General features: G+C 40.9%; 2 protein-coding genes across 8 annotated transcripts; both read left to right on the top strand.

Moving 5' to 3' along the window:
* Window positions 1-20,435: 20,435 nt before the first annotated feature.
* Window positions 20,436-119,605, top strand: LOC140464039 (transmembrane channel-like protein 6). Of its 6 annotated transcripts, none has more exons than XM_072558672.1 (22): window positions 20,438-20,593; window positions 55,602-55,704; window positions 69,699-69,861; window positions 73,095-73,240; window positions 76,019-76,129; window positions 77,486-77,641; window positions 82,185-82,287; window positions 88,593-88,683; window positions 89,122-89,373; window positions 92,810-92,982; window positions 94,368-94,512; window positions 95,830-95,985; window positions 100,122-100,297; window positions 104,711-104,795; window positions 106,479-106,576; window positions 107,900-107,995; window positions 108,370-108,445; window positions 108,764-108,897; window positions 111,416-111,583; window positions 112,683-112,761; window positions 114,768-114,866; window positions 115,421-119,605. In XM_072558672.1, the coding sequence occupies exons 3-22, from the start codon at window positions 69,806-69,808 to the stop codon at window positions 115,439-115,441; spliced, it is 2,421 nt and encodes an 806-aa protein (XP_072414773.1). In that variant the 5' UTR covers window positions 20,438-20,593; window positions 55,602-55,704; window positions 69,699-69,805; the 3' UTR covers window positions 115,442-119,605. The 6 variants fall into 6 exon arrangements, with proteins under 6 accessions (XP_072414777.1, XP_072414773.1, XP_072414772.1 ...); XM_072558671.1 differs by having other exon boundaries at window positions 55,599-55,704; XM_072558676.1 differs by lacking the exon at window positions 89,122-89,373 and having other exon boundaries at window positions 20,436-20,593; window positions 55,599-55,704.
* Window positions 119,606-123,859: 4,254 nt separating this feature from the next.
* LOC140464038 (uncharacterized) lies at window positions 123,860-135,525 on the top strand. Of its 2 annotated transcripts, XM_072558670.1 has the most exons (6): window positions 123,870-123,996; window positions 125,469-125,543; window positions 127,409-127,526; window positions 132,363-132,436; window positions 133,415-133,794; window positions 134,523-135,525. In XM_072558670.1, the coding sequence occupies exons 3-6, from the start codon at window positions 127,468-127,470 to the stop codon at window positions 134,649-134,651; spliced, it is 642 nt and encodes a 213-aa protein (XP_072414771.1). In that variant the 5' UTR covers window positions 123,870-123,996; window positions 125,469-125,543; window positions 127,409-127,467; the 3' UTR covers window positions 134,652-135,525. The 2 variants fall into 2 exon arrangements, with proteins under 2 accessions (XP_072414769.1, XP_072414771.1); XM_072558668.1 differs by lacking the exon at window positions 125,469-125,543 and having other exon boundaries at window positions 123,860-123,996.
* Window positions 135,526-138,189: the final 2,664 nt, after the last annotated feature.

Genomic DNA, 138,189 nt, shown 5'->3' with positions numbered 1-138,189 from the left:
TCGACTAAAAGACTGAACCACTGGCCAACCAGAACTACCTCAGTAAATAACACTCATGCATCATAAGGAATTATGTGCTTAAATCTCAAAACCACAACTGTCTGTCTCAGAAGAATGGTTCTGTGGCTGAGTCAAAACCTAATATGCACAATCAGCAACAACTGCAAAACTATTTGAGCATATGAAGTACATTCCAAGTCCTAAATGAAAAGAGGTCACAAAGATCAAATGTCACAGAGTCATAGAGATGTACAGCATGGAAACAGACCCTTCGGTCCAACCCGTCCATGCTGAAGAGATATCCCACCACAATCTAGTCCACCTGCCAGCGCTTGGCCCATATCCCTTCAAACCCTTCCGATTCTTATACCCATCCAAATGCCTTTTAAATGCTGGAATAGTACCAGCCACCACCACTTCCTCTGGCAGCTCATTCCACACAAGCTGCCCCTTAGGTCTCTTTTATATCTTTCCCCTCTCACCATAAACCTACGCAGTCTAGTTCTGCACTCCCCCACTCCAGGGAAAAGAACTTGTCTATTTACACTATCCATGCCCCTCATGATTTTAGAAACCTCTATAAGGTCACCCCTCAGCCTCCAGGGAAATATGCTCCAGGGAAAACAGCTCCAGCCTATTTAACCTCTCCCTATTGCTTAAATCCCCCAACCCTGGCAACATACTTGTAAATCTTTTCTGATCCCTTTCAAGTTTCACTACATCCCTCCGATAGAAAGGAGACCAGAACTGCATGCAATATTCCAAAAGTGGCCTAATCAATGTCTCAACATGACCTCCCAACGCCTGTGCTCAATACTCTGACCAATAAAGGAAAGAAAACCAAATGCCTTGTTCACTGTCCTATTTACCTGTGACTCTACTTTCAAGGATCTATGAACCTGCACTCCAAGGTCACTTTGTTCAACAACATTCAGTGCATAAGCCCTGCCCTGATTTGCCTTTCCAAAATGCAGCACCTCGCATTTATTTAAATTAAACTCCATCTGCCACTCCTCAGCCCATCTGATCAAGCTCAATATCCCATTGTAATCTGAGCTAACCTTCTTGGTGATATCTGCAAACTTACTAACTATACTTCTTATGCGCATATCCAAATCATTTATGGGTGGCACGGTGGCTCAGTGGCTTGCATTGCCGCCTCAGGTAACTGTCTGTGTGGAGTTTGCACATTCTCCCCGTGTCTGTGTGGGTTTCCTCCAGGTGCTCTGGTTTCCTCCCACAATCCAAAGATATGCAGGTCAGGTGAATTGGCCATGATAAATTGCCCATGGCATTATGTGCACTTGTCAGGGTAAATATAGGGTCTGGGTGAGTTACTCTTCAGAGGGTCAGTGTGGACTTGTAGGGCTGAAGGGCCTGTTTCCATACTGTAGAGAATCTAATCTAATCTAATATAAATGATGAAAAGTAGTGGACCCAGCACCAATCCTTGTGGTATCCTTGGGTCACAGGCCTCCAGTCTGAAAAACAACCCTCTGCCACCACCCTCTGTTTTCTTACTTTGAGCCAGTTCTGTATCCAAATGGCTAGTTCTCTCTGCATTCCATGCTAACCAATCTCCCATGGGGAACCTTGTCGAATGCCTTACTGAAGTCCATATAAATCACGTCTATTGCTCTGCACTCATCAATCCTCTTTGTTACTTTTTCAAAAAACTCGAACAAGTTTGTGAGACATGATCTCCCATGCACAAAGCCATGTGCCCCTAATAGTCCTTGCCTTTCCACATACATGTACATCCTGTCCCTCAGGATTCCCCCCAACAACTTGCCACCCCTGACGTCAGGCTCACCAATCGATAGTTCCCTGGCTTTTCCTTAGGTGTTTCTTAAACAGTAGCACCACATTAGCCAACCTCCAGTCTTCCAGCACCTCACCTGTGACTATTGATGAAACAATTTTTTCAGCAAGAGGCCCATCAATCATTTCCCTAGCTTCCCACAGAGTTCTAGGGTACAACTGATCAGGTCCTGGGGATTTATCTATTTTTATGCGTTTCAAGACATCCAGCACTTCCTCCTCTGTAATATGGACATTTTTCAAGTTGGACCATCTATTTCCCAACATTCTATATCCTCCATGTCCTTTTCCACAGTAAACGCTGATGCAAAATACTCATTTAGTATCTCCCCCATCTCCTGCAGCTCCGCACAAAGGCCGCCTTGCTGGTCTTTGAGGGGCTCTATTCTCTCCCTAGTTAGACTTTTGTCCTTAATGTATTTGTAAAAATCCTTTAGATTCTTCTTAACTCTATTTGCCAAAGCTATCTCATGTCCCCTTTTTGCCCTCCTGATTTCCCTCTTAAATATACTCCTACTTCCTTTATGGTCTTCTAAAGATTCACTTGATCTATCCTGTCTATACCTTACATAAGCTTCCTTCTTTTTCTTAACCAAACCACAATTTCTCTCATCATCCAGCATTCCCTATTCCTACCAGCCCTTCCCTTCACCCTAACTGGAATATACTGTCTCTGGATTCTTGTTATCTCATTTCTGAAGGCTTCCCATTTTCCAGCCATCCCTTTACCTGCGAACATCTGCCACCAATCGGCTTTTGAAAGTTCTTGCCCAATACCATCAAAATTAGCCTTCCTCCAATTTAGAACTTGAACTTTTAGATCTTTTCTATCCTTTACAATCACTATTTTAAAACTAATAGAATTATCATCCCTGGCCCCAAAATGCTCCCCCACTGACACCTCAGTCATCTGCCCTGCCTTATTTCCCAAGAGTAGGTCAGGTTTTGCACCTTCTCTAGTAGGTACATCCATTTACTGAATCAGAAAATGTTCTTGTACACACTTAACAAATTCCTCTCCATCTAAACTCTTAACACTCTGACAGCCCCAGTCTATGTTCTTACAGATAACTGAATTCTCAATTTCCCGCTGACAACTAGGGAGTCAATCAGACAACCCCAATAAGGTGATCATCCCTTTCTTATTTCTCAGTTCCACTCAAATAACTTCCCTGGATGTATTTCCAGGAATATCCTCCCTTAGCACAGCTGTAATGCTATCCCTTATCAAAAATGCCACTCCCCCTCCTCTCTTGCCTCCCTTTCTATCCTTCCTGTAGTATTTGCTTCCTGGAACATTAAGCTGCCAGTCCTGTCCATCCCTGAGCCACATTTCTGTAATTGCTATGATATCCCAGTTCCATGTACCTAACCATGCCCTGAGTTAATTTGCCTTCCTTGTTAGGCCTCTTACATTGAAATAAATGCAGTTTAATGCAGTGCTACCTTGTTCTCTGCTTTGTCCCTGCCTGCCCTGACTGTTTGACTCGCTTCTTTTCCCAACTGTACCAATCTCAGATTGATTTCTTTCCTCACCACCTCCATAGATTTCGAACCCCCCCCCCCCCCCCCCACCTTACTAGTTTGCTAGAGCAGCTCTAGCAAATCTCCCTGCCAGTATATTAGTCCCCTTCCAATCCAGGTACAATGCATCCTTCTAGTACAGGTCACTTCTACCCAAGAAGAGATTCCAATGATCCAAAAATGTGAATCCTTCTCCCATACACCAGCACCTCAGCCATGCATTCATCTGCTCTCTCCTCCTATCCCTACCCTCACTAGCTCGCAGCCCCAGGAGTAATCCAGACATTACTACCCTTTAGGACCTCCTTTTTAAATTCCTGCCTCTCTGTATTCTCCCTTCAGAATCTCATCCTTTTCCCTTCCTATGTCATTGGTTCCAATGTGTACAAGGACCTCCTGCTGCACCCTCTGCCCCTTGAGCACATTCTGCAACCTCTCTAAGACATCCTTGATCCTGGCACCAGAGACGTAACACACCATTCTGATTTTTTTGCTACTGGCCGCAGAAACATCTGTCTGTACCTTGGACTAGAGAGTCCCCTCACATAATTGGAACCCGACGTACCCCTTATTGCATTAGAGCCAGTCTCAATACCAGATACTTGGTGTTTGTGCTACATTTCCCTGAGAATCCATCTCCCCCTACATTTTCATAAACAGTGAAATTGTTTGAAATGGGGATAGCCACAGAAGATTCCTGCACTACCTGCCTACTTCTCTTACCTTTCCTACAGTTAACCCACCTATGTGACTGTATCCTACAACTGCCATCCATCACACCCCCTTGCTCTTGTAAATTCCTCATTGCCTCTAACTGTCTCTCCATCTGATTAATTCAATCTGATAGGATTCACACCCAATGGCATTTATTGCAGATACAATCCTTAGTAACACATAAACTCTCCCTAAACTCCCACATCTGACAACAAGAGCATTTCACTCTACTAACGGCCATTTTTGCTTCTTCCAATCTACAGACCCAGAAAATAGCACCATCTTATTTCTCTACAAAACACTGCTCCAGGCTAACTTAATACTTATGGCTTATATTTTTAAGTTTAATCAAGGGAAACATCTCAATAAATCATATCATCAATTTAAAAAAATTCTACTCACTATTGTAGATTAACAACAGGGCTATACTTAAAACTATTCACTTATCTGTTTCTGTGCTGTGACCTCTCCCAAACAGGTTCCTTCAAGTTCAGTTGTGAATTTCACTATTTGTTAATTTTCCCAGATGCACTCCGATGTCCAGCAATACATGAATTTCAACAGGAAAATAACTGCAGGTTCACTCTCTCTCCTGCATAAACCATGTGCTACCTTTGACTATTCCTCTCCCTTTTAAAAGTGCCATTGTTTTGACTTTTATTTCCTCCAAAGTTGCAAAACAATGCAAGAGCATATAAAACAGTAATTGTTGCTCCTCGAATTCAAGGAAATCATCTCCAACATCTAAAATATCGCAAAACAGGAGCAGCCTGTTCCAGCCAGAAATTCTTCCCATGCTCCATCATGGATTGCCCAGAATCCTCATCCAGAAAAAGGATTCTTGAGACTTACTGACTGAAATTTAGCATCACAGGTGTGCAGCATGGTATGAGACCAATAATCCAATGGCCTGAAGTAAATATCCAGCTACAAAAGTTCAAATTCTATCACTGCAGCTGAGGAATTTAAATTACAATTCAAATCTGGAAGGAAGAAGGTCTCTAGTGGTGACATAGAGTGGGCAAACAGGTTGATTAGTATCAGAAATCATTCTGATATGCCTATGGCAAATGGTAAAAGTGGGGGTATTTCCGAATCAGCCAGACCTGGGTGGGAGCTGCAGCACAACAACCTCCCTCTGTTAAAAGATTTCCTGTACAGGTTCGTGGAACAAACAAGTGTCAAGCTCATTCCAAGGCCGAGCACACATGCTTGTGCAATTGTTTTTGTGAAAGCCAGTCCTGATCGATCATGTTCTTTAGAGAAAAGGAATTGGTCACCCTTTCTGTGATCTGGCTTAAATGTGTTTCTAGACCTCCAGGTAAGTGGTTGACACTTAGCCATCATCTCAAATGGCCCAGCAAGCTATTCAGTCATACTCAAAAAACAATTCACCATCATGTTTTCGAGGAAGTAAGGGATGGGGAGTAAATGCTGGATATTCCAGTGGTATAATGAGATTCATGTTGATGTTATTGATGACATGACTCTGACAACAATAAGACAGATAAGTCTAAATTGAAGGAAGGCTAATCTTGACAGTATCAGGCAAGAACACTAACTTAGAAGAATCATGTGCAGAGAAAGGCCTGAGGCATTACACAGTAGAATTTAATACAGCCAAAAGTATATGAAGGAGTATAAGGCATTGAGGAGTTTTACTTTATGATTAGGAATAGGAAGCCTTAATTTGTGTAGATGGATAGAGACTCCAGACCTGTATCTCAATGTGCAGACAGCAGCGCTGGCTTAAAGCACAAAATAACACAGTATTACATCCTGTCATTGAGTTTTTTTTAAAATGAAGGTATGATTAAAGCACATTGTCATCATCATTCCTGCTATATTAAAATCCCACATGTTCCACTAGAAAACCATTTGAATGGTTTACACTGTGAAGCTGGATAGAAGTCCTCGGGAATGTTTTGATATCTGTCGAAAAGTATGAACAAGACATGAAACTTTTAAGCAGCTTCAGCTCAGGGTTTGGGCTAGAGGCTGTTCTGCAGATACTGTGACTCATCAGGAAAGGGGAATGATGTTACTTGGATTCTTACTGGTATCTGTTTCTTAGTACCAGAAGGCAGTCTCACCTCTTAGGATTAGATCATCTGATTTGGTTAGTGTTCAGGGACAGGAGAGTGTGATTATGAGTGAGGAAGGTAAAGGGGACTGTGGGAGCACAGGAACCTCAACCAGTGTAATTGTCCAGCAGATGTGAGATACTTTCAGCCTATCTGGATGACATTGAGGACTGCAGAGGAGAATGAATTAATTGACCTGGGCACTGTGTGACAGGAAGCCACTCAAGAGAAGAAGGGGGTTGTAAGAAGGAATGTAGTGGGAGTAGGGGGCAGTACAGTCTGGGGAATTGACTCTATTCTCTGCAGCAATTAATGTGATCTAGGTACCTACTATATGCCAGTTTTAGGCATCATGTTCAAGGCTGAAGAACAACTGGCAATGGGAGGGGAAGGATTCAGAGAGTATGACTAATTATATGTGTCAATGACATAAACTGGAAATTGAGTTCTGCGTAGTTCCATATGAGGAGCTAGGTGCCAAGTTACAAAACAGAACCTCAACTTAAACCATACAGGGAACAGTATGCCTTCAGCATAAACTAGGGAAGTAGATATGAGTTAAAACTGAATACTGAAAGCAAGGGTTCAAATTTGAGAAGATGTATTAAATAAGAGAGCAGAGTCAACACCAAAGAAGAGGGTATTAAAACAGAAAATGTTACAAAGTCCATGATGGGAACGGATAGAGAATTTGAATACAAGAGTCAACCAATAAATGAGACTAAAAGAGGATAAAAGGATAGTACTAAAGGTTCTGAATGTAGCATTCAAAACAAACAGAGAGTACAAGCAGAAATGAGTAAGTACAATCTGGTAGCTGAAACAGAGATATCATTGCAGGATGACTAGGATTGAGACATTTAGGAATAACAGGAAAATAGGAAAAGGGGAAGGGGTGGCTCTGTTAATTAATTATGGTTTCAGTGCAAAACAGAGAGATGAGTTAAGTTCAGGAAACCAAAATATGGACAAAATAAAACAAATAATTGAAGATGCTGAAGATCTGAAACAAAAACAGAAATTACTGGTGAACTCAGCATGTCAGGCAGCATCTGTGGGAAGAAATCAGAGTTAACACTCCAAGTCCAGTGAATCTTCATCAGAGTAGAACTCCATTCTGTCAGAGTTACTGGACCCAAAATGTTAACGCTGCTTTCTTCTCATAGATGCTGCCCAAACTGCTGAGTTCTGCCAGCAATTTCTGTGTTTGAACAAAGATGTGGAAATAATTTAGGTAGAAATGAAAGATGATAAAGCAATAAGTAACTTATGGGAATTGTGTACAGGCTCCCTAGAAGTAACCACCCAGTAGGGTGGCCATAAAGGAAGAAATTATGTGAGCGTGTCAGAAAGATACTTCAAAAATCATGGGTGATTTAATCTACATATTGACTGGAAATGTTAGATGGACTAAGATGAGGAACTTATGGATTTATTTCAGGATGGTTTCTTGGAGCAGAAGGTTCTGGAGCTGACAAGAGAACAGGCTATACTGAACATGATCTTGTGCAACAAGACAGCATTGACCTCTTAAGGAAGGCACTCCCAGGCAGCAGTGACCACAATATGATTGAATTTTACATTCAGTTTGAGGAAGAGAGCTTGGGTTGGAGATAAAATTTATGAAATTTACATAAGAGCAGTTTGAGGTATCCAATCAGGTCGAGCAAAAGTAAATAGGCTAATTAGGTTAAGGAAAAGGTCAATGGAGATAAAGTAACAGATTCTTAAGGGGATATTTTAGAATACACAGAATAGATACATTCTGATGAAAAAGGGGGTGGTGGGGGTTGTGGGGCGGGGAGAAGTGGCACAGGAAAGGTGAACGGATTGGTTGACATTCGGAGCAAGTTGTTGCATTTTTAAGTAAGTTCCAAATCAAGATGAGATTCTTGCCATGCAGCAACAATTTGCCTATGAAGGGGGCTTATAATTTGTTAATATTCTTATTAACAGCAAATTTTGCACCGTTAATATGCAGCTTTCTATCCTATAGCCAACAGCGAGCAAATTGGATACTGACAATTCTCAACATAAAAGGCGAGCAAGTGAACAAAGTGAGCATTGTTTATTTGAAAGTGAGATTGGAGACTTAACTATAAGTAAAATCATATTCACCAAAGAAGTGGTACTGAGAAAAATATTGGGAGTTTTAGCCTGACACATGCCTGGATGTCATCATAGGGTCTTAAGAGATGTGGCAAGTGAGATAGTTAATGTGTTGGCTTCAATTTACCCAATATCCCTTGATTCAGGGACAATCCCATTAGATTGGAAGATAGAAAATGTAAAATCCTTAATCCAAAAGGGAAGACGACAGAAAGGAGGAAACTGCAGATCAGTTAACTCAACACCTGTCATAGTGAAAGCGTTAGAAATTATTCTTAAAGAAGTCACAGCAGGGCACTTGGATAAGTTCAAGTTATCAGGCAGAGTTAACATGCTTTTGTGAAAGGGAAATCATGTTTAACCAATCTGTTGGAGTTGTTTGAGGAGATAACATGTGGTGTGTGGTTATAGAGGATCCAGTAGATGTACTATACTTTTGCAAAAGGCATTGACAAAGTGTCACATCAAATATCTCTGCAAAAAAATCGAAGCCGATGGTTTCGCGAGTAGTATATTGCCATGGATAGCAGACTGACAGAAAACAGAGAGTTGGTGCAATTAGGTCACTTTCAGGTTGACAAATTATAATGGGTGGCTTACCATTCAGATCAGAGCTGGGACCTCAACTCCTGACAATTTGTATAAATTACTTAGATGAAGGGTTAGGCCACTGTTGGAATATTCATGCAGTTCTGGTCTCCTTCCTATCGGAAGGATGTTGTGAAACTTGAAAGGGTTCAGACAAGATTTACAGGGATGTTGCCAGGGTTGGAGGATTTGAGCTATTGGGAGAGGCTGAACAGGCTGGGGCTGTTTTACCTGGAACGTCGGAGGTTGAGGGGTGACCTTGTGGGAGGCACGGTGGCACAGTGGTTAGCACTGCTGCCTCACAGCGCCAGAGATCCGGGTTCAATTCCCGCCTCAGGCGACTGACTGTATGGAGTTTGCACATTCTCCCCGTGTCTGCGTGGGTTTCCTCCGGGTGCTCCGGTTTCCTCCCACACTCCAAAGATGTGCAGGTCAGGTGAATTGGCCATGCTAAATTGACCGTAGTGTTCGGTAAGGGGTAGATGTAGGGGTATGGGTGGGTTACGCTTCGGCGGGGCGGTGTGGACTTGTTGGGCCGAAGGGCCTGTTTCCACACTGTATCTAATCTAAGTAATCTAATCTTAAAGAGGTTTACAAAATCATGAAGGGCATGGATAGGATAAGTAGACAAAGTCTTTTTCCTGAGGTGGGGGAGTCCAGAACTAGAGGACATAGGTTTAGGGTGAGAGGGGAAAGATATAAAAGAGACTTAAGGGGCAACTGTTTCACACAGAGGATGGTACGTGTATGGAATGAGCTGCCAGAAGAAGTGGTGGAGGCTGGTACAATTGCGACATTAAAATGCATTTGGATAGGTATATGAATAGGAAGGGTTTGGGGGGATATGGGCCGGGTGCTGGCAGGTGAGACTAGATTGGGTTGGGATATCTGGTCGAAATGGACGGGTTGGAGTAAAGGATCTGTTTCCATGCTGCACATCTCTATGACGCTAAGGCATTGAGAATAAGGTTGCCAAATTGGCTGATTACATAAATATAGCTTGGAAAATTAATTGTGAAGAGGACACAAGGAGCTTACAAAAGATACTGATTGATTAGGAGAGTGGGTAAAGAAGTGATAAATGGGTTATATTTTAGAAAAGTATGAAATTGTTTATTTTGGCAAAACAAACTAAGAGAAGCATATTATCTGAATGGTGAGAAGTTATACAGTTCAGTGGTTCAGAAGTCTCTGGTTGTCCTCATGCTCGAATTGCAAAAGATTCATATTCAAGTGCAGCAAAAAAAAGGAAGGTTAATAGAATATTATATTTTACAGCAAGGGGAATTGAATACCAAATTAGGGAGGTTATGGTTCAGTTATCCAGGGGATTACTGACACTGCATCTGGAGTACTGGCCAGAATATTGGTCACCTTATTTAACGAAGGATGGAAGAATGATGGAGGCAGTTTAGAGGAGGTTACCAGATGAATACCAGGAATGGGTGAGTTATCTTATGAGGAAGGGTTGGACAGGAAAGGTTAGTATCACCCTGGAGTTTAGAAAATCAAAGTTAATTTGATTGAGTTATTTAAAGTCCTTAGAGGTCTTGATTGGGTTGATGTGGGGATGATGTTTCCTTTTTGGGGACAATCTCGAACTAGGGTCATTATTGAAATATCAGGGATTACCTATGTAAAACAGAGACTATTTTTATTTCTTCTCTCAGAGAGTTGTGAATCTTTAGAATTTTATTGCTTAAATTCTGAATTTAAGGAAAGAATAGGCAGAAACATGGATTTGAAGTTACAATCAAATCAGCCATGACATAATTGAACAGCACAACAAGCTCAAAGGGCCAAATGGCCTGCTCCTGTTCCTGGTTTGTGTGTAACATGAAGGCTCAGGTCGCATGGTAAATCTTTGCAGGATATTGATCAATAATTTGAAGATTGTCACTGAGTTTTCAGAATTCAGAATAACAGAATTCTGAACTATGTCACTATAATAGTTACATTTGTTCCTCAACCACACAAGAAGAAATTAAGGGACAGGTTATTGCAGTTTGTACCACAGCTTGCCTGCAGTATATCTTACATGTTCATGATGTCAACACTGAATGATACATGACATGATGTATAAAGATCTCCATCTTACTAAGATGTCCTGCAACATGACATGATGAGGGACTTATGATTAGAATAGAATACAATCCCTACAGTATGGAAACAGGCCATTCAGCCCAACGTGTCCACACCCACTCTCCAAAACGCATTCCACACTGACTCACCCACTCTACCCTATAACCCTGCATTTCCCACATCAATCCACCTAACCTACATTCCCTTGGACACTATTGGCAATTTAGCATGGCCAATTCGCCTAACCTGCACATCTTTGGACTATGGGAGGAAACCAGAGCACCCGGAGGGAACCCACACAGACACGGGGGAGTGTGCAAACTCCATACAGACAGTTGCCCGAGACTGGAATTGAACCCTAGTCCCTGACGCTGTGAGGCAGCAGTACTAACCACTGAGCCATTGTGCCACTCTAATCTGTTGATCCAATTTGCCAAGCTTTAGTTCAGAAATGCAGTGCCTATGATTATAACATATGTATATACCAGGAGCTATAATAAAAGTACACTGGACCGTTCAGCACTACATTTCCTAAATGTTGTTCTTACATTACAGGACCGTACATAAGTTTCACCTCTTCAGGTTTGAGGGCCTATCACTGCATCAACAGCAGATCATCAGGGAAGAACAGGGTTAACAGCAATGGCTGTTTATAAAGAAATGACTCCCAGATCTCTGATCCCAGATATCACAAGTCACTGAGCTTTCCCATACCAGCTGGGCACAGGGTAACATGGCACAAATAAAACTGAATATTTAAAATAAAATACAACAATTTGCTTCAAAATGAGTGCTTTTTCTAACAAGAGATATTAATATAATTGTATAATAGACTAAACTTCAACATAGCTTGCTTTTTATATAACACCATTAATGTGAGGTGTAATCAGGAAGCAAAGACCAAGCCAAAGAAGGTTGTATTCATTTGGATAATGTAAGTTGTCAGAAGTGTCTTAAAGGAAAGAGATTTATGGAAGGAATCCTATAACATATGACCTAGACTGCTGATGACATGGTCTTCAACATACTGAAGATGTTAGTTCAGTTATTTGAGCATTGTCAGGTTGATGGGAGTCACAGATACAAGGTGTGCAAGGATGAGAAAGATATGGACACAGAGTAATAGAGATGTACAGCACAGAAACAAGCCCCTCGGTCCAACTCATCCATGCTGACCAGATATCCTAACCTAATCAAGTCCCATTTGCCAGCACTTGGCCCATATCCCTAGAAACCTTTCCTATTCATACTCCCAGCCATTTAAATGTTGTAATTGTACCAGCCTTCACCATTTCCTCTGGCAGCTCATTCCATACATGCACCATCCTCTACATGAAAAAGTTGCCCCTTAGGGTCCTCTTAAGTTTTTCCGCTCTCACCTTAAATGTATGCCCTCTAGTTCTGGATTCCCCCACTCCAGGGAAAAGACCTTGACTATTTATCCTATCCATGCCCGTCATGATTTTATAAACCTCTAGAAGGTCATCCCTTGCCATCCAATGCACCAGGGAATGTTGGGCCAAATGTTATGTAGGTTAATGAGCTCAGCAGTAATATAGGGATGGAAATTGGGTTGAGTTAGAATGCAAACAATAGGCATTTTGGTGCATATGAGGGTGCAGAATGGGAGGCTGCTAGAATGGTTAAGTGAGGAGGTAACAACAGTGTGAATGAGTTTTAAAACAACAGGTGAGTTGATGGAGTGGCAGAGAGCTGTGATATGGAGTTGGAAGAAATTATGATAGCAACGGACAGAGGACATGGTGAGAAACTCAGGGCCAAGTAGAACATTAATGTCAAATAGTTTGAGGCAGCACCCAGGACAATGGCTTTGATTCCTCCAATACTTAGCTTTGTTTTATTGCTTCAATGGATGGGGTGCTACTAGCAAGGCTGTTCTCAAATGTCTGTGAATTGAATGGCTTGCTAGACCATCTCAGAGGGCAGTTAGGAGTGTAGTGATTGTAATGAGGTCAGCCTTGTGCACCTCATAGAATGTGAGTTCTCTGACTGGGGCTGTTAACCTGGTCCAATCAGGAAACCGACTGATAGATAAGAGCAGGAGTGTCAGACATCCTGTTCACTCTGGGACCAGTCTCTGAGGGAGCTGGATGACTCTCAAGGACTTTCTGTGTGTAAATAAAGGGTGACTTGGCAATGGGATACCAGCCTCTGTGGAGTTTTTCAGCTGGTATCACATATCAGCCAGACCAGGTGAGGATGATAGATTTCCTTGCCTAAAAGGCATTTGTAAAGCAGAGTGGAATTATAACAATCATTTATAGCTCAGTGGTATCATTGCTGAAACTAGCTTTGAATTCCAGATTTTGTATGAATTAAACCAAATGACATTTTGGAATTTGAATTCAGGTCTTTCAGGGCGTTGGATTGAGTCTCTGTATTACTAGTTCAGTGACATTCACACTACTTCGCATTTCCTGGAGGAAATTTATGAAATATTATGTTTACACCCCGGTAACACAGAGGCAGAACAATGCAAGAACAAAACGTGGTTGAGGTACAGCTGGATGTTTTGAAACCTGATAAATTTTGGACAACATTGAAATGTACGGCAGATGAAAGCCATGTGGAATATAAAATGTAAAATAAAATTCTTCAACTTCATTCCTTTATGAGGGCTTGGGCACACCCTGAGGTATGATTCTTGTTAACACTAAAGTGTTCGGCCCCAGCCTTTATCGATTATAATAGCTTGTCCATACCGTACTTACCAACATTAGTAAACCAAATGTGATTTCTCACTGCAATTAAACCTCTCTCACACACTCAATTAATCTCCTCAGTCACTTAAGCTAAAACCAATGAGAAGTGATTAATTTTTAATATGGATTGTGAATTCAGGCTCAATTTAGCTAAACCAAATGGACTATTTAAAATAAAATCATACAATTTGCTTACAAACCTGTTACTATTATGAACAAGACATAATGTAGTCTGCTTTATTTTTTCTTTCCCACAGACTGCTAGATCCTTGGATTATACATAAAAGCTATTTTTAATTATTAAATCCTTAATCTATTTATTTGACTCCAGTGTACTTGTTGGCCCCTTTAAATTGGGTAAGAGTTCAAAACAAAACAAATCTGGACCTTCTACTCCACATTTTCCAGCATTTTTCTTTTGGCTTCAGCTCAGAGAGCCAGGTCAGGATGGTCTGCTGACTCTCCAGATGCTGACAGGTAAATTGGTTGCAGAGCCCAGATCTGCAAAGTTCCAAAGCTAGAAAAATATTATGCTTAGCCCTTGACTGCTTCCTACAAAACTGGACTCTTCACTGTTAAAGTGGTTAGTATTCTACTTAATTTGAAGAGGCAGCAAACTTGAATATTATCAAAAATTGTAGCAGAACAATTATTGAATGATTTATCAGTTTCCCTGCACCTAACATTTACAAGAAATATGCATAATACGACTATGTATGTATGACATTCACATTAAGTAAAACATTAATAATAGAATACTTTTTAGAGTGTAGATCAATTTATAATGATTTTAATGGTGAAATTCATTTCATTTGACTTCTCTTCTACAATTTATAATGACAAAATTGCTCAATATAATATCCATAATTAATTATTCATCAGAACACAAGTTATGCAGTAATCCTGGTGTCCTGTTACAATCCCTGTAGACACTGGCAATTTTAAAATGAAATTGAAACTTTCAGTTAATAGCTGCAAAAGATGGTATGACCTGGTGTAATGTTTCAAAACCTTTCCTGTGAGTATCAGACTAAAAGCACTATTGACTGGCACAGAAATTTCAGTAACCAGGGAATTGTTTCTATGAGGAACACTGAAGTTGCATGTTGGGACCATGCAAAAATCTAATTGAAGTTGACACCATAGAATTGTCCAGGATATTAAAACTTGTTTGGAACCTCCTGGGTGTCTGGAACCATCTGGTAAAGTCCATAACTTGAAATAATAAAGAAAGATTTTGGAGTCTTCTCACTCCTTGAAGTTTACTCGGCACCAGTAAAATTTGGTGGATTAAAATCTACTCTAAATCCTGGAAACTTTTAAACTGAAACCCTGCCTCATAACTATCTCACCCAATAATACTTCCTGTCGACCCTGAGAACTGACACACTCCACCCAACCACACCGAACACTCCCCACTGACCTAGTCCTCTTGGATGGGACATTCTACACAAAGTATAGGACCCCCACTCTAACCTACTGGACCTGAAACCCAAACGCTGGATCCAAAACACCCGACCAGACAAGCCCCATTCCTGGCCCAACAACTCCCAGCTTCAAGCTGACCCCTCGACTTACTCCAAGCAGTCATCCACTTACCTGATGCCCTACCACTAACCTGCCACATTATCAGGCTGACCATCTGCCACGCTACTCTAACTCACCTGACATGCTACACCCCTCATCCAAATGCCACCTTACCTCTCCACGTACCTTGCAAAATGACCTTTCTTCTGCAGCGATGAAAGTAACTTCAGAGCATTTGAACCACAGAGTGCAGTATTCATTGCTGAAAAACAGGGATGGTTTCCAAGTTGCTCCATTTCCAAGTGGCTGGCTGTGAGCATTTCTGGATCTGTCTGCACTGATTCACAGCAGAAGGTGCCTATCCTGTAACTCTGAGAGAAGACCTGATCAAAATGTAAATATGTAATATTTTTGTCAAATCACGGTTGGAAATAAGGGCTTCCACTTTACCAAAAATTGGCTAAGGGTCTATTTTGGGTAGTTTCGAGGAAGGTTTCGCTCTGTGAGCTCTAGTGAATTATTTCACACAATTTACCTTTACTTATCTCATTATGGAACACCATACTCCTATGGTCCTGTGTTCAAGCTACCTTGGGCTCACAACTGGCAGACATAACTGCTCACAACTGCTTGGAACTTTGGGATTTCCACCACCAGCAACGTTTTTAAATCTCACTTGTGCACCAGGCCACATGATGCAAATCACCAAACAGCCCTTAACAATACATGTGTTGGGAGAGAAGTGATAAAGAAAAGATTCTGAGGGCCGATAGATGACACTTCATTGCAAGTAGAAGACGGGACAAGCTGCCTGGATTCATGGCTATGCTCAGAGGCAAAACAAGATAGGCACATAGTGATATTGTATGTTCTGAACAATGTGACAATGCACAAAAAGGCAAGGCAGAGATGTTGTGAGCATCCAAACAGATGCAGACCAAGTGCGTGCTCAGGGAGCAATCTGAAGTGAGCCCTGAGATGCATCCTGCTCCAATGCATGAGATCGCTATGAGTCCTGCACATAACACTGCCTGACATCAGTTTTTTTAAATTCATTCACAGATGAGGGTATCGCTGGCAGCATTTATTGTCCATCCTTAATTGCCTAGAGGGCAGTTAAGAGTCAATCACATTGCTGTGGGTGTGGTCTCACTTTTAGGCCAGGTCAGGTAAGGATGGCATTTTCCTTCCCTAAACAACATTTGTGAACCAGATGGGTTTTCCAAAAATTCCACCATCTGCTGTGGTGGGATTCAAACCTGGATCCCCACAACATTAGGTGGGTCTCTGCATTAACAGTTTACCAATAATACCACTAGGCCATTGCCTCTCCCTGCAAAAATACAGAAGAAGTGAGATTAGGTACTAATCAGATGTAAATGTACAAAACTAGGCCTGAAACATAAGGTGTTGCTGTGATCCAAAGTCTAGTAACCAATTGGAGAACCAAATTTCAGGTTAGTCTGAAACGTGCTTTGATGGTGTGATGAGGCTGGCGTGAGTCCAATGCCAAACTCCATGAGCAGGGAATACAGGCGGTCACTACCCATGGAGCAAGGCTGTGATATTGGTGACTGCTTTCCAAAGTAGAACCCTGAGGAAGAAGCTGCAAGCTAGAACCACCAGGAGCTAGTCTGACTTCCACATTGGGATTTGTCGCTATCTAGCCCCACTCTTCCATATGGGAGAATAGGAAATTGCATACAAAAGAGGTGACGTTAGATACTAATGAGATGTAAATGTACAAAAATAGGTGTGAAGCTGCTCACTGGGGAGATTCTCATCTCGTCATTTCAAACTTGAGTGGAAAATCAGACTTTTTTTCTCAACATTGAAAACGCTATTTTTCTGCTCTCATCGTATTTTCCCAACAGACTCACCACTGCCCATGTGTTTCAGGGGCAATATCGGGCCAATGTAAGAAGGCAACTTATAAACTACAGAAACAAACCCCAAACACTTCACAAGTGTAGGTTACAATAACGAGATGATCCAGTCTCCTGGTTCCAGTACAAAGTAATGCATAACTCCTGAGGAAAACAACAAATACTGGAGATCACAGTGGGTCAGACAAGCTCTCTCTCCAAGGCCGCTATCTGACCTGCTGCAATCTCCAGCATTTGTTGTTGTCAGCACAGATACCAGCATCTGCAGTAATTTTGTTTCGACTTGCTCCTGAAGATTAATTTCCATTCTTTTTCTTTCTCAGCTTTGGTGACTTTTTAACATCAGCCAGAACTGTTCTTCAGAGTGAGAGAATCCCCTGGAGAATCTTGCTCCACCACAAGCCAAGTGAATATTACAGTTGAAAAATGCGGTGCTGGAAAAACACAGCAGGCCAGGCAGCATCCGAGGAGCAGGCGAATCGACGTTTCGGGCATAAGCCCTTCTTCAGGGATGAGGCTGATGTGCCAAGAGGGCTGAGATAAAAGGAAGGGGGGAGGGAATTTGGGGGAGGGACAATGGGAATACGATAGGTAGAAGGAGGTGAGGGTGAGGGTGATAGGCCGGAGAGGGAGTGGGGGCGGAGAGGTTGGGAAGACGATTGCAGGTCGCCCACTTGCAAAACGTTTCAGGGAACACCTCTGGGACACCCGCACCAATCAACCCAACTGCCCCGTGGCTGAACACTTTAACTCCCCCTCCCACTCCGCCAAGGACATGCAGGTCCTTGGCCTCTTCCATCGCCAGACCCTGACCACACGACGCCTGGAGGAAGAGCGCCTCATCTTCCGCCTAGGAACCCTCCAACCACACGGGATGAATCTAGATTTCTCCAGCTTCCTCATTTTCCTTCCCCCCACCTTATCTCAGTCCCAACCCTCAGACTCAGCACCGCCCTCTTCACCTGCAATCTTCTTCCTGACCTCTCCGCCGCCACACCCACTCCGGCCTGTCACCCTCACCCTCACCTCCTTCCACCTAGCGTATTCCCAGCGCCCCTCCCCCAAATTCCCTCCCGCCTACCTTTTATCTCAGCCCGCTGGGAACACCAGCCTCATTCCTGAAGAAGGGCTTATGCCCAAAACGTTGATTCTCCTGTTCCTCGGATGCTGCCTGACCTGCTGTGTTTTTCCAGCACCACATATTTCAACTCTGGTCTCCATCATCTGCAGTCCTCACTTTCTCCAAGTGAATATTACAACCTTGTTTCAAACTCTCACAAATTAGTCGTTCCAATTTGAGAGGGACCTCTCACCACATTCCTGTAAGGTGGAGACTTTCACCTTTAGCTACTCTCTATCTCTCTAACAGATCATGGCACATTAACTCTGTGAGTTACATGGATATCTGAGGTATCTATTCCCTTTCAAAACCCACCATCATGGCAACAAAAATCACATGAACCTTGTATCCAGATAGAAGTGCTGTTTAGCTTTTCTTTAGAGACAAATTCTATGCTGTCTTTGAACTATATGGACAGTTTAAAGGATTGTTTAGAGCCTGACATTTTCAACACATTTGTTTGACTTTGGAGTCTAACCACTGTAAACACTGATGCCACTGCCAGTGATTGCAATTGATTATGTGGAAGATTTTCAAGTGTTCCAAAATGTTCCTATAAGTTCAGGAAGGCTTAATAAAGATTTCCTACAGTTTGGGAATTTCTTGGCACAGTAACCTAATATTTTAAAAAATTAAAAATTTGAATTAAAAGGGCCTTCTTCCCAGCAAAACAATCTGAGTCTTATTTTAATTTTTAACAAACACTAAGATCTATAGTCAGGCAGACGCCAGAACATATCACACAACCTGTTTACTTGTAACTACAGTGCAAAAACATGATCATTTTATAAATTTCACAATTATAATAGTCCAAACGATTTATGTTGCAATATGAACATGTCAACATCATTTCTATCTGTGTGTCTGGCTTTCTATTTCTGGATTGGTCTTTGTTGATTAGGATGAAGCACCAGTTATGGCATTTTATTATAATTTATTCATAATCTCCTCATTTCTCCTGAGTCATTTTGTTGCTTGCATGGTTGGAAAGTGATATCTGTACTTTGCCTTCCTATCTTTGCAATGTGAAACCGACCACTCTGTCAGCTGGAGTTTTATTGGTGATAAACATGCCTGGGTCACAAGGTTCAAATCCCACTTGAGTGCCTGAGAATCAATGCTAAGTTTGCAGTACAATACTGAGGGAGTGCTGCACTGTCAGGGATGCTGTCTTTTGGCTGAGATGTTAAATTGTAATGCATCTACGCTCAGTGGTGTGTGTTGGAGTTTTCTGTAAGCAAATGTACTTTTTTTATTAATCTAAGGGATGTAGTATCACTGGTTGCACCAGCATTTATTGCCTGTCCCTATTTGCCCCAGAGAAGATGGTGATGAACTACCTTCTTAAATGACTGCAGTCCTTTTGTACCATATGGTACACTAACAATCAGTTTGGGAGAGAGTTCCTGGATCTCATTCAATGATACTGAAGGAATGGCCATGTCCTTCCAAGGCAGAATGGTGAGTGGCTTGAAAGGGATCTTGTAGGGGTGTTGTTCCGATGTTCTTCTAGCTGGTAGTGTTCGTGGGTTTGGAAGATGGTGTCTAAGAAACCTTGGTGAATTTCTGCAATGCATTTGGATAAACTTCTACTACTGAGCATTAATTTAGATTTATTGTCACGTATACAAAAAGTGAAGAGTTTTTCACGTGTTATATGCAAAGTGCCACCGTGTTCCAGAGCCATCTTGAAACACTGTATATAATACAAACTTTTTGATGGAGGGAATAGATGTTTGTGGATCTGGTGCGAATTAAGCGGTCTGCTTTGTCCTGGATGGTGTGAAGTTTGTTGAGTGTTGTTAGAGCGACACCCATCCAGGTAAATTGGGAGCATTCCATCCCACATCGTCACATTGGAGATCAGGTTGGAGGGATTGTGGTTAGGTTTGAAGGCAGTGCAATGCAGCTAATATTTTCCTGCCTAGTTCTGTAAATTCTCATCAGGCCTCTGAGTAATTTGTTGGAAATGAGCCCCAGTATAATAGGCAGGAAGAAGGATAATTGTCTTGGTACGATACCTTAGCATCTTAGTTTCTTCACTAGGATCATAACTTGGGAGGATGGTAGCAAATTTCTGTGGTCAGCCAAACTAGGGGAGGATAACCCAAAATCATCGGAGGTTGGCAGGTTTAAGAGGTATTAGCCCTAAACTGACGCTCTCTTTACGCAAGTTTTCGATCTGAAATAGACTGAAGGCAGACAATTGCAAACCGTAAACCGGTGAAGATGAGGTTGAGAAATGTTTGCTGGAACTAAATGCCAAACAAGTGAACTACATCTCCCAGAAGGCTGAGAGGGAGCTGCTATAGAGCTCCACTGGCGGCGATACAACCGTGCAACAAAGTAGCAACAAGAAGTTACAACTGAGACAGGGCTGAGAAGCCGACTACACGGAGAAATACAACGCTTCGGGTAAGCAGACCTGCTTCTGGGTGCAATGTTTTGAGTTGATTTCTGCTACACACAATGTAAAACAATGACTCTTAGATGGGAAGGGTTTATTTTGGCCTCGTTCAGGAACTTCGAAGCGCGCTCTCTCTCTCGTTATCAGGACGTGTGCTTCATTTGTTTCCGAACGATCCGGTTACCTGGGTCCGAACGCCCAGGATAGTCCGAGGAAACAAAGGTCGCTTGGGAAACCCAGTCAAGGTTTTGAGAGGGAAGGTTCCAGTTTCCCCACTATCAAATATAATCCTGTATTGTCAAATTGTTACATTCATCCTCCTGGGGCAGAGAACATTGAGCTGGAACCGCCTGCAAATGACCCTTAATGTTTGGAGACTCGGCAGCCTTAACTGAGCAGTGCAACTCTGTTTATTGTCGATTTGGTGTGCTTTGTGCTAGTGCATGTGTGGAAACGAGTTTCAACAAGGGGCTGGTTTCTGTATAGTAACAATATCAGTTTTCACGTGCGGCAGGGAACAATAAGTACTTGGATTTTAAATGCAGAATATTAATGGGCAGAAGACGACCGTTCGGCCTGTCACCGTGGTGATACAATTTGACCTGTCTCCCAATAGTAGTAAAAGAAAACAATGAATGTGTTTCCTTCAGAGAATTTATTCCCATTGGGGGGTGGGTGGTCTTCAGGCTTCACACAGATATTGTGACTGTGTGGTTATCATAAAACTCTTGTCAAAATAGACTGTCTACACTCTGAAATAAGTAAAATTTTGATATGGTTTCGCGCCCTAATTAGAAACATTGCATGGAAAACGCTGCCCGTGCAATTTACACTTCATTGTAACGTTAGGAAACCAGGCACTTCATTGGAAAGTTTGCTGTGTCAAATTGAAGATACAGCAATTGAGGTATCTCAACAGGAAGGATGGTTTTTTAAAAAACGGATTGCCCTCGAACAGCCGCATTCTTATCCAACTGAAAAAGCTGCTCTATTTAGCTTGTCTGTTTTCTTATTTGTTTTGAGCCTCTTACCCTTGAATACAGTTGAGTGAAAATCCAGAATAATTTGACATTTTAAAAAAAATAAACAAATGCTTGGCTGTCCGCTTTCTTTGAGATTTTCCCCCAAATTCAGGTAGAAGCCATAAGTGCTTGATCTACTGAGATATTTATTTACTCTTTTGCCAAATAATTAAACAGATATGATATTTGGCCACAAATATAAGTTATGATGGTTATAATTGCTATCAGAGAATAGAGACGTGGTTCACGTGGCCTGTTGAATATTAAAGCAAGTTCGGCAATTGTCATGTTTATCGTAATGGGTGGCATTTTAAAAATGCACACTGACATAAAAATGTTTTCAATTCATTCATGAAGCGATTTCCATCTAGAAGAATCGTGCTCTGTCAAATCGGTCAGCTGACCAGTCCCAAACGTCATTGTAAATGCGAGTTGGCCAGTGAATGTGCTTGAACAGAACCAGCCAAAATAAAGAGAATTTGTCTTCTTTACAGTTTCACATTGCATGACTGTACTTGTCTTGAACGTACATCACATTATACACTTTAATGAGTTCAGAGCATATATTGTTTTAGCACACAAACCCATCCGGAAACCCATTATTGAATAGAGTAAGAAACACTTCTTTAAAAGTGTGAGTAATTTTTAATAAGTTTTGTGATTTAGATGGAACTAATCTTTTTATTTCTAATGGTTTTTGTAAAGCAAGTTGGTTGACTGTTCTAATATAGTTTAAAGTCATGCTGCTGACCCCTGGTAGACCTTGAAATATGTGAGTTTGGCATGGATCTGGATAAATGAATGTCCACTTTGGTCAAATGTTCACTGTCCCACCGGAAACATTTGGATGCATGAATGAAGTTGTTTTATGACCCTGTGACAACACTAGCAGCCTGCGCATGCTGTGTGTTATAGAATGGAGTTTACTCCCTAGCATAATTGAAGTGGTCTTTTTACCAATGACCTGAGTGGAGATTATGTAAGATCTCAGCTACATGCAATTTAATCAAAAAGGGCTCTTTAGCCAAAGCTTGTATCTGCTTTCTGGGGAGTAGGGGTGGGAAGAAGGAAGTGATGGAGGAGGGGGGGGAAGTGCAAAATTGTTAGTTCTGGCAAATGGTAATGAGGCCTCAGCAAAACATATTTAAGCACAGTTCTTGGCAGGTCTGATCATGTGTAACTGACAAAATGTTCACATAAAATCAATCAACTTGCTTTATCAGTTTCGCAACACTTAAGCATTTGGGTTTATGTACATTAGGAATGACAACTTCTGTTTTCACTTAATAAAGAACCAATATGGAAACATAGAATCCCTACAGTGTAGTCTGACTGTGGCAGTCAAGGTACAGCTTATGATGTTATAATGACAATGCTCAGAGGAAGGTACACATTGTTTGCAATATTGAAAACAACACATTATGCTCATCAGTACATTGCATTTATGTATGCAATTGGTTTCTACAATTGTGATGACAATCACAGAGTATCTGACATTTTGTCTATCCATATTGTTTTCTCCCTCAGCAAATTTCTCCATTTTGTTTTCACTCCAAAAGGTGCAAAGTTTGAGTAATCTAAGGTAGTGATAATAGCTTCGTTATGGCCACTTTTGGAATATTGTGTGCATTTCTATCGGAAGGATGTTGTGAAACTTGAAGTGGTTCAGAAAAGATTTACAAGGATGTTGCCAGGGTTGGAGGGTTAGGGCTTCAGGGAGAGACTGAATAGGCTGGGGCTGTTTTCCCTGAACGTCGGAGGCTGATGGGTGACCTCATAGAAGTTTATAAAATCATGAGGGGCATGGATAGGGTAAATGGGCAAGGTCATTTCTCTGGGGTGGGGAGTGCAGAACAAGAAGGTATAGGTTTAGGGTGAGAGGAGAAAGATATAAAAGATACCTAAGGGGCAACTTTTTAATGCAGATGGTGGTATGTGTATGAAATGAGCTGCCAGAGGAAGTGGTGGAGGTTGGTACAATAACAGCATTTAAAAGGCACTTGGATGGGTATATGAATAGGAAGGGTTTAGAGGGATATGGGCCAAATGCTGGCAAATGGGGCTAGATTAGGTTAGAGTATCTGGTTGGCATGGACGAGTTGGACCGAAGGGTCTGTTTCCGTGCTGTACATCTCTAGGACTAAATATTCTGCATGTGAGCCTTTCCTAAGTATCAATAGAGATACTTGACCACTTCTGTTACAGAGACCTTAAATCTGACATACATGCGTTGTTTTTAGCAAATTTGTAATGATAACTGGTCCCAAATGACAACAGTGACTACACTTCAAAGATACTTAAGAGCCTTAAGTGGTTGCAAAAAATGCAAGACAAATGCATATATTTTTTTTCCCTCCAGCCTGGCTTATTTTTCAGAGACTACTGAGGGAAATGGTCGAGACTCCTCATTGCACCAACTGAGATTATCTAACTCAATGGGACCTGAGACTGAATTGAGAATCCTTTTTTTATCTATATAAAAAGTTGTCAATAGACTCCAAATTTATGCACGACCCACCCATTAAGAAAATATTTTTTAGTAACAAAAAGAAACCACAAAACTTAAAATGAAATGTTGGAACTGCTTTGTAGTTTTGTCAGCAATATTTTCTGCATGGATCCTATGATCCATTAGAGGAATCGAGTTGAAGGTTTAATAATGCTTTGAATTGTGATTACTGTTCTGGTTTGGTAATATTGATTTACAACAATCATTTATTAAAATTAAAAAGTATGAACTTTTAATGGCCCTTTTCTGGATATCTAGCAAATTTGTAAAAGGCCTAACTGGTTAGTATTCACACAGGCAAAATGAGGTCATAACTGTGTTACGAGTTATGAACTTATTACTGTTCTCCTTTCAAAGCTAGGTCATTGCTTATTAGCTGTTGTCGTGACGCCTTAGTTTGTGATGGATACAAACTTCAATCATTTGTATTTTAAGTAGTTGTAACATCCAAATTATTAACTTGTTAAATTGCTCATCTCATATGTTAAAATGGTGCAGTTTATGAATTGTGTGCTATTGGTGCTTTCAGCCTTTGAAACTATTTTTGAAACTTTGATGTCTGATCGCTTTCTGAAATTATAAAAGCAGGAAACAGTACCCACAGTTCAGTTGGGCTTTGGATTAACTTGTCTGAATGTAGCCTAGTTTTTCGGGTCTTGGTTATGTGGAAATAGACGCGAATTCGATAGGACTGAATCAGCTCAATTATTCACAGTCCAATGGAGTTCTGTTCACAATCACTTGTTGTATAGTAAAAACCACAATTGCAAATCTCTCTGAGAAGAACTGTTTGTCATTTTTATTCTCAACTGACTTGTGCACTGTTAGGTGACATTCAAGCCAACACTTGCTGCAACAAAAAAATTGAAGTGTTTCGGTTTTGACACTTAACAAACATAATTCCCTGATGCAGCAGGCTGTTACATGTTTTCCTTCAATCCCACTTTTGAAGTGATTGTGAAGAGGTGCATGAGGAGAACCTGATATTTCTGGAACATAGGAGTGTGAATTTGGCCCCTTGAGCCCACCCCCACTATGTTAAATTAAGGTTGATTATTTACCTCAATTCTATTTTTCTGTGCTATTTCTTGTGATTATTAGCATCTACTGTCTTGAACTTACTCAAGAACTGAGCTTCCACAGCCACAACTACTGAGATGTGGAATGAAGAAATTTATCCTCTTCTCAGTCCTAAACAGCTTTTTTCTTATTTTTGCGACTCCCTGGTTCTAGGCACCTTCCCCCACACCTCCATAAAATTTGGGGAAACATCTTTCCTCCATCTACCCAGTCTTGCCCTTTTTAAGAACTTTATATGTTTAAATGAAATCACCTCTCATTCTACTAAACTCATGAGAACACACTCGTCTTAATCTTTCTGGTTTCACCATCCAGGAATTAGTCTGGTATACCTCCATGACACAAAGGCCAGTGCAGACTCATCAATGTTCTTTCCAACTGCAACAAGACCTCTTTATTGCAAGAGGATTGGATTATAGGAGAGAATGCCAACAAGCTGTTTGCCTTCCTAATTGCTCAGTACACCTGCATGATAGCTTTCAGTGCCTTATAAACAAGTAAATCCAAGTCCTTTTCAACATCAACATTACCTGTTCTCTCGCTGTTTTAAAAGAAAAATCTACAGCTCTGGTTCTCTTACCAAAATGGGTAACTTCACACTGAGCCACATTATACTGCGTCTGCCATGTTCTTTTCCACTCTCACATCCTGTCTGAATCTCCTTGAAACTTCTTCACACCATCAATGCAATGAAGGTTGTGACCTAGTATCATCTGCAACTTTGGAAATATTATCTTTGGTTTCTATATTGAAATAATTGTGACAGATTGTGAATGATTGGGGTGCAAGCTTTGATCTTTGATATCCTACCAAGTCACAGGCTGCTGATTGGAGAACATCTAATCAGAGAGGGTATCACAGCTACAGAAGTTACCATTGTCAAGGAGGGTCTGCCTACTGAGTCAGTATGGGTGGAAATTAGGAACAGTAAGGGAGCAGTCACCTCATTAGGGGTTTACTACAGGTCTCCCAATAGCAGCAGGGAGATTGAAGGAAGCATAGGTCGGCAGATTTTGGAAAAGTGTGAATGTAGTAGGGTTGTTGTAATGGGTGACTTTAACTTTCCCAATATTGATTGGAACCTCCTTCAAGCAGATGGTTTGGAAGGACCTGTTTTTGTAAGGTGTGTTCAGGAGGGTTTCCTAACTCAGTACGTTGACAGGCTGATGAGGGGAGGAGGCCATTTTGGATTTAGTGCTTGGCAATGAGCCGGGGCAGGTGAGAGAGCATTTTGGTGATAGTGACCACAACTGCCGCACATTCTACATAGCTATGGAGAAGGAGAGAAGCAGGCACAATGGGAGGATATTTAATTGGGGTAGAGGAAACTATGATGCTATCAGACGTGAGTTGGGAAGCATGGACTGGGAGCAATTGTTCCATGCAAAGGGCACTAAAGACATGTGGAGACAGTGTTTGAGGAACAGTTGTTGCAAGTGATGCATAAATGTGTTCCTCTAGGACAGGCAAGAAGGGGTAAGATAAAGGAACCTTGGATGACGAGAGCAGAGGAGCTTCTCATCAAAAGAAAGAAGGCAGCTTACGTAAGGTGGAGGAAGCAAGGGTCTTGCTCAATTCTAGAGGATTACAAGTAGGCGAGGAAGGAGCTCAAAAATGGTCTGAGGAGAGCCAGGAGGGGGCATGAAAAAGGCTTGGCAGGAAGGATTAGGGAGAATCCAAAGGCATTTTATACATATGTGAGGAATAAGAGAATGATCAAAGAAAGAGTAGGGCCGATCAGGCATAGCATAGGGAACTTGCGTATAGAATCTGAGGAGGAAGGGGAAGCCCTAAATGAGTTGTTTGCTCCTGTCTTTACTAAAGAAAAGGACCTTGTAGTGAATGAAACCATTGAGGAGCAGGTAAGCATGCTGGAACGGAGAGAGATTGATTAAGCTGATGTGCTGAAAATTTTGACAAACATTAAGATTGACAAGTTGCCAGGGCCAGACCAGATTTGTCCTTGGCTGCTTTGGGAAGCGAGAAATGTGATTGCTTTGCTGCTTGTGAAGATCTTTGCATCTTCGCTCTCTACCAGAGTTGTACCTGAGGACTGGAGTGAGGCAAATGTAATTCCTCTCTTCAAGAAAGGAAATAGGAAAATCCCTGGCAATTACAGACCAGTCAGTCTCATGTCTGTCATCTACAAGGTGTTAGAAAGGATTCTGAGAGATAGGATTTATGACCATCTGGAAGAGCATGGCTTGATTAAATGCAGTCAGCACGGCTTTGTGAGGGGCAGGTCATGCCTCACAAATCTTATTGAGTTCTTTGAGGATGTTACTAGACAAGTTGATGAGGGTCAAGCGGTGGATGTGGTGTATATGGACTTCAGCAAGACATTTGATAAGGCTCCCCATGGTAGACTCGTTCAGAAGGTCAGGAGGAATGGGATACAGGGAAATTTAGCTGTCTGGATACAGAATTGGCTGATCGACAGAAGACAGTGAGTGGTAGTGGAAGGAAAGTATTCTGCCTGGAAGTCAGTAGTGAGTGGTGTTCCACGTGGCTCTGTTCTTGGATCTCTACTCTTTGTAATTTTTATTAATGACTTGGATGAGGAGATTGGAGGATGGGTCAGCAGGTTTGCAGACGACACAAAGGTTGGAGGTGTCGTTGACAGTATAGAGGACTGTTGTAGGCAGCAGCGTGACATTGACAGGATGCAGAGATCGGCTGAGAGGTGGCAGATGGAGTTCAACCTGGATAAATATGAAGTGATGCATTTTGGAAGGTCGAACTTGAAAGTTGAGTACAGGATTAAAGACAGGATTCTTGGCAGTGTGGAGGTGTGCAGGTACATAGAGCCCTTAAAATTGCCACCCAAGTGGACAGGGTTGTTAAAAAAGCATATGGTGTTTTGGCTTTCATTAACAGGGGGATTGGGTTTAAGAGCCGTGAGATCGTGTTGCAGCTCTATAAAACTTTGGTTAGACCGCACTTGGAATACTGTGTCTAGTTCTGGTCGCCCTATTATAGGAAAGATGTGGATGCATTGGAGAGGGTTCAGAGGAGGTTTACCAGGATGCTGCCTGGAATGGAGGGCTTATCTTACAAAGAGAGGTTGACTGAGCTCGGACTTTTTTTATTGGAAAAAAGAAGGAAAAGAGGGGACCTAATTGAGGTGTACAAGATAATGAGAGGCATAGATAGAGTTGATAGCCAGAAACTTTTCCCAGGGCAGAAATTGTTAACACGAGGGGTCATAGTTTTAAGCAGTTTGGTGGAAAGTATAGAGGGGATGTCAGAGGCGGATTCTTTATGCAGGGAGTTGTGGGAGCATGGAATGCATTGCCAGCAGCAGTTGTGGAAGCGAGGTCATTGGGGACATTTAAGAGACTGCTGGACATGCATATGGTCACAGAAATTTGAGGGTTCGTACATTAGGTTTACCTTACATGAGGATCAATGGTCGGCACAACATCGTGGGTGAAGGGCCTGTTCTGTGCTGTACTGTTCTATGTTCTATCTAATTTCTTCCTACTCTGCTTTCTCTCTGTAACCTCTTCAGTCCATGCCAATATATTTTAGAGGTAGACAAGCAGGTGTTCTTCTAGCCCCCTGCTTGACTACCTTTGATTCCAGCATCTGCAGTTTTTTTGTCTTCAATATGACTTTGGAGAGCAAAACCCTGTTATCCTTACCTGGTCTAGCCTACACATGACTCAAATGTGTTTGACATTTAACTGCGCTCTGAAATGGCCTCAAGCAACTCAGTTATATTAAAACTGCTACAAAGTCTAAAGAATGGAATGAAACTTGACAAGCCACCAGTCACTGCAAATGACGATGGCAAATAGAGTCCTGTCAACACCGCAGTTTTTCCTCACCAACATCTGGAGGTTTGTGCCAAAACTGGGAGAGCTGTCTCAAAAGCTGGTTGAACAACAGCTGCGCACATTCATACACTCAGAATCATACCCTGGAGATGATATCTCAGACACCATCACCACCATCTCTGGTTATCTTCTGTCCCACCACAGGACATGCTCAGAAAAGATGGTGGCACAGCAGTGTACAGGCAGGAGGGAGTTCCCCTGAGAGATCTCAACATTGGCTTTGGGTGGGGGGGGGGGGGGGGTGTGGGGAGGGTGGGGGGGTAGGGGGTGGGGGGGAGTGGGGGTGTGTGGGGGGTTGGTGTGGGTGTGTGTGTGGGAGGGGGGGGGGGCGTGTAATTGGTTGCAACTGTGCCAAAGGTCACATTGATGGGAAATGAAATGTTGATATGTTGATGTTCCCAGCACTTAACTGAGGCTTTGAGCTGACACTCACAATGCCTCTCCTCCTCAGGAAGGCTGCGGGCAATGGTTGAGGACACGAGGGCTGGTGTTAATTTATTCCATCTTTGTTTTTTAATGAGTTGGAGTGTTTGATATGATTTGGAGGTGTTATGCAAATTTGCTTTTAGAATTTGATTTCTCATTTCTATAGTTTGTTCTTGTGATGATATTGTGCCTGAGAGATATATTCTGTCCTGTTTCTCTTGCAGAGGAGTGTTGTCACAGTGGTGCTAAAATGTCTCCTTCCAACAGGAGGTTGGTAAACCACTTTGAGTTCTCCCTGGGTTTTGTTTTTAAAGTAAGGCAAAAGAATAATGGCTGGATGGGGTCAAGCGTGCACCCTCGCATGAAGGATTTTGGCTTGCTTTCAGTGTGTGGCGGGTTTGCTGGTCGCTGGACCTATCAGCTTGCATTCTCTGCTGCTTGAGTGAAGAATAATACCTCTTTTGCTGAATTGCGTTTTAGCGAAAAGGTGTGTTCATGGGATGCTGCCTGTATTGGAAAGTTGATGATTAGTGACTAACTAATACATTATCTGGTTAAGCATTTCAATTGAGTAAAAGTTATGGCAATTATTCTTTTTGTTGTATTTTAATTGTGTTGTAAAAGTCAAGTGTGTTTTGATTAAGCTCAGCAGTGGACCAATCAAATAATATCTGGAACACAGTTACACTTGCCTTAACTTTTACACTACTGCTGTGAACTTCTCATGTGAATGTACACAACCATTAAGGAACATAAGAAATAGAGTAGGCAACAGGTCATTTCTACCTGAAGTCAATCATAATGTCAAATATGATCAATGATGGGGAATCATCAGCCCTCTTCATTAGGGAAGTTTGAAGATCCACATTAATCATCAATGACTAAATATCTCCTGGTCTCAATCTGAATTGGCCAACCTTTATCGTGAGACTCTTCCCTGTTGTTCTAGACTTTGCAGCCAGAAGAAAAAATCCTCTGAATCTTATCTCTTTCAACATAATAACCCCTCTTTTTTTTTCTAAACTCCAACGCATTGGCCCGTTTTACTCAATATTTCTCGGGAGGCAACACTCCTTGTCCTAGGAATCCATCTTAGTTGTAAAATCCACAAAATGTAAAATGGATCAAAGGGTGAGCATTTCATAATGGCTACACTTGACCAAGACAAAAAATATGGTGTGCAAGGCTTTCTGCTGTTGGTAACATCACACTTGATATTGCGTAGAATTCTTGTTATAACAAAAAAAACCTTCTGATTAACATTGTACGCTGATAGCATATCTACAGTCTCTGCAAGATCCTGTCTGAAACACATGAAATCGAATAAAGACTGGTTATAGCTCCAACACACAGTGTACCATTCAGAATGCTGTTCACGGTGTGAAGAACTGAAAACATGCCATTATACCGCAGCATTGAAACAATATTATTACGCCCTGTACTGGGGGAAAATAGACAAGGTAAAACTGCAGCATTGGGCCAAAGGGGAGATTATTTTAAATTCTTTTAGCCTTTAGCTGTTTGCTATATGCAGCAAGATCTGGGGCTAACAAGTCTCACTTCAACAACAAGAATTCTCACTTACTCACCATAACCTGGACATGGTCATAGAGATGTACAGCACGGAAATAGACCCTTTGGTCCAACTTGTCCATGCCAACCAGATATCCCAACCTAATCTAGTCCCACTTGCTAGCACTTGGACCCTATCCTTCTAAATCCTTCCTATATATATACCCATTCAGATGTCTTTTAAATGTTGCAATTGTACTAGCTTTCACCACTTCCTCTGGCAGCTTATTTCACATACGCACCACCCTCAGCATGAAAAAGTTGCCCCTTAGGTCTCTTTTATATCTTTTCCCTTTCACCCTAAGCTTATGCCCTCTAGTTCTGGACTCACTAGGGAAGAGACTTTGTCTATTTATCCTCTTGATGTACCTCATGATTTTATAAACCTCTATAAGTTCACCCCTCAGGCTCTGACACTCGAGAGAAAACAACCCCAGCCTATTCAGCCTCTCCCTATAGGTCAAATCCTCCAACCCTGGCAACATCCTTGTAAATCTTTTCTGAACCTTTTCAAGTTTTACAACATCCTTCCGATAGGAAGGAGACCAGAATTGCATGCAATATGCCAAAAGTGGCCTAACCAATGTCCTGTCCAGCTGCAACATGACCTCTCAATTTCTACACTCAATACTCTGACCAATAAATGACAAGAACGCTGTGTTGTGTTTTTTTGAAACTTATTTCCTAAAAATAAGTCTGTGTTCGTCTGAGATTAAAGTCCTGTGTAAACAATCATTTGCTGGTCATTTTAAAACAAAACTCTGCTTTTATCTTGTGTCTGCACAATATGGTTTATTTCTGATTCAAGTAATTTTCTTCATCTGAGTTTTATCATGCATTTATACTTTGTGTGCTCCACATTTTAACTTGTTCAAAAATAATGGAAAATAGCTTTTGAGTTAATAGGTTTTTATTGCACTAGCATGTTTACTAATTGCAGCAGTAATGCTTTTTTAAAATTTCATTCCTGGAATGTGGGCCTTGCTGACTAGGCCAGCAATTATTGACCTTTTGTAATTGCTGCTTAATCTGAGTGGTTTGCTGGAGCCACTTCAGAGGACAGTTGAGAGTTAACCACATTGCTGTGGTGTTGTAGTCACATGTAGGCCAGACTAGGGGTAAGGATGTCAGGTTTTGTTCACCGCCACCCTCTCACCTGGGGTTGTGGGGTGGGGCAGCACTGGCTGCACCGGGGGGATGTGGCACATTGAGACATGACACAGCTTTGAGAGCAATGAAAGCAGAACATAGAGCTTTACTGCCTTGTTCATGTTGTAGTCTGCTCAGGGCAAGTAGGGTTGTGTGAATGTGATATCTGAACATTGGTTGAAACATGCTGATGTGCATTGCAAATGAAAAAAGAGAGTCAGGTTTTAAAAATGCTGACATTCTGTCATTGTTAAGTCTGTGTTGTAAAGTTGTTCACAGAATAACTAACCTCAGCTACCATTGAATTTGTATAAATTATAATGCTACCCCTTTTCCATCCATACAACTAAACATTACACTGAGTCAGTGCAATTAGATTACATTACAGTGTGGAAACAGGCCCTTCGGCCCAACAAGTCCACACCGACCCGCCGAAGCGCAACCCACCCATACCCCTACATTTGCCCCTTACCTAACACTACGGGCAATTTAGCATGGCCAATTCACCTGACCTGCACATCTTTGGACTGTGGGAGGAAACCAGAGCACCCAGAGGAAACCCACGCAGACACGGAGAGAACGTGCAAACTCCACACAGTCAGTTGCCTGAGTCGGGAATTGAACTCGGGTCTCAGGCGCTGTGAGGCAGCAGTGCTAGCCACTGTACCACCGTGCCACCCACTACCACCATGCTGCCCACATATATTTATTCAAGCTGCTGTGTGCAATTATTTGGTAAATCTCACAGATGCACTTCTTGACGGTTGAGAGAATGTGGTAGAAGGTACCGAGAGAATCGTGCTAAATCTTTTTGTATGATTGCTTAATTACAAAGACAGGAGAAAGTGAGGATTGCAGATGCTGGAGATCAGAGCTGAAAATGTGTTGCTGGAAAAGCGCAGCAGGTATGGCAGCATCCAAGGAGCAGGAGAATCGACATTTCAGGCATGAGCCCTTCTTCAGGAAGGGCTTCTTTCCTGAAGAAGGGCTCATGCCCGAAACGTCGATTCTCCTGCTCCTTGGATGCTGCCTGACAAGCTGCGCTTTTCCAGCAACACATTTTTCAGCTAATTACAAAGACAGCAAAGCTGCAACTTAAATTCAAGTTATCTTTGCAAATGATAACTCCTCTTGTTTTGTTTTAATATTGCCTTCTCAGGAAAGATTCCAAGCGTCATGTTGTAAAAAGCAGTGGATTTTTCCAGGGATGTTGCTGTGAGGGTTTCTCACTTCACTTGCATGGCATTTGTGTCATTAATGCTATTTCAGAGGGAGCTGCTCTGTGGGTTTCCAAGTATCCTGTTCTTCGAAATGAAGAGTTTCTTTATGTCAATCTTGTAGCTAATTACTATGACTAATAAATGACTTTGCAGACATTTCCTCTTAAATTTGGTTTTAAACAGGAATTATCTTGCCTGAAGAAGTCTCTGCATTCTTTACACATCAATCAAATCAAGAAGTGTGCTCAAAATGAAAGGTGGTGGTCATGATACTAAAAGTTGATGCATGGCAACATTCTAGTCTGTGAGTCAGAAGGCTGTCAGTTGAAGACTGCTGTGGGAATTGGAGTGTGTGCCTTGGCTATTACTTCAATGTGATATCTAAAAGTGTTGTAGTACTTTCAGTAATGTTCATGTGTCAACTGACTCTACAGATTGCCTGGTCAATCAACTCATTACTCCTTACAGGTAACTGTTCTTAAATCACATTTGATCACATTTTCAAGAATAGGAAATTGGTTATGTAGCTGGATTGCACTGCAGCAACTTACCATGGCTTCTTTGACAGCACCTCCCAAACTTGCAACATCTGACACTGAAAAAGACCAGCGCAATGACTCACGGCGGGGGAGTTACGCATGTTTTCAAGTCACACATTATTCTGGCTTGATGCTGTATCCCTGTCCCTTTGTCATTGCTGGATCTTAATCTCAGTGCTCCCCATTTAATAGTGCTCTGTACGTACTTAGGCCTAACCGGGTTCAACAAAGTCCATTCACAACGACCTTCCTGAAAATAGTTTAGGATGTGCAGCCACTGTTCACTTTGATAGTGCTACTCACATTGTTTGACCAATTTTAGAAAATTCTGCTAATAATTGAGATTATCAGGGAAATCGTAAAGTTAAGCGTAATTGGTGCACTATTTTCTAACATTAGGAAGGAAACATAAATCCAAGCGATTGTTTACCAACTAACTTTCATTATTAGGTTCTGTACTTGTACTTTGGGGAGTTCAAAACATACCTTGAGCATAGTTAATGTATTTCTTTAACCTGCATTCCACCCTAAATCAGAAATCTCTCTCCGGCTGCGTGCATAACCAATGGAAATGAGCTTCTACTGAAGCAGGAAATTTGGAGTTGTGCAGCAGCTGTACGAGAAAACAGGGGAGTGAAAGTGCAGCAAATCCAGGTTGCACTCAATGAAGGAGTAGTTGTTACTGAAAAAAGGTAATTATTCCCCAGTTTCGTTATCCATCTTCCATGCAGGTAGTGCATGACATCAGGGTACTGACACCTGTGATTTGAGCCTGTGATTATTTTTTTCCCCCATTCTTTTGTGGCAGATGGATGTCACTGACTGGGCCTTTTTTTTTAATTGGATAGCGTTAAAGGACTTCGACCCAGTGACACTGAAGGAATGCTAACATATTTCTAAGTCAGGGTGTCACTTGGAAGGGGATTTGCATGTGATGGTGCTCCCATGCATCTGCTGTCCTTGTCCTCCCGAGATGGTAGTAGTTGTGGATTTGGAAAGTACTGTCTAAGGACCTTTGGCGAATTTCTGCAATGCATTTTGTAGACAGTGCACATTACTGTTGAATGGAGGGAATGTTTGTGGATGTGCTGCCAATCTGTGTGGGCCTTTTTTTTTCCTAAATGGCATCAAGCTGTTGATTTTCTCTGGAGTGGCACTCATCCAGGCAATTGCAAGGAATTCTATCACATTCCTGACTTATGTAGATTTGGTTACAGTCGCAGTACTTTCAGTAATTTGGTTAGGAGGTGTCAGGAGGTGAGTAACTTACAACAGGATTTCTAGCCTCTGACCTGTTTTTGCAGCCACAGTATTGAGGTGGCTAAAGAAAACAGAAAAAAGTGCTGGAGAAACTCAGCAGGTCTGGTAGCATAGGAGAAAGTGGGGACTGCAAATGCTGGAGACCAGAGTTGAAAAGTGTGGTGCTGGAAAAGTGCAGCAGGCCAGGCAGCATCTGAGGAGCAGGAGAATCAACGTTTCGGACATAATCCCTCCTTTAGGAAGGTAGCATCTGTGGAACAGTTAACATTTCGAGTCCAGTATGTGACTTTTGTTCAGTATTGAAAGGGATCAGAAAATCGTAGTATCAGGGCTGGAGACAGAAGTAGGGGAGAAATGGGTGGGAGAGATTGTGAGGATGCTCACAACCAAAGTCAAAGGGGTTGCTAATTGTGGTGAAGGAGAGACCAAAGGCATGACAGCTGATGGTTGTCTAATTGGTAAAGCAGCTTTGTCAATTTTTCCATAAGCCCCCCCCAAATGTTCTTTAGAATCATAGAATCCTTACAGTGCAGAAGAAGGCCACTTGGCCCATCAAGTCTGCATCTATCCTCTGAACAGCTTCCCACTCACAGCCCTACCCTGTCCCTCTGAGCAATGAGTGCACACCTTGCTGTTGCGATGGCAATGAGCTGATTCAGAAGAAAATCTTTACGGTGTTTCACTTATCGGGGGTTGATTTTCCGTTATGCTGTGATGCAAAACATGTGATAATTAATCAGCAGCATTGAGGGGAGAAATGAAACCAGCTGCTAATTGTGGTAATCTAAACTCCATTTGATAGACAGCAGCTGAGCTTTTAGTTTCATATCCATCATAGCTAATTCTGATTTATTTTGAATACACCCATATTTCCATACATTGTGTGAGAATCAACTGGGGAAATGTTGACTTACTGTTTCCCTTTATTCAAGGGGAACTGAAGCTGATTGCCATCCCAGTACTGTTGTTCTATCTAAGATCTAGCAACTTGGCACTGGCCAGTAACAAATATTGAATCAATACGTTGGTGTATGTTATTGAAAGAGATGGGAATGGGCAAATATTTCCTCAGCCATAAAGTTAGTAAAATTGTCGAGAGTGTGATGCTGGAAAAGCACAGCAGATTAGGCAGCATCCGAACAGCAGGAGAATCGGCGTTTTAGGATGATGAAGGGCTTATGTCCAAAATGTCGATTTTCCTGCTCCTCGGATGCTGCCTGACCTGCTGTGCTTTTCCAGCACCACTCTAATCTTGACTCTAATCTCCAGCTTTCACCACATCAGTGGGATTAAGAGTTCACTGCATTTTTATGAGTATGGTATTCCATGTAGGCCAGATTGTGTGTGTGTGTCTGTGTGTGAGAGTTGATTTGGATGTGAGCATAAGAGGTATAGTTAGTAAGTTTGTAGATGACACCAAAATTGGAGGTGTAGTGGATGGTGAAGAAAGTTACCTCAGATTACAACAGGATCTGGACCAGATGGGCAAGTGAGCTGAGAAGTGACAGATGGAGTTTAATTCAGATAAGTGCAGGTGCTGCATTTTAGGAAAGCAAATCTTAGCAGGACTTGTACACTTAATGGTAAGGCCCAGGGGAGTGTTGCTGAACAAAGGGACCTTGGAGTGCAGGTTCATAGCTCCTTGAAAGTGGAGTCGCAGGTAGATAGGATAGTGAAGAAGACGTTTGGTATGCTTTCTTTTATTGGCGAGAGTATTGAGTACAGGAGTTGGGAGGTCATGTTGCGACTGTACAGGACATTAGTTAGGCCACTGTTGGAATATTGCGTTTACTTCTGGTCTCCTTCGTATTGGAAAGATGGTGTGAAACTTTAAAGGGTTCAGAAAAGATTTACAAGGATGTTGCTAGGATTGGAGGATTTGAGCTATAGGGAGAGGCTGAACAGGCTGGGGCTGTTTTCCCTGGAGCGTTGGAGGCTGAGGGGTGACCTTATAGAGGTTTGCAAAATTATGAGGGGTATGGATAGGATAAATAGACAAAGTCTTTTCTCTGGGGTGGGAGAGTCCAGAACTAGAGGGCATAGGTTTAGGGTGAGAGGGGAAAGATATAAAAGAGAGCAAAAGGGGCAACTTTTTCACACAGAGGATGGTATGTGCATGGATTGAGCTGCCAGAGGAAGTGGTGGAGGCTGGTACAATTACAACACTTAAAAGGCATTTGGATGGGTATATGAATAAGAAGGGTTAGGAGAGATATGAGGCAGGTGCTGGTAGGTGGGTCTAAGTCGGGTTGGGATATCTGGTCAGCATGGACAGGTTGGACCGAAGGGTCTGTTTCCATCCTGTACATCTCTATGACTCTATCATCATCCTTATCGTTGAAGAAAGAAAATGTTAAGGTTTGCAGTTGGGGTTTATAAGACTTATTGATAAAGTTAAGACTGGCTCATCCTGAAAGCAAAACTGCTGTCCAAACCGACCTTGCCACTCTCTGTGAGGCGTACCTCCATGCAGAGGGGTTGCTGAGAGAACAAATCAGAGGATACACCTTCTGTGTGAAAGGAAACACTTGCTTGTGGTTCCATAGGGTTGGCTTTTGCCCTTTGGAATAGGTTTTGGATGCACTGCCAGAACTCCTCAGTTGTATAAAAAAGCTTATAACATATCACCTGCAGCTCAGCTGTATTCAGTCCACTCCAAATGTTAATGCTTACGCCTGGCCCATAACTCTGTGAAAGATGTTAAGGAAGACCTCTCTTGTGACCTTGATGAAATCTCAGTGATCCTAATTTCCGGCAAGTTTAATGCCAGAGCTGGATGTGACTCTGATGTCTGGAGAGGAACTTTTTTTTGTAAGAAAAACCAGGATGGTAAAAGCTGATGCAAATGACATCTCCTGCTGACAAAGTGTGCTCAGCCTAGCTTCATTCTAAAATCCTCCTTTTCCATCAGAAAGACAAATATTGTAAAGACTGTATCTTTAATTTTTCTGCAGTTTTGCTTACAGTCTGAAATGGTAAAAGGACAATTTTAAAAACTATGCATGTGAAATTAATTGCTGCACTTTTTTAAAGCAAGTCACCAAAACTCATTGTAAGTAGTGTTTACACTGTTTCTTTTCGACCAGTCAGGGAGACTAGTTGCCAAAGGGTGGCACTGGGTGTGAGTACGCAATGAGATTTGGCTGGCAACTAGGAGCTGATTGGTTTGTGGATTTTCAACCAGCTTTGGATGACAAAGACCACCTGCTTGCCAACCATTATGTGATTGGCTCCTGGGTCGCGGAACTGCTTGTGGTTATGAATGATATTGCCAGAGGCATTTGGACCTCCAGAGGAAGAAGCGATGTCTTTTTCTCTCTTTAGTTAAAAAAAAACTTAAAGCCTAAAGAAAGCCACTTTATTTTCCCTCACCAGTTGTTGTGGCTTTTAAAGAATGACTGGGACACTTTGCAATTAATGAACCAGTCACTTCTGCAAACTAGTAAAGAAAGAATCTGAAGAAATAAATTGATGAACAGCAAGCCATGGCGAGCAAAGTGATAATCTCAGCAAACCCTCCAGACCATTCAATAGCTTTCCTGTATTTTGTTCCCTCCACTCTAACCACCAAGATTTTCTTTGTGTCTGCCTGCCTATCTGATAGTCTGTGTGTATAGGGAGTTTTAGAAAGGGCTAGATTTTTAACTTGTGGTGGTAGGTGTCCACAGTTATAGTTGATTACATGGCTAGAATCTATTTATTTATTTATTTGTTTGTTTATTTGTAATAATTCTTGTTAAGTGGAGAAATCTGATCCATACTCATGGTTTGCCTGGATCTAAACAGAAGTACATTGCTGGACTTTTGCAAACTTTGATAAAATCTTTTGTGACGACTCTGGGAATAGTTGGGCTTAATTTCCAATGAGTTGTGACAATATGAAACCACTTCGAGCCAATCTAGAAAAATAGCCAGCATCGGTACTTCCTGGAGTCTATCACTGCTCGCATCAAAGATCTAAGTGATATCTGTTTCACCAGTTCAATGTGGGCAACTAGTGTATGTTGGACACATTGCCTTTGTGCTAAGTGGAAGTAAAAGACCCAAAAGGATCAAAAATAAGAATAAAATGATCAATATTATCTTCATTTCTCAGTGCACTGAGTATAGAAGTTGGAACATCATGTTGCAGCTTTACAGGACATTGGTGAGGCCACATTTAGAATATTGTGTTTATTTCTGGTTTCTCTGCTATAGGTGTTGTTAAACCTGAAAGGGTTCAGTAAAGGTTTATGAGGATGTTGCCAGGGTTGCAGGGTTTGAACTATAGGGAGAGTCTGAATAGGCTGGGGCTGTTTTCCCTGTAGCGTCGGAGACTGAGGGGTGACCTTAGAAGTTTATAAAATCATGCAGGGGTATGTATAGGATAAATAGACAAGGTCTTTTTCCCAGGGTAGGGGAGTCCAAAGCGAGAGGGCAGAGGTTTAACGTGAGAGGGGGAAGATATAAATGGGACCTGAGGGCAAGTTTTTCATGCAGAGGGTGGTATGTGTATGGAATGAGCTGTCAGAGGAAGTGGTGGAGGCTGGTACAGTTACAACATTTAAGAGGCATCGCTTTGGATATATGAATAGGACAGGTTTAGAGGATAAGGCCCAAATGCTGGCAAATGCGACTTGATTCCTTTAGGAAATCTGGTTAATGCAGATGAGTTGGACTGAAGCATCTGTTTCTGTGCTGTGTAACCCTATGACTCTATTTCTGCTCTAAAGCAGCCCTAGTGAAGAGAAGAATTCCAAGTGCAGCAATTGCCAATCTGGAAAACTCTCCCGTTCAACACAGATCCTGAACAGGGATATTAAGTAACAGCAGCTCTACTAGACTCCTTTGATCAGGTGCAAGAGCAATGTTGTCAGATAGGTAAATTGGAGGACTTTTGCAAATTTTGACAAAATCCTTTGTGACTGGTTTAATGAAAATGCTGAACTGAGGGACTTTCTGAAATGAAAACAAGTAGCCTTTATGGCCTGATAGAACAATCTAAGGTCACGAGTTAAGAAGGCAACATTCCAAGAGCTGAAATCTGACACCCAAAAGAAATCTGGAAGGTAAAGGTCACATGATGGGAAGTAAAAGCACATGAGGGTGGCACAATAGCTCAGTAGTTTGCACACAGCACCAGGGACCCGGGTTCAATTCCAGCCTTGAAAGACTTCACATTCCTCCTGTGTCTGCGTGGGTTCCCTCCAGGTGCTCCGTTTCCTCCCACAGATCCAAAGATGTGCAGGTTAGGTAGATTAACCATGGGAAATTGCCCATAATGTCCAGGAATGTGCAGGTTGAACTGATTGGCCATGGGAAGTGCAAGGCTAAGGGGATGGGAGGCTGGATCTGGGTACGTGCTCTTTTGGCAAGTCAGTGCAGGCTTGATGGGCTGAATGCCCTCTTTCTGTGCCATGGGGATACTATGATTCTGAGATCTGACAATATGTTCACCAACATAAGCAAACATATCTGAAGTGGCCAAGGATCAGGCAAAGGCAAAGTCAAATGGGCAAAAGGTAAAAAAAATTCCATGCTGGCTTCGGGAAAGTAGCAAATGTAACTGTCCGCAAAGAAAGGCAAAGAAATCATGTGGAATTATCAAGGAATTTTCTCCATGACCATAGCATGGAATATTATGACATGCAACCTGCCAAACTGTCTACTTCCTGCAACTGAGGAAATTTAGTGAAGCTCGAAAATTGGAAATAGCCCGTACGTTCCCCTTAACTGTATTCACTTTGTTTTCTTCAGCATTCCTTGTATTTTGCTTCGGGGTGTGACAACACTATTTCCAAATTACTCAGAAGTGTGGCTGACTGATAATGAATGACAGAAAGCTGTGAGGCACAGTGACAGAGGTGAAGCAGGCATGTTGCTACGATATTGGGTAACAGCAGGAGTGCTCTTCCTGTGTTTATCAGACTGCGTCAGCTTGTTAAAGTGGGTGTGTTGATGCAAGTTTTCTGAACAATTCTTGACTTTAAGATATTTGTGGTTTTGTGTGTGGTTTTAATATGTTAACTGTTCATCATTGATTCTAAAAGCCTAGCCTGTAAAACTGGGCTAACAAGAGTTTAGAGAGACATCAATGAAATGTGAAACAGAGCTGATCAAAAAAAGTGACAAGAGTTGTTACATTTTCACATCAGTGGCTGAGTGGTACTGTAGTATCTAATCAGATTAGTTTGCAAACAAATCCAAGATAAGTAAGCCGAGACTGATTTTTTTTAAGTCTCCAAATATTGGCTGTCTTTGACCAGTCAGTGGAGGATGAAGATATTCCTTCTCACTTGAGACCAAGAAAAGGTTGGGTGTTGATGATAATAAAGTTTTCATCACGTTGTCTAATGGTTTTAGGGAAGTGATCATCTCCCATGTGTTTTTCTCTAGCTCAAGCTTCTTAGGTCATGTTCTTGACCTCCTGCACCTCGGTTTAATTCGTGGTGAGCTGTAATTATTTTTCTGCCAACAAGATCCACCCACACAGGCTGTATGCCAGTTCCTGTTTCTTGTTTCTCTGAGTGGTTTTCTTCCTTTAGCCTGGTTTTAGTGTTTCTGCAGTTTTTTTATTTGTGCTATCATTTTTATATGCCTGGGGACTGTTTGTCATTTGTCTGCTATTATCCACTCTGTCTTGCCTTATTGATCTGTGTCTAGCAATTAGCCTCTCAAAGAGCTCAATTAGTCACTACTCAAGCACAATTATGGCTGGGTGATAAATGCTGGCATTGCCATTCATGCTTGTGTCTCATGAAAGAAATTTTAAAATGCAGTTGTAAAGGGGGATTTTCCAAGCTTTATGACATATGCAACATGCATTTCCATAGCTGAATACTCCTGCCACAGGTCAAGTCAGGAGATTCTTGTGTCCTCATTACCTGCCGTAACAGTCATAACATGATGTTAGAGGTTGACTATGTCTTCCATGGCTATCCCAGCCGAGAGTGGGACTTGAACCTGGAGCTCTTGGCTCCAAGACTGAGACACTAACCACTGCACCACGAGGCCTCTGCTTGATGCCAATTCTCTCGACTCTGAATAAGTTGGGTTGGGAAGTTCCCAATTCATAACATGCTTGGAACTATTCAGGAGATGTGACCATGATTGTCACTGATTTAGCACTCTTAATAACTGATTTGGAAAATATACGTCATCTGGTGAAGTACTTTCAGATGTCATTCAGGCACATTGTCAAATGTTTTCTGTGAGAGGCGCATTATGCTTTCGCAGTTCTTTCCTGTATTTTAACTACTTGGTGATGTAGCATTAAAAATGAGAAAACCGTCAAACTTCACACTGAGAAGACCTCATCTTGATGAAATAAATTTTCAGTAGTTAGTTTAGCCCCTAGTCTTACTCAATTGAAATGCAAATTCTCTTTAAGACACTGTTTATTAATTGCTACAACTAGTTCACAGTCTTGATGCAGTTTTTCCCCTGTGCATACTTAATACCAAAGGAAACCATAAATTTAAGACAGTTGCAGTGATAATCACATTGTCAGTCTGTCTGCAGTGAAGTACATGTGATGTGGAAACACTGTCCCTTCAAGAAAGAACAAAAACAGACAAAAGCTGTAACCTCAAACTTGATGTTTTGGCAAGTTTCAATAAAACTAAATAGGAAACACATTTTTCTCTCAATTCTCTTGGGCTGTTCCTTTTCTCTGGATTTCTGTTCACTAATGGTTGCTAGCCCCTTTTCTTCACATTGGGAAGCTTTTCTTTTCACTCAAACACTTTGTACTTGTTCAGGTAATTAGCAAGGAGCGTGGTTATAGATTTCTTTGTTTCTCTTTATTCAGGATAAATTTATATGCGAACAGATGGTTGTACAATATCACATGCAATTATGGAACAGGGCTTGTGATCCAGAGGCAGCTAAAAATTGACAGATGAGTTCAAATTCAACAATGGCCACCAGGGACTTAAAAGTCAATTCGCTAAGAAGTTGGACGTCAGCATTTAGATTAGATTAGATTAGATTAGATTAGATTACTTAGTGTGGAAACAGGCCCTTCGGCCCAACAAGTCCACACCGACCCGCCGAAGCGCAACCCACCCATTCCCCTACATTTACATCTTTACCCAACACAACGGGCAATTTAGCATGACCAATTCACCTAACCTGCACATCTTTGGACTGTGGGAAGAAACCTGAGCACCCGGAGGAAACCCACGCAGACACAGGGAGAATGTGCAAACTCCACACAGTCAGTCGCCTGAGTCGGGAATTGAACCCAGGTCTCTGGCGCTGTAATCTAATCTAATCATTTAGCTAGATTGTTTTAAAGATCCCTAAATGACTTTTGTGGACAAAATGGAAATGAAATAGTTGTCCTTACCCAATCCATTCTGTGTTTGATTCCTGATCCTTGGTATAGTAGTTCACTCTTAACTGCCTTATGCAATGGTCTTGCAAACTATTAGTTCTATTGCAGTGTCTTATATTTGCTGAAGGCAGCGGTTCTAAGGCTATATAAGAAATGTTGGCCTTACTGTAGATAACAGTGACTATCTTGTGGAATCCTGACTCCATGTCGGTCAGTGTCAGTGACCTTTTTTCGGATGAAATCTCTGTTATAAGGTAATTGACCTGAAACTTTAACTGTGTCTCCACAGATGCTCCCTGAGGTCCTCAAGTTTTTCCAGCTCTTTTTTGTTTTATCTTAGATTTCTAGTATCTACTGTATTTTGCTTATGTTCAGAGTTGAACTTTTAAACTGGATGCTTTTGCTGTGGATAATGGAAGTTTTCTGAAGCTAAGGTACAGCCGACCTTGTATTCGATGTATTCAGAAATTGTTAAATTAAGATAACAAAGTAAATTATGACAATCTTTGACCTTCAGTTCTTTTAAACTTTGACATTATGTTTGATCTGAAATGTTCCAATTGCTGCAGTAAGTTAAATTCTCATTACTTTAAGATCCGGAATTCATTTCCTCAAGTAAGCCTTTTGGTGTAGGTCACATTACAGTGTTTGCAATTACACAGAATAGAAATGTAATGTCGAGTCATAGAGATGTACAGCATGGAAACAGACACTTTGGTCCAACTTGTCCATGCCGACCATATATCCCAATCCAATCTAGTCCCACCTGCCCGCACCTGGCACCTATCCCTTCCTATTCATATACCCATCCAGATGCCTTTAAAATGTTACAATAGCCTCCACCGCTTCCTCTGGCAGCTCATTCCATCACGTACCACCCTCTGAGTGAAAACGTTGCCCCTAAGATCTCTTTTATTTCTTTCCCTCTCACCCTCAACCACTGCCCACTAGTTCTGGACTCCCCCACCCCAGGGAAAAGATTTTGTCTATTTATCCTATCCATGTCCCTCATGATTTTATAAACCTCTATAAGGACACCCCTCAGCCTCCGACGCTCCAGGGAAAACAGCCCCAGCCTGTTCAGACTCTCCCTATAGCTCAAATCCTCCAATCCTAGCAGCATCCTTGTAAATCTTTTCTGAATCCTTTCAAGTTTCACACCATCTTTCCAATAGGAAGGAGACCAGAATTGCACGCAATATTCTAACAGTGGCCTAACCAATGTCTGTACAGCCACAACATGACCTCCCAACTCCTGTACTCAATACTCTGACCAATAAAGGAAAGCATACCAAATGCTGCCTTCACTATCCTATCTACCTGTGACTCCACTTTCAAGGAGCTATGAACCTGCACTCCAGGGTCTCTTTGTTCAGCAACATTCCCTTGGACCTCATCATTAAGTGCATAAGTCCTGCTAAGATTTGCTTTCCCAAAATGCAGCACCTCATATTTATCTGAATTAAACTCCATCTGCCACTTCTCAGCTCACTTGCCCATCTGGTCCAGAACCTGTTGTAATCTGAGGTAACCCTCTTCGCTGTCCACTACACCTCCAGTTTTGGTGTCATCACCAAACTTTCTAACTGTACCTCTCATGCTCACATCCAAATCATTTATATAAACAATGAAAATAGTGGACTCTGCACCGATCCTTGTGGCACTCCACTGGTCACAGGCCTCCAGTCTGAAAAACAACCCTCCACCATCACCCTCTGTCTTCTCCCTTTCAGCCAGTTCTGTATCCAAATGGCTAGTTCTCCCTGTGTTCCATGAGATCTAACCTTGCTCACCAGTCTCCCATGGGGAACCTTGTCGAACGCCTTACTGAAGTCCATATACATCACATCTACCGCTCTGCCCCTATCAATCATCTATGTTGCTTCTTCAAAAAAACTCAATCATGTTTGTGAGACTTGATTTCCCATGCATAAAGCCATATTGACTATCCCTAATTTGTCCTTGCCTTTCCAAATACATGTACATCCTGTCCCTCAGGATTCCCCCCAACAACTTGCCCACCACTGATGTCCAGTTGGAAGTTAAAATGACACTATTCCACCTTCAGAGCAGATGACAAGGTGGCCCTACTAACAGCAAGGGCCAACCTGACCCGGGCCATCACAGAGGCAAAGTGAGCACACGCACAGGGAATACACAGCCACTTTCAGGACAGGGGCAATATGTGGAGCATGTGGAAGGGCATCCAGGACATCAACCACAGAACAGCATCACCTGATGGGCTGAACAACTTTTTATGCACGGTTTGAGGCAAGAAATAATGTGGCAGCAAGGAGGTCCACTCCCCCTCCCGATGACCAAGTGTTGTGTCTTACCACAACCAGTGTGAGGAAAACCTGATGCAGAGTCAACCTATGTAAGGGGTCTCTGCTGGGCCAGGTAACATCCTGAGCAGAGTGCTCAGGGGATGCTCTGACGTACTGCTTTCATCTCCAACATCTCCCTGAGCTGTGCCATAGTCCCAATGTGCTTTAAGTCAGCTACTATTGCCTCCATGCTGAAGAAGTCTTCAATGTCCTATCTCAACAACTACTGCCCTGTTGCGCTAACCCGCATCATCATGAAGTGTTTTGCGAGGTGCATGATGAGTCATATTAAGACCCTGCTGCCCCCCTTGCTGGACACCCTGCAGTTCATGTGTCGACCCAACCACTCAACTGATAATGCCATTTTCGCCACCCTCCATCTGGCCCTCACCCACCTGGAGAAAAAGGACACCTACATCAGATTACCATCCACAGGCTTCAGTTCTGCACTTAACACTGTCATTCCTCTGCACCTGTTTGGAAAGCTGGGTCTGCTGGGCCTAAATATCTCCCCTTGCAACTGGGTCCTGGAGTTCCTGACTGGGAGAACTCAATTTGTCCGGATTGGGAACAACATCTCCAACACCCCAGGGCTGTGTGCTCCGTTCACTGCTGTTCGTCCTGCTGACACACAACTGTGCAACGATGCTGATGCTTTAGCTGTAGTGGGTCTCTTCAGCATGAGTGACGAATCAGCACACAGAGAGGAGGTGTAGTGGCTAACGGACTGGTGCAGAGCCAGCAACCTGATTCTGAATGTGGTCAAGACAAAAGAGATGGTTGTTGACTTCAGGAGGGCACAGAGCAACCACTCTCTGCTGGACATCGGCTCCCCCATGGAGATCGTGAAGAGCACCAAATTTCTTGGTGTTCACCTGGCCCCTCAACACCAGCTCCTTTGCAAGAAAGCCCAGCAGCGTGTTGAATTTTCTGCGCAGGCTGAGGAAAGCCCAACTTCCACTCCCCATCCTCACCACATTCTACATGGGGTTCATTGAGAATACCCTGAGCTGCTGGATCACTGCTTGGTTCGGGAACTGCACCGTCTTGGACCATAAGACCCTACAACGGATATTGAGAACAGCTCGTAAGAACATTGGGGCCTCTCTTTCCTCCATTACAGATATTTGCACCACACACTGCATCCGAAAGGCGAAGCGCATTGTGGAAGACCCCACACACCCGTCAGTCAAACTCTTCTCCCTCCTGCCATCTGGCAGAAGGTACCAGAGCATTCAGTCTCTCATGGCCAGACTGTGCAACAGTTTCTTCCCCCAAGCCATCTGGCTCCTTAACCTTTATGATTGGACTCTTTCACATCTGAAATTCTTTGCACAACTCTGAGTTGCTGCTAGAAAAATGTCCATTATTTATTATTCTTCTGTTACACTGTAACTTGTGTGTTTTCCACTTTGTAGGCTCTTTATGCCATGTACGATTGTGTAGTTTGTGCTGTCCATGTAGCACCTGGGGGAATGCTGTCTCATTTTTACTGGAACAGTTGTATATGGTAGAAATGACAAATAAAAAGCTACTCTACTATGAAAAAGCTACTCAACATAGAATACCAGAATGTTCAGCATAGATACAGTGCATTTAGTCCAACCCAACAATGGCAGTGCCCTCTTGAAATAACTTTATCAGCACAACCTCCTTGTTCTTTTCTCCTTTCTGTGTTTATCGAACTTTGCATAAATGCATCTGTGCTATTTGCCTCACCCACTCCATTGTGGTTGCAAGTTCCACATTTTACTTGCGTTCTGGGTACATTAATTCCTCTGAATTTCCTGTTGGAATAATTGGTTACTAGCTTGTCTTTGTGGTCACTGGTTTTTGGATTCCCCAAAATAGCTGAGAGTTGATGTTCATCAAGTCAATACTAAGATACTGTTGCTGACTGCCCAGATACTTTTAAAACATAAGAACTAGACGCAGGGGGAGCTAATTCAGCTCTGCCATTTGGTACCATCATGGCTGATCTCACTTGGCCTCAACTCCACTTTCCTCCTAGCCCACCATAACCCTTCAAACCATTGCTAACTAAAAGCCTATCTCCTCCTTAAATTGACTCAATGTCCCAGCAGCCACTGCACTCTGGGATAGTGAATTCCACAGATTTGTGACCTTTTGAGAGAAGTAACTTCTCCTCCTCTCTGTTTTAAATCTGCTCCTGTGACTGTGACCTCTGGTTCTCGCAATTTTTTCCCCCCAAATCTTGTATTCAGTTGGGCTGGAGAAATGAGAAGATCGGTGTGGGAATAGTGGCGATGTGAGATTACATTTGAGGTAGTGTGCACGAAAATGGGGTGTTCAGACACACGATCACACAATCTTTATGGTGGTGAAAGAGACCTGTTGAGTCTGCAATGGCTCTCTAAATGCTTCACATAGAACATTACAACGCAGTACAGGCCCTTCGACCCTCAATGTTGAGCTGACCTGTGAAACTAATCTAAAGCCCACCTAACCTACACTATTCCATTCTTGTCCATATGCCTATCCAATGACCATTTAAACGCCCTTAAATTTGGTGAGTCTACTACTGTTGCAGGCAGTGCATTCCATGCCCCTACTATTCTCTGAGTGAAAAATCGCTCTATGGTTTCCTTGATATCCAGAAAAATTTGTAAGGTGGAAGGAATTACAGGTAAATTTATTTATAACCTGGATGGCGTATTTGGAGCCATTGATAACAGTGTAAAAATTGATCTATCTATTGTCTTACATCGGAATATGCTGGGAAGACCCGAGAAAAGTTGGGGTGGTTGATGGTTGGACTGGGTTAGCAACAATTACTACTTCTTACAGTTGAACCTGTTGTCTTCAGAGATGTTATATGCACGGTCCAGAAATTACTGTTTTTTGTGTTTGTGTTTGGTCGCCTGTTTTGAGGGTAGTCGTTAACTATGGGTTAGATCAAGATCCAACATAGTCTGAATTGTGCTCTCATTTAAAATGTGACCCCTGTTTAAAAACTCTGACTGAAATGGCAGCTATTTTCATTTTTCCCTTGTTTTAAAAACAATTTCATAGAATATAAAACAATGTACAGTAGATCCTGGATATCTGAAATTAAGACAGAATCCCACTGGAAATTCTCAGCAGGTTGACACTACATATTGAGAGGAAGATTCATGCCAGCTCAGAGATCTCAGATGCATGAACCAAATCAGCTTTTCTACTTCTGTAATCACAACTCAGTAAAATTAATACCTTCAAGGGGCCTCAAAATTGACCCCCCCATTGGTTTCTAATCAGACTTGTGAATAATTAATCCCAGATTCTGCCAATAATCAATTCAGGTATCAGTCTGTATCTTTAAGAAAAAGACTTAAGCAATTTATAACAATATAATAACTTTAGAGTAACATTAAACAACCGAGTCTAAAATCTAATTGATCAATGTTTTAAACCCAAATGCCTTTGTTTTCCACCTCATCTCACAGAAGACAGACAAACGCAGTAAAAGATGCATAAAAGCAAGTAACAAAACTGACCAGATTATTAAGTGGTTTTCTTGTTGGTTTGTTCCACAGGAGTAAATCATGGTTTCTCTGTTGATTTTTCTGACGATGCTGATCAGGGTCACTTTTGCAGTTCACTCCAATAAAGGCAGTAATAATTATAACTTAGTTTTCTCTTCTATGAGCTTTGAAGAACTGTTCATGAGAGGTTAGACAGGGAGCTTTCAAGTCTTCATGCTGTAATATCAGCAGTCAGATTCATTCTCACAGAAAATACAGTCTAAAACCCAATTCCAACTCTGACCTGTCTCTGACTGACTGACCATCTCCTCCATGAGGTCCCAGTTCCCATTCAACATTTGCCATATGCTTGAAAATAAGGTCTTTTCCAGACTTGCTGGAACTAATCCCAGGTACTGACCTCATTAATAGCCAACTTTAGATGTCTGTTTAAACATTATGCTCTTCTGTGGTGATGAAGCATCTACAGAAACCTTTGATCAAGAACCAGTGTGCAGTTTACTTCCAGGCCTAGTCTCGTGAATAAATAATTTTTGATTGCCAGTAACAGCTTGTGTTAAAAGTCATCTTTATCCCACAGTTCCCAGTTCATAGCTCCGAACCAAAATTGATGAAAGGAATAAAACAAAACTCATCAAAAATCATCAAGAGCTTTGGCACCTGAAACCTGAACTTTATTTTTAATTTATTTCTTTTGCAGCATAAACCCTTTGGGTAACAAATATAACCCTTTTGTTTTAAGGCTAGGTTACAGATTTATTAGTTGGTGATTCCCTTGCATTCACACCTTCCAGCAATTCCTGATGAGGCCCTAAACCTAAGCATTTTTCGCTTTCCTGCGGTTACCCGCCAATGACGATGAGAGCATGCTACAGATCCTGAACAAGCCTGCACTTCCCAAAAGCATGGCTAGGCTAGACCTGTTACAGCTGAAAACAGGGTGGCAAAACTTGTTGGATCACTGTCTTAAGATCTGAGCTTGTAAGGTCTGGAAATGTTATTGTATTAAACCTGTTTAGTTTAGTTCCCTGTTGTTGAGTATCACTACTCATGGTTTCAGCCAGCAGCTGTTGTGCAAGAAATACTGAGAAACAGGAGGACACCTGTGAGCAGACGACATGAGCCGGGGGGAGGGAAAAACAAACGAGGCGTGGGGAAGCTCTGATATCACCAGTAAATAATAATGAATCATTGACTTTGTTCTGATACTAAATGACACAGGTAACACTCACTTTTCACTTGTGCGCTATTAAGGACACAATAACTCAATAATATTTGTGTATTGCGCCACCATCCTTCCTGCCACTTGTAGAAATCATATGATTCACTGATAGTCACACTGTAAGCCGAGGCATTGGGAGGGTCAGTTAGGACAGTTGGCTCAAGAATAGTGCAAAATGATGCTAACGACAGTTCCTGAAAGTGGAATAGTGGTGTCAACTGCTGGTATGAATATTGGAACGATATTAATCCTGTCAAAGAGACTAAAAGCAGGCTGTATTGTATGACACATTGTATATGAATTGGTGCAGGTATATGCTTTTTTGAAAAAGAAAATTGACAATGTCTTTCTAAAACCAATGAAAATGCTTATCTTTCAGTGTCAACACAATTTATTGCATCAAAAGCATGGGGGTTTTGGATAAGAAATTGATTAAAACGAACCAACTAAAACTGTGACATGCTGTTTTATTGGAAAACGCACACAATTACCTACAGACTAACTCCTTGGATTTTAAATGTCACCATCTGAGTTGAACTGTGATGTTAGTGTTAAGCCAAATATTTTATAGTGCCCAGAGGCTGAACATGTAAATGCCAGTTGCTAGTTTGATGTTTCAGCTTGCTTTCTATTGAAAGATTATTTTTTAGGCAATCAATTGTGAATATTTGGCCATGCTAATTGAACATGTTTGGCTCTTATAAGAAACTAATCAAATATTGTGTTTGTCCATGAGACAGACTTTAATGAGAAGTGAAACTCCTTCTTTTAAGTAAGGAAAGTCAGGCTTATTTATTTCTTTATCTTTTTAGCCTAATATATATTGAGAATGTACGTTTCCATGCAAGGAAACAATGTAAGAAAACTGTTTCTTTGCAAAAGTCATCTGCATGAAAGATGAGTGTTTCTGCCACAACAAAATGGTTCAGAATAGCACTCTTTACAAAACCTACTGAAGGAATATGTATGTTGCAGAACTATCTGCCAACACAGATAATGATCACTGACTCATAACTGACATCACATTGACAAGGTAAGCCTCCCTCCATTACTGCAACCTATGTTTAGACAGTTCTTTTAAGTATAGTGTTTTGTTCTGAAATTTTCCATTTGAACAGTTTGGACTTAACGGCAGTTTTTCTTTTGTCCTCTAATAGATTTGAAATCTAAATGAGAAAAGTTGGGTAAAATTATTTAGATTATTCCACTCTGGGGATGTATGTACATTGAGTTCTCCCACCCTGTTGCAGCTGCTGTTTTAATACAAACCAGCTGTTAAAACTGATGTGAAGGAGGCAGTTCAATTCTGTACAATTACTTATGGTGCTTGCAGCAAAGTAAATGTGTTCAAAATAACTAATAGCATATTTTAGTCATTTGGTTCAATATTTGTTTTAATGTAGAGCAAGGTCTATAACATAATTTGGGGATTTGGGCTCTTAAAGCACAGACAAATGGATTTGTAGTTTGAATTCTGTGAATGTGGCTTTACAAAAAGGTCCAAGTCATCTTTAATAGTTGAAAATAACATTTCCAAGAAATATGTGACTTAAGCAGACTGACTATGCAATCAACCTGGGGAAATAATTGCTGAAGTGTTTACTAAGTTGGCTTTTTATGACCTCCGAGAGAAAGAGGCAGAGTCAGAAGCAGGTTCAGGTTAGAGGGAGAAAGGGCTCCATTCCAATTGAAGGCCTCTTTAGTTTCAGCAGTCTCTGGGTCATCAGATTTGTAAAGAAGTCCCATGTTATTTTAACAGTCCATGGGATTTCTGTTGTGACCTGTTCAAAAATATTCCGGTGTGATTTGAGGTTGGTGATTTTAAAAAGTCAACATGGGAAACACAAAGATCGAATATACTCTGGCTTAAATGTGCACAGAACGTAGGCAGCACCGTGATACAGTGGCTAGAACTGCTGCCTCACAGCACCAGAGACCCAGGTTCAATTCCTGCCTCCAGCAACTGTCTGTGTGGAGTTTGCACATTCTCCCTGTGTCTGCGCGGGTTTCCTCCGGGTGCTCCAGTTTCCTCCCACAGTCCAAAGATGTACAGGTTAGGTGAATTGGCCATAGTGTGAGGTGAAGGGGTAAATGTAAGGTAATGGGTCTGGGTGGGTTGCGCTTCGGTGGGTTGGTGTGGACTTGTTGGGCCAAAGGGCCTGTTTCCATACTGTAAGTAATCTAATCTAAAACTTGATAATTTCATCGTTTCTCATTATGTACTGGTAAAAATTCCAGTTCAAGCTTAATGTTTGCTGTTATTTTTCTCTCTAAAAATGACTGTGTCAAGCAGACTTGGAATTCATCCACCACCCTGGCCTCTGTATCTCTGAACTATTACTGATTCGTCTGTGATTTTGCAGAAGTGTGACTTCTACGGTGTTAACAGAGTTCCAAGTGAAGACTTGTGTGCCAGACTAAGACAAAGGCATATAGCATTGAATGATGGAATTACACGCTGAATTGCAAATATTGAAAATATTTTGCTTTTTCTGAGCTTTTCTAAACTTCACTGTCAACTGTGGCTCAGTTGGTATCATCTTTGCCTTAAGACACACAACTCCAGGTATAAACTCTACCCTGGGGCATGAGCACAAAACTGATGCTGCTGTTCTGCACTTGCTCTGATGTGTCATCCTTAGGTTGAGACATTAATTCCCACAGCCCCATCTATCCCATAGAGCCATTATGGAATCCTAACAGTGTGGAAGCAGACCGTTCAGTTTATGAGACCACACCGACCATCCAATGAACATCCCACCCTATCCTTGTAACCCTGCATTTCCCATGGCTGATCCACCTAGTCTGCACATCCCCGAACAATAAATGGGGCAATTTAGCAGAGCCATTCTACCTGCACATCTTTGGACTGTGGAAGGAGACCCCCCCCACAGACATGGGGAGAATGTGCAAACGCCACACAGTCGCCCGAGGCTGGAATGGAACCCAGGCCCGTGGCGCTGTGGGGCAACAGTGCTAACCACTGAGCCACCATCCTGCCCCTGTTCTGCCCTACCTGTTCAGCTGGATGTGGAAGACTCTATGGCAGGGTAATGTAGGGGAGATACCTCACTATTCTGTCCAATATTTAGCCCTCGATCAATATCATAAATGCCGACTACCTGTTCATCGTGCTGTCCGTGGACTTTGCTCTGTTCAAATTGACTGCTGCGTTTTGTGTTACTACAATGACGATAATTTTGTCAAGTGATTCATTGCATAAATCATTTCAGAGATATTTGTTGGTTGTAACGAAAGGTGATGTCAATACAAATTTGTTGGCCTTTCCCTTTTTCAAATCATGGGCTTCAGAAAGTCCAGCACAGATTTTGTTTCTACTTTAGATAAGTATACTGCAGTGTGACTGGCTTTGAAGCACATAAATCAATAAAACTGCATTAGTGGCATATTAAAGAGCAATATAATTCTGCCTGTTGCATAAACAAATTCACAGTTTCTGTCGTCGTAAAGTCTGCCACCACTTGAGTTCCTTGTTTTTTGCTTGGGAAGACTTAGAGTTTGGAGAGTTATTGAAATATCAACAGACATGCTTGATTTATTTCAGCTGTGCACTAGGAGGTGCAGCAAGTCAGACAATATTCCAGAAACTAAATAGGTGAAACCCTTTGTATTGTGAACCCTGGAGTTGACCGGCTCATTAACCATTCAGCCTAGACCATAGAAAAACATTAGTGAGAGAGGCCTTAAGGTTGATCTCTGTGGGAAATGGAAATACAGCATTAGGGAGGCATGATGGTTCAGTGGTTAGCACTTCTGCCTCATAGCATGAGAGACCTGGGTTTGATTTCCCTCATCTCTCACCCCCAAAAATTGGGCTACTATCTGTGTGGAGTTTACACATTCTCTCCATGTCCATGTGGGCTTCCTGTGGGTGCTCCAGTTTCCTCCCACAGTCCAAAGATGTGCAGGTTAGGTGGATTGGCCATGCTGCATTGCTTCATAGTGTCTGGGAATGTGTAGGTTAGGTGGGTTAGCTATGGGGAGTGCAAGGTTTTGGGAATGGGGTGAGGGCTGAATCTGGGTTGGGATGCTTTATGGAAGGTTGGTGTGGACTTGATGGGCCGAATGGCCTCTTTCTGCCCTGTAGAGATTCTATGATTCAATATGCTCTTTGTTCTTATTTGGATTGGAATATAATTATTTGGAGGAGGGAGGACTGACTGCATCATGGCTCTTGTAAGCTACTAGAGCAGCAGTGCTGCATGAGGATGCCCTGATGTCAACGCACCAAACATGATGTAATGGAGAAAGAAGGGGGAAAAGAACAACAAAGATAAAACTGAACAGATTTAGAAGTGATGATGAAAAGGCATGGATGAGCAAAAGGATAAGTTTAATTCTTTCCAACATCTTTAGCCAAGCCATGCAAAAAGGTAAAAACAGTTGAGTGTGCTTTCATTTCTGCATTAATATTTGCAAGTAAACAGGGATATAGAGGGGGTTCATTACTTCAAGTTTGAACAGGATGTCAGGCAGCTGTAAAATTCAGTTCTTCTATTCTAATGGAGAAAATAATAACATCATTGTCATCCAGGCCGAATTTGAAAGTTTTACTTTTTGAACGTTTGATTTGAATACTCTGTATCTTTGTCATCACTTCAGCACTTTGTGCTACCCTGTGTCCTGTAATACCACATAGAAACTAGGGTGAATGTGTTAATAAAAGGAGTGTCAGGTTGGTCATAAAAGCTTAATTATTAATGCCCTATCTGTCATGGCATGTCATTATCTTTTCAAATGTGTCTCATATTGCAATCCATAGATTTGTTAGGTTATTTGGAGTGAACAAGTCATGCTTAATATTAAAATTGCAAAGCAAAACAATTGTTGGATGAAACCAGTCGATCAAATAGTGCCTGTGGAGTGAGAAACCAATCTACTATTTTGCCTTATTAGCACTTTATTAAAAACATCCCATTTCAATCGAATTCATACTTGTTTCTAGCTGGAACAATGCAGTACATATAACACTTAGAAACTATATCTCAGGAATTACAAAAAAATAACTTTTGTTTCCTATTTCAGCAGGAAATCTTAGCTTACTGTGTCAGCACCGACTGCAGCTGTAATCTAACCAATGCAGAGGATGGATTGTAAAATCATAAACAGTCAGCCTGATGAATACTGAGAGGTATGTGCTGACTCATCACAACTCCCTGTTCAAGAAGCATGATAATGCATCCTAAAACAGCATATTGACAAACACAGGATAGGAAATAGACTATACTGTGACATACCCAGACATCGAAGGAAGGAAGACATTTACTGAAAACAAAGAATTTATTTAAACTGCGGTATCGTTTTAAGTCCAAGTGCTTCATACGTTGATTGTATCCAAGAAGGTAAAAATACAAAATTCCTGAGCCGCCATTTTTTTTATTTGGGTAAACAAAAGCTTGCATTTATCCAGCACCTTTTAACGTCACCACATATTCTAACGTGCCTCTACAGGAACATGATCAAACACTAATTGAAACTGAGGAACGTAAGCAGCGTTTTGGACTGATGCCCAAAATCTTTGTCAAAGATTAGCTTTTAAGTAGCATCTTGAATGAAGAAAGACTGGCGGAGAGGTTTACAAGAGAGAATTCCTGAGCTTAGGGTCTAAGCAACTGAAGGAATACTGCCACTACTAGTAGAGCAATGAAGTAAGAAATAACTACAATAGAATTGGTTAGCATTGATCTTCAAAAAGGTATCTTTGCATTTTAAATATAATTAAAAATTAAATGTTATTCAAATGTCATTTAAAATATACAGTTAAAAATCACACAACACCAGGTTATGGTCCAACAGGTTTACTGTATTTGGTGCGGGGGGGGGAGGGGGGTGCGGGGGGGGGGGAGGGGGGGGAGGGGGGGGGAGAGGGGGGTGCGGGGGGGGAGGGGGGGGGAGGGGGGGGAGAGGGGGGTTCGGGGGGGGGAGGGGGGGGAGGGGGTGCGGGGGGAGGGGGGGGAGGAGGGAGGGGGGGGCGAGGGGGGAGGGGGGGGTGGGGGGGCGAGGGGGGAGGGGGGCGCGGGGGGAGGTGGGGGGGCAGTGGCATTTTTGATAAGGGATAGCATTACAGCTGTACTGAGGGAAGATATTTCCGGAAATACATCCAGGGAAGTTATTTGGGTGGAACTGAGAAATAAGAAAGGGATGATCACCTTATTGGGATTGTATTATAGATCTCCTAAAAGTCAGAGGGAAATTGTGAAACAAATTTGTAAGGACACTTCAGTTATCTGTAAGAATAATAGGGTGGTTATGGTAGGGGATTTTAACTTTTCAAACATAGACTGTGACTGTGACTGCCATAGTGTTAAGGGTTTAGTTGGAGAGGAATTTGTTAAGTGTGTCCAAGACAATTTTCTGATTCAGTATGTGGATGTATCTACTAGGGAAGGTTCAAAACTTGACCTAGTCTTGGGAAATAAGGCAGGGCAGGTGACTGAGGTATCAGTAGGAGAACACTGTGGAGCCAGCGACCATAATTCTATTAGATTTAAAATAGTTATAGAAAAGGATAGACCAGATCTAAAAGTTGAACTTCTAAATTGGAGAAAGGCCAATTTTGATGGTATTAGGCAAGAACTTTCTAAAGCTGATTGGGGTCAAATGTTCGCAGGTAAAGGGATAGCTTAAAAATGGGAAGCCTTCAGAAATGAGATAACGAGAATCCAGAGAAAGTATATTCCCGTTAGGGCGAAAGGAAAGGCTGGTAGGTATAGGGAATGTTGGATGACTAAAGAATTTGAGGGTTTGGTTAAGAAAAAGAAGGAAACATATGTCAGGTATGGACAGGATAGATCGAGTGAATCCTTAGAAGAGTATAAAGGCAGTGGGAGTATACTTAAGAGGGAAATCAGGAGGGCAAAATGAGGTCATGAGATATTTTTGGCAAATAGAATTAAGAAGAATCCGAAGAGATTTTACAAATACATTAAGGACAAAAGAGTAACAAGGGAGAGAATAAGGCCCCTCAAAGATCAGCAAGGTGGCCTTTTTGTGGAGCTGCAGAAAATGGGAGAGATACTAAATGGGTATTTTGCTGTATTTACTGTGGAAAAGAATATGGAAGATATAGAATGTAGGGACATAGATGGTGGCATTTTGAAAAATCTCCATATTACAAAGGAGGAAGTGCTGGATGTCTTGAAATGCATGAAGGTGGATAAATCCCGAGGACCAGATCAGGTGAATCCTAAAACTCTGTGGGAAGATAAAGAAGTAATTGCTGGGCTTCTTACTGAGATATTTATATCATCGATAGGCACAGGTGAGGTGTTGGAAGACTAGAAATTGGATAATGTGATGTAAGGACAAGCGAGGGAACTTTAGACCAGTGAGCCTGACCTCGGTGGTGGGCAAGTTGTTGGAGGGAATCCTGAGGGGCAGGATGTACATCTATTTGGAAAGGCAAGGACTGATTAGGAATAGTCAACATGGCTTTATGCATGAGAAATCATGTCTCACAAACTTGATTGAGTAACAAAGAGGATTGATGAGGCAGAGCGGTAGATGTGATCTATATGGACTTCAGTAAGGCGCTTGACAAGGTTCCCCTTGGGAGACTGGTGAGCAAGGGTGGATCTCATGGAATACGGGGAGAACTCACCATTTTGATACAGGACTGCCTCAAAGCTAGAAGAGCGAGGATAGTGGTGGAGGGTTGTTTTTCAGACTGGAGGTCTGTGACTAGTGGAGTACAGCAAGAATCAGTGCTGGGTCCACTACTTTTCGCCATTATATAAATGATTTATATCTGAGCATCAAAGGTACAGTTAGTAAGTTTGCAGATGACACCAAAATTGGATGTGTAGTGGACAACGAAGAAGGTTACCTCCGATTACAACAGGATCTGGACCAGATGGGCCAATGGGCTGTGAAGTGGCAGATGGAGTTTAATTCAGATAATGCGAGGTGTGCATTTTGGGAAAGCAAATCCTAGCAGGATTTATACGCTTAATGGTAATCCTGGGGAGTGTTGCTGAACAAAGGGACCTTGGAACACAGCTTCATAGTTCCTTGAAAGTGGAGTTGCAGTTGGATAGGATAGTGAAGAAGGCATTTGGTAGGCTTTCCTTTATTGGTCAGAGTATTGAGTACAGGAGTTGGGAGGTCATATTGCAGCTGTACAGGTAATTGGTTAGGCCACTTTTGGAATATTGCATGCACTTCTGGTCTCCTTCCTATCGGAAAGATGTTGTGAAACTTGAAAGGGTTCAGAAAAGATTTACAAGGATGTTGCCGGGGTTGGAGGATTTGAGCTATTGCGAGAGACTGAACAGGTTGGGGCTGTGTTCCTTGGAGTGTCGGAGGCTGAGGGGTGACCTTTATAGAGGTTTATAAAATTATGAGGGGGATGGATAGGATAAATGGACAAAGTCTTTTCCCTGGGGTCAGGGAGTCCAGAACTAGAGGGCATAGGTTTAGGGTGAGAGGGGAAAGATATAAAAGAGACCTAAGGGGCAACTTTTGCATGCAGAGGGTGGTATGTGTATGGAATGAGCTGCCAGAGGAAGTGGTGGAGGCTGGTGCAATTACAACATTTAAAAGCCATTTGGATGGGTATATGAACAGGAAGGGTTTGGAGGGATATGGGCCAGGTGCTGGCAGGTGGGAATAGATTGGGTTGGGATATCTGTTCGCATGGACGGATTGGACCAAAGGGTCTGTTACGTGCTGTAGATCTCTATAACTCTATGACTAGCTTTCGGAGCACTGCTTCTTCATCAGGAACACCAGTTTTTTTTATATTTAAGGATTTACTGTAAAGGTTCTTCATGCCTTGAGCTGCAGCCCATTTTTAATAAAACTGTGCAAAGTTCTCAAGCACTCATGCTGTACACTCTTGTATGGACAATAGATGCTATTTTTAAGGTATCCACATGTTTATCTGTAGATCTGGTACAGTTGATTCTAATTCACTGGTGCTCTTGAATTCATCAAAGTTGTTTGGAAAATGATGCTGATGTTGAAATAATTGTTAATCTGACATTTCTCATCTCCTTAAGACATTCTATGAATTGATTTTATCCATAACACGTAAGTTATGTGAAAACCAATTAAAAACCAACCTTCTGGAACATTGTTAAAGCTTTGTTACGGAAGAATATAATTATATTCAGAAAAGTTTGTTTTAATATGGGGTTACAATGAGCTAGTGGCATTATCACTAGATTAGTAACCTGGCGAGCCAAGCAATGTTCTGGGGCCCTGGGTTTGAGTCCTGCCACGGCAGATGGTGGAATTTGAATTCAGTAAACATCTGGAATTAAGTGTCTATTGATGACCATGAACCATTGTCAACTGTTGGGGGGAAAATCCCCAATTGATTCGCTAATGTCCTTTGGGGAAGGAAACTGCCATACATGTGACTCCAGACCCACAGGAATATGATTGACTTTTAACTGGGACATTCATGGCCATGATAAAACATCCTGTGAATGAATATAAAACCAAAGTTTTGGTTATTAATTTTTCTATTGGTAATTCCAACATAACAAAATGTTGCACATAATCTTTCAACAGCTTAGTTCTTTGTTCTTCCTATACTCTTGGTCACAAGATGCAATTTTGGTCTCATGAACACCAGGAAGCAATGGTGGAACTCAGACTGAGAGCTAACATTTGTGCGGTTCCTTTTGGAATAGTGGGTGTGGTTGAATGGGAAGATCTTTTAAAGCTGATTCCTGTTACGATTAAAGCCCTTGAGTTCTTAAATTGCTCTCATGCCTCCCCACCCTTTGCGTTCTTGAATGGCACCTTTTGTGCCCTTGTGTCATCAAACATTGAATAGTACAGCATAGGAGCAGGTCCTTCAGCCCACAATGTTGTGCCGAATCTGATGCCAAATTAAACTAATCCCTTCTGCCTACCCAGCTTGGAAGTCCTTGCTTCAGATGTGATAACTGCTAGCGAGTGACTTTTATTTTTGAGGTGGGAACAATAAAGCTGGTTTTGATTTTATCAAAATTGGTTTGCATTGTGGATGAAGTTTTATCTCTTAACGTTACCTTCCCTATGGAAGACAAAGTTCTACTTTGTTGAATGAGCTTTGGCTGGGCTTTAAATAGTGTATTAAGTTTGCAAATTACTGCTGAACGCCATCACCTTGGAAAAGAGTGTTTCAAATTTCCTACATGTCAAGTTCCTCCAATCTGATAAATTATGCTTCGAAAGCAAATGTTACTTTTATTTCAAATCTGCCATTTGTTAATTTCATTTACATGTTCAACTCATTATTCTGTCATAAAAATAATGTTAAAATTCTAAATGTGGGGATTCAGGGGCTTATATTTCCTGACAAGCTACCTGTAAGAATACTTAAATGTGATTGGCTGCTCAAGTCTGCTTGCTTACATCACTGCTGCTACATCCCTGTTATGTTCCCTTAAATTGATGGCTGAAATAAACTGACAACAAGGAAACCAAAGTTTCCTCTTAGAATTTGCAAATTTGTTGTGGACAGTTTCCTTCAAAGTCGGTGGCTTTGTCCCGACCACAAAAACCAACCCAATCTTTTGGCTCTAACCTATTCCAAAGGATTTGAAAGAAGACATTTGTCAAGTAGATCTACACGGAGCATTTTCAAGTTTTAGCTGTGTTTTTTTTATTTTGTACATCGCCATTTCTCTATTTCAGAAGGAATACTTTCAGTTAAATGAGAGATAAGATCTGATTCTGAAGTAATGACGATAAAGAAAAATGATGGAAATGGGAGGGTTAACAAAAAATATAAGAAAACATTATGAAAATAGCAATGGAAGGCCAGTTAATAAGAACAGAAGTGATACAAAGTGAAAATGCTGTTTTTCTTCTTTAAATGCAGTGAACAAACATCTGAATTAGGCCGTTCAGTCTCTATAGTGTACTGTACCATTCAGTAAGATAATAGCTGATCTTATTGTCGCTACAACTGCATGTTCTGACCAACTCTGCTATACAAGGATGCAGAAGGGTTTGGCAACTTCACATAAAATTAAAATTCAGCTGATTCCACATTTTTAAGTATTGATGGTAGGCAGTTTTAATAAAAAGAAATACCTGAAGCTTACCACGGAAATCGTTTTCACAGAAGTATAATTAATGCAGAAATTAAATTGGTTAGTTATCTTTTGAAAGTGTTTGTATTTTTATTTGCATGATTCAGTCATTTTCTCCAATGAAAAGTCAGTGTGGACCAGGCATATGGATCTTTGGTAATAGGGCACACCTAGGTTAGGGAAGGGGAAATCACCACCAAAGCTACTATTCATCAAATGATCAATTATTTGTTATGTTTTCTGCTTTACTATCAACATTACTTCATCTGATCCTGCATTCAAATCATTGGTATGCAGTGAAGACAAGGGGATCTCAGTTCAGGATCTTGTAGGAACCCTTAACCACATCCAACCACTCAGAAAAGTTAAACTACTATTCTATTTCCTGATCAGTTTTTAAACCGATGAGTCATCCTTTCTCAGTTTCCACATTCCTTATCATCTCCTGTGTTATGCTTTGACTCAAAGATTTGCTAAAGTCCATGTACACAACATCCACTGCATTTCTTCCATCTGTTCAAACCGCTTGATTACAATCTTCCTTTTTGTTTACTCAGTGATTCTGTATATAGCTGTGAAAAATGTTCTCTTAAGTAGCCTGTACCCATATCCCACATCAGGCAGCACAGTGGCTCAGTGGCTAGGATTGCAGCCTCTGAGCGCTAGGGACCCAGGTTCGATTCCTGCCTCGGGTGACTGTCTGTGTGGCGTTTGCACATTCTCCCCGTGTCTGTGTGGGTTTCCTCCGGGTGCTCCAGTTTCCTCCCACAGTCCAAAGATGTGCGGGTCAGGTGGATTGGCCATGCTAAATTACCTATAGTGTTAGGTGCATTAATTAGAGGGAAGTTGGTTACTCTTCAGAGGGTCGGTGTGGACTTGTTGAGCCGAAGGGCCTGTTTCCACACTGTTGGGAATCTAATCTAAAGCACTTTTTGGAATAAGTAACCTTTGGTCACTCTCCAGTTCTCAGGCATGCATGCAGTCTCTCGAACCCTGAGAGAGAGCTTTTGTGGTATTTGTTACTCTTTCATTTACTTCAGGATCATTAGATGTAACTTGTTGGGTTCTGGTGTTTTCTTCTTTTTCTTATTACTGAAAGGTCATAAAGTCAATGAGTTTTTACAAATAGACAGAGGTCCTTCTGACCATCATGTCCATGTTGGTCATCAAACATTCACCTGTTCTAAGTTTACTACACTTGGCTCATAGCCTTGAATGCTATGGTATTTCAAGTGTATATCTAAAAGGTGTTCAATGCCTTGGAAGTTCCTGCCTCTACCATCCTTTTAAGCAGTGTGTTCTGGATAGTCACAATCCTCTGCTTGAGTTTTACTCCCCCAAAAGCTCCTCTTACATCTCCTGCTCCTTACCAGTCGTCGCTAGTTATTGATACCTCTACAAAAGGGAAACATTTCTCCCTATCTGTGCTGTCGAGGCCCTTCCGAACTTTGTACGCCTCTTGTCAAATATCCTCAACCTTCTTTGCTCTGAGGAAAGCTGTCCAAGGCATCTAATCTCTCTTCTTAGTTGGATTGCTGCAGCCCACGCAATATCCCAGTGAACCTCCTCTGCACCTTCTCTGATGAAATCACATCCTTCTTACCATGCGGAGGTTTGCCACACAATGTTTCATTACTTTCGTAAAAATTCTTGCTGTGCTCCTGTTTCACACAATGGTTTCGGTATATCTAGGTCAGACATTGCACAGATGATCAAAGTATCTTTGATTTTGATCCAACTGTGTAAGTCCAGACCAAATCTCAGGAAAAGCTCCTTGCTAGCAGGATATTTTAATCTCTCACTGCAGTCATCCATGTAGTTTCTATTTTGAAACTAGCTGAGATTGCACAAACCTATTTTACATCAAACTTTGGCTGCCAACAGAGACTCTAGACATGTGAAAAGACAGAGGGTTAATCCACTGGCATCAAGTGCTCAGGTACTTGTGTACTATGTGATGAGTTTCACTTTTAAAGGTGAGTTTGAAAATGGCCATGTGGAAACCATAAAATTAGTTGCTGTACTAATTGCTAGCTGTTAGAAAGTCTGAAATTCATTCCTTTGCAGGGTGTCTCGATCAGACTGGTTTTCAGCTTGCCTGGAATTGTGGCTAATTATTTTATAATAAATTGCCTCAAGTTTGCTTGCAGTTGCACAAAGTGATTATTTTTGGCAGAATGGTCTTGTTCAGTCTGATTTTAAACCCCAGCTAGTATTAAAAAGGTTTACTAAGCAAATGCAAATCATTATAATTTATCCTTCTCATGATGTATGGGGAGAGTAGAGAGTTTCCCATTTTTAGTCACTGTGAAAGATAAAAGTTGCACTTTATACAGGCTGCAGTTTTATGGTTTGTTTCATATAAATATATTTTAAAATCCAGCTTTTTCAATGATTTGGGGTCATCATTCTTACCAAAAACTAGTTCAAGGTGCACATTTTTCTCCAATTCCTAGTTAGATATTGCATGTGTGAGAGATGTCACATTAGTAATCTGTTTTAGTGCACCACCTAGTGGTGTAGATGTTATTCACATTCTTTATAAGATCATAAGACCATAAGACATAGGAGTGGAAGTAAGGCCATTCGGCCCATCGAGTCCACTCCGCCATTCAATCATGGCTGATGCGCATTTCAGCTCCACTTACCAGCATTCTCCCCATAGCCCTTAATTCCTCTAGACAACAAGAACCTATCAATCTCGGCCTTGAAGACATTTAGTGTCCCGGCTTCCACTGCACTCCGTGGCAATGAATTCCACAGGCCCACCACTCTCTGGCTGAAGAAATGTCTCCGCATTTCTGTTCTGAAATGACCCCCTCTAATTCTAAGGCTGTGTCCACGGGTCCTAGTCTCCTCGCCTAACAGAAACAATTTCCTAGCATCCACCTTTTCAAAGCCATGTATTATTTTGTACGTCTCTATTAGATCTCCCCTTAATCTTCTAAACTCCAACGAATACAATCCCAGTATCCTCAGCCGTTCCTCATATGCTAGACCTGTCATTCCAGGGATCATCCGTGTGAATCTCCGCTGGACACGTTCCAGTGCCAGTATGTCCTTCCTGAGGTGTGGGGACCAAAACTGGACACAGTACTCTAACTGGGGCCTAACCAGAGCTTTATAAAGTCTTAGTAGTACATCTCTGCTTTTATATTCCAACCCTCTTGAGATAAGAGACAACATTGCATTCGCTTTCTTAATCACAGACTCAACCTGCATGTTTACCTTTAGAGAATCCTGGACTAGCACTCCCAGATCCCTTTGTGCTTTGGCTTTATTAATTTTCTCACCATTTAGAAAGTAGTCCATGCTTTTATTCTTTTTGCCAAAGTGCAAGACCTCGCACTTGCTCACGTTAAATTCCATCAGCCATTTCCTGGACCACTCTCCCAACCTGTCTAGATCCTTCTGTAGCCTCCCCACTTCCTCAGTACTACCTGCCTGTCCACCTAACTTCGTATCGTCGGCAAACTTCGCTAGAACGCCCCCGGTTCCCTCATCCAAATCATTAATATATAATGCGAACAGCTGTGGCCCCAGCACCGAACCCTGCGGGACACCGCTCGTCACCGGCTGCCATTCTGAAAAAGAACCTTTTATCCCAACTCTCTGTCTTCTGTTAGACAGCCAATCCTCAATCCATCCCAGCAGCTCACCTCGAACACCATGGGCCCTCACCTTGCTCAGCAGCCTCCCGTGTGGCACCTTATCAAAGGCCTTTTGAAAGTCTAGATAGACCACATCCACTGGGTTTCCCTGGTCTAACCTACTTGTTACCTCTTCAAAAAATTCCAACAGGTTTGTCAGGCATGACCTCCCTTTACTAAATCCATGTTGACTTGTTCTAATCAGACTCTGCTCTTCCATGAATTTAGAAACCTCATCCTTAATGATGGATTCTAGAATTTTACCAACAACCGAGGTTAAGCTGATTGGCCTATAATTTTCCATCTTTTGCCTTGATCCTTTCTTGAACAAGGGGGTTACTACAGCCATCTTCCAATCATCCGGGACCTTTCCTGACTCCAGTGACTCTTGAAAGATCTCAACCAATGCCTCTGCTATTTCCTCAGCAACCTCTCTCAGAACTCTAGGGTGTATCCCATCGGGGCCAGGAGATTTATCAATTTTAAGACTTTTTAACTTTTCTAGCACTATCTCTTTCGTAATGGCAACCATACTCAACTCAGCCCCGTGACACCCTTTAATTTTTGGGATATTACTCATGTCTTCCACTGTGAAAACTGACGCAAAGTACTTGTTAAGTTCTCCTGCTATTTCCTTATCTCCCATCACTAGGCTCCCTGCATCAGTTTGAAGTGGCCCAATGTCTACTTTTGCCTGACGTTTGTTTCTTATGTACTGAAAGAAACTTTTACTATTATTTCTAATATTACTGGTTAGCCTACCTTCATATTTGATCCTCTCATTTCTTATTACACTCTTTGTTATCCTCTGTTTGCTTTTGTATCCTTCCCAATCTTCTGATTTCCCACTGTTCTTAGCCACTTTATAGGATCTCTCTTTTTCTTTAATACATTTCCTGACTTCCTTTGTCAGCCAAGGTTGTCTAATCCCTCCCCGGTTAATCTTTCTTTTCTTGGGAATGAACCTCTGTACAGTGTCCTCAATTATACCTACAAACTCCTGCCATTTTTGCTCTAGTGTCTTCCCGGTTAGCCTCTGCTTCCAGTCTATCTTAGTCAGTTCCTCTCTCATGCCTTCATAATTACCTTTATTCAACTGTAACACCATTACATCAGATTTTGCCTTCTCCCTTTCAAACTCCAGACTGAACTCTACCATATTATGGTCCCTACTTCCTAAGGGTTCCCTTACTTTAAGATCTTTTATAGAGTCTGGTTCATTGCAAAGCACTTTGTGTCTTTTATGGACAGGCAAAATGAATTGGGTTTAAAAGTTAAACTGTTGTCAAATTTTACACCTTAGAATTTCGCCATGTTCACTTTGCTGATCAGATATGTGTCCCATTTGAGTGCAGCAGTTTAGACATTTCCTGATTTTTAAAAAATGGGAATTATATGTAAATAGCACAGTATGGGTGTAACTTTGATTGTATGGGTCTGTTCTCATGAGAGCATCGTGAGCGGCACGGTGGCACAGTGGTTAGCACTGCTGCCTCGCAGCGCCGGAGACCCGCCTCAGGCGACTGACTGTGTGGAGTTTGCACGTTCTCCCCGTGTCTGCGTGGGTTTCCTCCGGGTGCTCCGGTTTCCTCCCACAGTCCAAAGATGTGCAGGTCAGGTGAATTGGCCATGCTAAATTGCCCGTAGTGTTAGGTAAGGGGTAGATGTAGATGTAGGGGTATGGGTGGGTTACGTTTCGGCGGGTCGGTGTGGACTTGTTGGGCCGAAGGGCCTGTTTCCACACTGTAAGTAATCTAATCTAATCTAAATCACTATTGTTGGTTTCAAAGAACCCTGTAATGAGATAAGAAAATACATTTTCCTAATTATGAGCCCAATTCAATTTACAAGTTCTGTATCATTTTGCAGCCTGTCTGGAAAATGCCACCATAGTGTGTCAGCAGGGTAAAGAGCAAATCCAATCCCTCACAGTGAATTTTAACCACATTGTGATAGGGAAATGGGGAAAGTGAAATTGCCGTGGGTTTTGTCTACAGGGCTATTGTGCTGCTTCTGGATTTGTTAACTTGGGACCAGCTGTTTAGGCAGAAGTTTGGGCAGAGGCCAACTGAAGTGGAGACATCAGCTTACAACATCTGAATGGGTGTCTGAGAAAATGGACAAAAGCCAATTATCGAATCAACTAATCTGTTCAAGTTACCAAATGAGTTCCTTTGTTTTACATTAATCACCAATAATCTATTCTGTAAATTTGATCTTTGTTTTTTTGGAATCCCAATTTATAATCTATGAATTGCGCAGCATTTAAATTTAGAGATGATAGGTACATATACCAGACAAAATGTAAGAACATGAGAAAAGCTGCAAAGACTTGTAGGTATCATTACACTCAAAAAGAGGTAGCAGATCAGATAACAGCAGGAAGTCACACAGTTGGTTACTTTTCTGCAACTAATAAGGATTTCCTGCTGTAACTTTAAGACAGTTGTTTTGGTTTCTGCTGCGCTGATATTTCAGTCTATCAACTACTGAAAGCAATTAAATGTTTGGTCATTTCTAGCAATTTTTATGTTATTTGCTTCAATTGAGTGAGGCCATAATGTTGGTGTGTAAGTAATCTTCAAGCTAATTGTTTTTGTGTTTTATATTTGCAACTTGTTGGTTAGTGAAAGAAGTTTAATGATGACTTTGTTACTTCCTCATTTACTTGACACTAAATATAATTTAAAATAGCATGGTATAACTTTAAAATGTTTAATTTAAATAATAATTATAAATAACTATGACAATTGAAAATACAAACCATGTCGAAAATTCCAGATTTATTTTTGGTTGCTAGAGTAGAGATTATTTTTGTAGGACTACACACACTCTGGGAAATGACTTGGAAGTATTTGAAAAAGAACGAGATACAGATTCAGTATGTTTGTTTGCCTAGAATCAAAATAGCAGCAGTCAAGGAAATTGGCTGTTTAGTGCTAATTGGTCATTATTGAGAGTAGTTTTCATATTTGACTGTAAAATTAGAATTGGAGAGTCAAAATGGCACAGCGTCTCTGCAGAAGGTTGTGACATGTGAACAAAGCAATCTGTATTCTTCTCCTTGGCCAGTCTCGGGGAGGGTGGGGGGGCGGTGTTACAGACTCATTGGTGACAACACAGTCTCAACCAGGATGTGCTGGGGAAGAATCTTTCAATTCAACATTAAATCAGAAAATGAAGTGAGGAGGGGGATGAAAGATGGCATTAAGAGAGAGGGAGATTTTTGTAAATCTCCAATTTTTAAAATCTGAGCAATTGAAAGTCTTCATTTTTGTCGAAGTGAATTTTCAGTGGTAGAGAGATTGGCTGGTATTATCAGAGAATTATAAAATAATTTACTTTCATTTAAGTAAGTGGTGACTGTGGCTAATTTATTAAAAATCTGTTGTGTGAGGATCCCGATTTCATGTTCCAGATATTTCAATGCAGAATGTTAATGAGAATATGGTATAATGCAATTTCAGGAGGAGTTGAAGAAATAATTTGGCATTCACCTGCTTCCCAGTTTTAATTCCACGTGCAGTCACCACCATTGGCTGTAATGGACATTTTATGAATTGAATTTCTGATAACCTCACTTTATTTCTACTGCAAAACATGACTGTTATCTCTGTAAAATTGTTGAATGTCTCATTCTCAAGTAATATTACTTTGAGAAAGTGAGTAAAATAGCTCTACATTCATGAAAGCTTCACAAATATTTTCACATTTTTCATGATCTCTTGTATTTACTGACTATCTGTTATATAAGGACAAGACATATATTCCATCATTGATGTCGCATTGTGTTTTGTTTTCAGTGTGTCAAAAAAAGGTACAAAAGTATTCAATTAGTTATTGAACATGTTTATTTTAAAAATTTCATCAATGTCCTGATATGAATGTGGTGCTTTCATGCAATGTACATGCTACTAGGGGTCAGTTGGCTCTGTTGGTGGACAGCTGGTTTATGATGCAGAGTGATGTCAACAGCGTGGGTTCAACTCCTGCACAGGCTGAGATCACCACGCGTGGAGTTTGCACGTTCACCCGGTGTCTGAGTGGGTTTCGTCCTGTTGCTTTGGTTTCTTTCCACAATCCAAAGATGTGCAGTTTAGGTGGATTGGCCATGCTAAATTGTCCCATAGTGTCCAGGGATGTGTAGGATGGGTGGATTCGCCATTGTAAATGTGGGGATACAGGTTTAGCTGAGTGGGTCTGGTAGCGATGGTCTTTCGAGGATCAGTACGGGCATAATGGGCTGAATTGCCTCTACCTGCACTGAAGAGATTCTATGATTAAGCACACTATATAAAAGTGAGTCATAATTCAATTTATTTTTGTGCAGCAGAAGAGGTATAATCTGAATTGATTTTTTGAGGCTGCTGGTATGTAGTAAAAATGTTTGCTTTGATCTGCAGAAGTATATTAAGCCATCCTTTTAATCCTTTTTCTTCCATTAGGCGACAGAGCAATTATGAAGTGGTTCACTGAAAGAGGTGACAGAAGGTGATTGATTTACTGTTAATATTGTCCAAACTGAGAACCCTTAAAGGTTCACTTGAACACCATGGCTTATAGTGTGGACTTACATATTGATGCTGCTGATGCAATCCCAGTGTTTAGGTGAGTAATTTTATTTTTGTGGAGAGTTACTTACTGCTTCTGCGAAAAATTGTATTTGCTGCTCCTCCCTTTTTTAAAAATGGTCCATTCTACATACTCCCAACGATTTCAAGTAGGATTATCATTCCAGATCAGTATCCAACTATAAATAATGGTATGGATCAAACTACACTCCTCAAAGAGATCATTATTAATCTCATAGGCCAGACATCACGTAGCTTTATAGACAGAATGCTTTGTCGCCTGGATTTATTCAAGATGGCAGCATGTCACTGCAAGCAGATATTCTATGGAGAAAAGTGATGTAATATTGCAATGGTTGTTTTAACCCTGTACTGAAGTTTTATGTATTTTTGGTAAGAACTAGAGTGAATGTTTCTCCTTAGGGTATCTGGTGAACTGAAGGTCTTTAATAAACATTCCCTGAAATGTTGCACATTTTGTTTCTTGTGTCTTTCCTCTTATCCCCATCACTGGGTTGGACAATACATCCAGACTTAACCTGTGAATGAAGAAACCTTGTCCATGTTTTATTTCCATCCTCAAATTCTTTCCTTGTACTAATATGTGTGCTCTCATTTTATTGATATTATTGTCATCAGTTTTCACAGTTCTTTCAGCTCCACAGAATGAATGCAATTTGTCTTTTTCAATTCCTCCCTTTTTGATTTGGTATTTAGTTTTGGTAATGGTGCAATGACCCTTCAGCTTTTTGCAAGTCCTACTTGTCCCTAGTTAACGCTTGAATGAAAAGGGAAGTGAATCACCGAGGTAATTTTCAAAAAGATGTTGGGATATTTTGGCCAATCGTGGATTTTGGCTTCATTTGGCTTAAAAGTGGATTATCTTAAGGAAGTCGCCAAATGGACTGAGGAGTGGCAGAAGGAGTTTAATTTAGATAAATGTGAGGTGCTGCATTTTGGAAAAGCAAATCAGGGGAGGATGTATATACTTAGTGGTAAGGTCCTAGGGAGTGTTGCTGAACAAAGGGACCTGGGAGTGCAGGTTCACAGTTCCTTGAAAGTAGAGTTGCAGGTAGATAGGATAGTGAAGAAGGTGTTTGTTATGCTTTCCTTTATTGGTCAGAATATTGAATATAGTAGTTGGGATGTCATACTGAGGCTGTATAGGATGTTGGCGAGGAATATTGCATGCACTTCTGATCTCCTTCTTATCGGACGGGTGTTATGAAACTTGAAAGGGTTCAGAAAGGATTTACAAGGATGTTGCCACGGTAGGAGGATTTGAGCTACAGGGAGAGGCTGAACAGGCTGGGGCTGTTTTCCTTGGAGCATTGGAGGCTGAGGCGTGACCTTATGGAGGTTTATAAAATTATGAGGGGCATGGATAGGATAAATAGACAAGGTCTTTTTCCTGGGGTGGGGGAGCCCAGAACAAGAGGGCATAGGTTTAGGGTGAGAGGGGAAAGATATAAAGGAGACCTAAGGGGCAACCTTTTCACGCAGAGGGTGGTGCGTGTGTGGAATGGGCTGCCAGAGGAAGTGTGGAAGATAGTACAATTACAACATTTAAAAGGCATCTGGATGGTAGACGAATAGGAAGGGTTTAGAGGGATGTGGGCCAAGTGCTGGCAAGTGGGACGAGATTGGGTTGGGATATCTGGTCGGCATGGACGAGTTGAACCGAAGGGTCTGCTTCTGTGCTGTACTATGACTCAAGATTACTTCTGCAACTGTGTACTGAGAAAACAACTCTGATTTTTTCATCTCTGTCCAAAGTACATAAGGATCCACGAGGTAAAAACAATAACTGCAGATGCTGGAAAGCAAATACTGGATTAGTGGTGCTGGAAGAGCACAGCAGTTCAGGCAGCATCCAACGAGCAGCGAAATCGACGTTTCGGGTAAAAGCCCTTCATCAGGAATAAAGGCAGTGCCTTTATTCTGCCTTTATTCCTGATGAAGTGCTTTTACCCGAAACATCGATTTCGCTGCCCGTTGGATGCTGCCTGAACTGCTGTGCTCTTCCAGCACCACTAATCCAGTACATAAGGATCCAGTTAGCCAATCCAGGACAATTGATGTTAAGTGGTGAAATTACAGACGTAATTAATGTGCACCAGCAGGGTGTAAATCAGATTTAAATCAGAGGCCTATAACTCAATCAAATCTAACTAAGCACCAGAGGTGGTCGTCTTCATCCTTTCTGTGGTAATGTTGCAAACTTCCTGTCTGCTGTTTGGCTGAATTATCTCTACCTGACAGACTGACCTTTTGGAGGTAAGTCTTTATTTCAGAAGACTTTATGGACAGAAGAATTACTAGAGAAACAACGTTTTGGCACACCAGTGAAAAATGTATTTATCTATCCTGCTGCCAGAAGCAGCTACATGTCAAAATTCCTTAGAACAACATCAATTTATTTCTGTATAATTAACCAATATTCCAACACCCCCCCCCCCCACTCCAAACCAAGAAAAAAATCTATAGGTGTTTGTGCAACTTTTTCCTAAAAATAAGGTCTGCAAGGAACTGCATTTATAGGAGTTCAGTATAACTTTTTTTTTGGTTCATCGTTTCATACATCGTTGTCTTCTTTGGCCTAGTCAATATCCAATGTCTTCTTTCTAGGGTGGGGGAGTCAAAAACTAGAGGCCATAGGTTCTAGGTGAGAGGAGAAAGGGACCCAGGGGGCAACCTTTTCATGCAAAGGGTGGTGTGTGTATGGTATGAGCTGCCACAGGAAGTGGTGGAAGCTGTACAGTTACAATGTTTATAAGGCATGAGTATAGGAAAGGTTTAAGAGGGATTTGGGCCAAATGCTGGCAAATGGAACTAGATCACTTTAGGATATCTGATGAGCACGGACAAGTTGAACTGAACAGTCTGCTTCCGTGCTTATAACTCTATCGCTTCAACATCTCGCACTTAATGCTTCAACATCTTGCACTTAAAATTTATGAATGTGTGTTGGCAAATTCATCCATTATGAGTGTGTCTGGTTCACTCAATATTTATTTTATGAAACCACATGAAGCACAACAGAACCCCACAGCATAAATCATGCATCAATAAATGCGTCTCGCATTCATCCAAGTCATAATATTCTAGATTACTTTGTAATTAGATCTCACTTCAATTTGAGTTGGCAATTGATTTTAGCTTCAGCCACAAGAAATCAGCTGCTTCTCGAGAAGAAATCATGAAACATTTTATTATTTAGAGAATGTAATAGGAACTTCCAATGAAAAATTTCTGTGTTTTTAATTCCAGTGACGATGATCTTGCTTCTCCTGATTCTTGCTTTGATGAAGAGTTGGTCCACAATTCCTTTGCCAATCTCATCTCTGAGCAGAGTGCCCTGGAATCTGAACCATCAGTGATGATTGAGATGGAAGGTCTGCCTGGTACAGGGATAGGTAATAAGGTTTAGAGAATTTCACTGTTGTTCATGTGTTATAAGTCAATAATTTCCTCTTTCTTCATGTTTACACCCTAATTATTATAATTGGAATTACAATTGATAGGATTAATTAAAAATGCTTGCTTTCTTTCTATTTTTTTTCTCCGTTAAGAACTTGAATTTACATAGCATCTTCAGTCACAGTGTAATGTGTATGCATCAGAGAGGAATAATCATACCAAGTTAATTGCTGAGCCAAATAATAAGGACGATTTAGGGACATATTACTAAACTCCTGGACAAGGATGTAGGATTTTAGGGAGGGTGTTAAAGGATGGGATGTAGGATGGAGAGGCAGAGAGGGTCCCGCAAGTAATTCCAAAAACAAAAGCTCAAAAGGCTGATGTCGTGGTTGACCTGGAGGCAACAGAAGGACATACAAAATGGCAGAGTCTGAGGAACTATGAGGACTTGAAGAGTTGGAGGCTAGGGCGACACAGTGGCTCAGTGGTTAGCACTGCTGCCTCACAGCACCACGGTCCCAGGTTCAATTCCAGCCTCTGGCAACTGTCTTTGTGGAGTTTGTACATTCTCCTCGTGTCTGCATGGGATTCCTATGGGTGCTCCGGTTTCCTCCCACAGTCCAAAGCTGTGCAGGTCGGGTGAATTGGCCATGGAAAATTGCCCATAACATTAGGTGCATTAGTCAGAGGGAATATGGGCCTGGGTGTGTTACTCTTCGGAGGGTCGGTGTGGACTGGTTGGGCCGTTGGGCCGAAGGGCCTGTCTCTACACTGTAGAGGATCTAATCTAGAGCAGGGTTCAGGGTTAGGAAAAAGACCAGATTGTGAAGAGCTTGAACCTGAGGATGAAAATGATACATCTGAGATATTTGGGGCTGAAAGAAAATGCAAGTCAGCTGTGGCAAAAGTGAAGGGTGAACTTGATAGATTACCAGTCGAGGAGTTTTGAATACTTTTGAAATAAACGGAGGAAAGAAACCCCAATCAGCAGAGTATTGAAATAGGTAAGGTTGGAACTAAGAATGGCTTTCAGCTGTAGATAGGCTATGGAAATGTATATTTGGAGCAACTGGGTAAAGAAAGGGTAGGTCTCTTCAAGGACAAAGGAGAGTGTGTGTGGGTGTGTGTGTGTGCACGCACGCACAGCCAGAGAAGATGGATGAAGTTCTTAATGAATACTTTGCTTTGGTATTCACTAAGGAGAACAACATGGATGATGGTAAGGTTAGGGAGGGTTACGTTGATATTCTAGGGCGTGTCAATGTTTAAAAGGAGGTGGTGCTCAATGTGTTGATAAATATGAAAGTGGGTCAGTCTTCAGGGTCTGATGGGATCTATTCCAGGATATAGAAAGAGGCATGGGAGGAGATTGCTTGGGCCTTGAAAGAGATCTTAGTATCCTCTTTAGCCACAGATAAGGTCCTGAAGACTGGAGAATAACCAGTGTTGTTGCTTTATTCAAGAAGGGAAACAGGGATGCTCCTCAGATAATACGTCAGTGAACCTTACATCAGTGGTCGGCGCATTATTTCAGAAGACTTTTAGGGCCAGGATTTACTCAAATTTGAAAAATAAGGACTTATTAGGTATAGTTGGCATGGCTTTGTGCGGGAGACGACTTGCCTCTCAAATTTAAATGAGTTTTTTTGAGGAATTAATGAAGATGATTGATGAGGGTTAGACAATGGAGGGACTTTTCTAAAACATTTGACAAGGTCTCTCATGTTAGGCTTCTGCTCGAAACGTCGACTCTCCAGCGCCTCGGATGATTTCAATGAAATGTCGCTGCTCTGATCAGTAAGTTTGCAGGCAACATGAAAATTGGTGAAGTTGTGGCCAATGAGAAAGGTTATCAAGGGATACAACAGGATATAAATATGTTGGAAAGTGAGGTGGTGAAATGACAGTTGGTGTTTAATCAGGGCAAGTGTGAGGTGATGCAATTTGGGAGGTGAATGCAAAAGGAAAGCATACTTTAAATGGCGAGCCCTTTGGAGTATTGATATACAGAGGGATCAAAGGGTGTAAGTCTATAGTTCCCTGAAAGGGGCAATACAAGTGAATAATATAGTATAGAAGGTATACAGCTTGCTTACCTTCATTGGTTGGGGCTTTGAGTATAAAAGTTGGCATGTCATGTGCAGATGTTCAGTCAGTTCACATTTGGAGTATTGAGTGCAGTCTGGTCACCACAGCATAGGAAGGTTGTGGAGGTTTTGGAGAGAATGGTTTACTAGGATATTGGTCGGATTGGAGTGTATTCGTAATAAGATGAGGTTGGACAAACTTGGATTATTTTCACTAGAGCTTTGGAGGCTGAGGGACAATCTGCTAGAAGTATATAAAAATGAGAGATATAGTTAGGATGATTAGTCCATCTTTTTTCCAAGGTGGAAATGTCAGATACTAAGGACATAGGTGAGAGATGAAAAATATAAAGGAGATTTGTGAGGAAAGTTTTTTTTTGGGTGATTGGTGCCCTGGAATGGAATGCTGGGGAGGTGGTAAAAGCAGTTGCAATAGCAACATTTAAGAGGCATTTGGGCAGAAACTTGAATAGATTAGGAATAGAGGAATATGAACCATGTGCGGGCAGACTGACATCATGGTGGGCTGAAGGGCCATGACATGGGTGAAGGTGGGAAGTGAAAGTGCATGAAGGCAATATTTGTAATGGAGGGCATTATGGGGTTGAAAGTTACAAAATAAAATGAAATGAATTTTGGTTATGTTGGTTGTCACAAATGGTTGTATGTTCTGATTTTGTTCAGAAAATGTAGGTTATATCAGATCACCCCCTCGTGCACAATGCAAGCTCAATGATGACTGCTATGATCCTGCTACTTTGAAAGTGCTCTCCTTCATGCCCAGCAGAACTATAGGTGATTTTTAATTTTTTTTTCATTATACTAGTTTATTTGCATGAATTGTATTTTGTATCATTTCACATAAATATCCTCAACTCTCCAAGTAGTACAGGAGAATAATAAAATATGAAGCAAAGTTTTACACAACATACAATAGTTTGACCAATGCATCACTGATGTAAATAAAACCAGACTACCATATTCTCTTATCAGGTTATTTTATTAGAAGTGTTTTTGTTTTCTACTTTTGTAGTAATGATACTTCATAAGCTTGATTTCTAGAACTAGGTTGTCATATTGGGCTTGGGAACTACAAGTAGAGCCATTTTATACCTTCATAAGTGAAGTCTGTTGCCTCTGCCCATATCCGCCATTTTCTGTTTCCTGGAGAGGTAGCTTGTGCAAGGTTGGATTTCCCAGCTCTGAGTAGAGATGATGTGGGAAGTTGAGAAATGGTACCAATATACAGGACGAAGTAGCTTTTCTGAGGATGATATATAGTTAAAACAGGGCTTAGAAGGCAATACTCACAAACCCACTGGGCATTTGCTCAGATTGAGTAATGAATTCGCTAAACCGAAAAGTCATGACCGAGAGAGAGAGAGAGAAAGGCAAGATATATATGCTACAGAATTTATCCATGCCCCCATTTTATGATCATGAGGTCAGTAGCAACATGGTAATGTCACTGGGTTACCAATCTAGAAACTCAGGCTAATATTCTGGGACATGAGTTCACACCCTAGTGTGGCAGATGGAGAAATTCGCATTCAGTAAAAATCTGGAATTATAAAGATAGTCTCTTTGGATCATATAATTGCTGTCAGTTTTCATAAAAAACCCATCTGGTTCATCAATATCTTTCAGGGAAGGAAATATGCCATCCTTAACTTGTCTGACCTATATGGAACACCAGACCCACTGTGATTTGTTTATCTCTTAACTGTCCTATGGGCAATTGGAGATGGTCAATAAAAGTTGCCTAGCCAGTGATGTCTACATCCCATGAATAAATTAAGAGTATAACATCTCTGTTTCTGGAGTCATAGGGTTATGTTACTAGGAAATATTCATGTGTCACGTGTTTGAATCCAGGGCTTGAATTAATTTAAGGGTCTCTGTGGTATTGTCCCTGCCCCTGGACCAGGAAGCCTGGGTTCTGTCTGTTAAAGAGTTGTAGAACAACATCTCTGTACAGGTTGATTAGAAAAAATCCCAGAATTATTCTTTCCCTTCACAGCAAGAGTTCATGAACCAGAAGCCATGAGAGAATTAATATACATGTGATTTTCAACACTAATGTTTCTATTTCTCAAAATCATTGAAATCACCAAGACAGTGCGAGCAACTAGATTTCATGTCCCTTTTCAGGTCGTTCTCGAGGCGCAATTATCTCGGAGTACTACAATCGCACTTTAAGGTTACGGCGGCAAAGGGCTCGGCCTGCTCTGAAAGATATGTCTCGATCGATGAGACCGAGCATACGGGATGTAGCTGCATTGGATGAGAATTGTGAAGAAGAATTAGGCAAGTATAAGAGGAAGTATTGTATTGAATTGAATTTATTGTCATGTATACCAAGGCACAGTGAAAATCTTTGTCTTGCAAGCAATACAGGCAGATCACAGAGTTAAGTAGCATAGATAATAGGTAAACAGCGGCAAAAACAAAAACACAGGTACAGGTGAATGTTAAGAGTTTCTGAGTCCATTCAATATTCTAACAACAGTAGGTTGTTTCGAAATGAAGCTAAATGGAGATTAGAGAAGAAATATTAACTTGAGTCATACAATATGTTAGTTCTATTATTCTGGTTTTTGATGTAAATTGTGCCTCAATATGAAACCATAACTTGACAAACTTTAAGAACATGATCACCAGGAGTAGGCCACTCAACCCCTCGATCCTATTCTGTCATTGAAACAGATGATAGCTACTCTGACCTTGGCCTCAACTTCACTATCCTATCTGTTTTCCATAAAACTTGATTAGATTGGGTTATTTTAGATTACTTAGATTAGATTAGATTACTTACAGTGTGAAAAAGTCCACACCGACTCTCCAAAGAGCAACCCACCCAGATCCATTCCCCCCTTCACTTTACACTATGGGCAATTTAGCCTGGCCAATTCATTCACCTGCACATTTTTGGACTGTGGGAGGAAACCGGAGCACCCGGAGGAAACTCATGCAGACATGGGGAGAATGTGCAAGCTCCACACAGACAGTTGCCTGAGGCCATATAATTTGAAAATCTGTCTATGTGAGCCTTAAATGTATTCAGTGACATATTCGCCAAAGCTCTCCGGGGTTAGAGAATTCCAAAGATTCATTCGTTTCTGGGAGTAGTAACTCTTCCTCATCTCTGCTCTAAAAAGGTAACCCTTGTTCTGAAGTTATACTCCCATGAAGATAATCACTGCTCATTGTCATCGACACTGTCAACCCACTCTTGAATTTTGTTTAAAAGGCACACTTTTAATTCTGCTAAACACTGAGTACAAGTCAGACCTGCTCAACCTTATCTAATAGGACAACACCTCCATTCCAGGAACTTGATCATTCTCTGAACTGCTTCCAATGTGAGTGTTATCTCTGCTTGAATGTGGAGACCTCAAAGTATGCAGGTGTGGGCTCATCAAAGCCCCATGCAGTTTTAGCATGACATGTCTTGTTTGTACTCTAACTTCTTTACAATAAAAGTCACCATTCAGTTTCCTTTTGATTACTTGCAGAACCTCCATGCTACTCTTTCTGATTCATGTGTGAGGACCCCAAATCCTTCTGGTTACCACAGCATTTTGTAGTTTCATATTTTGCTTTTCATACAAACTGAATAACCTCTCAGTTGCCTGCGTTATACTTCATCTGTCAATTTTTTTTGCCATATCACTTAAAATAATCATATCCCTTTGCAGGCTCTATTTTTTGCATTCTTCTCAAAATTTCTTTTCCACCTATTGTATTGTCAGCAAATTTATAAGTAATACTGTCAATCTCTTCATCCCTGCGCTAAATATAGATTGCAAATAGTTGAGACCCAGCGCTAATCCCCACAAGTTCAAGTTTGTCAAACTGACTATGACCCTTTTGTTACAACTTTTACAGCAATTGCTTAAGTTCCTTACTCACCTGATTACTGATCCTTTTGAAATGTTTTTAGTATTTTCTACCATGAAGACAGGTAAAATGTTTGTTCGATGTTTCTTGTTTCCCTTTTTCCTCAGCCTTATTTTTGATATACTCATTGAAGCAATTGTTTTTATAATATTTCATCCTAGTTTACATTTGTTTCTTGATAGCCACTCTATCATTCGCGCAACACAGACACAGACATGCCCATACAAACACACACACACGCGCACAAGGCAAAGAGTTTGTGTATAACAATCGCTTATGTAACACTTTATTGAATTTCTTCTGGAAATCCAAATTAGTGACATTGATATTGATGCCCCCCCCCCCCTCAACCACCTTACCAAACCTTGACATTGTGCTCTCAAAATGTTGTAATAAAGTTATCAAATGCTATTTCACTTCCACAAACTTAGTTGGTTTTGCTTGATTATATTCTGATTTTCTGAAAGTCCTTCAACAACTTCCTAGTCATAGGATCTCTACAGAATGGAAGCAGGCTATTTAGCCCATCAATTCCACACCGACCCTCCAAAGAGCATCCCACCCTCTTAACTCTATCACTGTAACCCTGCATTTCCCGTGGCTAATCCACCTAATCTGCACATCTTTGTGACTGTGGGAAGAAACCGGAGTCCCTGGAGGAAACCCACACAGACATGAGGAGAATGTGCATATTCCACACATACAGTCTCCGAGACTGGAATCAAACCTGGGTCCCTGTGAGGCAGTAGTGCTAACACTGAGCCACTATGCAGCTACTTCTTACTTAATGGATTTCTGAAAATTCCCATTGGCAGATGTCAGGTCAACTGGCCGACAGTTTCCTGCTTTTTGCTTTCCTCCTTTTGAATAGGCATTTAATTTTTGAATTTCAAACATTTGTGTTTCCAATTTCTTGAGATCTTTAAAGAATGTAAGGAATTTTGAAGATTATAACCAATGCATCCTGTTCCTCTGTAACTACTGCCTACAAGACCCAGGAATATAGACTGTTAGCTCCAGGGGTCATGTTAGTCGTTAGTGTCACCAGTTTGCCTATTTTTCTGTCATGATGATATTTGTTTTAACTTCCTCCCATTCTGTACTTTTCTTCCCCACCTGATTACAGAACCTTTTGAAATGTTTTGAGTGTTTTCTACCATGAAAACAGATCAATTATCTGTTCAATGTTTTTTTTGGTTCCACTAAGTTCCTCAGTCTTACTTTTTTATCTCAAACCTAGCAGTCTGAAGGAATAGACAGTGCCTCAATTTGCTATGATGTTCTCTTAAGAGCCACTCAGTGCAAAGTATATGCAAGAAAGGGGAGTGGATGGAAAAGTAGGCAGTGTCAGGAAAATGTAGGTGCTCCGGGTACTTTCTTTGGGTTCATTTCCCTTTTAAACAATAACTTTCTGGGCTAATATTAGATCTGTTCATTGTGAAAGATTAAAGCAATCATATGATCTTTGAACTGCCACTCCGCTACACTTGCTGTCTGGTGGGGCTCCTTATTTAAAAAAAACATGAGGGAATTCCATTGTAGCTTTAACAAAGTAATCCTTTCAGGATGTAGGTTTGCTCGCTGAGCTGGAAGGTTTGTTTTCAGACATTTTGTCACCAAATTAGTGAGCCTCCAGATGAAGCACTGGTGATATGGCCCGGTTTTTATATAAAATGTGGGCCATACCACCAGTGCTTCATCCAGAGGCTCACTGATGATGTTACCTAGTATGACGACGAAACATCTGAAAATGAACCTTCCAGCTCAGCGAGCAAACCTACATCCAGAACCTCAACCTGAGCTATAAATCTTCTCAAAACTTGGTAATCCTTTCAATGACACTTATGTCCATTTGCCAAGCCAGATCCAAAGCTCTGACTTTGACAAGTATCTGGAAAAGTTGAAAAATTCTGCCTCATCCGCACTTACCTCCTGCGTTGGTTTGAAATATTTTATTCAGGATTTGTACCTGTACACTATTTTTGTTTTTTACCAAACCACAGAAATTTCCTACTGTGTACTGTTGCCGTTGGCAGCTGTGACAATTGAGTGAAGAAGTGTTCGGGGATTGTTTATGTTTCTTGTTCTCTTGGTGAAAACAAATCAAAGGGAGTCAGAGAATTTGCAGATTTCCCCTGCCTTCCAAATGGTGAAAAACAAATCAAAATTTCTTGCTTCCAAATCATTAGCGTTCGGTCAAAGCTTTAGACAGGCTCTACTTTGAATTTCTAATTGTGTTTGGTTGAAAATTGAAAACATCTGAACTCAGCTCTACAGCTAGGAATCAAATTCAGATTGGCTACGTTCTGAAGTTTCATGGCTACCTATTGCACTGAAGTAATTTTGTGAAGCTGAAACCTCATTTAAAATACGTGTTGTCTCAAAAGGTTGTCACATGCTGAAAGGCACAGCCATTGTACCATCTGCTGAAGGCCTTTTCCCCCACAAGGTTTTGAACATAATTAAGAATTTAGAAACTCATTTTCAGTCACCATGTCTGAGAAAAGTTATGCTCTTTTTCCCTAGGGTGAGGGATCTCGAGACGAGGGGGTATATTTTTAAGGTGCGAGGAGAGAGATTTTAAAATGGACTTGAGAGACAAATTGTTAACACAAGACGGTGGTTCACATGTGGAATGAACTTCCTGAGCAAGTGATGGTTGTGAACGTAGTTACAATGTTTAAAAGACGTACATGAATAGAAAAGATTTGGAAGGATGTGGGCCAGGAGCAGGCAGGTGGGAATGGTTCGGTTTGGGATTATCTTTGGCACAATCTGGTTGGACTGAAAGGTGTCTTTCCAGGCTGTATGGCTTATATCTTTTAAACATGGAAAGTTACTTGGTTCATGAGGTTTCTGACCTTCCTGCTTTGGGTTTGTGCACTTTGGTTGCTGTTTTGTTACAAAAGGCCGGAGGAATGGATATCTTATGTTTGCTTCTATATTTCAGAAAAGAAGAAGCTGTTGTCTGAATTGCAGCAATTGACTGGGAGTGAATGCACCAGGATGTTACGGACCATGCCACTGAACCTTTCTGTGAAAAGGGAACTAAGGTCAGACATGCAATGTGGATAATTTGATGAGCAGTTGCAAACTTACATATTTTCCATGCCTCTCTTCTACTTGTGCTGCTACACAGACTAATTGCAACTCTGTAGTGATTAGAGTGACAAAGGGGTTGCCATCAGTGCTATCAAGTGGCACTCTTGTAGAGCTGTAACCTACTCACTGACGCTCTGTCAATGCTACCCAGCTCCTGACCTCATTGCAGCCTTCATCCAAATATAGACAAACAAGCTGAATTTGAGGTGAAGAGAAAGCGTCCTTGACATTAAGGCAGAATTTGACCGAGTTTGACATCAAGGAGAGCTGGTGAACCTGGACTGAGCAGGATTTGGTGGGGGTGGGGGGAGTATTCTCCATTCATTAATGTCATACCTAGCAACAAGGCAGCTGGCTGTGGTTGTTGAAAGTAATTCTTCTCCATCCTGGGAAATCCCTGCAGTGGTTCCTCAGGTTGGTGTCCTTGGCCCAGCCACATTTAGCTATTTCATCAATGTCTTTTCCTCCACTGTGCAGTCAGACATGATCAGGGCAGCAGGAGCAAGGGAGCAACATCACTTGCAAGACAGTGTCCAAGCCACACTGATTTGTGCTGCACATTGCTGTTTCTCCACTGTTGCTTTGTAAATGTCTTAGAACCAAGAGCATTATGGATGTAGCTACACCCCATAGGTTACGAGAGATGTCCAGTGATGTTTCTTATAGGCCGTGTCTTTGATATTCTTTCTACGTGTTACATTTATATGTTGGTACAAGTCACCCCCTTGAGCAATGTTATTACATAGTTTGGGATGTCATCGCCTCATAGAGATGTACAGCATGGAAACAGACCCTTCGGTCCAACTTGTCTATGCTGACCAGATATCCCAACCCAATCTAGTCCCACCTGCCAGCACCCGGCCCATATTCCTCTAAACCCTTCCTACTCATATACCCATCCAAATGCCTCTTAAATGTTGCAATTGTACCAGCCTCCACCACTTCCTCTGGCAGCTCATTCCATACCCGAACCGCCCTCTGTGTGAAAAGGTTGCCCCGTATATCTTTCCTCTCTCACCCTAAACCTATGCCCTCTAGTTCTGGACTCCCCGATCCCAGGGAAAAGATTTTGTCTATTTACCCTATCCATGCCCCTCATAATCCAATGAACACAGTCCGCCGATTTCTCAGCAACAAACCTAAACAAGCAGACAAAACACATCCAGAAACCCTAGCCACTCTCCCCTACATCAAAGACCTCTCAGAAATGACTGCCACCTTGGCACCATGGTAGCCCACAAACCCACCAAGACACTAAAACAGCAGCTGATGAACTTGAAAGACCCTATACAGACAACAAGCAAAACTAATGTCATTTACAAAATACCATACAAGAACTGTTACAAATACTACATTGGACAAACAGGCAGAAAACTAGCCACCAGGATACATGAACATCAACTAGCCACAAAACGACATGACCCTCTTTCACTAATATCTTTATGTACAGATAAGGAAGGACACCACTTTGACTGGGGCAACTCTTCCATCCTAGGACAAGCCAAACAGAGACATGCACGAGAATTCCGAGAAGCATGACATTCCAACCAGAACTCTATGAACAAACACATTGAGTTAGACCCCATCTACCACCCCCTGAGAGAAAGAAAAAAACACAGGAAATGACATCACCACAGGAAATGACATAATCAACCCAAAGAAACCCAAACATATAAATAGAAACCAGGAATTATCAGCAGTGCTTTGCCTGGAGACCTGAAGATGTTACTTAGTAGGGTGATGAAATGTTTGGAAATGAACCTTCCAGATCAGTGAGTAAACCTACATCCAGAACCTCAAACTGAGCTACAAATCACCTCAAAATTCACTTGATCATTGATAACAGTGTGATTTGTTAAAATGAACCTAAATTTGAATCACATTTTTTTTCTAAACAGTAATGAATGTACAGAGCAACAATAGTGCCCAATCTCTTTCCAAGCAATCTTGACACATCAGTATAAAACAAGGAATAAATTGCATCTACCCATTAGTCATTTTGTGTGACTTAAAAGAGAACTGTCCTGCATTCCATACATCTAAATAATTGATTAAATCTCTCTCTCCTACTGGGCTGTTCTTGTTTTGAGCTCATTTTCTCAAAATCAGACAGCATAGCCTAGACCAGATGGCTGTTACTGCATACTTAGGTCTGGGGATCTTCAAGTCCATTAACAAAAGGCTTAAATTTTTCCAAATGGTGAAGACAATGGATGAATTTCAGGAGCTTTAAATAAAATTACCAGCAAGGATTTGCTGTTTCTTCTGAGTACATTTCTGAGGAAACAGTTAAAAGCCAGCGTAAGGCTAGGTGCTGTGAAATGTAAGGGGATTTCCACCAATTTTATGTCAGATATTATGTTTATTACAGCTGTGACCCAGTAAGAAAATGCTCTGTTCTGGTATCATGCCTTAAAGACACAGAATCTTTGATTTTTGCAGAGTTGGCTATGCAGAGGCAGAGCCAAAACAGTGTATCTCAGTTTCATTTTGCCTAGTCTCGATTTTGTCAGCCAGTAAAAACATTCCTGAGATGCACTGAGGTTCGTTCTTGGTTGGAATATGGTTGACCAAAATACCAGGCTTCCTCTCAAAAGGAAATGGCCTCTTAGTTTTGAAAGTTTGCCCATCATCGCCTGTACACCTTAGGAGGATGATACAAGAAAAATCAGGGAAGCAAAAATTGTACGAAACAGTTGATATGTTTCAGTCAGATAAGATAGGATTTGAGTTTTTCTTTCTCTTCTGTTCTGTGCACTTGTTCTTTTATTAGCCATTCAATAAAAATGTGATTTTTACATTGCGCACCCAAAAATGTAACTTCTCCAACGTTTATTTGTATGGACAAAACAGGCTAATTTTACAGAAGCTGCAAGCACAAATCATGAGCTTATATGTAAGAAAAATGAAAAATATTATATTGTTAAATTTTAATGTGACTTGTGCACAAATCAGAGTTTATTTTACGAACTGCAGTACATCTTCTGATTTCACAAAAGAGACATCCTACTGGAAATCAAGTGTCTACTTTTGAGATAATTCCATAATGAACGTTACATAGTCACTGATGTGTTCTAACCTGTTCTAACAAAAACTCCTCTTGATTTAAAACACTCATCTACATTTTTTTTGCCTGACCTGCTGAGTTTTCTTTCAGCTGTATTTGTTTCTGTCGTTACATCACCACTGTTATCCTGAGCTTGTTAGGAAACTTTCAAGTATTTAAATGATGCCTTTTGTAGTGTAGTTTTCTCCGTTAGATAAGTCATGTGCTTCATGGGCAGTTTGAAAGCACACGTCGGCAAACTGTCCAGAAGTTCACAGGTGAAAGGTTGTCATGAGGAAATTTGAGGTGAGTTTAAAGAAGTTATGGTAGAGCTGTCACTCTTTCCAAAGCCCTCATGCTTTTAAAATACTCTTTTCTAACACACAGCTGCAATGACTTGTCATCAATTTCCTGTAAATACTGTCCGCAATTGACTTGGCACGTCCTCTGTATTGATAGTCCCCTGTGTACAGGTAGATGTTCAAGTGACAGAAGCCATACTTGGATTTGCTCTTGTTAAGCAATGTGGCCATTTTGAAATTGCTACCTTTGTTTTTAAATCCCTCCATGGTTCTTACTGCCCTTCACCTATTCTATACACAACACCTCCACCTCCCAAACCACTGTCACTTCCTGTGAGATACCTCTACTGTTCCAATCTTGGCCAGTTTAGCATCCACTCCACCATTGATGACCTTGTTTTCACCTGCTTGGGCCCTGCGCTTTGGAAAATGCCTTCCTCCTTTTATTTTATTCCTTTAAGAAACATGTTTTTCGTCATCTGACCTTTATAGCATATTATCAAATTTGTTTTGATAGTGCTCCCTGATGTATTATAGAATCGCTACAGAGTGGAAATAGTCCATTCGCCCAACAAGTCCACACCAACACTCCGAAGAGTAACCCACTTAGACCCATTCCCCCACCCTACATTTACCCCTCACTATTGCACCTAATCTACACATCCCTGAACACAATTGGCAATTTAGCATGGCTAATTCACCTAACCTGCACATCTTCCCTATGAAGCATGTTTGGATGCTTTACTATGATAAAGGGCTGATGCCCGAAACATCGATTCTCCTGCTCCTTGGATGCTGCCTGACCTGCTGCGCTTTTCCAGCAACACATTTTCAGCTCTGATCTCCAGCATCTGCAGTCCTCACTTTCTCCTATGATAAAGGGTCAACAAGTTTCCATTACTGTGGCAATCTACTTGCTATGTGATTATCCATAATGTGTACTGTCAAGAGTCCTTTCTCCTCCAGAGATTCTGGAACTGATTTAGAATAGACTTTCATTTATCAGATGAATTTTCACTGCAGTGCCATTAACCCAGTTATATATTTTAAAAGAACAGCTGAGCAGTTCTTCTACCTCAGAGCTGCATATTGCATTAAGGGTTTTCTTTGGTAAGCAATAAGGCTTCACGTAGGCTTTTAAGAACTGAATTTTTAATACTTTTACAGAATGAAAAAAAATCAATATCTTTTATGTCTCCATAGTAGCCTTAACTTTAACATGCTTTTAAAACTAGTTCAGCTAGCTGAAGTTAATGTTGAAATTTAAATGATTTTGATTTGATCTATAATGTCTGTGGACCTACAGTGAAAAAGTTGCAAACTATAATTTATAGAGATTCTTCAGAAATCACGCATTTCACGTGCAAGATCATAGTTGGTACTATATTCAGTACTATATAATTAGTACTGACATGATGAAGAGCTTATGCCCAAAATGTTGACTCTCCTGCTCCTCGGATGCTGTGCTTTTCCAGCTCACACCTTTTGACTCTGGCAACGTTGATGGTTCATCAGGAGTGTTTACACATGAGAGCACGTTTTGGGAATGGAGTAAAGGTAGCATTGTTATGCAGCTAAAAGCAACTGGTGTGAATTCTGATGATAGAATATCCCATTTTGTAGACAGAGAGAACAAATGTACAAAGTGTTAAATGGGGTGCCAGTCGAGAAGGCGGCTTTACCCTGTGTAACGGTGAGCTTCTGATGATGTTGGAGCGACAAGTGCACCGAGGATACTCAATGGCTTGGTATGGTAATTGAAGATAGAAAGGCAGGTGGGTGGTAACAGCCAATAAATTGGCAGAGGGCTATGAAGGGCCACAGTGGAATGAGTAGAGAGAATTAGGTTGTATGGCTTCATGGGTGGGGTGGGGTGGGGCAGGGCAGTGGTGGTGAGGGGCTCATGAGGGCTAGTGCAATGATTTTGGAGAGATAAGGTACATCTTTTGGATCTTGTTCTGGGACAACTTAAAGGAAAAACATCTTTTGGGATTGTGAAAAAACTTGTTTATTTGTAATACATATACAAGCCTATTAGAACTGTTAAAGTTGTCAAAGATTTGTCCAAAACAAAAGTGGAGCTAAATAAACAATCCTACATTTTTCAGAGTACCTGTTCGTGTCAAACCATGATACTGTAGGATTTGTGCTGCAAACAATCAATCTTGCAGTGGTGTGCCTATTGATGGACAATTCCAGCTGTGTGTTGAATTGAAGTGTTTATTGACATAAGGTATTCAGCACTTGAGTCTCATGTTTGTTTATATAAAAGATTAATTGTAGCAATTTCAATATATTTGGGGTTTTTGTAACAAAATAAACAATGTGCTTTTTCAGTAGTAACAGTATGATAGAATGATAGCTTAATATTTTTTTGTCAGAATGTCTCTTAGATTAATGCCCATGGTAGATAATAATAGGTGAATTGCTATGGGAGACGAGGGACAGAGTTTTCTGAAGAGGATGGGAGATAGCATCGGAACAATATGATGGACCTTGAGAGATGGGTACATTTGAATTGGGTATGAGGGTAGCATGCAAATTGGTTAATGGGAATATGCAGGCCAGGGGGATTGTGTACTGAGAGATAGGTTGGTATAAGTGTAGCATTGTTGGATAAAGTTGTCTCCTTTACATTATCCTGCAGCTATTTTAAGCACATGACCTCCACTTTTCAAAAGTAAAATTGCAGAAGACATCAGGTCCAAGTGTAACTTGAAAGTATCCCACATTTAAACATAGAAATCAAAGTATATTGTTGAAACAGGAAGTTGCTTGTGGTGGACTGGTTTCTTGTTACTTGATTGAGCTTTCAGTGGTGGGAAGTAACCCAAAGAACTGTAGAAATTGATCGATTTAACTTCTTTAGGGGAGCTTTAACTCCTTTAGTAATTCTGTGTTCTTACAGACGTATGACATCGAACTGTAAAGATCACAGCAGTGTCCCACTTGATGAGAATTTATCATGTTGGAGTCACACAAAGTACACTCTAATCATTGTAAGTATCTTAAGATTAATTTAACGAAAGAAACTAAAATTGAACAAACATTATTTATTCTTTTAAAATTATATATTCCTCTGAAATGATTTATCCGATGGGCAGTCATAGACTATTTCTATCCAATCTTTCTTGCTTCTCTCACAAAAGTTTAGATTTTGTATTCACTCCAAGTAATATTTGCATTTTTTTTCAAAGTTAAAATGACATTAGAATGTCACACATTTGAAACTGCAGCTGTAGAAATATTACTTCCTCAAAGGTTTCCCAAATGTGGTTTCTAAAAAAGTGCATGCAATATATTTCATTATTGCTGAGAGCTCTGCCAATATTATCTTCACAACTACCTTGTAAATCAAAGAAAAGTCTTTACAGCAGTGAAATGGCGTGTTCTCTGTATACAGAGTGTTTAACCCCATTTATCTGTTTTGTTGTTAGGCTGTCAGGCAATGCTGGTATGGATTTCTTTCCCTTCTGCATGCGTTTCACTTAAGGCAGATTGCCCTGAAACAGATCAGTGGCCGCTTTGGAACAGGGGTGCTTTCATATTTCATCTTCCTCAAGATGCTGCTGATATTCAATGCTTTCCACCTTCTCATGAATGTGTTCTTCATTGTCATTCCCCAAGCTACTCATCCCCCTAAAATCCCAGAAAGACAATTCTTTGGACTGGAGCTGCTGACTGGCATTGTAAGTGAAATTTAAACAGTGATTCTTAACTGTTTTTGAGGCCCTGCTGTAATGCTATAAAACTATGTCGGGGATCATTGTTTCCTCACATTCTCCCCAAGACACTCACAACCCTATGAATCAGCTTTTTTCCCCCTGGGGAAAGCTTGCATATTCATTACTATGTTGTAACATTTCCACTCCATGGATCTGGAACACTGGGTGTCCAGAACATTTTCTCAGCTGAGCAGCGGTAAGGTGTACCTCCTCTGGGCATAATGGTTGGTATGGAGAGAATGTGCCCCAGTCCAGAAGCTCTGTCTGGAGATCCCTGGGCCACTGAATCACGTCTGCTTAAGTACAGGGCATTGGTTTGGCCACTTTTGGAATATTGCATGCAGTTCTGGTCTCCTTCCTATCAGAAGGATGTTGTGAAACTAGAAAGGGTTCAGAAAAGATTTACAAGGATGTTTCCAGGGTTGGAGGGTTTGAGCTATAGGGGGAGTTAGAATATGTGCTGGGGCTGTTTTCCCTGAAGCGTCGGAGGATGAAGGGTGACCTAATGAAGATTTATAAAATCATGAGGGGTATGGAAAGGATAAATAGACAAAGTCTTTTCCCTGGGATGGGGGAGTCCAGAACTAGAGGGCATAGGTTTAGGGTGAGAGGGGAAGATAAAAAAGAGACATAAGGGGCAACTTTTTCATGCAGAGTGTGGTATTGAATGAGCTGCCAGCGTGGATGAGTTGGACCGTATTGGTCTGTTTCCGTGCTGTCGCTGTATGACTCTGTGAATGCAAGAGTGAATGTTGTAACCACTAAAGTGCTCTTCAAATGAAGGAAATATTTTTACCAGCAGATGTTGGGAGGGCCTGGGGTGTTGGTGCATTAATTTGATGTCAGTGGAATAAGGCAAGTGTAACTCCACAATTGATATGTCTGGTGTGAAACTGATGGAGTGGAGAGGGGCTGGTTTTATTTGTTTGCCTGTGTTAAAATGGGGTCACATTGGAAAATAATTTTACACATGTTGGTGAAAGATGAGCCAAGAACTTGCCTTCACATTTATTCTATGAATGCTTTATGATTTACAAGCCTTATAGAAACTTTTATAGAATCTTTTTAAAGGAGTTAACTGTTTAACTGTTAAAGCTGATTAATTTTATTCTGGACTGCTGTGCATTTGTGACCAGCTCATTCTTTGAAGCGAATGGGTTTGAAAAGTGTACTTCTGTGAACAGTTATTTGGCATGTTTTGTGGCTCGATACCTGTTTGTGTCTGGTTCACACATTTGTAGTTAGGCATTCTAGGCTTATTCTAGAATCCAGAAAATTCTAAATCCCAGAATTCCAAAATCCAGAAATGCCTTGGCCCTAAGCCATCTAGGTAAAAACAATGACTGCAGATGCTGGAAAGCAAATACTGGATTAGTGGTGCTGGAAGAGCACAGCAGTTCAGGCAGCATCCAACGAGCAGCGAAATTGATGTTTCGGGCAAAAGCCCTTCATCAGGAATAAAGGCACATCTCCGAGACACCCACACCAATCAACCAAACCGCCCCGTGGCCCAACATTTCAACTTCCCCTCCCACTCTGCCAAGGACATGGAGGTCCTGGGCCTCCTTCACCGCTGCTCCCTCACCACCAGACGCCTGGAGGAAGAACGCCTCATCTTCCGCCTCGGAACACTTCAACCCCAGGGCATCAATGTGGACTTCAACAGCTTCCTCATTTCCCCCTCCCCCACCTCATCCTAGTTTCAAACTTCCAGTTCAGCACTGTCTCCTTGACTTGTCCGGACTTGTCCGACCTGCCTATCTCCTTTTCCACCTATCCACTCCACCCTCTCCTCCTTGACCTATCACCTTCATCTCCTCCCCCACTCGCCCATTGTACTCTATGCTACTCTCTCCCCACCCCCACCCTCCTCTAGCTTATCTCTCCATGCTTCAGGCTCACTGCCTTTATTCCTGATGAAGGGCTTTTGCCCGAAACGTCGATTTCGCTGCTCGTTGGATGCTGCCTGAACTGCTGTGCTCTTCCAGCACCACTAATCCAGTCCTTAAGCCGTCTAGATTGGCAAGGATGCAATGCTGTATTTGTGCCGTCCGTAGTGAAGAATTTAGACAGTCTAAGAATTTTACCATATCCATTTGCTGATCAAGAGCTTCTCCACCAGTCATATTTATTTGAAACACATATGTTTAATAATGTTTTAAGGTTAAAATAAATATGTTTAACAGAGAACAAACTCAGAATAAGTCCATGCTAGCTACAAGCTCATTTTATGCATGACTGAAGTAAATTTCTGCAGCCATATTCTCCATTTTGAATTTAAATCATCCTTATTAATAGCAGTCACTCAGATTAATCACAGTGGCTGTTGACCTGACAATGAAATGGTGGTATACACAGAGACTTAAGTGACGTTATCTATCAACAGAAGTCATTCTCCAACAGCCTTATACTTAGTCCCCATCCCACACAATACTGACTGAAAAAATAGTCCTCAGATGAAACCTGTCCATCTATCAGAAAAGCATATAGCCATGAGTATAAAACATTGAGCCCAAAGGATGTATTTAAAAAGTGTCATGCATACAAAACTCCCTGCTTCCTTTGACATTGAGTGATTTTTGCATTGCTCTGGTGGAATGCTTTGTTACAGTAATAATCTATGGATTAATTACGAGTTTGCAAGGCAGAGGCATACCAAGGCTTTAGTTTCCAGAGGGCAATAGTCCATGTGGTTCTTGCATAGCTGATTCCAGTTGATCAGAAATTGGAGTTAACGTTTTGGATTCAGTGACCCAACTCCGTTCTGAGGAAAGGTCACCAGACCCTGATTTCTGGGTTAACTCTGATTTCTCTTCACAGGTGCTGCCAGACCGGCTGATCTGATCATGGTGACAACTAGAAACCTCTAATGATAGGGTATAAATTTGAGATAATAAACCTCCTTGAGAGCATTGCAGTTCTTTCGTTGGACTATCGTGTGGGGAGGAAGCAAACACAATGTTTAGATGATGGAGGGGGAAAAAACAGAGATTAAGCTGCCCCCCTCCCTTCATCCCTGCATTGTCCTTGCATGAGAACAAATTACCTTATTGACTTTTTAAAGGAATAAATGTGGTGCAGGTTAATATGAGATCAAATATGAAGAATATTTTTAAAAATTTTGGTCACAATTTGTTTTAATCAAGCTGCTAATGAGCTCAAGTTAGGAATTTAGAATGTTCAGCTGCCACATTCTGTTGAACATCACAGAAGTTCGCTGAAACAAAGTGGCTTTGATGAATCAAAGTGTAGGATGATGGATGTAGCAATCAGCCTTCATTGGTTTTCTACAGTAAAGGGCAAGCATCTGCTCTTTGCTGCAAAAATAAACCCAATCTGAGTGAGCATGCTCAAAATGCTATGATCTTAACTGTTTAAACCCCTTTCTTTTCTCTTTAAGGGATATTTCACAGACACGGTTCTATACTATGGGTATTATACAAATAACACTTGGAGTATCTTGCACGGACAATACAATAAGAGTGCTCCTAAGCTGCCATATAATATGCCAATAGCATATATTTACACGATTGGAAGTTCCTTCTTCATCACCTGCATAATCCTGGTCCATTGGTAAAATACCTTTCTTTTCTTATGTTACCAAATGCAAAACTGCCCAGTCACTGCAGCAAAAGTAAACTTCTTATTTTTCTCATTTCACGGGAGAAGACGGTTGTGTTAATTTGGATTGCTTTCTAATGTATCTATGTTCACATGGTTGGATTCTTGAATTCGGACAAAAATAAAATTCTGTGTATGTTGGTAATCTGAAATACAGCAGGAGGTGCAGAAAACCCTTAGTAGGTCAAGCCATATCCATGGAGGGGGTGGGGAGAGAGAGTTAGAGTAGAGTTCATGCATCATGCTGGTGAGTTTTGTTGGGAACTGATTTTGATCTGTTGGGCTGTGAGTGGGGCAGTACGATGCCACAGCAGTTAACACTGAGATCCAGGTTTGATTCTAACCTTCTGTCTATGTGGAGTTTATACATTCTTCCTCTGCAGGAGTTTCCTCCAGTTACTTCCCATAGTCCAAAGTTATGCAGGTTAGGTGGATTGGCTAAATAGCTCCATAGTTTCCAAGGATGTGTAGGCTAGGTGGCTTAGCCATGATAAATGCGGACTTATGGGGAGAGGATGGCGGATTGTGTTTGGGTGGGATGTTCTTCAGAAAGTCGATGCAGATTCTATTGGCTGAATAGCCTCTATCTGCACTTGGAGATTCTATTTCTTTTTACATTACAACTGTAGAATAGAAATCATCATTTTCCTTTTGCCTCTGAATCTAATCATTAATTGGCACTGCTAATGCTGTGCTTTTTCAAGAATACATGAGGCACTGGGAACTTAGTGTGTCTTCCTGATCATTGAAGTCCTAGCCATTGTATATGGCAAACCTAACGGAAAAATGTTGTCCTGTTTCATCATTATATGTTGCTGGGTGAAAATTGAGAGAAATAATTGTTTTCATTCAACAGAGTGAGAGTACAGGCAAGGGAGGGTCTAGAATAGTTCCCCTTACTAATAATTAGGTCAGTGACCATGACAGTAGAAGTGATTTAAACCAACGTTAACATTTTATCCCCCTGTGCCATTGTCAGTTCTGGGTAGCAGTTTCCCAAGTAGAAACTGTGTATGGGAAAGGAAGATAAAAATATTGAACTGCGCCCTGGCACTGGTACTGGCACTGAATCACACGTCAGCAATTCCATTTTTAAGATGGCAGTGAAAATATTTAGACTTGATAATGTTCAGGGCAAAATAAGGAAATTTGAGAGTTGATATGAATCCGACATGGGTTCCAATAAATAGCTGTGAATTTTGAATGGGTTTTTGAATTTGTGTAGGTCAGTTTAAAGTTTACTGAACAAGATAAAAATGAAGCCTATTTTACAAAGTGCGGAATGGGTTTCATAACTTGCAGAAGCTATAAATAACCTGAGAATTTTGACCTTCCAGCCTGTCCAAAGCCTTTGGAGAGAGTTACAGAGTGGGCAACACCTACGGGAATCTGGTGACGAAAGTGTTCTGCTCTTGGGATTTTAAAATGACACAGAAACAGTCGGTTGAGTCAAATTATGAGAATATCAGCACCCGGTTAAAGGTAAGTTGCTAAGTGTTGTGTTCTGTGATTAAACTGGATTCTCACACAGCTATCAGTCTGGTAGTTTGGTACACTTGACCTTCAACCTAGCAATCACACATTTAAGCCTCGTATCTGTCTGTTTCCCTCGATTATGTACCCTTACTGTATGATACAGGGAAGAGTTTCAACAGTTTATGGTACAGACTGCTTCCAATGAGTTGCAAAAATAGTGGAAGGTGCTGGGGAAGGGTTAGCTTTCTGGTACTAGAGACCATCGCACAATAATGATATAAAATAGTTAACTCTGGTCCAAGCTTCTTGGCAGATTTTCTTAACTGCAGTTGGGAAAGTTAATGGAATCATCCATTTTAAATCTGCGTTGGGCGATACAATTAAAATAATCAGTGTGCCACCATGACTGGCACTCAGCACAGATTTAACTTATTTTAAAATTAATGTTCAGGATGATTTTTATTTTACTGTCAAGCATTGTAAGGATGTTGTGAAACTTGAAAAGGATCAGAAAAAAATTGCAAGGATGTTGCCAGGATTGGAGGATTTGAGCTATAGGGAGAGACTGAATAGGCTGGGGCTGTTTTCCCTGGAGCATCGGAGACTGAGGGGTGACCTTATAAAGATTTATAAAATCGGGAAGGGCATGAATAGGATGACTAGTCAAGGTCTTTTCCCTGGGATGGGGGAGTCCAGAACTAGAGAGCAGAGGTTTAGGGTGAGGGGGGAAAAATATAATGGAGACCTGAGGGGCAACTTTTTCACACACAGGGTGGTACGTGTATGGAATGAGCTGCCAGAGGAAGTGGTGGAGGCTGGTACAATTGCAACATTTAAAAGGCATCTGGATGGGTATACGAATAGGAAGGGTTTGGAGTGATATGGGCAGGGTGCTGGCAGGTGGGACGAGATTGGGTTGGAATATCTGGTCAGCATAGATGAGTTGGACCGAAGGGTCTGTTTCCGTGCTCAACATCTCTATGACTCTATTTGCTGTCTTCCTTAATGAATCACTATCCCATCAACATGTTACCCTCTATTTACTGCCTCCTCACAATGTTGAAAGTTGGAAACAACAAGGAAATCAAATAATATCACAATTTTATATTAGAGGCTGCAAGGGTGTTTTGTTACAAGCCAGCACTTACCAGTGGTTTGGAGAGTTGGGGGAAATGGGGGCGGTGGATTTGGTTAACAATCCTGTAGGACAAGGTGACTCAGCAGTGATACTTTTTCTTGAATTGGCAGCCAGAGATTCAGTGAAAGAATGACATCAACATACATCTATATTCCTGCTAAAATGTTGCTGTTTTTCTCAATTAGGAGTCTCTTACTGAGCACAAATTCCGTGCAACTCACTCAAGTATTACTCAATGGATGGAAAATCTATCAGTTCATATACTGGGCTGGATACTGTCCTTGGGGAGTGTTGTCGGATGTGGTGCTGGAATTCATTACTACTCAGAAAGCATGCTCAAGGTGGGTGTTGGCTTCACGTGATGCGATTCTGTCAATCAGTGAGTATTTATAAATGAATGTGGTGCTGGAAAAGCGCAGCAGGTCAGGCAGCATCCGAGGAGCAGGAGAGTTGATGTTTCTCTTGCTCCTCGATGAATGACTTATGCCTGAATTGTCTATTCTCCTGCTCCTCAGATGCTGCCTGACCTGCTGTGCTTTTCCAGCACCACACACTCAACTCTGATCTCCAGCATCTGCAGTCCTCACTTTCTCCTAGTATTTATAAATGTGCAATCACAATCATTTAAATGTTGAATTGGGATAAGAATCATTGGAATTAGTACAGTGCAGAAATAAATCATTCAGCGCATTGAGTTTGCACTGACCCTCTGAAGAGCATCCCACTCATATGCACCCCTGTAACCCTGCATTTCTCTTGGCCAATCCACCCATCCAGAACATCTTTGGACAGAGGGAGGAAACCAGAGCACCCAGACAAAACCCACACAGACACAGCGTGAATATGCAAACTCCACACAGAAAGTCACCCGAGGCTGAAGCCGAACCCTGGTCCCTGGTACTGTGAGGCAGCAGTGCCAACCAGTGCACAACCATGCTGCCCTAAGTTATCTGCTTTGTGGAAATTTAAAAAATTCTGATTGATCTTTACAAACTGCATAATCAGGCAACCAAGCTATGTGAAAATCATGACCCATACACTCAATTGTTTGTTCTCTGATGCTAAGGTCAAAACAGTTCTGTACTCCAGTCATTTAGACATTTGTGGGAAGTTCTTTTCCATTCTAAATTTCCTCTGAATGTTTGTACAGAGGCAAGTATTCTTTTGTAGTAGCAAGTGAGCACAAATTTCATCTTACGTTGAAGACTGTCATTGAGCAATTTATTGTCCATTCCTTTAAAGTGAGCTGGCTGGAAGCCAGTATGTACTTAATGCAAGTGCTTCTAAATTGAAAGGGGAAAGAAATCAAGAGTTCTGACTTGCATTCAAGAATGGACGGGATCAAATTTTTAAAAATCAAACTGTGGATTTTTTCATGATGTACGATAAGCATAATTTTTTTCTGAAAACTTTCTTTCCATCTATACTATCAATATTCTCCCCTAATCCAGTTCTGAAGTGATTGACAGTGTCTAATACATAAACACATTCTGGTACCTCTCACAAATGACCTCATGAGGAATGCAGTGGGATATTGAAGAATTGAATCACCATTGCCAAGTCAGTTCTGTTCTCCCTGTGTTTACCAGGATGAGTAATTGTATATTTAACCCTAAATCGAGTTTGTTATCTGAATCCTCTCGTCAGAGAGATAGTGAAATGCATATTTTTTTTTCTTACTGAAACGTGTCACCGTACCCATTGTCTAATCAGCTTTAAACAGATCATATCTAACTCGATGAAATGGAATAGTGATTTCCATTATCCATCTCAAGCATTGGTGAAGGAGAAGTCATCAACAAATCCTGACTAAAGCCAGTGCACATTCTTCATAGTATATCATGAAATGAGATTATAATAATCATACCTTGAATTTTGGGCAATTATTGTAATCTACTTCAATTTATCTAAGTGTTGCATTGCAATCATCTAAACCTATTTATAAATTTCCTATCTTGTAATCACCCTATGTTATACCACTATTTTGCAGCTTAAATGTATTGTGACAGAATATGCCAATATCAATGGTGAAGTACAAACACGTGAAATATAAGAACAGAGAACCCAAAACTTGTTTTTCAGAAATATTAATAACCTGGAACTAAAAAAGATTTAAAATATTTAATCAAAAAGGGTCACTTTCTACTTGGACATCAATCCTGCAAAAGAACTGAAAACAAATAAGAGAATAATTTTAAACAGACATTGCTGGTAAAGCTCCACAGGTCTGGCAGCATGTGTGGAGGGAAATCAGAGTTAACATTTTGGGTCCAGTGACCTTCCTTTGATTTCTCCTCACAGATGCTGCCAGATCTGTTGAGCTTTTCCAGAAACTTCTGTTTTTGTTTCTGATTTACATCATCTGCAGTTCTCTTGGTTTTTATTAGAGAATAATTTTGATTGGATTTGGAGAAAATAAAATCAAAAGACTCTATGAAGGGAGGAGCAGAAGTTGACTGATAGTTCTGAAGGAGAAGAGGCAATAATCTAAAGAGCCAAAAATATTCTACAGATTTGAAGAATCTCTCTTCTTCAATTTTCTTTTACCAACCTTGAGAAATCCGCTAGAGGTTGCACATTGATGAGCCTAAGTTGTACTTTTTGGTGGCAACTCAGGCAAATGTAGATGGGTGTGATGCTGTTCCCTTTGCCACACTCTTACCTTGCTATATTGCCTGCTCAGGGTGACCATTTACCAGAAGCCTTTGAACACATGAGCTCTAAACATACTTAACCTTGTAAAGAGTATATAGTGCTAGAGGATAGAACAAAAAGAAAATAGAATAGTTAAATACAGGTATCTGGAAAATGGATTATCAGGTTTACAGTATCATAGTAATAATACTTCACTTTATAATCATGGTAAATTGCTTGTTTCTGTTTTTTAACAGCTTATCAAGCAATTGTTTTGCATTCAAACTGAATAAGCATATGTGGACATTCTTTGTCAATAGTTTTGATTCTTGAACACCAATGTTTTTCTCTTCAAGCACATTGCCTACTTTCCGGAACCAAACATTTGAGTGAGATTATGCAGCTTTGTGTCAGATCAGGGGAAGTGTTGTAAGCAAACTAGAGTTATTTTTTTAAAAAGTAGGAAACTTAAATACATTCTGTTTTATATTACAAAGCTGAAATAATTTAAAATATGGATATGCTAAATTGTGAGAATACAATTTGAACGCTAATATAGCATTCATTAAAATACAGTGCTTGAGATGGTGGTAACTTGAAAATAAATCTTTAATTCTTTAATGTGTTGATAAATTTAATCAGTTGTATCTCCTATTTCTTCAATAATGTGGAACACAGTCTTCACTAGGGATAATTTTGAAGGGATTTGCTGGTTGTGTAATGTTTGTGATGGAACAGATTAACATAATTCTAAAAGATTCCCTCAGTTCATGGTTGTGGAAGACAAGGGGGAAAAGAGTCTAATTTTGTGACCTTGATTAATATTTTTCAGGTTGGTTTTATGATGCATGTAGGTAAAAAAGCAAGCTGCAGTGAGAGCTAATTGATTTAGGAAGAAATAATCTATTATTGACATTACATTTGATGTATTAAAAAGTTTTATTTTTACTACTTTTGACACTTTTATAAAACAGTGACTTCAATAAATGTATTAATGTACTTTTATGCACAAGCAATGAGTCACAGTTTGTGGCTTGAATTTTATTCCAAGCTTATCCGTAAATGACCATTCATGCAAGAGTCCTTGTTCATTCTTTGGATATGGCACAAAGGAAGGGTGGAAAATGTCATAAACCACAATAGCAAAGGTTGGAGCACTTCCAAGACCTGACAGTCTGAGATTGTGTTGTAATTTGCCGTGCATGCCAAACAGCATTTATTTCTACAAAGGAAGAACTTCTCAATTCACTCTGAACGTGAAAATTTCAAGTCATTGTGATGGATGAGTAGTTTTGACTTAAGGCAGGACTGATAGCTACCGCCTCAGCCTCAGCTAATTTGTTTGGTCTCTTAAGTTTAAATTAAAAGTAGAAAAAAGTATGCAATTTTATTGTCTGGATTGCTGACTGAGAGAATACATCAGTTTGATTGGCTGTTTACTCTACATCATGGCATCACTACAGCTGAACTTTTTTCATGCTTTCTCTTGTTAAATTGTCCACTTCCATTGTATGAACTTCAAAACGTGATAAGAATTCCTACTTTCTTCTTTCTAAGTGAAAGCAAACAGTATCTGAAATCTGTGCCAATCTTACAAAGTTTATACAAATAAATGAAAGTCTGACCTTATAGAATCTTACTCTCTCGCTCTCTGTCTCTCACTCTTTGTCTTTTGCTCTCTCCCCGTGAAATTAATAGCTTTACAAATTTTGCAGATCAAGTTTCCAAATGATCAGGTGGCACTATGTGTTGAAGCCATGGCGATAACTATTATGTGTGCTTTAGGTTTTGAATTTCACGTAAATTGCGTTCATTAAGGTAAATAAAATATTTTATTCCTTAGGATTATTCACAAGATATCCAACAAGGAATTCCTGAGAAGCTAGTAGAGAGCAGGCTGCTAACGCTTCCTTTGATTGTATCAGTCATTAACCTCGTGATGCCCTACATTTATAATCTAATTGGGTTACTGGAAAAATATGACTTCCCACAGCAACAGATCTACGTTTCCATTACCAGGTATGAGCAATTTTCCTCAAGTCTTAAATAGAAAAACACTGCTTTTCCAAAGAACTTTTGATAAGTATCCAAATTAATTATTCAAATAAGAGGACAAAGTTTTGACGCTGGCTTAATTATATTGTTAAAAATAACAGTGGTGATTGGCATCAAGAACTAAGAATATGTAACGGTGACTAGGAGCCCTTTTGTGGTGCAGTGGTAATGTCTGTAACCCTGAATTGGGAGGCCCAAGGTCAAGTACCACCTGCTCTGGAATAATATCTTTGAACAGTTTGATTTGGAATATCGCTAAAATTTAAAAGAAATAACAGCAGCTAGAGCTATTGAGGCACAATAGTGATGTCAATGACTCTGAACTAGGCGGTTTGGGTTCAAGTCCCACCTCTCCAGAAGTATGTCATAACATCTCTGAACAGCTGATTAGAAAGTATCTAAGAATACATAATGATGTGTCTGAGCAGCTTGATTAAAAACATTTACAAAGAAGTCTTGTGGTGCAGAGATAGTTTCCCTGCCGATTGTGTTGCCATTATCCACATAATGACAGTAGTAGCAGAAGATCAAAAGATGATTCCAAATTTATATTTTGCCATTGCTGTCTGCTGTGAAATAGCATTGTGACGCTTGTTGGCAGTGCTGAAAAGATTGTCCAGCATTCACAAGAGAAAGAAGGGTTATTGTTTAAAATCAAACCTTTTGAGGAAAGCAAACCTTTTGAGGAAAGTAGTTCCAAAAGTAGAGCTTTCTGGTCCATTGAAAACACTGGGCTACCATTAGATATAGGAGCAGAATCAAGCCATTCGGCCGATTGAGTCTGCTGCACCATTCAATCACGGCTAATGTGTTTCTCAATTCCATTCTACTTCCTTCTCTTTCATCCTCTTACTCATCAAAAACCTCCTTCTGTCTAAAATACACTCAATGATTTGGCCTCCACAACCTTCTGTGGAAATTCACCACCCTCTGTCTGAAGAAATTCCTCTTCATCTTAGCTCTAAAGAGCTGTCCCTTCACTTGGAGACTGTTCCCTCTGGACTCTGCTATTAGTAGAAGCATCCTCTCTGTGTCCACTCTATCTAAGCCCCTCAGTATTCTGTAAGTTTGAATTAGAATCTCGCCCCCCCCCGTCCTTCTAAACTCCACGTTCTGATCTAGCATCCTCAACCGCTCCACATGTGACAAGGCCTTCATTCCTGTGATCATTCGTGTGAACCTTCTCTGGACCCCCTGCAATGGCAGTACATCCTTTCTTAGATCCAGGGCCAAACTGCTCGCAATATTCCAACTATGACTTGACTACAGCCTTATATAGCATCAGCAGTACATCACTGCTATTGTAACCTAGCCCTCTTAAAAAGGAATGCTTACATTGCATTTGCCTTCTTAACTGCCAAATGAACCTGCATGTTAACCTCAACAGAATCCTGAACTAGGACTGCTAAGTCCTTTTACGCTTCTGATTTCTGAAGCATCTCCCCATTTAGAAAATAGTCTATATCTCCATTTCTCCTATTAAAGTGCATAACTTTCCACTTTTCCACATTGTATTCCATCTGTCACATTCCTGCCCACTCTCCTAATCTGTTCAAGTGCCTTTGCAGCCTCCCCACATCTTCATACTACCTGTCCGACCACCTACTTTGTTGCTCAGTTTGCAGAGGGACACAAATGTCCTCAGATTATTAATGTATGACATCAACAAATGTGGTCCAAATATGGGCCCCCTGCGGAATTCCACTAGTCACTGGCTCCCATCCTACCAGTCAGCCAATCCTTTCTCCATACTAGTACCTTGATTCTAATACCACGAGCTCTTACCTTATTTATCATCCTCCTGTATAACACCTTGTCAAAGGTCTCCTAGAAATCCAAATAGATCACATCCACTGGTTTTCCTTTGACTAACTTGTTTGTTATCTCCTCAAAGAATTCTAACGCATTTTATAAATGCCCTCTAGTTCTGGACTCCCGACCCCAGGGAAAAGGCTTTGTCTATTTATCTTTTCCATGTCCATCATGATTTTATAAACCTCTATAAGGTCACCCCTCAGCCTCCCATACACCAGGGAGAAATGCCCCAGCCTATTCAGTCTCTCCCTATAACTCAAACCCTCCAATCCTGGCAAAATCCTTAAGTCTTTTTTGCTGTTTTCCAGTTTAACAACATCCTGCCTATAGCAGGACAACCTTAGTTGAATGCAGTATTTCAAAGGTGGCCTCAACTATGTCCTGTACAGCCACAACGTGACATCCCAACTCCTATTCTCAATGCACGGACCAATGAAGGAAAGTATGCCACGTGTCTTCTTCACTACCCTGTCTACTAGCAACTCCACTTTCAATTAACTGTGCACCTGTACCACTAGGTCTCTTTGTTCTGCAATACTCCCCAAATCCCTGCCATTAAGTAAATAAGTCCTGCCCTGATTTGCCTTTCCAAAATGCAATACCTCACATTTATCTAAATTAAACTCTATTGGCTACTCCTTTGCCCATTGGCTCATCTGATCAAGGTCCCGTTGTACTCGAAGATAATTTCTCACTGTCCACCACACCACTTACTTTGATGTCATCTACAAATTTACTCACCATATTCATATTAAAATCATTTATGTGAATGACAAAAAAAGGTGAACCCAGCACCGATCCTTGTGGCAGACTGCTGGTCACAGGCATCCAGTCTGAAAAGCAATTCTTTACCACCACCCTCTGTCTCCTACCCTCAAGCCAATTTTGTATCCAATTGACTACTTACCATGGATCCCATGTAATCTAATCTTCTAATCAGACAACTATGTGGAACTTTGTCAAGTGCTTTGCTGAAGTCTATATGGACTACTGCTCTGCCTTCATCAATTTTCTTTGTCACCTCTTCAAAAAACTCAATCATGGAATGAGCTGCGAAAGGAAGTGGTGGAAGCTGGTACAATTACAACATTTAGAAGGCATTGGATGGGTATATGAATAGGAAGGGTTTAGAGGGATATGGGCCAAATGCTGGCAATTGGGACTAGATTAATTTAGGATACCTGGTCAGCATGGACTGAAGGGTGTTTTCGTGCTGTCCACCTCTATGACTCTATGAGATTAGTGAGACATGCTTTTCCACTCACAAGGCCACGTTGTCTATTCCTAATCAGTCCTTGCTTTTCCAAATAAATGTTAATTGTGTCCCATTGAATCCCCTCCAAAAATTGACCTATAACTGACTAAAGATTATTGTATGACATTTAAATTAGGAGGTACATTAAGTATTAACCTTGGATTCATAGAATCACAACAATGTGGAAAGACTCCATTCAAACAATGACTTCAGGCTGAAATTGAACCCAAGTCCCTGGTGTTGGGAGGCAGCAGTGCTAACCACTGAACCACTGTGCTGCCCATTACAGATGTAGAAGATTCTAGATTTCAAGGCTTATTCCAGAGACCTGAGCACACAATCTCGGCTGAAGCTCATGTGAAAAGCAATGTTATCTTGCTTGTAGGACATGATGATGTTCAGGCAAGATACAAAATGGGGGACCCTGACTGCACAATCACATGGTGCTTGTTAAAGATGTCACTGTTCCAATAAAGAGTGGGGAAGTTCTTCTTCCAGCATCCAATCAACATTTAGTCCTAAACTAATATTACCCAATCACTTAACATTGTTATTTGTAGAATATTGCAGTGTGCAAATTGATGCTCAAAAAATTCAAGTTCAACTCTTTCTTCCAAAACACTTAACTTTCTGCAACAATTATGAAATTATTTTAATGCAGTCCAAATTGGTAAAAAACCACCATGTGGAAATGATATGTAGAACAACACACATCAGTCACTATTATTCAATGACCCAGAGCCAACTTCAGAATATGCAGTAAATCGTTTAGTGTAAATTTTACAATGGATTGGTTTGTAAAACAGACAATTCATTTTGTTTGAGCTGGCAAATCCAGACTAGGTGCTCACTCCAGACTCTGGTTTTACCTTGTGTAGAAACAGCACAGAGAGGTGGTGACCTTGAGGTATTATCACTTGATTGTTTATCCAGAGATCCAGATAATGTTCTGGTGACCCAGATATGAATCCCACCACAGCAGTTGGTGGAATTTGAATTTAATTTTTAAAAATCTGAATTGAGTCTAATGATGACTGTGAATCCACTGTCGGAAAAATCTCATCTGGTTTACTAACGTCCTTTTAGGGAAGGAAACTGCCATCCTTACCTGGTCTGGACTACATGTGACTCCAGACCCACAGCAGTATAGATGACTCTTGACTACCCTCTGAGCAAATAGGGATAGGCAATCAATACTGGCCAAGCTCATAATATGTTTTTTTTTAAAGTAGAGTCTGCTGCATTTCAGCTGTGCCTGCTGGATGTAAATATCTTCATGATGATGTTATGATATTGTTTTCACACAGAAATCTGCTTTTGAAGTTAGCCATTTTAGGACCACTTTGTTTCCACTGGATGGGAAATAAGTTAAAAGAGACAGCAGAAATACTAGTAAGTAAAACTACCAGGAGTGCTGTAAACCAAAATAATATGGAGGCTTCTACAAAATCCATTTGAATGTTTTTGACAGAGGGCTAGATATTATGTTTTCCTATTGGGCAGGTATCTGGCTGGGGTGATGAGGTGGGAGGGGAAGCACGTGAAATATGTCAAGGGATTGGTCCACCACTCTCCTGCCCTGCCTTGAGTTCACCCCTACTATTAATTTAATATATTTATTTGTCTGTGCATAGTGGACAGGCAGCCAATTACAATGCCTGCCCACTGTGCACAGACAAATAATTTTAAGGTCAGTTTTGCTTGTTAACAATTGACCTCAGTAATATGCTGCCTGTGCCCTAAAACAGTTTGTGTGGGCAGTTAGACAAAAGTAAGCAGATTGTTTGCTTATTAAAGGCATAGAAGGGTAAAGTGTGCAGGGAGGATTCCTGTGCTTGTTGGGTGTATAACATAACCCTCCAAGATGCTACACCCTCTTCCTTCCATACTAACTGTTTTTGAAGCAAGGCCCCACCATCACTAACAACCTCATCCCACTGACCTCTGGGATCCTTTCTTGTCTTAAAGGCCTAGACTAGCTGTCTTTGGCAGCCACAACACTTGTGTTCTCCTTCCTGCTGCCATGGCAATGTCCATTACTTATCCTACTTACTTACTTACTGACTGGAACTGCAAGGCAATTGGGTTGGTTGGTACCTCCTGAAGTTGAGGCTTCCTCCCACTGAGCAAGTCCCATTGTTAATCTATTTTGGTTGTTGGTCCACAGTGGGTTACGGCCATGGGGATGAACTGCTTCCATGTATATAAGCTTCCATCCATGAAGGGAGGGGATTGGGGTAGCAGTCTGCCACCCAGTGTCATTATTGAACATTGTTATCCTTACTTCAATTTTAAGAGTACACAAGTGACTTGTATGATCACGTAGACATCAAAATGTCATATTCACTGGGACACATTGTATTTTTTTCATCACAATTCAGCCTTTGTTTTTAGATTATAGAATAGCACCATGTTTAACTTGAGCCGGGTGTTGAAATATGGACGTATTTTTAATTGTTGATTGGTGAAGACATTATGATTTTAAAAACATTGTCATAAAGCAGCAGCTTCATTTAGGTGATGTTGACCTGGTTTGTCTAATTCCTTCCGATTCCATCTGAACATTTTAAATAATGTTGAGAGGTGAAACAAAAATGCTGGAATGTTTTAATCTTCAGGGGCATTGGAACATCGGGTTTAGGAGTAGGAATCACCCATTTGGTCCTACGAGCCTACTCTGCCAGTCAATATGATTAAGAGCTTTCTGGCTTTGGAGTCCACAGGAAAGTAATGCTTTATTAAGACTCTATTTGAATCAAGACCTGGGTCCAGGTTCACTTTAACTATGCTTTTTAACATGAACTCCTAGACTACCTGACAAAATCTATTTTGTAGAGGATGGTTCAGTGATTAATTTTACGTCTTTTACATAAACATATAAATTAGGATCAGGAATTCTGAATTCTGACTAGCCATCTGCAATATTAAACAATTGGTCTTGGAATGTCTTATTTGTCATTATTTAATATTTGAAGATAGTATGCATTCAGGACTTGGATCATGAATTTTGTGTTTGTGTTTTTGTGATGTCAAGCATTTAACCATCAGTCCCTTGTTTGTTTTTTTTTGTCTCAGTGCTGGGAGACGTTCGTAGGGCAAGAAATATATCGTTTGCTGGTGGTAGATTTTATATTCATTATACTGGATACAGTTTTTGGAGAATATGTCTGGAGGTGGGCATTAACTTCATGAGAAGATTTGTTTTATCTATTAATAATTACCTATGCTGTTTTAACAATCTATGGACCATGGAGAAAGTGCGGACTGCAGCTGCTGGTGATCAGAGTCCAGAGTGTGGTGCTAGAAATTTGTCAAGAATGTGTGTCCAAAATGTTGATTCACCTGCACCTCGAATACTGCCTGACCTGCTGTGCTTTTCCAGCACCACACTCTCGAATCTATGGACCATGCCAACTTTTAACAAATTGTGATATCAAATGTACACCTAGAGGCACATAGAGATGGCCCAGGGTATTACGTTTACTGTTTTCATTTTCTATCTTTCACTGAGATATACCTTTCCTTTGAAATAATTAAGTGCCACTAACAACTGAATCTTTAATTATCATTACCAGCTCTGGTTCCTTTCAGTCATGTTAGTAGTTCACCCGTGCTTCATTATCTTGTGGAGTTTGTAATAACTCCAAGCAGAACCCTAATGTTGCACCCAGTCTAGACAAACATTGAAAATGGATAATTAAGTGTTATACAGTAAAATCTGAATTATTGTTTCCCTCTAAGCTCCTGTCCCTTAACAGCCACAGTCCTGCTGCTCCTAAGAAAGTAGCCTGCCTAATCTATACAAAAGCAAAACACTGCAGTTGCTGGAAATTAGACATATAACAATTAGAAATAATCAGCAGTATCTAGCATTGTTTGTGGAGAGAGAAACAGTGTTAACGTTTCTGAACTGTTCCGGTGAAAGATTGCAGAACTGAAATGTTAATTTTGTTTCTCTCTCTGTGAATCTTTCTAGTTTCCAACCTCTTCCTACCATGACCTTTAGCTACAAGAATGGTCTGAGTGAGCTGGCTTTACCTTCCTTCTCTTCAGTCCCAGGGAGTGAGAAGAGAGTTGCTCTGGACTTGGCTCTGTGCTTCATTCTGGTTAGAGCGATGAGCTCAGAACCTCACTGGAGTGAACATCAAACCTGATTTCCACTGTGCCACAATGCTTCATACCTATACTGCAAACAAAATGTTGCTTCTTTCAACAACTGATCATTTTTAAAAAAGATACATTAATGGTTACAGGAATGTGATACAAACTTTTAGTGTGTTTAGCAGCTGGTCTTCTCTCAGATTAATGGAAAAATTTGTCACAGCGTCCTGAGCAATCCTGGAGACTGAGTTAAAGGGTTAATTATTGATTGCCATTCTGTCCTATCCTTGTTTGTTGATTGATCTTTTAACATAGAAGTGAAAGCAGTTCTATAAGTTGAGAGAGTCAGCTACCAAAGTATTGTAATCACTGTTTCTCCTTCCTTCACTCTCCAGGGTCATTTGCATTAAACTGCTGAAAAGGAAGAGAAAACCTGAGTTTGACATTGCCAGAAATGTTTTGGATTTGATCTTTGGACAGACGCTCACTTGGTAATAATATGTTTAGTCAGGCTATGTTTGATGTTGAACCATCAACAGCGCCACCTATTGAGAACCTTCACCAGTACCATCACAATAGTATCCTCCCCATTGCCCAGAATGTGTACACTCATGTGAGCACTAGATTGGACCTGACTGTGATGGTCCCTACATACAAATATGTGAGAATCACTCACTCACTGGCTGGGTTCGCGAAGTGAGCACAGTTACTTTGGCAACATATTAATCAGCTGTCGATTCTATGCAGCCGTAACAAGGAGAATTTATGCTTAAGAAGGGAAAAGATCGGAGGGAGAGCAAGAGAGCAACAAGAAGCAACAGACTCATTATGAGCTTCATTTAATTCATTACCTTCTACTTTGTAGGTTGGGCCTCGTGTTCGTACCACTCCTGCCTGCAATTCAAATGATCAAATTTCTTGTTATCTTCTATATTAAAAAGGTAATTTTCACATTTATGAAGTGACTGAAAACTATAAGATATAAGGGAAAGAGCTTAGTCCATTTTAGAAATTCATTTTGTCTCCAAGTCTGTTGGTTGAGTTAGGATAAGATTTAATGTTTACCCTTCATAGACCGAACAGGCATCATCATTGGCAGCCTTTATACGTATTTTGAGTATATATACTCTTCAGCAAATTGCTTGGGAACCAGAACTTGTCCAGCTGTTACTAAACATCCAGTGAATCATTTAATATGTGAAAAATGATCACTACAGTATACCAGCTATCTATTAATAAAACTGTTGGGTCTTTTTCAGCTCAGCTTAATGAAGAATTGTCAGCCTCCACACAAACTCTGGCAGGCATCTCATATGATGACTATCTTTATTAGCCTGCTGTGTTTCCCATCGTTCCTTGGAGCCACTGTTGTTTTTTCTTACACTGTGTGGTAGTAAGTATCTGCATAGTTAATTGTGTGGCCAAATTCTTGTGAAACTGAGGATTCAGCAGACTATAGAGTGTTTATTTTTGGTTCTTGCTGCTAGTCATCTCTATACATTCTGGGACAAATGTTTTAATGGAGTCAAGAAGTTTCTAATGCTGCCAACACTACGGTGTGTTTACTAGTATGTTAGCTGAAGTTTTGCTTCTAAACTACCCAATTGTATGGATTGTCCAACAAGTCTTAGAAAATGAACGTCTTCCATGATGAATTACAGAACTGTAAATGTGACAGGATGGGAGATGGTAGCTCTGAAAATGTGTTGCTGGAAAAGCGCAGCAGGTCAGGCAGCATCCAAGGAGCAGGAGGATCGACGTTTCAGGCATGAGCCCTTCATCAGGAATGAAGAAGGGCTCGTGCCTGAAACGTCGATTCTCCTGCTCCTTGGATACTGCCTGACCTGCTGCGCTTTTCCAGCAACACATTTTCAGCTCTGATCTCCAACATCTGCAGTCCTCACTTTCTCCTGGGAGATGGTAGTGTCATGGTAATGTCACTGGACTAGTCATCCAGAGGCCCAGATTGATGGATGCAAATTCAGATCCAAGACCTGAAAAGGAATACTGGAAATAAAAAATAGTATTAACGAACATGAAGCCATCATTGTGGTGCGGTTTCATTAATGTCCTTTTTCGGGAAGGAAATCTTGCCTTGTCTGGCCTGTATGTGACTCTCAGATCCATGATAATTTGTTTGACTCTCAACTGCTCTTTGAAATGGCCCAACCAGCCGCTCAATCCAAAGGCAATCTGGGACTGGCAACAAATGGCTTTGCTGGTGACAGGCACGTTATATAATAATTTTAAACATCCATGTTCTGTTAATTTGAAGCTATGGGCTTCAGTACAGTAAGGCAGAGTATGGTGGCTGTGAAATTTTTGCTGTTATGGTACTTGCCTGTTATTTAGCCTGTCTTTATTATATACAGATCCTAATTTAAAGGCTACTTATTGACGGGTTGAAGATATCAATGCAAAAGTGTCACTTGTCCAGCCGTTTATCTGCTCAATTAAACAATCAGGAATTACAGATAAGAGGAAGACCCTGTCATATTCCTTTACCAAGGAACACTGATACAATGTGAACCAAAAGTGATTCCAATTTCAATTAAGAATTATTGTTCAAGTGGATTTAACTGTAAACGTGCAGTCATAGAGATGTACGGCATGGAAACAGACCCTTCGGTCCAACCCGTCCATGCCGACCAGATATCCCAACCCAATCTAGTCCCACCTCCCAGCACCCGGCCCGTATCCCTCCAAACCCTTCCTATTCATATACCCATCCAAATGCCTTTTAAATGTTGCAATTGTACCAGCCTTCACCACATCCTCTGGCAGCTCATTCCATACATGTACCACCCTTTGCGTGAAAATGTTGCCCCTCAGGCAACACTTCCTAGGACCTTACCATTGAGTGTACAGGTCCTGCTAAGATTTGCTTTCCCAAAATGCAGCTCCTCGCATTTATCTGAATTAAACCTCATCTGCCACTTTTCAGACCATTGGCCCATCTGATCAAATTCCTGTTGTAATCTGAGGTAACCTTCTTCGCTTTAACTCCCCCTCCCACTCCGCCAAGGACATGCAGGTCCTTGACCTCCTCCATCGCCACCCACACCAACCAACCCAACTGCCCTGTGGCTGAACACTTTAACTCCTCCTCCCACTCCGCCAAGGACATGCAGATCCTTGGCCTCCTCCTGCGCCAGACCATGGCAACATGATGCCTGGAGGAAGAGCGCCTCATCTTCCGCCTAGGGACCCTCCAACCACAAGGGATGAATGCAGATTTCTCCAGCTTTCTCATTTCCCCTCCCCCCCCCACCTTATCTCAGTCCCAACCCTCGGACTCAGCACCGCCTTGTTGACCTGCAATCTTCTTCCCGACCTCTCCGCCCCCACCCCCTCTCTGGCCTATCCCCACACCTTAACCTCCTTCCACCCATCACATTTCCAACGCCCCTCCCCCCTTTTATCATAGCCTGCTTGGCACACTTTCCTCATTCCTGAAGAAGGGCTTATGCCAAAAACATCGATTCTCCTGCTCCTTGGATGCTGCCTGACCTGCTGTGCTTTTCCAGCAACACATTTTTCAGCTCTATCTCCAGCATCTGCAGTCCTCACTTTCTCCTAACCTTCTTCGCTGACCACTACACCTCTAATTTGGTGTCATCTGCAAACTTACCAACTATACCTCTTATGCTCACATCCAGATCATTTATATAAATGACAAAAAGTAGAGGACCCAGCACCGATCCTTGTGGCACTCCACTGGCCACAGGCCTCCAGTCTGAAAAACAACCCTCCACCATCACCATGTCATTATGCAATTTAGAATAAAATGTGGTGTATAATGACTGAGCCAAATGCCATCTCCCACTTTTCATATTCTTTTGATTTTTACTGTCTTGAATTTTCACATGACTAAGTTTAATTGCCTGTTTTTGATTTTATTTTTAAATTAGCATAAAGCCATCATCATCTTGTGGCCCCTTCCGATCACTGGCAGCTATGAGTGATTCTATAACAAACTGGGTCCAAAAACTGGATGAGAACGGTTCTAAATTTTTTAAGTATTCGTGGATCTTTGTGAGAAATCCTTTCATCTTTTTCTTGGCATCAGGATTCCTACTGTAAGTTTTCAATTATTTTAATAAATTCTCAATTCTAAAATGTTTCTCTCTATTCTACAATAAATATGGAAATTGCTGATAAAGCTCTAAAAATGTTGGAGAGAACTGATGAGTATTGATAAGCATCTACCAGTATTGGTTAAAGTATTAACATTGCCTTATCGAACATCAATGGTCAAATGAGAAGACAAATGTCTTTAAATGCTGATGCTTTCATTAGTGGAACATTGTATCTTTCTCTTTGGTTATGTTGCACAAAACAATCTTGAGGCAATGGTCTCCTTAAGCTGTCTCTCAATGGCCAAGAACTGACTTTTTTGTATTTTACTGAGATTTTGAGAGCACCCAAACAAATACATTTCAACCAAATAAATAGCCTCTCCTACCCCAACCTCTCAGAAAGTTGACAGTACACGAGTCCTGAAGTACATGATTGAAGTGAGATTTTATCAGTGTAGAAATCTCCTTGATACAGGGTGCTGAGGCCGTAGAGTTCACTTGCAGGGTTCATGAATAACCATCTAACATTTGAGCAAAGATTGATAGCTTCATGAAGGAAATGAAAACTAGGATATGGGGATAGGGTTGACAATGTGATTTGAGCTATGTGTTTGCATGCAAGATGAACACCAGCTATAAATATTTGCACTGAATTACTGAATTGGATGTGATAATGTCTGTGTATTTCGAAAAGTTGCAAAAGAAAAATGATATTTAGGGATGTTAGCAAATCAATGATTTGTCCACAGGCAAAAAAAAATGTAAGGATACATTTGGATAAAATATATAAATACCTACATGTATCAGATCTATTATATTTTGTATGACATACCTTCTTCAATTATCCTTCTAAAGCTGGGGATAAATAAATCAAACAGTTCTTGGGGCTTGCAACTTTTAAACCTGGAATCTGCTAAACCTGGAATCTGCTCAGAGCCAATGGCATGACAAAATTAGACTGAAACCAAAACATGGCTGTGGTTTTGAATGTTGCAAGTCGGAAAAACTAAAGGCGACATATTCAGTTTATTGTTATGTGCAGATTAAAGTACAGTATTGTGATTTTGTTTAAATTTTGCATTCTAATTTTCTCTTTCAGAATATTGATTTATTTTCATTGTCAAGTTGTGGATGGTCAAAGAAAAGTAATTAAGTTATTAAACGAACAAATTGCAAATGTAAGTACCTGAATTTGTGTTTGATTTACATTTGTTTGTGTTTCTTATCTTATAAATGTGAATAACCTACCTCTCATTAAAGTGGTTATTTACTTGGAATGAATATAGTGAACGCCAAAATGGTGGCAAAGACCTGAACATGCGCAAATGATGCTGGTGACATTACATCACCACAACAAAGCCTTTCTCACTGTGCACATGCTTTGTTTACTTGTTGTTTTCCATGGAGGAGAGCCATGCTCAGGTGCAGTCCCCAGTAGTGGTTAGAGCATGGGTAGTGTGAGCTCTGGCAGTAAATGATCACTTGTTTGCCAGATTCATAATCGGTGAGTTTTTGGCCAGGCAGAGGGATGGACCAGCTTTGGAAGTGCACCGCTGCTACTAACACAAGGCAGGAAAAGATCTCAGTTCCTGTTTCTCTCTTCCCTCACAGCCTGCTCAGAGGAGCTGCTGAGACTGGCAAAAGGTTGGGAGTGGCTGGTTCATGCTTGGAAGCATTATGATTCACCGGTTCTGCCCAGATTTGTTTCTGGTGTCTGCTGTTCCATCACTTTCCAGTGATGTGGCTCTGAAACCTTTCTGTTCTTGTGTAGTGACTATGTAGCTTAGCAGTGGTGTTGATAACAAATGCAGCCTTATTTATTTGGCATGGATGAAAGCTCATATCCAAAATTTACTGTCAGTGAACATACAAGTCTTGTATTAAATTCCTGTACAAATCATTTAAATGGAATTATTGACATTGCTGTGTCAGTGAAAATGGGAGGAGAGAATTTGGTCAGAAATTGTTAAACCTTTGTACAGTGTATTATTAACATTCTATTCAGTTTCTTCACATTGAAAAGTTGAATTAAAAGGTGTAGAAATGTTACACAAATGGAACATGAATGATTTGATGTTGTGGAAATATGGTTCTGCTTTCAGATGATTTGATAGTGCGTTTATCCCTTTTATGTCTGTGCTGGTTTATTTAAGAGCACTTACTGTGCAGTTCCACTCCCCCGATCTTTCCTTTTGAGCCCTGCATGATTTTCTTTCCTGAGCATGTACACAATTCCCTGTTGAAAACTACAGTTGAATAATCTTTCACTACCTTGTCAGCCAGTACTCACAGTTTCAAAAACAAAGTTCCCTTCCCCTCCACTCCATTCCACTCCTTCATCCAATTATCTGAAATCCGTGTCTTCAGCTTACTGGCTACGTGCCAGCAGAAACAGTGATTTACTCTACCATAACATTAAAATTTGAATACTTCCATTAAAGCTCTTACATCTCCAAGTTAAATTATATTTCCAAGTGAATGCTTTTTATAGAATTGATTTCCTTAATAAATTGGGTATGGTGGTCAGTGTTTATTGTAAATGCAAGCATCCACTCCCTCCACCACCGACAGCATGAATCCAGTCCTTCCACCACTGACACTTAGTAGCAGCAGTGTGTACTATCTCCAAGATGCACTTCAGAAGTTCACCGAAGGTCCTCAGACAGCATCTTCCAAACCTACGACCACTTCCATCTAGAAAGACAAAGACAGCAAGTACATGGGGACACCACCATCTTCAAGATCCCCTCCAAGTCAATGATCTTCCTGACTTAGTAAAGGAATGGCAATATCTTTCAGTCGCTGGGTCAAAATCCTGGAATTCCCTCAAGGGCATTATGGGGATCAACCCGCAGCAGGGAGATTGCAGCAGTTCAAGAAGGCAGCTCAAGGATGCCTGGGATAGGAAATAAATGCTGGCCAGCCTGCGGTGCCTACATGCCACAAAATGAATAAATGAAAAAATACACTTTCAGCCTTTGCAATAAAATCAAGGAACTTTGTCATTAGATAACAAAATAAGTCTCTGTTATCATATCAGACTTGGAGTTTTTTCAGTCCATGCTGATCTCAGCCAGAATTTATTAAGAGTAGTTTTGCACAGGTAACTGATATTTACTGGATCCTTATTTAATTTTTAACATACCGTTTCAACACATAATGAACTGATTTTTTTTTGGTGCAGGAGGGAGAAGATAAGAAGTTTCTTATTGATAAACTCCAAGACTTCAACAGGAAGAAATTTAAATTTCAAAACAAGAGACTCACACAAAGGGAAGATGAGGTAACAAAATTTGCTTTCTACATATGTTGCACAGTCATGCTGCGTGCACACTGCCCTGGGCCCAGCAATTTATATTCTACATGACAACAGTGACTTGCATTTCAAAACTGACTGTGAAAGGCCTTGAAAAGTGCCATAAAAATGCAAGCATCCAGAATAAATTAATTCGAGAGAAGGTGATGTGCAAGTTAGTTTATTTAGATTCATTTTCAACTCTGCAGTTGAGACAGCTACCATAACTAGCACAATGTTCATTCCAAAGCTGATGCCACCAATGTTCCACCTATCCATTACAGGAGGTTTTTAGCCCAACAGAATTTGATTCTTTGTCTGAAAGATAAAAATGAAAGGTCTGTCGGGTTGATGGGCTGCACCACCGAGTTCCCCTATACTGCTGAATTTCTTTTTTTTAAGAAATCTTTACAATTTAAAAGAATATCATTTTGCACAACAACAGCTAGTAATTCTGATAGTTAATGAACAGTACATGGTTTGCAAATTGCTGGTTTTTTTTAATGTATTGGTGTTCATTTCTGTATCTGTCTTTTGAATAGGTCTATTCAGACAATTACTAGAAGGAAAGAAGATACCAGTTTTCTTCTGGTTGTGTTGACAGAACTAACAAGACCAAAATAGTGAAGCAGCTGATATGACTTGATTCTGTGAATTATTAATGGATGCCTGGAATTGTATCTTTTTTTTGTATGAGTCATTTGGCTGTCTACACTAAGTTGTAAAGATGCAGCATGTTAAACAAAACTGGAGTCACTGCAGCAGCAAAAAAATTGCATAATGTGATATCCACTTCATAGCATTTTTCAATATGATATTACAAACTGATTTTTACTTTTTCACATTTTGCTTTGTTGGACTTTAATTCTCTGTAAGTTGTCTTCCAGGTTTGACTTGTGTCTTTTCTTGGATGCAACTATCAGTCAGAGAAGAAATCTGCTGCAACTCCTTAGGAGTTTCCATGTTGAATCACTTTATGAATTGTACAAGTGGTTATTTTCTTGTTGACAGAAATACAGCTGTACCCATATTTCCCTCCAAGAGCATTGATTGTGCTGTTGATGTCTGCTGTTGTGGAATTATGTAGCAGCAAGTATTCACACATCAATGTGTCACTGAAATATAAAGCAAAAGACTGTGTAACAATTATAGGTCAATTGTAAACATTCTGCCTTTCTTATTTATAATGTGGATGGCAATTCACTTAACAGTAGCCTAAAATAACCTTCAGCTTTCAAAGTAACATGCAGCATTAAGAATTCATTTAACTTCCACAGGTATAATTTGTAATTATACCACAAGTATAATTTGTAATTACAAATGCAGATATTGTATGCTGACTTCAAAGTGACCAAGAACAAAAGACAGATTTTTAAAAAAACATTTCCTTAGTTTACAGTAAAAGGAGCCAATTAGTTGCTCATGTTTTTGTTCCTTAAAATTCAGAACCTAGCTTTAACATGACTAAAACCCCACTTTGTAGTATGTGGAGACCAGGCTAACTAGAGATGGACAATATCGTCACAGAAGTCTGTGAATTTTATTACTTGAGCTGTTGAATGTCATATGAAAAGTCATCAGAAATTCTTTGTATTCACTGAAAGTGCTGCAACTCGGATATGTAATATCCCCAGTTTGGGAACTTCCAGATACTTAAACTTCTTTTATTTTCAAGTATTGATCCATCAACTTTAGGTGAACTGTTGACTTTCTGAGCCAGAGAGTGAAAATGTTTGGTTTATTTATAAGGCATTGTTACAACCAGATGAGGAAGTGTGATCTGATTCCATGTCCCACTCCTTTGCTGGTCACAGCAATGTTTTAAAAGAAGTGTGATTGTATTGCCAATTATACATATCAGGTTGTAGATAGCACAATATAGTCAAGTCAGCCAAGTTCTTAAGTAATAAATAGAGAACTAATTTATGTCAAATAAAACCCACTTGAGTAAATACATGTAGCTACCCTGTTTGAAAACTAACACACATGCATACTTCCAAGTCTAGGAAAGCAAAAAAGAACACTGTAAAGTGTAATCTTAAAAGTACTTGGCCAAGTGACAGATAATGTCATGAAAAAGAAGATGCACAGTTTATTACAGATGGTGGTCTGAGGCCAAAATCACTATTGCCACAAGCTGTTGGTGCTTTGATTTCTTCCTGTATTGGTTTTAGCTGGAAGAATTCAATTGTTAATGGAAACAGCAGGGGCAGACATCTCCTTTTGGGAACCCTGTGCTTGTGGTGATGAACCTTTCAAATGGGTTTTCAACTGTCACACTTTTGAAAGGGTTTTGGAGAAAATGTGGAGGGCCAAATTTATTACGCATGAAGCAAGTTATCTCAGATTGTCAAATCTAATCTCTAGCTTCATCATGAAATGGGTCAGATGACCGCTATCATAAAACATTTTAGACTTGACATCTCTGAACAAGCAGCTTGTCCACTTTGCAAATACATCATTTGCAAATCAGGTGGCACAGTGGCTCAGTGGTTAGCACTGCTGCCCTGCAACACCAGGGACCTGGGTTCGATTTCAGCCTCTGGTGACTGTCTATGTGGTGTTTGCACATTCTCTCTGTATCTGCATGGGTTCCAGTTTCCTCCCACAATCCAAAGATGTGCAAGTTAGGTGATTTGGCCAAGCTAAATTGCCCATAGTGTTCAGGGATATGTAGGTTAGATGCATTAGTCAAGGTAAATGTAGAGTAATAGTAGGGAAATGGGTCTGGGTTACTCTACAGAGGGTCAATGTGGACTTGTTGGACCAAAGAACCTGTTTCCACACTGTAGGGATTCAATGATCATTGTTGCTGTTACATCCAGTCTCCTTTGATTTGCAATGTGTTCCTTCTAAAACAGCCAAGACTCGAGTTTGTTTTTATTTATTCATGGCTAGAGGTGGGCATTCTGTCCACCTCTAGTTGCCCAGAAGGCAGGTAAGAGTCAACTACGTTGCTGTGTGTCTGGAGTCACATGTAGGCCAGACCAGGTAAGGATAGCAGTTTCCTTCCCTAAAGGACATGAGTGAACAAGATAGTTTTTTCTGACAATCAACTTTGGATTCAGGGTCATCATTAGACTTTTAATCCTGGATTTTTAAAAAATTGAATTAAAATTCCACATTTGCCTTAGCGGGATTTGAACCTGGGTTCCCAGAACATTACCCTGGGTCTCCGGATTAGCAGTCCAATGAAAATACCACAAGGCCATCACCTCCCCTGTATATCCAGTCTTTGGTATTCTAAATTAATATTTCAATTATACCTTCATAACAGTATTATGATCTGCTCTGTGTTGTAAATACTGTGCTGTAGCACATTTTCAGAAATTGGATTTTGTCTTACTTTTTGTCGTTAATGTGTACTTTGAGTGTAGCCTAAGGATCCCTCCTTGGCCTCCTTCCCATTTCTCATCCACAGACTGCCCATCAGTGATATAAACTGAAAACATACTCCACTTTCACAAAAATGCTGACAACACCCAGCTCTACCTCATTGTCACCTTCTTCAACCTTTCACTATCTCTCAGCTGTCAGACTGTCTATCTGACATCTAGTACTACATAAGCTGAACCTTTCTCCAGCTAAATATTGGGAGGACAGTAACCATTGTCTTCAGTTCTTGTCATAAACTTTGTTCCCTAGCCACTTACTTCATCCTCTCCTCAGTGACTATTGGTTCTTGAATCAGACTGTTTGTAACCTTGGTGACCTTTGACACTGAGATGATCCTCGTATCACATATTAGCGCCCCACTATGATTAATTACTTCCACTGTAAAATAGCCCAATTCCTGCTGTGCTACAGCCTATCTGTTTCCAAAACTCACGTCCAATAATTGTTATTCCTATTCTGGATGGAAGTCTCATTCACTGATTTCCCCACCTCATTGACTTACTCTAACCTCCAGTTAAGTAATATCTCAGTTTGAAAATCTCCACTTTGCATTCAGATCCCTGGATGTTCTCATTGACCTACCTCTCTCATCTCCTCCAACCCGAAAACACTCAGGGTTCTCTGGACCTAGCTAATTCTGAACTGCTGAGCATCCTTGATTTCAATTGTTATGCAATTGCTGGCCATACATTTAATATTCAAAGCTTTAAACTCTTGAATTCCCTCCCTCACCTCCTCCACCTCACTACTTGTGTTTCTTCTGACAAGACCTGGCGTAAAACCTACCTGTTTGACCTGTTTATGGTCATCCATCATAACATCTCCTTATTTGGGTTTGATAATGTTCCAAAAAGGAGACGAGAAGTTGAAACTTTTTGCTTTGCACTTGTCAGAAGTAAGATGTAAGAAACAGAGTGACCAAAATGGGAGATACCCATTGGGTCCCATTAAGTGGGAAGTGACATTGATTTAAAAAGCTAATTCTCACTTATACTAGGGTCAGATAACTCCTTCTTATGAAACTTAGCATGGAATTATTCTGGATCATGTAATTAATGCTCATAGTTTCAACAGAATGTAAAATTGTCTGTTTTCAATATGTTTTACTGTTTATTTATGTAAAAGATGAAATAAAACAATTTTGCTTGTTTGGTATTGAGTTACCGTAAGACAAGGAATAAGGCATCACACTGACTAAGCAAACTATGACTTTATTTAATACTAACTGTGACATGTTCACTGTTGCCAAATACCATGGTGTTCTATTGAATTCAATTTGTACACATTTGTGTGATAAAAATTGCCTGAATTATTAAAATGTACTGAAACTTGAAAAATGCATTGCTTTTTTGTATGAAATATTGGACGTGCTTAAAAATATTTTTCTTCCTCAAATGCCACTTCATCTTGCAACCATGATAATTTTTGCGATAATGACAGGAGCAGGATGGATTGTTTGTTTGTTTTCTAATGTACTCTGTGTAGAGCATGCTTTGTAAGAGGTAACATAATGATCTGAGATGTATGCAGAATATTATGATAGGTATCACATGGATTATATTAACACAGGAAATTACAAAATTGGAGCCAAGATATTTCCTTTCTTTCCTTCTGGGTTTATTGAAATGATGTTCAACAATCCATAACGGTGTCAGAAATCTGCTAATTATGCAACAACAAAATCTGCAGATTGTTATATTTTCCAGTAGAGAAAGAGGCCTTTCAACCTATTATTAGTCTCAGGACTATTCACTCACCTCCCTCTTTTGCAGCTTCTCTCCCCGAGATAGTTATCCTTTTTTTGTGAAAGGTATTATTTTGTCTGCTAACTCTACTGTTTCTATAAAGATATTCCATGTCCTATTTAATTGGGAATGATAAATTTATGCTCTCCAGTTATTACTATCTATTCAATAGCATTTCCTGTCGGAACCGCTGTTGGATCTTATCCATCTTCTACTGATAAGAGTCTGTTTTTCAAAGATCACACGGCAATTGAAAGTGCTCCTTCTTGAAAATTTGTTCTGTGTTCTCTCCATCTTACCAATGGCATATATCGACTTAGCCATTAGCGTTGTTTTGAATACCTGGTTTGTTAATCCAAGGATTCCATGTGTTTTGTTAAAATGCGTTCATCATTCATTTAATCCTAAGTTTAAAGCAACGAAGGCAGATGAGTTTCTGCAGCTCTCCGATTGCTTTTCATATGTTTACAGCTGGTGTGTGTGCATGTATTTTATATTTAGCAAATTTGCCTTGCATTTTATTGCAGTCATCCTTATTAACTATAGGCCACAGCATGATTTATCTTTTAAATATGAAATGTATTATCATGTGCTTAAAGAGGTTTGTGACGAGACTGATGTCCTGTAGTGAATTGATTTAATTTGGTTAATCTTGAGAACTGTATTTTTTTCTTTGAAAAAAATTTTGTTTCAGTGTAGAGTCAGGTGTAGTTTCCGTAATGAAGTTAGTGCAATGGAAGTCCTTGTTTACTGACTGTTACTCACATTCTCCTACTTCGTTACATACTGTTGTCCCAGTGTGACTCGCAAAATGTAACCATGGTGGCTCAGTGGTTAGCATTGTTGCCTCACAGGGTTCAATTCCAGCCTCGGGCGACTGTCTGTGTGGAGTTTTTACATTCTCCCCATGTCTGCATGGGTTTCCTCCGTGTGCTCTGGTTTCCTCCCACCGTCTAAAGATATGCAGGTTAAGTGAATTGGCCGTGGTAAATTGCCCATAGTGTTCAGGGATATGCATTAGTCATGGGAAATGTAAAGTAATAGGGTAGGAGAATGGGTCTGGGTGGAATCCTCTTCTGAGAGTCGGTGTGAATTTGTTGGGCCAAAATGACCTGTTTCCACATTCTATGAACTACTGTTGCTGTGTGTCTGGAGTCTGGTTATTCCAGAATAACTGGGTGTATCCCTTTAACTGTGGAAACCAGTGTGTTGACATTGCATTATTCCACTCTATACATTGTTTAAAATTATGCGGATACATAAACAGAGAAGTTCACATTTATCACCAAGTTAAATCAAACTTATTTCTTAGAAATAGATCATTTGGAAGTAATTGAGCTTGAAGTTTATTGAATTAAAAACAGAAAATGCTGGAAATACTCAGCAGGTCAGACTAGAATCCAGTAGGGTAGAAACTGTTGTGAAATCGGCTGGTGTGTGTGTTCAGGCTTCTGTACCTTCTCCCCGATGGGAGAGGCTGAAGAAAAGCATTGCCAGGGTGGAATGGCTCTTTGAGAATGCTGGTGGCCTTTCCTTGACAGCAGGCCTGGTAGATAGTTTCTATAGATGGGAGGTTGGCCTTTGTGATTGTCTGTGCTGAGTTCACCACTCTCTCTAACCATCTCCGATCTGGAATGGTACAGTTGCCATACCAGGTGATACATCCAGACAGAATGCTCACAATGGCATATCTATAAAAGTTGGCAAGGGTATTTGCCATCATGCCAAATTTCCTTAGCTGCCTGAGGAAGAAGAGATGTTGTTGGCCTTTGTAACCAGTGCACCCACATGAGTCCAAAAAAGCTTGGGTGGCACGGTGGCACAGTGGTTAGCACTGCTGCCTCACAGCGCCAGAGACCCGGGTTCAATTCCCGACTCAGGTGACTGACTGTGTGGAGTTTGCACATTCTCCCCGTGTCTGCGTGGGTTTCCTCTGGGTGCTCCGGTTTCCTCCCACAGTCCAAAGATGTACAGGTCAGGTGAATTGGCCATGCCTAATTGCCCGTTTTGTTAGGTAAAGGGGTAAATGTAGGGGAAATGGGTGGGTTGCGCTTCAGTGGGTCGGTGTGGACTTGTTGGGCCGAAGGGCCTGTTTCCACACTGTAAATAATCTAAAATCTAAAAAAAAGCTTGCTGTTGGTGACCTGCAGATGCTGGAGATCTGGCCACTGTCACTGCCTGTTTCCAGAGGGATGATGTTGGTCGTCTTTTCTATTTATTTATTCATTTATTTATTTATTTATTAAGCATTTTAAGCAAATTATATCCACAACTCATTTACATAATGATCAGAAGTTAAAATGAAAACAAAACATGCATCAACTTTGTAACAAGCAAGAATTTGCAGTGTTGAGTATATGGGGTGTTACAATGACCTCCTCAGGAGACAGACAACCGATATAACCGACGGTACTCTTCGTTGTCCAGTACTTCCTGGGAGCGGAGAAATTACACCATGTTCTTCGCAGCTTGCAACACATCAATGAGGATGAGCACTTCACCTTCCCTATGCCTCCACATCTCACCTTTAAACAGCTGCCAAACCTTAAACCGACAATTGTTCACAGCAAACTGCCCAGCCTTCAGGACAACATCAACCATAACACCATACAACCCTGTCAGGGCAACCACTGCAAAACGTGTCAGAGGGTCGACATGAATATTACCATTACAATTGGGGACACCAGCCATCATGTACGCAGCAGGAATCGTGTTTCAGCAAACCTTGTCTATTTCATACAGTGCAGGCAAGTATGCCCAGAGGCATGGTATATTGGTGAGCTCAAACAGACACTATGACAACAGATGCCGCGCAAGAATCGCCAGACAGGGATGTTCCCTCCCAGTCGGGGAACACTTCAGCGGTCAAGGACATTTGTCCTTGGATCTTTGGTGACAATCCACCCAGGCGAAATTCGAGATATGCAATAACACAATGTGGCCAAACAGATGCTGACAGCCAAGTTCGGTACCCATGAGGATGGCCTCAATTGGGACCTTGGGTTCATGTCACACAGGTGACCAAACTACACTATATACTCTCTCTCACACACACACACACACACTCATGCAGACCCTCTCCCATACACATGCTCTGTCAGACACACACACACATATATACCCTCGGAGAGGCACACACAAGCAAACACACACATATGCACATTCTCCAACACACACACATAATCTCTCTCTCATACACATGCACATACACACACACAAAGTCTATGGGGTGAATTTGGATTTGCCGAATTGTAATTGCACATACATTCTATTTTGTTCAAAAAGCACACAATCTGCAGGCAGTCAATGCAAGCAGTCAATCCATGTAACCTTTTATAAATTCCTACTTTGGAAATAAAACCAGTCTGACTCAAGATTGGGATACAGACACACTCTAACCTCACACCTTTAATGCATTGTCTGAGCTGTCACCTTTTTCATAAAAAACTTATCTTGAGAATGTTTTGAAAGACGTTCTTGGATATAATATTAATGGACTGAAAGCTGTAACTCATTCTCCAAGATGAAAGTCTTAACAGCTACCTAGGTTTGTTCAATATATCGTTATCAGTTACATATATAACACTGTGATCTTTTGCTATAAATTCTATGTCTCATGATCCTGTTCCACAACTACCTGATTAAGGTGCAGTGCTCAAAAAGCTAGTACTTCCAAATAAACCTGTTGGACTATAACCTAGTGTTGACTGAGTTTTAACAATGTGAGGATTTGCAGTGCTGAGTGTGGTTTGATACAATGTGACGTGTCTCGTTGTGCAATGTTCGGGCTGTCACGAGGTGTAGTCACGTGAGACAGCGCGTGGCCGGATGTGATGCTGAGCCCGGTTTCCGGGAGTTTTGACGCAGCTGCTGTTCACGAGAAGTCGCCATTTATCCGCTGGGCTGAGAGAGAGAGAGTGAGTGTGTGAGTGAGAGCTGCTCTGAGAGCGAGGGGAATTTTCACTGAAACTGTTCAGGTATTAACATTCATCTTAAAAAAAACATCTTATAAATATTTTCTCGTAATTTCTGAAACAATGTTCCGCGATTGTTTCAGAAATTAAGAGAAATTATATATATGATGTTTTTAAACTTCTAAGTCGCTGTTGAGCACTACTTGTACCTTGTCTTTACTCCTCACTTGTGTGATTTTTGTTTATGTATTTATTTTAAATTTCCTTTCTGTGGTGTTTGTGTCGTGTTTGTGTGGGGTGGGGTGGGGTGGGGTGGGGTGGCGGTTTGCTGAGATCCCGGCCCCTGTCGCCGTGGGCGCTGTTCCCTGTCGCCAGGGTGTGCCGCACATGCGCAGTTGCATCATAAACTGAGGCGCCTCACCGCCGCCACCACCACCGCCACCCGGAAGCTGCTGCTCAGTCACGCCGCGTGGCTCAGGTTTAACTTGGGCTGCGGTCATTAGTAAGACGAGACTCCGCTGTTAGAATATGCAGTAATGCCTCAATCCTTCTGGAATGTGCCCACGCAGAGGAAGTCTGGGGATGCTCGTCCCGAGCAGCGCCGTGACGCGGGACTCCGTGCTCTACGGTCTGTTTCCCCGGGGCGCACACCGAGACGAACATCAACAATTTGGCTTGCGATCCCCTTTCCCCAGCCCCCAAAAAAGAACCACTTATTATGCAGTGGTTATAGTTTTTGCCACCTTTTCAGCGGAGATGGCTGGGGTGAAATACTTGCTCTTGATCAAACTCCATTGCATCTTTAGTTTTTAAAAAATACACCTTTGCTCCTTAGTTTCTTGCCTTCAACTTTGTTATGGTTTCTGTGATTTCAGTTGCAAAGTGAGTAGTGTTTTAATAATTTGAAGTACAAGTGCAGCATTTTACACTAGCTTCACTTACCCTACTGAATCATCTTATTGGGCAAATAGCACAACCATTTGTCATTTTTGGTTTTTTTTGAAATCAGAAATTGAAGGATTATGTTGACCATTCTTGCCATCACTCACTTTACAGTCTTAACCATATATTCCAGAAGCTGCTTTCTGTGTTTGTTTCAAGTTTAACTGTACTAATTTTTAATCCAGCACTGCCTCACTCTGGGGTCTGTTTCTCAACTTGACCCTGATTGTGTTCAGTAGGAACAAGTTTGTTTCAGAATTGGTCTGTTCAGGCATTTTTTTTTTAAACACATGGCTGGGTTGAACCGAAGTGTTTGTTTCCATGCTGTACATCTCTTTTGACTCTTATGTTGAATAGATAGGACCTCTTGGCTCAGTTATGGGTACTACTAGTGTGCCTCAAGAACTCTAGAAAAGGTTTTAATAATTTATAAACTATTTTTGTGTGTTAAGATATTAAGCTTATGTTTGCAGTTTTAGTGCTCAAATCAGAGGCATGGAAAATGAGATGAATTTAAATCTGAGGTTGCAGATGTTGTGGGTACATAAGCTGAGCTGGGAAGTTTATTTAAGGCATTTTTGTCTCCTTTCTAGGTGACATCCTTGGTGCTGTGAAGCCTGAAGTTCTTAAATGAATAAGAATGAAGCTAAAAGCATCTGATTTACAAGGTGTGGGGGTGGAAATGGGATTCTTTTCAGCAATCTTTTTAATTGGAACTTAAGTGTGAGCAGATCAGTCTATTGAGAGGTAGTGCTTTTTTGATTTACAGCATTTGTGCTGACAGAGTTCAGTGGATTCAAATGGATCCAGTTTGTCTAGTTTTTCATGTTGACCATCATTCTGTGCTTAAGAATACAGTTTGCTGTATTGCTACAACTGGGAAAATACAGCTGTATAGCTACATCAAGCTATCTTTCATTTCAAGTAGTGTTTGAAATTTTAAGAATTCTAAAATTTGTTTTAACAATATCATCGGTGCAGCACCTATGAGAAGCTAAGAACAGGAGAACAATACGGGCGGCACGGTGGTTAGCACTGCTGCCTCTCAGCACCAGGGTCCCAGGTTCGATTCCAGCCTCAGGCGACTGTCTGTGTGGAGTTTGTACAGTACATTCTCCCTGTGTCTGCGTGGGTTTCCTCCTACAGTCCAAGGATGTGCAGGTCAGGTGGATTGGCCATGCTAAATTGCCCATAGTGTTCGGTACATTAGTCAGAGGGAAATGGGTCTGGGTGGGTTACTTTTCCGAGGGTTGGTGTGGACTAGTTGGGCCAAATGGCCTGTTTCCACAGTGTGGGAAATCTATATTAATTTGCTCTCTCTGCAGTTTGTAAAAATAAAATTGTTTTGAAATTCCAAAGGAGTCTCAATACCAAGAATTCTTTTGAGAATTGCTAGAATGCCTGCATCTGTCTCTTGGCAGTGACTTGGTGGGGATGGTCATGAGGTGGTTGAATCTTGTTTATGGGAACATGTCTTTTTATTTCTGGCCGCTCCTATGAGTAATTAATTCTCCTCCAGGGAAAGACGTAATTTTTCAGGTGACATTGAATCATGCAACTGCCTAGAAAACATAAACAAATTTTCTTCAAAACATGTTGTTTTCAAAACAATTTGAGCCTTTTAAAGTAAACAATGGCTGAGAACTTCTGATGTGAGATGAATTTGATTAATCTTTGACTATCTGAGCTCCCTGCTTTGTACATAATTGTTTTTACAAGTTGGAGCAGGGAGTTAAAAAAAAGCACTTGCCTGTTTGATAGTCTCTCTTTTTGATTTAGAAGAGACTATTTGAAATTAAAACTGCAAGAGTGTAGTCTGAGTTGAGTCATGCAACTTAAGACTGAAAAATGCAGGAATTTCTCGAGAGTTAGAATGCTGCCACAAAGAGCTGTAGGGGCAGAGTCTTTCATTATATTTAATACTGGGATTCTTGATAAGTAAAGAATTGAGGGTTGTGGGGAAAAGGCATGGATATTAGGGATGTTGGATCAGCCATGATCCAATCGAATGGTGGAGCTGGTTTGAGGGAGTCAAATGGCGACCTCCTGTTCCTATTGTGAATATTCGTCTTGCGTAATCATTGCACTACTGGTGTCTATGCAAGTACTGTAATTGGGGTAAAACCTAAATCAAGGTGAAGATATTTGGCCTTTGTCTATTATGGCAGGGGATTCATTGGACTATTCAAAACTAAATTTGATATATCCACCAAAAAAATGCAGATATCATTTGAAGACTTTTCCCCCCCAAATGGATTGAAATTGTTTGAGCATCAACTGATAAGGTTATTGGTTAAAGTATAATTAACCTATTTATCAACTAGTTGTACTTTTAAATTGCTTCACTTTTATCTTCACCTCTTAAGACCCTTCAACCCAACCTTTTTTGCTGGTAACCATTCTTTATTTTGGATTATTTCCCATTAATATTTAAATTAGTTTGCTTAAAAATAAGAACAATTTTTGGCATCGTATTTGGTGCTCCTGCACATGGAAACATACTAAGTTTGTGATTTCCTCTCTTTCTGTCTAGTGTTGAGTAAGCATCTCTGAATTTTCTTGAAATTTTCTTCAGTTCACTTGACTGGAAAAATGTACACTTGTGTGAAGCCAACTCCTTCGACTTTCAACTCCTTTAAAAAGGCAAAATGGTAAGTGCTCTGTTTTTCAGATTCAAATAAACTGACATATCTCATCAATATGTAAAAGGAATTCTGTCGACTGGGCCATCTATAAAAGCATTTGTGTTGCAATCTTTGAGTGGATGATTCATGTCCATGCAGCTGAATAGAGGCACATATCTAGCATGGTGACAGATTTGGTTGCTTGTTTTTCTTTTCCATTATCTGGCTGTTACGTTGGCACTCAAGCCCATGAAATTTAGCTGTAGGTTTAGAATGATATAGCACTGCAATAGAACCGTCGGTCCAAGTTGTCTCTGCTGTCCAGATAAACTAACTGATCTAATCCCAGTTGCCTGCATTTGACCCATATCCCTCAACACCACCTATTCACGTAACCACCCTGATCCTTTTTAACTGGTATAATTGTATCTACATCCAGTACTTCCTCTGGCAGCTTATTCCATGCACCCACAACCCTTGCACGAAGAAGCTGCCCCTCCAGTCCCTTTTTAAATCTTGACCACCTCACCAATATCCTGTATAGCTGCAACATGACATTCCAACTCCTATGTTCAGTGCACTGACAAATGGAGGAAAATGTGCCAAATGCAGCCTCACCATGTCTACCTGCAATTCTGCTTTAAGGGACAGTACACCTGCATTCCCAGGTCTTTGTTCGGCAGCACTCCCCAGGCTTCTACAGTTAAGTGTATCAGTCCTGACCTGATTTGTGTTACCAAAATGCAATACTTCACATTTATCTAAATTAAACTCCATCTGCTGCTCCTTGACCCATTTGCCTGTTTGATCAAGGTCCCATTGTACTTTGAGACATAAAGATCTTCTTCACCTACTACTTTGGTATCATCTGCAAACTTACTAACCATATGACTTCGCTTCGCATTCAACTCACTTTTATATAAATGGCAAGAGAAACATTGGAGCCAGCACCAATCCTTGCAGTCTGCTGCTGGTCATAAGCCTCCACTCCGAATAACAAACCTCTACTACTACGCTCTGTCTCCACCTTAAAGCCAATTTTGTATCTATTTGACTAGCTGTCCTTGTGATGCAACCTTACTAACCAGTACACCATGCAGAACTTTGTCTACATGGACTTCAGGGCATTTGACAATGTCTGCCACATTCAATTTTCTTTGTCAACTCTTCAAAACACAAATATCCAGTTAGTGTGACACAATTTCCCATGTCCAAAGTCACATTGACTGTCCCTAATTTGTCCTTGCCTTTTTCAAATACATGTAAATGCTGGCCTTTAGAATCCCCTTAAACAACTTAATTACTGACGTCAGGCTCACTGGTCTATAACTGGTTGGCTTTCTCTTATCTGTCTTAAATAATGGCATAACATTACTCATCCTCTGATCTTCTTGTACCTCGTCTGTGGCTGTCAGTGACACAAATGGTAAGTATAGGAAATGCTGGATGACTAAAGAAATGGAGGGTTTGGTTAAGAAAAAGAAGGAACCATATGTCCGGTATAGACAGGAGAGATCAAGTGAATTCTTAGAGTATAAAGGAAGTAGGAGTATATTTGAGGGAAATCAGGAGGGCAAAAGGGGGACATGAGATAGCTTTGGCAAATAGAATTAAGGAGAATCCAAATGGTTTTTACAAATATATAAAGGACAAAAGGGTAACTAGGGAGAGAATGGGCCCCTCGAAGATCAGCTGGAAAAGCGCAGCAGGTCAGGCAGCATCCAAGGAGCAGGAGAATCGACGTTCTGGGCATAAGCCCCTCAAAGATCAGCAAGGCGGCCTTTGTGTGGAGCCACAGAAAATGGGGGAGATGCTAAATGAATACTTTGTATCAGTATTTACTGTGAAAAATGATATAGACTGTAGGGAAATAGATGGTGACATCTTGGAAACTGTCCAGATGACAGAGGAGGAAGTGCTGGATGTCTTGAAACGGTTAAAGGTGGATAAATCCCCAGGACCTGATCAGGTGTACCCGAGAACTCTGTGGGAAGCTAGAGAAGTGATTGCTGGGCCTCTTGCTGAGATATTTGTATCGTCGATAGTCACAGGTGAGGTGCCGGAAGACTGGAGGTTGGCAAACGTGGTGCCATTATTTAAGAAGGGTGGTAAAGACAAGCCAGGGAACTGTAGACCGGTGAGCCTGACCTCAGTGGTGGGCAAGTTGTTGGAGGGAATCCTGAGGGGTAGGATGTACATGTATCTGGAAAGGCAAGGACTGATTAGGGATAACAGCTTCCTCATTTCCCCTTCCCCCACCTCATCCTAGTTTCAAACTTCCAGCTCAGTTACTGTCTCCTTGACTTGTCCGACCTGCCTATCTTCTTTTCCACCTATCCACTCCACCCTCTCCTCCTTGACCTATCACCTTCATCTCCTCCCCCACTCACCCATTGTACTCTATGCTACTCTCTCCCCACCCCCACCCTCCTCTAGCTTATCTCTCCATGCTTCAGGCTCACTGCCTTTATTCCTGATGAAGGGCTTCTGCCCGAAACGTCGATTTCGCTGCTCGTTGGATGCTGCCTGAACTGCTGTGCTCTTCCAGCACCACTAATCCAGTATTTGGTTTTCAGCATCTGCAGTCATTGTTTTTACCTGATTAGGGATAGTCAACGTGGCTTTGTGTGTGGGAAATCATGTCTCACAAACTTGAGTTTTTTTGAAGAAGTAATAAAGAAGATTGAGGGCAGAGCGGTAGATGTGATATATGTGGACTTCATTAAGGAGTTCAACAAGGTTCCCCATGGGAGACTGATTAGCAAGGTTAGATCTCATGGAATACAGGGAGAACTAGCCATTTGGATACAGAACTGGCTCAAAGGTAGAAGAGAGAGGGTGGTGGTGGAGGGTTGTTTTTCAGATTGGAGGCCTGTGACCAGTGGAGTGCCACAAGGATCGGTACTGGGTCCTCTACTTTGTCATTTACATAAATGATTTGGATGCAGGCATAAGAGGTTCAGTTAGTAAGTTTGCAGATGACACCAAAATTGGATGTGTAGTGGACAGCGAAGAGGGTTACCTCCGATTACAACAGGATCTGGACCAGATGGGCCAATGGACTGAGAAGTGGCAGATGGAGTTTAATTCAGATAAATGTGAGGTGCTGCATTTTGGGAAAGCAAATCTTAGCAGGACTTATACACTTAATAGTAAGGTCCAAGGGAGTGTTGCTGAACAAAGAGACCTTGGAATGCAGGTTCATAGCTCCTTGAAAGTGGAGTCACAGGTAGATAGGATAGTGAAGAAGGTGTTTGGTATGCTCTCCTTTATTGGTCAGAGTATTGAGTAGAGGAGTTGGGAGGTCATGTCGCAGCTATACAAGACATTGGTAATGCCACTGTTGGACTATTGAGTGCAGTTCTGGTCTTCCTATCGGAAAGATGTTGTGAAACTTGAAAGGGTTCATAAAAGATTTACAAGGATGTTGCCAGGGTTGGAGGATTTGAGCTATAGTGAGAGGCTAAACAGACTGGGGCTGTCCTCCCTGGAGCGTTGGAGGCTGAGGGGTGACCTTTATAGAGGTGTACAAAATTGAGGGGCATGGATAGGATAAATAGACAAAGTCGTTTCCCTGGGGTGAGGGAGTCCAGAACTAGAGGGCATAGGTTTAGGGTGAGAGGAGAAAGATATGAGATCTAAGAGGCAACCTCTTCACGCAAAGGGTGGTACATGTATGGAATGAGCTGCCAGAGGATGTAGTGGAGGCTGGTACGATTGCAACATTTAAGAGACATTTGGATGGGTGTACGAATAGGAAGGGTTTGGAGGGATATGGGCCGGGTGCTGGCAGGTGGGACTAGATTGGGTTGGGATATCTGGTCGGCATGGACAGGTTGGGCCATAGGGTCTGTTTCCAATCTGTACATCTGACTCTGACTCTAAGTACCTCATCAAGAGGCCTTGCAATCTCTTCCCTAGCTTCCTACCAAATTCTGGGATAAACCTCTTCAGGTCTTGGGATATATTTATCTTTTAAGAATGCAGCACCTCTTTCTGTAATATGGACTTTTCCAAGAAATCATTTTTTCCCCAATTTTCATTGCTTCCTCATCTTTGTCCACAAATACTGAACTGCAATATTTGTTTAGTGTTTACCCATCTCATGTGGTTCTACATAGATGGCCACCTTGATCTTTAAGATGTCCCTATTTTCTCATAATTACTCTTTTGCCCTTAATGTACTTGTAGAATCTCTTTAGATTCTCCTTAACCCTATCTGTCAGAGCTTACTAATGCCTTTTTGCCCTCTTGATTTTTCTCAAGTACAGTCCTACTGCTGTTGTACTCCTTGGGATTCACTTGATCCCAGCTGTCAATATCTGAAATGTCATCCTTTTCCTTGACAACCATTATTATTATTATTATAGTTGTGACCATCTTACATATTTGCTTTTCCACTTCCTGCTGACTAATCAGATTGTACTATTGGCCCCACAATAAAGTAGTCATCCCTTTCTAATTTCTCAGTTCTATCCATAAGCTTCAGTGGATGAACCCTGAGGAATGTCCTCCCCAAGTACAGTTGTAATGTTATCCCTAGTCAGAAATGGCACTCCCTCTCCTCCTGCCTCCCTTTCTATTCTTCTGATAGCATCTGCATCCCAGGAACATGAAGCTGCCAGTCCTGTCCCTCGCTGAGCTATACTACTGGTATAGATATGATATCCCAATCTCCAACAAGGCTGTTGTACATACTGATTTGATTTTGTTTGCTGTTTAGAATCTGTTACTTTGATTGCATTGGATCAGTTCACTGCCTTGAGTATAGAGTGTATAAACTTAAACTGTTCAGATTCAAATGTTTATTAAAAGAGCAGTGGCCCATATGTAAATTTGTCTGACTTGGATGTTCTTTGTTAGGGTGGATGACATTGAAAAGGATACAGAGCTGGGAGCAGATGAATGTCATAAAGACTTTTGCAAACTGAAACCAGGTAAAATACTTCCCTTTATAAAACTATGCATATATTAAAGTGGGGTTGACTTCTGTCTTTTTTTTTCCAAAAGCATTTTGTAGTAAATAGCGTAGAAAACTGTTGCATTTGTAGATTAAAAATTCAAGCACTGGAAGATGAGCCAGTCACATAGGTACCTTGATGCAGTATGAAAGCCGAGTTACAGTTTTAGTCACTATTTTCAGGGAGCTATATCACTTGTGTAATTTTAACTCTGAAGCACTGGAATATTGTGAAAGGACATAATTTTAAGGGTTTTTTAATAAACCATTTATCATGCATCCTTTCACCCTGTTAATGTCCCTGTGCAGTATACGTCTGAGTAATCAATGAGTCAGTTCAAATCCCTGTTTTTAATGGGAGTCTGTCTAGCTGGTTTGCTCAGTCATGTTTCGCTCTCTCCCACCCACCTAATGTACTTTATTATTCAAGCTTGGTGCAGCTTTCCATGCCATTTCCTCAATCATTTTAATGTTTGCTTGCTGTTAAATCTACTGGTCTCAACAGCCTCTTTGCAAAATGGCTGCTTTGTAGTTCATTGGGGAGTCTTTAATTCCCCTTTTAAATGTGTCCATAAAGCCTTCTCTCTATCTGGTCTTTTTACTCCTCTCCAAACAGTTGTAATTATTCGATGGCTGTCCTATCTAAATTTGGATAGTTTGATTCACTAAGCCAAATTTCTAAATTACTTACCTTCACCATATTCTGGGTAACTACACTAAATAGGTATTGGATTTCGTAAGGTGAGGACTGCAGATGCTGGAGGTCAAAGTTGAAAAGTGTGGTGCTGGAAAAGCACAACCGGTCAGGCAGCATCTGAGGAGCAGGAGAAACGATGAAAAGCTCTCACTCGAAATGTCGACTCTCCTGCTCCTTGGATGCTGCCTGACTGGCTGTGCTTTTCCAGCATCACACTTTTTGAATTGGATTTCATAAGTTCTAAACTTCTTGTTTTAGGTGGAAAATATTTACAACTGGTAACAGACAAAGTGGATCTTCACAGAGGAAAAACTGTGAAATTGCAAACGAATGTTCCCCTTACAATTGGAGGCCTGGATGATACAATTTATTGGGGAAGGCTTGATTTGCTTAAATGTTGGCAGGATCTCTACCTGCCCCAAAGAATGGATATGGTGGTCCTGGGTGTGATTGAAAGTTATCCGTGCCTGGCACCAGGGCTTCAGCTTGTCATTCTCACTGGAAATGATGGTTCAGTATTTGCATATGAAGAAGAGATGTTGCACAAAATTGCTAATAATTTGGAAGAGCTCTTCTGTCAAGGTCCAGTGTTTCCTGGAACTAACATCTATGAGTATGGCAGAGGTTTCAGACCAAAGGTAAGAGTACTGCTAAAAATGCACGTGGGCTTTTTTCCCCTTGCCGTCAAGGGCAGAATCGTAAGAAAACCAAATTTAAGGAGCAGTTTTCCCTGCATAAAGGGATGCTCATTGATCAGCAATTGGACTTGTCACTGAGCACAAGATGCATAGCTTGCGTAGCTTTTGTTTTTAAGCAATGTACTTGTTCCGCATTATGAAGTAATCATTTAAATTGTTGATATTAGGCTTTGGTTTTCTAGCACTGAAATGCACCGTTATGAAAGAAACACTAAATTTTGGTATCAGCCATAAGTTGCCTTTGAGCAAAGAACTTCGGAACAGTTGGACATTCTGGCTGGCTATCTTAATCAGTTTGTTCTCTTCTAATTTAAATTAGACTGCACTAAGTGCATTGAGATCTGATATAGCATTTGCATATTTAAATTTATCAGTTGTGCTTAGCAAAAAGCAGCATTAATTTGCTATTACTATAATACAAGGAATGGAGTTTATTGCAAATGTTTTATAATGTGACTCTTAGCAAAAAAAAACTAATTCTTGATTGAAGTGGGGATTTTTTTGGGGATGTTCCCAATTGTGCCTATTTAGTGCTTTTAAATGCTCTTACTTCCTGCTGTTTTTACACTTAAATACTACTGCTGTACTTTTAGATTTTGTGATATTTATTTCACTTGAATATTTTACTACTGCATCATGGTGCTAGTAAAAGTGCTGATCTATTTCAGAATAACGAAGAATATATGGCAGCCCTCAAAGAAGCTGGGTTGGAAAAGATCTCCCAAGATACGAGGAACTTCATTAGCAGAAATGCGACTGAAATGAAGAAACTAATTGATGACTTGGATTTCTTGTAGTATTTTGGGTCTCAGTCGGTGAGTGGAACAGTGTTACTTCTCTCAGCCAGGTTTGTGCATACTGTTTGGCACCTCAACATTGGAACCAGTAAATATCTTTGACACACTGCCCAGTTTATGCACAGTAGCACTTTGTTTTGAAGTTTGTGTGACCGTGTCCTTGAGCTTCTCAACATCCATAAGGATAACATTTCATGGCTCAATGACTGATTAAGACTGTGTGCTGCAACATCTCATTTGAACGACTATGCCTGTGACAGCAGCATTCTGTTAATGTGTTGTGACTTGAATGGGAGTGCTGTTTGTAGGATCTCTTATTTTTACTTACAATGTAACTGAAAACAACGAATATTTTGTAACTGTGTACACCTTTTTAGTAATAAGCTGAATCTTAAATGAAGTTTTCTAGACTCAACATTAGAAACCGTCTCTTCATGGATGCTATCTGACCTGCTGTGATCTCCTTGTTTTCAGTACAGATTCCAGCATCTGCAATAATATGTTCCTACAAGCTCCATGCTTAAGTTTTCCCTTCAGATATGTTGCGCTAAGGTTTGATATGACCTAAATCAGGCTAGAAGTAACATTCACTGTTTATGTACTGGCACTTTCCTTGGAGCCCTGATGTATCTTTGTATAATACAAGTTTTTTTTTCATGAATTTTTATTCACTTTTTCCAAATGCTTCCATGAGAAATAGGAAATAAAATTAAAATGAATCTAATAGAGGTTTTGCATTCAAGTCAAAGTTATTTCATGTGCAAACACCAGTTAAGATGCTGAGGGCTTGCTATTTCTGCTTTCTGTCATAAAGTTTCCATGTTAGATCAGTTCTCTTTGGAGTGAAACTGACACAATAAACAAGATCACCTAGCATGGAGTTCTGTGTTTTTCTTAAATGTAGAACATTGTACAACTTTTTTATTTTTCTAGCAACATTACTGTCAAACCATTAGTACATTCATCCTCAGGCAGGATGATATAAGGTCACCAAACACAAGGGAATAGGAGTGCATAACAAACAGGTAAGGAAGGAGCATGTGGTTTGTCAAATGCTTCATAGTTGGTATGGCCAACAAATCAGAATCTAACTCCTGCTCTTCTTACCAGTGACTGCAAACTCATTGAATAGCAATTGGATGTGCCACACAAATGCAGTGGCTACAAGAACTGGTCAGAGGCTCCCCACAGCTTGTCTGTCATCCACTAGGTACATGTCAGGAATGTGATAGAATATTCCATTTGCCTGAATGTGTGCAACTTCAACAATCAAGAAGCTTGACACTATTCAGGGCAAAGCAGCCTGTTTGATCAGTTGCGTCCATAAACAGTCAGTCCTTCCACCACTGATGTTCATTGGTGGATTTGTGCAACACCTATTGTAGATATTACAAAGATCCTCAGGCAGCCACTTCTGAACCAGTGACCTTTCCTACTTAGAAGGACAAGAGCAGCTGATTCAGTGGTTCAAGAAGGCAGTTCACACCTCAAGGGTATCTTGGGCAGGCAATAAATGCTGGCCAGCCAGCAATGCCCACTCATCCTGCAAATTATTTTTTTTTTTTTTTTTGAAAAAGTCCTATGCTGTTCTACAAAGGGCAACTACTCTCTGCATTTACCTTGTCAGGTTCTCTAAGAATCTTTTCTTTCAATAAAGCTGTGTAGTATTCTTCTATATTCCAATAAGTAAAGACCTAATCTATCGACTTCTCCTCTATATACCTGGTATTCACCCAGTAAATCTTTTCTGAACTGCCTCCATTGTCAGAATGGGTCGCCATTTGACTTTTTACATTTTTGTTAATCCAGCAAATACAGGGTTACTACCTACAATTGTTTTATCAAACTGTTTTAAGATTACACCTCTGAATGCTTTGTGAATGCATTCAGAGTGACTTCCTCAATAAAGAAATGTAGAACTTGTAATATCAAGCAAGGTTTCAAATTGGGGTCTGGCATGTCTATTATAATCAGTAGTCATAACTGACCAGGTTTTGAATGGTTTCTTGCCTTGTACTGATTAATTCCTAACCACTTAATTATTTTCACAAGGTTTTAATATCCAGAAGTATTGCATATTTAACATTAAGGCCTTGCAACTGAAATTAAGACTCCCCCACCACTTTATTGGTCTAAATTCGCTCCTAAATTTATTTTCTCATTTTAGCTGAAGAATATTAAAATTAATTACAAGGTACCACATCTATTAGCAGGTTAGAAACTTTAACCTAATGCAATTCTGGTATCCTATCTCTTATGAAATAATCTGTTTTGAGTTGCTAAGTCTGAGTACCACAGACCCATTGGCGCATCGTCTGAAGTGCAAAGGTGGGTCTCTGGAGGGGAATGGATATCTTTGACATCTTGCAAATAAGATTAGTAGGATTTACCTTCTTGTTTCCTGCTACTGCAATAAAGATGCAAGGGTTTTTAAGCCCCAAGATTTGTTTTCACGCTAAGTTGGATGATAGGCTGAATAAAACACAAAGTTACATGTATTGGCAGACTGAACTTGAAGACAATGCTGGGATTTGTGATTACTGAAGGGTTAATGTTTCCAGTCAACAACCTTTTAAAGTTGAGAAAAGACCAGTGGTTTTTTGAGCCAGTGAATTGTGGTGAGAGTGAGGAAGATTTAAAGACAGGAAGCTTTTTGGTTAGTGTGATGAGCCCAAATGGCAAGCTTTTCATGATCTCAAAACCAAGGGTAAGTGCCATACAAAGAACAAAAGTGAGGCACAACCGAACCAGGCAAAGGAAGGTGAGAGGTGAAATCAGGACCTAAATGAGTTAAAAGACTGAGCTCCAACCAAGCTAAGAGATGGCACCTCTTCCTTTAGCTCCACTCTACAGCCTCTGGACTTAACAAGTTCAACCTACCAACCCATAAATTCTGCCCACTTTTGACTATGATTTCATTATCTTTTTATCCCTGGGCATTGCAGTTGTCAGAACGTTATCATTTGTGCCTCAAGGCATGGCTTTTGCTCACTTATTATATCTATTCTCACTCTTTGGATTTTTATCATGAAACCATTTGTCATTTAACCTTTTATCCCCTTCTTCCTTCCTTTTCAAGCCTTCCATTTTGCTGTACTGAAGCAAATACAAAGGGACTGGGCTTTAATTGTTAACCAGTTTTTCCTCCACTATTGCCTGACCCAAGTATTTCCAGCATCTTGTTTTTCACTTCATGTCGTGGAATGTAATGTAATTTAAATAATGGAAAAAAAACTGCCCTTTCTGCTATGCATTTGGTTGCTTCTGTCTACACTGGCCTAAAATGTTTCATTTCCACAGCTGTTTTGATACTAAAAAAAGTCAAATGAAACCAGATCAACTATTCACTCTTGACCTTGCTACTGGAAATGACAGCACAACTTAGTTAATTGTCTAATTACTGTGCAGACATCTAGTGGTGACCCATAGACTATTTAAGTTTGAAGTCATGTTCAGTGAATCATAACACCTCTCCCAATCCCAGAGACAACAGATTTACAGGGTGAGTAACAGTGTTATGCAGTTTAAGTGGGTGTCA

The sequence above is a fragment of the Chiloscyllium punctatum genome, chromosome 39, assembly GCF_047496795.1.
Source record: "Chiloscyllium punctatum isolate Juve2018m chromosome 39, sChiPun1.3, whole genome shotgun sequence".
NCBI lineage: Eukaryota > Metazoa > Chordata > Chondrichthyes > Orectolobiformes > Hemiscylliidae > Chiloscyllium > Chiloscyllium punctatum.
The sequence above is the reverse complement of the archived record's forward strand: the minus strand, read 5'-3'. Positions and strand labels throughout refer to the sequence as shown.

Bases quoted from the DNA above. Each gene is read 5' to 3' on its own strand.
- LOC140464039 (XM_072558673.1), top strand. From the start codon at position 69,806: ATGGCTTATAGTGTGGACTTACATATTGATGCTGCTGATGCAATCCCA. The intron at 76,130-77,485 runs GTGATTTTTAAT...GTCCCTTTTCAG, and splicing joins CATGCCCAGCAGAACTATAG to GTCGTTCTCGAGGCGCAATT. The intron at 88,684-89,121 runs GTAAGTATCTTA...TTTTGTTGTTAG, and splicing joins CAAAGTACACTCTAATCATT to GCTGTCAGGCAATGCTGGTA.
- LOC140464038 (XM_072558668.1), top strand. From the start codon at position 127,468: ATGTACACTTGTGTGAAGCCAACTCCTTCGACTTTCAACTCCTTTAAA. The intron at 127,527-132,362 runs GTAAGTGCTCTG...GTTCTTTGTTAG, and splicing joins TCCTTTAAAAAGGCAAAATG to GGTGGATGACATTGAAAAGG. The intron at 133,795-134,522 runs GTAAGAGTACTG...GATCTATTTCAG, and splicing joins GCAGAGGTTTCAGACCAAAG to AATAACGAAGAATATATGGC.